The sequence below is a fragment of the Oryctolagus cuniculus genome, chromosome 6, assembly GCF_964237555.1.
Source record: "Oryctolagus cuniculus chromosome 6, mOryCun1.1, whole genome shotgun sequence".
Taxonomy (NCBI): Eukaryota; Metazoa; Chordata; class Mammalia; order Lagomorpha; family Leporidae; genus Oryctolagus; species Oryctolagus cuniculus.
Window position 1 is genome coordinate 5,602,610 of NC_091437.1, and position 137,110 is coordinate 5,739,719.

Here is a 137,110-nt window from a genome sequence, read left to right on the forward strand (position 1 = left end):
GAGTGGGGGTCTCCGCGCCTTCGCTCCAGCCGATGCGGCTGCTGCCCGCCAAGACTGCCCAGCGCAGTGCGCCTTGAATCCCACGGGGATACGCGCTGGCCTTGCCCAGAGCAATTCTGCTGCTAGTGCAGTAAGGACCTCGCTCTCACACTTGTGTGCATAGTGCAATAAGGACTTTGCTCTCACACACACTCGTGTGCAGGGTGCAGTAAGGACCTCGCTCTCACACACTGATGTGCAGGGTGCAGTAAGGACCTCGTTCTCACACACTCGCGTGCATGGTGCAGTAAGGACCTCGCTCTCTCACACACTCGTGTGCATAGTGCAGTAAGGACCTCGCTCTCACACACTCACGTGCATAGTGCAGTAAGGACCTCGTTCTCACACACTCGTGTGCATGGTGCAGTAAGGACCTCACTCACACTCGTGTGCATAGTGCAGTAAGGACTTTGCTCTCACACACTCGTGTGCATAGTGAAGTAAGGACCTGGCTCTCACACTCGTGTGCATAGTGCAGTAAGGACTTTGCTCTCACACACTCGTGTGCATAGTGAAGTAAGGACCTCGATCTCACACACTCGTGTGCATAGTACAGTAAGGACCTCGCTCACACTCGTGTGCATGGTGCAGTAAGGACCTCGCTCACACACTCGTGTGCATGGTGCAGTAAGGACCTCACTCACACTCGTGTGCATAGTGCAGTAAGGACTTTGCTCTCACACACTCGTGTGCATAGTGAAGGACCTCGATCTCACACACCCGTGTGCATAGTGCAGTAAGGACCTCGCTCACACACTCGTGTGCATAGTGAAGGACCTCGCTCTCTCACACACTCGTGTGCATAGTGAAGTAAGGACCTGGCTCTCTCACACACCCGTGTGCATAGTGCAGTAAGGACCTTGCTCTCACACACACTCGTGTGCATGGTGCAGTAAGGACCTCGCTCTCACACTCGTGTGCATAGTGCAGTAAGGACCTCGCTCTCACACTTGTGTGCATAGTGCAATAAGGACTTTGCTCTCTCACACACTGATGTGCAGGGTGCAGTAAGGACCTTGCTCTCACACACACTCGTGTGCATGGTGCAGTAAGGACCTCGCTCTCACACTCGTGTGCATAGTGCAGTAAGAACCTCGCTCTCACACTTGTGTGCATAGTGCAATAAGGACTTTGCTCTCTCACACACTGATGTGCAGGGTGCAGTAAGGACCTCGTTCTCACACACTCGTGTGCATGGTGCAGTAAGGACCTCGTTCTCACACACTCGCGTGCATGGTGCAGTAAGGACCTCGCTGTCACACACTCGTGTGCAGGGTGCAGTAAGGACCTCACACACACTCACGTGCATAGTGCAGTAAGGACCTCGCTCTCACACACTCACGTGCATAGTGCAGTAAGGACCTCGCTCTCTCACACACTCGTGTGCATCGTGCAGTAAGGACCTCGCTCTCACACACTAGTGTGCATGGTGCAGTAAGGACCTCGTTCTCACACACTCGTGTGCATAGTGCAGTAAGGACCTCGTTCTCACACACTCGTGTGCATGGTGCAGTAAGGACCTCGCTCTCACACACTAGTGTGCATGGTGCAGTAAGGACCTCGCTCTCTCACACACTCGTGTGCATAGTGCAGTAAGGACCTCGCTCACACACTCGTGTGCATGGTGCAGTAAGGACCTCACTCACACTCGTGTGCATGGTGCAGTAAGGACTTTGCTCTCACACACTCGTGTGCATAGTGAAGTAAGGACCTGGCTCTCTCACACACTCGTGTGCATAGTGAAGTAAGGACCTGGCTCTCTCACACACCCGTGTGCATAGTGCAGTAAGGACCTTGCTCTCACACACACTCGTGTGCATGGTGCAGTAAGGACCTCGCTCTCACACACACTCGTGTGCATGGTGCAGTAAGGACCTCGTTCTCACACACTCGTGTGCATGGTGCAGTAAGGACTTTGCTCTCACACACTCGTGTGCAGGGTGCAGTAAGGACCTCACTCTCACACACACCCGAGTGCATAGTGAAGTAAGAACCTGGCTCTCTCACACACTCGTGTGCATAGTGAAGTAAGGACCTGGCTCTCTCACACACCCGTGTGCAAAGTGAAGTAAGGACCTGGCTCTCTCACACACTCGTGTGCATGGTGCAGTAAGGAACTGGCTCTCTCACACACTCGTGTGCATGGTGCAGTAAGGACCTGGCTCTCTCACACACTCGTGTACATGGTGCAGTAAGGACCTGGCTCTCACACACTCATGTGCATGGTACCCGGCTCTCCACTGTGTCCACGGCCTGCAATGCCGTGCGGACTTGGGAGAGACAAGGTCCTGGTGACCACTGCGGTCACACATTTTCTGGCCTGCGCACAACAGACTCAAACCCCGATGCTTACAACAGCGGGCTGAATCTCCTAAGTGGAAGACAGGGACCCAAGTTCTGCGGCCACCACCTGCTGCCTCCCAGGGTGCCGACTGCAAGAAGCTGGAGTCAGAAGTGCAGCCAGGTCTAGAACTCAAGCTCCCATACAGGATGTGGGCCAAAGCAGCACCCCAAAAACACTGACCCAAACACTCAACTCCTAGGTGGGCCTCCCAGATGTCCTGTTAATGCACTTTTAAAGCCAGTATAAGAAATGTTTATTTCCTATCACTTTTATGAACCCGTAACTAAAGACTATCAATTATTTACTTTATATCCTTTATCTAAAGGACTCATAAATTTCTCACTTAGATTCAGAAAGATTGGTTTCTTCAGAAAAAACTTCTATATCGTATTAAAAAATAAAACATAACAAAAAAGAGGGCCAGCATTGTGGCGGCCGGTGAAGCCACTGCTTGGGTTGCAGGTGGCATCCCGCATCACTGCCGGGTTCTAGCTCCCCACTGTACACCTAGCAGGGCAGCAGGAGACGGCCCAAGCACTCGGCCTCTTCCATGCACGCGGGAGACCAGGATGGAGCTCCTGGCTCCTGGCTTTGGCCTGGCCCAGCCCCGGCTGTTGCAGCCATCTAGCTAGAAGTCACACTCTTGCTCACTCTGTCGCTCTGCCCTTCAATAAACAAACAAATCTTGAAAGAAAGACAAGAAACAAGACTAAATTCTATCACCCAGATGCTCGCCTTAGAGGTAGGAAGTTGAAAGATGCATTTGAGTGCAACCAAAGGCAACGAAAAAGCAACAGGTAGGAAATACTTGCTCTTCCGTACCTTGTAGCTGTTCACTTGCTTTAAAGCTGTCTTGTCCCTTCTCTATCTTATTTATAAATTGCTTCAAGTCATGGAGAACAAATAAAAAGGCACTCCTGAGTAAAGATCACTTATGTCCGTTTTCTCATTCTGCTCTACTAACTATCCAAAACTTGGAACTCATCACCAGTATTAACTGGGAAATGAGCTTTTACTGATACTCAAAAGTAAATTTGTAGGCCGGCGCCGCGGCTCACTAGGCCAATCCTCTGCCTGCAGAGCTGGTGCTCTGGCTTCTAGTCCCGGTTGGGGTGCCGGATTCTGTCCCAGCTGCCCCTCTTCCAGTCCAGCTCTCTGCTGTGGCCTGGGAGTGCAGTGGAGGATGGCCCAAGTGCTTGGACCCTGCACCCCATGGGAGACCAGAAGAAGCACCTGGCTCCTGCCTTCGGATCGGCGCTGTGCGCCAGCCGCAGCGGCCATTTGGGGAGTGAACCAACAGAAGGAAGACCTTTCTCTCTGTCTCTCTCTAACTCTGCCTGTCAAAAAAAAAAAAAAAAAGTAAATTAGTAAATGGGTCATTTAACCCAAATGTATCAAATTACAACTGAAGATACTGTAAGAAACTGCCCTGTATTTTTACAAATACTGTACTTTTTTGTGTACAATGTAAGAATTAATTACAGCTAAGGACTGAGATTTTGTAACTTGGAAAACTGAGTTCTATTAAGTTGTACTTTGATGTACAGAAGTTTGGACTTTTTTTTTTTTTTTTGACAGGCAGAGTGGACAGTGAGAGAGAGAGACAGAGAGAAAGGTCTTCCTTTTTTTCTCCATTGGTTCACCCTCCAATGGCCGCCACGGCCGGCGCGCTGCGGCTGACACACCACGCTGATCCGAAGCCAGGATCCAGGTGCTTTTCCTGGTCTCCCACGCAGGTGCAGGGCCCAAGCACTTGGGCCATCCTCCACTGCACTCCCTGGCCATAGCAGAGAGCTGGCCTGGAAGAGGGGCAACCGGGACAGAATCCTGCGCCCCGACCGGGACTAGAACCCGGTGTGCCAGCGTCGCAGGCGGAGGATTAGCCTGGTGAGCCGCGGTGCCGGCTAGAAGTTTGGACATTTTAAAGTTGACTCTTCTGAGGGAAGATTAGCGGAGCAACTTTCAGACACCTCAGATGACACCAAGAGCTATCAGAGCACACGAAAGCCCGCCTGTTTCAGGCTGTTTCTCAGAGCAAAGAATTTTCCTACTCTGAGGCAAACAGAAGCAGAAAAGAAAACTGCATTAGTCAGAAAGATGTCGACACAAAGATTTTATAAATACGTAAGTCCAGAAAGGCCGAAGGGAAATTTGGAATCGCTGAGTGAAATAAAAAAGATTGTATCAGAAATACAATTAAAGCACACAGGAGATCTGAGGCATATTTTTAAAATAGTCTCAATATAAAACAAAGCATGCTGAAAACAAATACAAAATATTTATTACCCCAAAGTTTAATAACTGAAAAACAATTTTGTTTAGTTTGTCAAAGTATTGTTTAACTCGAAAAACAAAACCACTTGACATTTCTGTTACTCAAGCTAACTTGCTACAAGTTATAAAAGTTATAAAATTTTGACTTAAAAATGTCTGATTGCCCAAATTTACTTTGTTATGCTATGACAAGGAACACTAATTTCTAAACATTTTGAGTATTGAATGAATAATGTTGTTAACATGAATGTAGGTAACTTCCCTATCACTAACAGGCCAACATACACATTAAATAGCCCCTTGCAGAAACAGGACATGCTCGTGACAGCACTGTGTGGAACTTAGCACGTCTCACTTCACACCTCTCACAGCACAGTAACAACCTGACCAGGACAGTGACATTTCAAGAACAGGTTAGTCACTCTCCGCTGGCGTAACTGAAGATGGCGACGTCCTCATCAACTGACTCCTGATTCCCCTGTCTCCTCTCTCTACAATCCTTGTCTCCAGGTTGGAACGGCCCTGAGGAAAAAAGACAGAAGAATCATAAATATATAGGCAATTTTTTAGAAAATCATATTGATTAATGTTAACTTTTAAAAATGTATACTGATTTGCCTCAATTTTTTACGTTAAAGTACAGCATACGTGTAAAAATTGCACAAAGTGTAAACGTGGCAGTGACTCCGTTCTTTTTCACCTGTGTGGGATGTGCAGCAGAGGCCCACAGCCAGCTGGGCCCATCTTCTTCGTCCGTTCTTCCCAGCCTTTGGTAGGTTTGTAAAGCCTAGAGGGATCTCTGCCCACACGGTTTTCAACCTGAACGCACAAGTAAAATAGCGCCAGTTAACTCGTGGCAGCCAGGCTGGTACTTGTAACAGAACAACTGTAAAACACACACCTGACGTTAACTCAACAGTAATAAAACTGTGAACAACCTCTTCAGTAAACTTCAGTTGTGCTCCGTAGCTAAAATGAACACGGACGGCATTGATCTATTAATAAACTAGTACTGTCTATTTCTGCCTAGTTCAATTATTTTACTCTGTTTCTCTCACTATCATCCTACTGTCTTCTATTAGGAAAGAACATAATCCAAGGGTGACGGTGCTGCAGCCAAACCACCACCAGTCAGTCCTTGGCTCCACCCGTTAGGTCACATCTTCCAAGCATTAGTGAGGTTCAGCTATGCTCCTAGCTGCAGTCAGTTGAAAACAGAGATTCACTTAAAAGAATGAAAAGGGTGATGAGTATAAAGAAACAATTCAGGCCGGCGCCGCAGCTCACTAGACTAATCCTCCGCCTGTGGTGCCTGCACCCCGGGTTCTAGTCCCGGTCGGGGGGCCGGATTCTGTCCCGGTTGCCCCTCTTCCAGGCCAGCCCTCTGCTGTGGCCCGGGAGTGCAGTGGAGGATGGCCCAGGTGCTTGGGCCCCTGCACCCGCATGGGAGACCAGGAGGAAGCACCTGGTTCCTGGCTTCAGATTGGCCCAGTGCGTCAGCCGTAGCAGCCATTTGAGGGCTGAACCAACGGAAGGAAGACCTTTCTCTCTGTCTCTCTCACTGTCTAACTCTGCCTGACCAAAAAAAAAGAAAGAAAAACAAAAAAGAAACAATTCAGAACGAAAGAAAAAGGTGATTAAAGTGTTGGAATTCAAACAATAGCTGCTTTAAAAATGGTTAAGCTTTCTAATATGCAAGTACATAAGTATGAAACATCAAGTAGATGATACAGAAATAAAGCAAGACAGACAGAAACAGAGTAGACTTGGGATGATCTCAGCACAGAGTACCTTTTGTTTTAACTGTGCCAGGCGTCTTTGTTTTTCCACCTTTTCATCTTCCTTTGCCTGTCTATCTAGAATTTTCAGTTCAAGTTTTTGTAAATCCTAAATGAAACCAACAAAAAGAGAATGTTAACAAAGTAAAATTAACCAAAATTTGTTTCAACGTTTAGTTGTTTACAAGTAGAATTAAAGTACCTTAACTGTCAGTACTGCTTCAATACTAACCTTTCCAAGCAAGACCAAGCTCTGCCTTCTCTGAATAGCAGTGTCACCCCCGTCTCTCCCCTTAGTTGGGTGCCTCTTGTTTGACTTGATGATTCCATCTAAAACTCCTTTCACTCAGTGAATGGACTCCACTTTCATTTACTAGTACAGTACAGGCAAGTCTGCTTTTAGATCTCATTTCATATTTTGTTTTTTGGATTTTCTTTTCCCTCATTCTTTTATCCTATGACCTGCTTTCCTTTCTGGGAGGCAAGGAGGCCTCAGGAAGATTTTACTATGTGGATTAACAGAAAGGAAGTGGAGCCTCCACACTTAGTTTCTGCATCTGTATTTTCCCCTCTTATTTTTTGCCTCACGAATGTTGCCGCTATAGATTTTAATACATGTTAACAATTCCTCATAGTTGTATCTCATTTTCAGGTTCCCTCCATTATCTTGTTTAATAACTGTTTGTATTGAATTTCACTGTTAGCATTTTTCTTCTATACATTTAGAATTACCCGTAATCCTACCACCCAACAATAACCTTGATTCCTTTAAGTAAGTATCAAGTATGTACAATGCACCTGACCTCCTGAGTCTGGGGACGCACAAAACACACAAAACCCTCTGTCTCACGGAGCTTACGTCATGGTGGGGAGAGAACCGTGAAGAGCTAGCAAGTCATCTACGGGCAAAGCCAGCGGGTCTGGCTGGGAAGCCAGGACATACGGCCTGTAGCTGCCTTTCCGGCCTCATCTCCTGCAGTTGCTGTCTGCTGCTTGAGGCCCCAAAGATATGAAGAGTTTACAGGTTCCCCACAGGCCGCTGTGACACTCCCCCCAGGGGCTACGTATGCTGCTCCCCTGCAAATCTCTGCCTCTCCTCTCCTGTCACACTTCAGTCCCCACATTCCCCATCTCATCGCAGGGACATCTGTGCACATCTGTCCTTCCTGCTGGACCACCAGCTGCTGGGCAGCAGGGGCATGGCTTCCACGCTCCGGTAGCCTAACGAGGCGCACCGTGCTTCCACAGCAGAGGCACTCGGTTTCTGCTGAAGTGAGCGTGGGAGTCATACCTCCACGTGTAGCATGTAGATATATTTACATGTCATGTAGACATATTTGCATAGCATGCGGATATATTTGCATATCATGTGGATATATTTACATATCGTGTAGATGTATTTACTCACTCTTTCTTGAAACCTGGAAATTTCATCAGCAGCAGTTTTCCTCTTTTCTGCTTTTTCTGCCTTTTCCCTCCTCTCCTTTTCAAGCCTCAAAAATGCTTCCTGTTCTTTCTTCTGCCGGGTGTAACTTTCCAGCAGTAATTTTAGCTTCAGCTGGCGTTGGCGCTCTTTCTGCTGCTTTTTCTCTTCCTCTTCCTCTTCTTTTAGCTGGGAAGCACATTTCATTGACAGTTCTACGCTTTTCTGCTTTTTCCAAGCTCCAACTGCCAATTTCTGTTTCTTTCTTTTTTCCTCCTTCTGCTTCTGACTGTCGTCTTCTTTATCATGAAAAAACACAGGCAGGTTATCTGCCTTTTCCTTTAACTTGAAAATTTCCTCCTTTTTTTGCTGCTTTTTAGTTTTCCAATTCTGAATAGACTAAATGATTTTTAAAAAAAGATAGCGAAAGAAAAATGTTCTTAAATAACCAAAACTATGTGAAAACGCAACCCCAATTCCACCTTATCAGAAAGAACAGTATTTGTAGGAGGCCAGGTAATTAACATTTTTTAAGTTTTGTTTTGAACAAATGCAGTTTTCTCCACTTCCACTTTTTAAAAAATTACTGTACTTTTAAAAACTCTGAATAACAGAATCGCTGGGCTTCCTCTTCCTCTAACCCCCCGGCTCGCGAGGACTGAGCCTCACACAGAGCTCTGCTGTTTCCATGGGCAGTACCCTGCCCTCTATCATCTCACTTCTTCCAAATCCTCCAGTTTATCTTTGTCTGATCAACGATCAGAAGAGAAAATAAAACCGGGATGCTCAGGACTACGCATTCCCAGCTCCTGGCTCCGTCTGGCTTCTGTGGACATCTGGGAGTGAACCAGAGGACGGGGGCGCTGGCGTGCGGGCTCTCTCCGCCTCTCAGACAATTTTTTTTTTTAGTGGAAACCCTGTTCAAAATCCTCAGCTCAGCAAATTTAAAGTTGAATTCCTATGGCTTCCTTCAGGCCTTCTTCCTCCAACGTGTCCTACTTTAATAAACTGCATGTCCACTTTCACACCCCTTTCCATCTCGCCCCTACATCCAGTCAGTCATCAAACGTGCGGCAGAGCGGCTGGGAACAGAAGAGTGGGCTGGAATCTGGGTGACTTCTTACCAGCAGCACTCTGTCTTGTGTTTGCCCCTGGGGAAGCGGCTCTCAGACTTGAGCTTGTAGCACAGTAACCTCAAGGACTTGTCAAAGCACCCACTGCTGGCCCCTCCACAGACCTGATCCCTCCTGGGGCTAGAGCCTGCTAAACCCTAACAAGTTCCAGGCGATGCTGATTCTGCTGATGTAGGGACCACTTTGAGAACCCTATGATTTCAGGATCCTGAAAAAAGAAAGGCCCAAATAATTCTTAATAGCTTGGTATTCATTTTTTGGCTTGGTTTTTGTTTTTAAAGATTTATTGAATTATTTATTTGAAACCAGAGTGACAGGACAGATCTTGCATCTGCCAGTTCACTTCCCAAATGGTTGCAACAGCCAGGTCTGGGCCAGGCTGAAGCCAGGAGCCTGGAACTCCATCCTGGTCTCCCTCGTGGGTGGCAGGCCCATGTATTGGCACCGCGTTTGGAGGAAGCTGGATGGCACATGAAACAGGTGAGACCTGGGGTGCTGGTGTCACAAGCGGAAGCCTACCTGCTGCGCCCCAACACCAGCCCCTGGTTATTAAGTCTTAACCGCTTATTACATGGGTGTTGAGTCATAAATTAGTGACATTTCAAATTTTTTCTTTAAAGCCCTGAAAAGTCAATCTCCCTCTTTCAGTGGAGAAGACAATGAACACAACAAAAACTCCAGCCATGTCTTCTAAAACTATACTAAACATGGAACCAATGTTTCTTCAAGTGCTCCCTGGGTATGTCATCATGGATGGAAATTCTTCTCTTGTTAAAACAAGGAAGTTTAAGTTCATCATTAAAAAAATCTATTATGGCAGGAGCCGCGGCTCACTAGGCTAATCCTCCGCCTAGCGGCGCCGGCACACCAGGTTCTAGTCCCGGTCGGGGCGCCGGATTCTGTCCCGGTTGCCCCTCTTCCAGGCCAGCTCTCTGCTGTGGCCCGGGAGTACAGTGGAGGATGGCCCAAGTGCTTGGGCCCTGCACCCCATGGGAGACCAGGAAAAGCACCTGGCTCCTGGCTCCTGCCATCGGATCAGCGCGGTGCGCCGGCCGCAGCACGCCGGCCGCGGTGGCCGAACCAACGGCAAAAGGAAGACCTTTCTCTCTGTCTCTCTCTCACTGTCCACTCTGCCTGTCAAAAAAAAAAAAAAAATCTATTAAAAATCTATTTAAAGGCCGGCGCCGCGGCTCACTAGGCTAATCCTCCGCCTAGCGGCGCCGGCACACTGGGTTCTAGTCCCGGTTGGGGCGCCGGATTCTGTCCCGGTTGCCCCTCTTCCAGGCCAGCTCTCTGCTGTGGCCAGGGAGTGCAGTGGAGGATGGCCCAAGTGCTTGGGCCCTGCACCCCATGGGAAACCAGGAAAAGCACCTGGCTCCTGGCTCCTGCCATCGGATCAGCGCGGTGTGCCGGCCACAGCGCGCCGGCCGCGGCAGCCATTGGAGGGTGAACCAATGGCAAAGGAAGACCTTTCTCTCTGTCTCTCTCTCTCACTGTCCACTCTGTCAAAAAAAAAAAAAAATCTATTTAAAAATGGCTCTGACTCAGATGGCCTAAACCCATGGTTTTCACCTCTCAACCAGGGGTGATTTTTGCTTTGCAGGGACATGTGGCCATGTTAAGAGACATTACTGACACATTTAAGAAATTATGAGCATCTAATGGCCAGAGGGCAAGGAAGCTAACCATCCACAATGCACAGAACAGCCCTAAATATCAATATTGCCCAGGCTGAGAATCCTGATTTAATTCAATTTAATTTGTGAAAATGGAACCTAGGTATTTGCTACAATCAAGAGCTACTTTTTTCCTCTGGAGTAGCCAAAATTTTGAGTCACTGAAATAAACAATGCGGTTAAAGTTCAGAACTCTCAAGGGCACTTCTAAGAGTCAAGGCATTTTTCTACTGCTTCTCGACTTTCTATGCAAAACGATGCAGCCTGTGCCGGTATCACCCCGTTTCAAGTCCGGGTGGATCCGGACGTCTCACGTTCTGGGGACTGGACGCAGGCTTTTGCCCATCATCTGCATCCCGACCCACGTGCTACTTCTCGGGAGTCAACCGTGATTCTGTTATGCGCATGAAGTCACTCAGCCCCCCGAGCCTCCACCGCATCTTCTGTAGGAAGAGGGAACTGTAACCGCACTTGCGTCACACGTGGGAGGAGGCTCGCACAGACGCGCACGGTGGACAACGACTACTTTAACGCCTCTTACCTCCTTCTTCCTCGCCTCCAGAGCCAGGAACCTCTGGTACCACTTCTCGTGCTGCTGCACCTCCTCCTGCGTTCTCCCCGGCAGGTGTTCCAGAGCCTCTCCCACAAACGACGGCCTCCCTTTGTGCTTGCTTCTCACCCTCACGAAGCTCTGGTGATCGTAGTCATCCCAGCCACCTTGTCGGCCTCCTGTCTGCTGCAGGAATTTCTCGAAGTCCACGACTTCTTCTGGAAGGGTGCCTGCTGTCGCCCGGTCCCCAGGAACTCTGCCTGAGGATGCTCGGGAAGTTTTCTCTGTCTCTGGACTGCCCAAGGTCCATGTGTCAATTTTTCTGGATATGGCTGTCAACTCATTGTTCGCTGTTTTCTCTTCTTTAATAAGCTCTTCATATCTAAAATTTAAAAGTATAAGAACATAACAAGTCCGTATTAGCGCTTCATTTGCCCTTAAGTTATTTCTGACTCTTCATATCATTTTCTCCACTAACATTATTAACAATCTCTCAATTTCTCATTCGGGTTGTATGGTTGCCAAATATGAATAAAAATTAACTTTAGCTTTACATATGAAAAGCCACTACACCCTGAAACAAGAGAGGTGTTATATTGCTTTTGTATAAGATTCATTAAATGTGTAACAGCAAAATGCTTTGTATATGGCAACCTAGATTAAGTCAAAAATTTTTAAGTTGAAATTTTAAGACATACATCAACCTCTGCTCTTCTTTAAAAGTGTTAATCGCATTTTCAATTTCTTCCATCATTTCTCTCAGCTTTTCAACAACTGTAAAAACAAAAATCCACAGAAGAGTTATTTTATATCATATTTGAGTATGGCAAAGAGTTAATATATATGAAGGAAAAAAGTGAAATGGTCCTCTAATTTAAAAACATTTCTTAGCCTAAGGAATAAGGAAACTATGTTCAGAAGTTAATTTTTATGGTTGTAGTTATTTTCTCGTGACATTTTTTTCCTATGCAACCCATCATTAAATATTCTAACAGCAGTGAATATCCTTGCGTATGTATTTTAGAAGGCTCAAAGTATACGTAGAGGACAGATAAATCTTGCAGTGCTAAATCAAAAAGCACGCCCACCTCTACATTTGCTGGATGCTGTCTTACTGTCCGTCCAAGAGGCCCCTTCCTGGGTACCACAGCCATTTCCAAAATGAGAGGCAAAAAGCATCACTGATCTTCTCTTCAAAAATGCGTTGATGTATTTGAAAGACAGAGTGACAGAGAGAGAGGGAGAGGAAGAGACAAGGGATCTTCCATCAGCTGGTTCACACCCAAATGCCTCCAATGGTGGGACCTGAGAAGGGGCCGGGAACTGCGGGGGGGGGGGGGTGTCCACATGGGTGGGAGGGACTCAGGCACCTGAGCTGTCATCTGCCTCCCAAGTGCAGGAGAAGTGCTGAATTACAAGTGGAGTAGCCAGACTCAACCCAGACCCTCTTGATGATGGGGTACAGGCAGCCCAAGTGGCAGCTTAGCCCACAGCTCTGCACCACATGCCAGCCCCAACCATCACTGATTTAATGGACACATTATCATTAACAAGCCTGAGTCTTTCGCATGTGTTTTATATTTCTTTTGTTACACTGTACACATTCTAACCCTTGCCCATTTTTCTATTAGGTCATTTCCCTTTGTTGCTCTAATTTGCAGGCATTCTTTTTGGGTATCAGCTTTTCAAATTAAAAATCTATTACTACAGCCGCGCCATGGCTCACTAGGCTAATCCTCCGCCTTTCGGCGCCGGCACACTCGGTTCTAGTCCCGGTCAGGGCGCCAGATTCTGTCCTGGTTGCCCCTCTTCCAGGCCAGCTCTCTGCTGTGGCCAGGGAGTGCAGTGGAGGATGGCCCAAGTGCTTGGGCCCTGCACCCCATGGGAGACCAGGAGAAGCACCTGGCTCCTGCCTTCAGATCAGTGCAGTGTGCCGGCTGCAGTGCGCCGGCCGCAGCAGCCATTGGAGGGTGAACCAATGGCAAAAGGAAGACCTTTCTCTCTGTCTCTTTCTCTCTCACTGTCTACTCTGCCTGTCAGAAAAAAAAAAAAAATCTATTACTAATACTTTCCTAGGTCACCTTTCAACTTGGCCTATGGGTTTAAGCTTTTTAAAAAAGTAAATACACCTGTCCACTTATTTATGATTTTTTATCTATGATTCTTATGGAACCTGATCCTCTTATGAAAATATTAATTCATGTTCTATTTTGATCTTTTTTATTGATCTGATAATTGTAACTCATATTTGTCATTTTTAATTCTCACTCTGTCCACATGCTTCATGTGCACTACTTCACTTCACCTCCCCAACAACCCTATGAGATAACCCTATGATCATCTCCACCTCAGAGCCAAGGAATGAAAGCTCAGAGAAATCAAGTGACATCCTCAAATTTTATGGAAGACCCAGGGTTCGACCCGATACCAGATTCCTTAGTCCTCACAGCTTGAGCACTTTGCTTTACTGCTTTGATGTGTCAAGGATTAAGGTTGGTATAATCCAGCAGGTATTAACACAATTTTGTTTTCTTCCAAAAGCTAGGATTTGCTCCAATAAACCTTCCCCTATGTATGAGGGTGGTTTCAAAAATTCATGGAAAACATGATTCTAAGGTGTTTATTCTGGTGCACAACAATCTTGGAATCCATGCATACAAAAGGTCCTCAAGCCAGCATCCCATATCAGAGTGCCAGTTGAGAGTCCCAGCTGTCACCTTCCAATCCAGCTCCCTGCTAATGCACCTGGGAAGGCAGTGGAAGATGGTCCAATTGCTTGGCCCCTGCCATTAACATGGGAGATCTGGATGGAGTTCCGGGATCCTGGCCTCAGCGTAGCCCAGTCCTGGCTCTTGTGGCCATTTGGGGAAGCAAAACACTAAAAAGACCTCTCTCCCTTTCTCTCCCTCTGCCTTTCAAATAAAAGAAAGTTCATGAAAAAAAAAAATGTATATTTATGAAAAAATCATGCCTAGATTTTAAAATTTTTACACCAAAATGTTATCTTTTATTTCTATTTTCCACAAACTTTTTGAAGTCCTCTCGTATTTGGAATGCCTCTGAAAGGTAATTATTCAAAAGGGAAGTGATGGGTAAGGCACCAGGTTAGAAATCAGGAAATCAGTCTTTCCCCATGAATTACCTGAATCTTAACTTTTTTGTACCTTAGATTTTCCATCCTATAAATGACACTACTATCTACCCCACCTACCTCATAAATTTCTATGGGTTTGTTGTACTTTAAAGAAAAAAAACTACGTAAACACCAGATGTTACAGTTCTCCAATGCATCCTTATTAACACCTACAAAAGGGTTAGCAGTATTAACCCCAAACCAGAAAGCAGACATATCTCATATTAGAGAAGTACAAGTTTTTCTAACGGGCAATAAAAATACTAGTACACGGGCAACACTCCACTTAATTTACTCACAATCAGGTGTAGGTTTCACATCTTTTAACTGATGCTGAAGCGTTTTCACATTGTTATGTATTTTGGCCAACTGCTGCTGGATTTTTGCTCCTAAAGGAAGAAGTATGTATTTTAAAATAATGACAAATGTCACTACAACTCAAAATTCTACACAGAAGACTGGTCACAATCGCCAGTGAAAGATCGCCAAGAACTAAATAAACGAAACGGACTGAACAACTGAAGTACCCTTGATCTAAACAAAGCCCCTCCCAGTCTCCCCCAGTCTGTCAAAGAGCAGTGGGTTACATCTTCCCCGAAGAAGAGAAATGCCTTTCCCTGTGTGGACTCTGAGCTACTGTCACTGTTGTAAATCGTGGACCAGCATTTAAGCACAGCCATGTTTTGGTGGAAATATTACAGCTGCTTAACCAGTATTAATTCTATGAATCCTTGGGGCCCGCGCTGTGGCATAGTGGGTAAAGCTGCCACCTGCAGTGCCAGCATCCCATATGGGTGCAGGTTTAAGTCCTGGCTGCTCTATTTCCCACCCAGCTCTGTGCTATGGCCTGTGAAAGCAGTGGAGGATGGTTCAAGCCCTTGGGCACCTGTGCCCACGTGAGAGGCCTAGAAGAAACTCCTAGAAGAAGGCTCCTGGCTTTTGATTGGCCCAGCTCTGGCCAATAGAACTCTTCCCACCCCCTAGTATATAATTCTGTATTTTTACTAAAACTGAGTAACTCCATAAAAGCAGAATCTCTGGACAATTTATTTATTTATTTATATATTTATTTATTTATTTATTTTGACAGGCAGAGTGGACAGTGAGAGAGAGAGACAGAAAGGTCTTCCTTTGCTGTTGGTTCACCCTCCAATGGCCGCCGCGGCCAGCGCACCGCGCTGATCCGATGGCAGGAGCCAGGTGCTTTCCTGGTCTCCCATGGGGTGCAGGACCCAAGCACTTGGGCCATCCTCCACTGCACTCCCAGGCCACAGCAGAGAGCTGGCCTGGAAGAAGGGCAACCGGGACAGAATCCAGCACCCTGACCGGGACTAGAACCTGGTGTGCCAGCGCCGCAAGGCAGAGGATTAGCCTAGTGAGCCGCGGCGCCGGGCATGGGCAATTTATTTTAGAGGGTTTTGCTCACTGTTGGAACTACAGGGCAACAAACCTCTCCAGTAAAGCTAAGTAATCAGGAAAGTATGGCTGGTTTTGCCACGGTTTGATTAGCTACAGAAACACTACTACATGGCAAATCATCTGTTTACTCATTTGTGCGCAAGTCGCCTTCCGTACAGTGCAGCACGGACGTCAGCGCGGCCGGGCCTCCGGGAACTCTGAGGGAAGCGGCCGGGCCCACGGGGACTCTGAGGGAAGCGGCCAGGCCTCCGGGAACTCTGAGGGAAGCGGCCGGGCCCACAGGGACTCTGAGGGAAGCGCCGGCCAGGCCTACGGGGACTCTGAGGGAGCGTGGTATTTGCTGCTTCCGGGCTGTGACACACGGAGGGGAACTCCCCTACCTTTATGCTCAGACAGCACATTCCTTTCTCTCCTGGATAAGACAGTGTTACTAAAGAAACTAAAACTATAAACTGAAGAGAAATAAAAAGGTAAAAATAAAGTTGCCTTATAAAAGGAAGTATCAAATAACCCAAAAAGGCACAAAATAGGACACTCTACCTAACGGCATGACCAAGACACAGGAAGATCTGCCTCCAGCTGTCTGTAAAAGAACTGAGGTAAACTGAAAACTATTAACTCTGCGAGGTCCGCACTTCTCTATGTGTCAAAGAGAAGAGAGAAGTGGAAATCCGGCATTTAAAGCAGGTCCTGCTGTCACTCCACCTGTAGACAGGACGATGCTTACCACTACCTGACAAAGGTAACTTCTAAAAATGGGGTAATCTTGTATTCTGAAAGAAAAACATTATATGGACCTTCTTCTACTTGAAATAAGGGAGTACCATTAGCAATCCAATCCCTATACAAAAAGTCCTAATATTTGATAAAGCTTACTTGCTATCTTTTTCCTTTAAGCAAAGCTAAGTAGTTTTTAAGACTGCAGTATTGGGGCCAGCACTGTGGCATAGCGGGTAAAGCCACCAGCTACAGTGCAAAGCCGCCACCTGCAGCGCCAGCATCCCATATGGGCGCCAGTTCAAGACCTGCTCCATTTCCAATCCAGCTCTCTGCTGTGGCCTGGGAAAGCAGCAGATGATGGCTCAAGTCCTTGGGTTCCTGCACCCACGTGGGAAGAGCTCCTGGCTCCATATCAGCTCAGCTCCAGCCCTTGAGGCCATCTGGGGAGTGAACCAGCGGATGGAAGACCCCCCTGTCTGTCTGTCTCTCTCTGCCTCTGCCTCTCTGTAAGTCTACCTTTCAAATAAATAAATCTTAAAAAAAAAAAAAAAAAAGGATTGTGCACCACACAGAATCTAACTGTAAAGGCTAGTACCTAGTGCACTGCTGACAGGATGCATATGCAGCGCTCCCCGGGGCAGTGTCTCATGCCTCATCTCACTGGATGCACAAGCACCCGTCCTGAAACAGCACGGGCAAGGGAGAAGCAATTGTGCGACCTGGTCATTCCACAGGACTACTGAGCACAGGTTCAAGACCTGCTACTTCTCCGAGTCCAGGCCTCAGTCGACGTCAGAAGGTAACATCACAAAGTCCAAGAACCAATTAGCTTTCAAGAAATTTTAACATAATTTATTGATTTGTCAACCAAAAAAGCCCCCTCTTTACTATTAAATCAGAAAATAATACAAGTATATATGGAAAGCAACCCAGTTAGAATGACCGAGTAGTGACCCAAGGGAATGAAGACAAACCCAGAACCAACTGAAATACCCTGACAGTGAACATGACCGTCAGTCAGAGGGAAAGGGCAAAGCGAAACTACAACTTAAATCACTCAACAGTTTTCAGTTCATCACGAACACAACTTACTTTCTGTTTTCCTGCTGTTAATCAATTTATTTTCCAATTCTTCCAGCATACTATGCTCAATTCTGAAGTCACTTTTTTGGTTGTAGAAATGATTGTGTTTATCTTTTTCTATGATTATAACTCTTTAGGAAAAGAAACAAATGGTATAAATATAGTATTTTTTATTGTTTAAAATATGAAGACACTCATAATAATCAGTACTTTAGATTAATTCATCCAAAAAGTAACAATACAATTACAGATCAATAAGGCTAAGGAGTCAAAACAGTAGTCAAAATATTAGAAAACAGTTAAGTTCAACTAAAATCGACTGTCATTTGAACTGCTATTTGAAGCATAAAATATGAATTCCCTTAGCAAGACATTGAACCCCTCCTGTTGTGAACACCCTTCTAACTAAAATGTGAGTGATCACGGCTCACCCCTGAGTGGGATGTGACTAATATCGACTGGGATGTCCTGGGAGCGTCTCTGTACAACACAGAGCACATGGAAATGCAAGACTTATCACTAACAACCATGAGGGCAGGAAATTCAGAATATTTAGAGGATGTGGCGCTCACTCACTCTACAGTTTCTTCACCTCACCCTGCTCCTTGGATCCAGTCTACTACCAATGAGGGATTCTAATTCCTCGCTTGAGCCTTCAGCAAAAAAACAAAGAAACAAAAACACTGCGAAGGAAACTTTTCCGGTTGGGCAAAGAAATTAATTTCGCCAACATTTGCTTTCTTTCTCCCAGAAGGCAGAAATTAATATGAGTATTCCTGTTAGCCTGATGAATGCGCAGTGAAGTACCTCTGGCCACTGATTTAATTTCACACAACCTGAGAGGCATGACCTAAGGCAGACTTCCCAATCTTACTCATTTTGCTCCACACAGAGAAAACTGACATTTATAAAGCACATTGTGGAAAACAGATGAGTGCTCCAGAGGCCGAGGGACAGGATCTTAGCTGTTTGTTCAGGAAGCCTGTGCTGTCTGACAGAGGAGGCAAGGAGCAGAACAGAGAAGTCAGAGTCCAGTCCACACAGTAACTACCGGCTGGACGGTGGCCACTGAAGTCCTGTGTCCAAGACTGGGAAATCCAAGTGGGCTCTGGCTGGATGTGAGACAAATTACTATCATCTAGTGGCAGTGTCCGCCAGGACACCGGACATGCTGTAACAGGCATGTGCTGATGTCCCTGGGTTAGAAACATCAACCTACAAAGACATGAAACACGTAGTCATGGAGACAAGCTGCCCAACACGTGAAGACGCTCAGTCTCCCTCCTAACAGGAGAAATGGAAATGAAACAATACCACAGTAAGACCACAGACCAACAGACTGCACATTCTGTGGATAATGCTGGGGGGAAGCACGCCCTCTCGTATGTTACTGGTAGAACTGCAAACTGCCAATGGAGCACAGTTCAGCAGTACTGATCACATCTGCAAGTTTATCTACCTTTGGTCCAGCATCTTCTTTCAGGAATTTATCCTGATGATGCATTCTCACATGCAAAATAATGTGGATCTCGACGGATACTGCAATTAAGTGCAGCACTGTTTGTAAGAACAAAAGATTTCATCTAAACGTCTATCAATACGGGGCAGGTTAAATAATTAATGCTACATTCATATACTGAAGTATGGTGAGTAGTACCGTGTTCTATGTGTTGATAAGGAAAGATCTCCAGAATGACATGTTTTCCATGACAAAGACTTTGCATGAAAATACTAGATACATGAAAAGCAGAAAACGGTGAGCTGACTTCCCTTATAGACCCTCAATATGATATGCGTCTCATTCTACTCTGATCCAACAATCGTATCTCTCATTTTACTTTTTTCTTTGCTTAAGTAAATGCACTACATTATACGATTTTAGCCCAACATACTTCTGAGTGCGCCTGTAGCGATTATGGATATCTGACTTATATAACTGCAATGCCACTATCATCCCTGACAAAGCCAGCAAGGCCTTCGTGTCTGAGATACACTAAATTTTTAAAAAGCAAAAACAGATGAAGTGTATACAGTAAGTTATCTAAAAATGCAAAAATATGCATTTTGTATTTCTGTTCCCTCGTAAGTACATAAAGCATCTGTGCAAGATGTACAAGGAACTGATTCCAGCGGCTGAAGGCAGACCCTGGGCAGCAGGGGTCAGCATGGAGCTGACGCTTCCCACCGGGCACCCTCGGGGACTCACTCAACCAGGTAACGCACTCTACTCTAAGCTGTTTCTCCTTTGTGTTCAATGAGAACTGCTGAAGAGAAATACTTTTCCATGAGTTTTTCTAATATTCTTTCAATGAGTTTTCCCTACACCTTCTAATGGATGAACAAAGCCTAATCCAAACTGTCAAACTGGTTGGTTAAATCTATGGACTTGAGCCACTTAGAGGAGACAGAAAACCACATACCAAAACCCATAACCTAGAGTCCAGTACTATCTAGGCTAAAGTATTTTGGAAAATTTTTTATAAATTATATTTTCTCAAGTTATGGATATTGAAGATATGAGTATCAGCAAACTTCAAGCGTACATTATAGATTGAGCAGCCTAACGTGAAAAGCCAGAATGTTCCAAAATATGAACTACTGGAGCAATGACATGATGCCCCAGGTGGAAAATTCCCCACTTGACCTCAAGTGACAAGCCATGGTCAGAAGGCAGGTGCACTAAAAACACAGTGTATGGAATTAGCATCAGGCTACGTGGCAAAGGCATAAAGGAAACACAAATGAATTCTGTGTTTAGGCTTGGGTCTCATCTCCAAGATATCTCACTATGTAATATGCAAATATTCCAAAATCAAAAAAAAAAAATCTGAAATCCAAAACACTTCTGACCCCAAGCATTTTGGACAAGATAAACTTAACCTGTACCATTAACTGCAAGTCACTACGTTGTACATTAGATCCCTGGACTGTGTTCATCTACAACCACTGTGGCAACAGGTTAAGCCACCACCTGCAACACTGCATCCACCAGGAGTCTCAGCTGCTCCACTTCCAATCCAACTTCCTGCAGATACACCTGGGAGGCAGCAGGCGCTGGCCCAAGGGCTTAGGTCCCTGCCACCCACATGGGAGACCCAGACAGAATTCCAGATTGCTAGCTTCACTCTGGCCCCATCCTGGCCGTTGCAGCCATTTGGGGAGTGAACGGTGGAAAGAAGATGGATCTCTCTCTTTCTCGTTCTCTCCTTCTCTCCCTCTACCTCTGCCTTTCAAATAAACACATCTTTAAAAACAATACAAAAAACCTTGCCACCTCTAACTCTCATCCCCAGCCCGCCACCCCCGGCCCCTCGGCAGTCGCCCTTTCTCTGCCTCCACAAGCCCCGCTTCTCTAGCGCCCACGCTGACACGGCATGGTGGGTGGTGGGCATCCTGCAGCCCTGTCCTCCTCTGTCGGGCTCGTTTCACTTGCGTAACGACAATAATTTACTAGGAGAACAGATCTCAAGTACTCCCACCACCACACACACACACACACACACACACGGCAACTATGTGAAGGGATGGGTGTGGATATGGTGATTAGCGTGTCAGTGTACATCAGGCCAAAACATCACATTCTATACTGAAATACATATAGTTTTTATTTGCCAATTATAACTCAAAGCTTGGAGGAAAAGAGCTAAGTATTTTGTAAATGTAAAGAGAGTTCAATTGCCAAAAGGAACAATAAGGCAAACCTTTTCAAATCTAACCAGCCTGGTTTTCACTGGCTGATTCCTCCACAGAGAACGGCCACCAAGTCTGGCCCAGACACCGTTCCTCACCACAGGACCTTTTTCTCCTCTGCAAACTGACGCTCTGTGGTTCAAAGCAGTGTTTCCACAAGGCTCTCAGACGTAGGGTGCGGTGTGCTCTGGTTTCTAATTCTGGTTACCATTCCTCACAATTTTTATCTTATCACGGTGCTACTGCCAACACTGAACATTCCAGGAACATTTAACATCAACGGAAACTTCTCCACTCGTGCAGAGCGGCTCTGAGATGGCCTGGCCTAGTGAGATCACACCCTGTACAAACAGGGTTACTGGAAGGTGCTGGTCACAGAGAGAAGCAGTGGTTCTCAGAGTGGCTGGAGCCGGCCCGGGAGTCCCCGACGCAGCCACCTACTAACCATGTAACAGACAGACAGACAGACAGGGTCTCGTCTGCTCCTCACATCCTTGTCTACACAAACACGGCCCTCACTTCTATAAAGCACCTTCATATCTGTTGTTCAACAGCCCAAACTTACTCAAGACTTAGTGCTTATCCACAGCTCTGGAATGAAAATGTCCTCAAATCTGTTACCTGATACACAAAACCTAAAGACCTGTTATGCTTCCCTTGATTGAAAATGGTAAAAATAAAACGGAAGTAACTACTTAAAATTAATTTTGTATTAAACTGCCCATTATCACTGTCCATTTCACACCCCAACCTTTCTCTTGCTAGGTTTGACCGGTGAGTGGCCATCATTTTGCAACATGATGTGGACCGGGAAGGGTGGGTTCAGTTAATCTACATTACCCGCTATAAAATGGCTGGTAAGCCTTCATACTCACTGATTTCTCAGTCTCTCTGCTGTGCGCGTAAACTCTGCTTTCTTAGTCCGGATGACTTTCTGCTTCCAGTTTTGAAGCTGAAAAGGACGAATTCCACCGGAAGAGCCAAAGCCACCCTGACTCTGCACAAAGAAAACAGTTTCCAACCAACAATGAGACAGCTAAGACAGGAATGTGGAATTTTTCTGGAAATAAAATGTCAATCACAGGGAGTTTCTCCAGTGATATGTTTAGGGCTAACTGCATTTAATGTTTAAAAAGTGTATTTTTATGGAAGGAATCTCTCTCGTGGGGTCTCTACCTGCAGACGAGTCCCTGCAGGTCCGACCTGCACTGTGCCACTCGGCGGCAGTCTCATGGCCACACCGGCGGAGAGGCACCGTGGAAGTCCCGGCCGGGCCAGGGCACGTGGCGAGCTGAGTGTGTCACTCAACTCCGGGATCCTGGGGGGCTCCCAGTGGACCCAGGGCGTCCCTGAGCTAGCAGAACTGGAGAGCAACCTCTGCGTGGGGCAGCTGCGCCCCGGAGGGCTACTTCAAACAGGCTGCACGCACAGCTCATCCAACCGCATTATGGTGGGAAGATGGCAAGGATCTCTCACTTGCTTTCTTACGCCTCTGGGGAAACAGAAGGAATAGAAAAGCAAAATACCTTCAGGTGGGGATTTCTCAGAGAACACTTTTGGGATCGCAAGAACAACACAATTCTTTGTTGAAAGCAGCAATGGAAGAGCTTTGAAAGTAGGGGAGTAATTACTAATACATTGGTTTTGCCTAGAAATGTGTTCCAATGTCTTCTGGAGTGCTGCCCAGCCTAATGTCTGGAAGAGGTGATGAATGATCAAGACCGAGAGGGGACGAGACGGACTTCAGTGTTTCTACTCTGTGACGACAGCGCCAGACAGTGCATAATACCTGGTTTTTATACACTATCTTGCTACAAGGAACAATTTCATTCTGAGAACACTAAACAGCACAGTGAATGCCGATTTCGTACATCACCACAAAACATCATAGGTCACCACAAAACATCATAGGTCACCACAAAACATCATAGGTCACCACAAAACATCATAGGTCACTACAAAACATCATACGTCACCACAAAACATCATACGTCACCACAAAACATCATAGGTCACCACAAAACATCATACGTCACCACAAAACATCATAGGTCACCACAAAACATCATAGGTCACCACAAAACATAAAACGATTTGATAATTTTTTTGACTTAAATTGCTTCATTTCTGTTCACATGGCCTTTCATTAGATGTGTTCCTGTACGTAACCGTGAAAACCAAATACAAGTTTAAAAGGCTCTTACAGACTGAATACTAAATGACAGAGTACAGGAACTTTGCATAACCAGGGCTAATACAGAGGACTCAACTCTTTGTGTAATTAAGACTTGGTGGTTTTTCTTTTTATTTTTTTAATTTATTTATTTTAAAGAGTTACAGGGAGAGATCTCCCATCCACTGGGTCACTCCCCTAAATGGCCCCAATGGTCAGAGCTGGACCAAGCTGAAGCCAGCAGCCTGTAACCCCATCTGAGTCTCCCAAGTGGGTGACAGGGGCCCAAGCATTTGGGCCATCTTCCACTGCTTCCCAGGCACATTATCAGGGAGGTGGATTGGAAGTAGAACAACTGGGACTTGAACTGGTGACCATACGCAATACCAGTGTTGCAGGTGGCAGCTTTACCGAGCGTACCACAAAGCTGGCCCCAAAGAGTTGCCAAAAATTTGTAAAATGCTTTTTATTCTTCTGGTCAGTGTACATCCTATGAAAACTAATCATTTAAGAGAAGTTAGGAATGCTTTCATAATTAGAAAATACTTTTATTTAAAAGGAAAAATGTTTCTCATTCAAAGTGAAAATCCCTTATATATGAAGTCTTCAAAAAAGCTGATGGAAAATTCAGATTATGAAAAAACTAACATGGATTTAAAATTATTTTGCACCAGAACAAACTTAGTCTTTTCACTTCACTTTTTCATTAAAGTTTCAAGGCACCCTCGTATATTCGTATACTAGTATATATACATACATAAACAGGTATCTGAATGATCGTTATTTGCCTTAGAATAATAGACAGATTCTTAGAATGGATTCATGAGGTCTATTTTTTGTTTGGGCTATTTAACAGTAATTCAAATTACTCAATAACAACAACAACAAAAAACAAACAACCCTATCTAAAATAGACAAAAGGCTTGAACAGTCATTTCTCAAAAGCATACAAATGGCCAAAAGGTGTATGAAAATGCTGAACACGGAAACAGAATTATCACATGACCTTCTGGATGCCTCACTCTCACTAGCAGGTGTGCACCCACAGGCAGTGCTGTCAGTGTGTGGAAGAGCCTGTGTTCACTGCAGCGGGCTTTACAGCAGGTCGCCAAGGCAATGGACCCAACCTAAGAGTTCATCAAGGGATGCGTACAGAAAAGGAATGTGGACTGCACACTCGCGGGAATCCTGCTTGGTCTCCTACAGCATGTGTGAACACAGAGGGCGTGGTAAATGAAGTAAGCTGGGCAGAGGGAGACAAACACAGGATCACACACCGAGTCTGAAGTCAGACTTCTAACAGAAACAAAGAAGTCGGCTGTGGTTCCCAGGGCCTGCAGTTGGTGGTCAATAGGTACAAACCTACATGGCAGTGGGTTCCTCCACGCCACAGTAAGGAGACTAGTATTTAACTGTTCTTATCATGAAGCTGATAAATATTTGAAGTGATGGATAGGTTAGTTATTCTGATCATCCCACAGTGCATACACGTATGTAACATCACATAATATACATATGTATTTATAAACACACACAGGCATACATATATAAAATTGTCAATTAAAACTAAAACTAAAAAATATACCTAAGGAAATGTCATGATTGAATACAGAAATGCTTCTACTTAAGAACAACCTTATTTATTATAATTAAACAGTTCAGCCTGACAATGCCTAGTAAAGCGGCCTTTTTTGAGCTCCAAGACAAGGATTTCACAACCACCTGAATTCTTACAGCAGGAATGTTAACACAGGCTCTAGTTACTTTACAAGAAAAATTCATCTCAGAATCTGTTGTATGACTTAATGGTTTTTTTTAAAAAAATTTTTATTTGAAACTCAGAATTATACAGAGAGAGAAGGAGAGGCAGAGAGAGAGAGAGAGAGGTCTTCCATCCGCTGGTTCACTCCCCAATTGGCCGCAATGGCCGGAGCTGCACTGATCTGAAGCCAGGAGCCAGGAGCTTCCTCCAAGTCTCCCACGCGGGCGCAGGAGCCCAAGGACTTGGGCCATCTTCTACTGCTTTCCCAGGCCATAGCGAGAGCTGGATCAGAAGTACAGCAGCCGGGACTCGAACTGGCACCCATATGGGATGCCAGCACTCAGGTGGTGGTTTTACCCACTACGCCACAGCACCAGCTCCTTAATGCTGTATTATTTTGTTATACAGATTATTTTTTCCTACAGGCAAATATTTTGTTATTCGGTTATTTACGATCTAACTGTATTTTCAAAATTATTTATGTATTTATTTTTAAAGCTTTACTTATTTGAAAGGCAGAGTTAACAGAGGGGAGATAGACAGACAGACAGACAGACAGAATCTTCCATCTACTGGTTCACTCTCGATAGCCATCACCATGGCTGAAGCCAGGAGCCTCAAACTCCATCCGGCTCTCCCACATGGACAGCAGGGACCCAAGCACTTGGGTCACCTTCTACTGCTTTCCCAGGTGTATCAGCAGGGAAATGGATCAGAAGTGGAGAAGCCAGGACTCAAACCCGGGCTCACATGGGATGCTAGCATAGCAGACAGTGGCTTAACACACTGTGCCACAGAGCCGGCCCCAAAGCCCTGTATCTGTACAGTACATGCACAAACATTTTGCCTTGGCTCATTGTGGGGAGCAACCCGGACTAGACTAAGTTACTGGAATTAAGACTTATTCTATGCATCTGCTCTCCCACAATATGGCGCTGGGAGAGGAGAAAACAGCTTCTACACAGCTGCCTCCAGTTCAACCAATAAACTGTAGGACCTGCTCCTGATTGGAGGAGAGCAGCATACTCGGCATGTGGGTAGCAGAGTTGGGATTGGTGGAAGAGGACTATAAAGGAGGAGAGAGACAACATGCACCAGGAACATCTATCTGAAGGAACACCTGTGCAGCCCCCGAGAGAGCCGGCCGGCGGTGTGCCGCTCCCCCGCGGAAGTGGGGAAAGTGGCAGGGGGAACCGCCCTTCCACGGAGGTGGAGGGACGGTAGCCAGCCCGGGAAGAACCAGCAGCAAACCCGGGGAGGGCCGAGCAGACGAAAGAACAGCGCAGGGTCCTGTGTCGTTCCTCCACAAAGAGGGGGAGCGACATAATGGTACCGTGACTCAGATATGAAGCCTAGGCAGGGTTTAGTGTCGTTCCTCCATGAAGACGGGGAGCGACAGCTCATGTCCCCTACCCCACTTCATCCACTGTCCTGTTTTTGTCAAAAAATGTCCTACACCCATCCCGCGCTCTGCGACTACACTGGGTCTACTCTGACAACCGAGGAAAAGAGCCTTAATGTAACGACACCTGCAAGTCCCATCTACCCTGTAAGGCTATGTGTTCACGGTGCTGGGGATTAGGAGCCGTAGCCCATCACCCCTGCGTACACACAGCCCGATGCACACGCGCAACCTTCTCAAGGACACACACCGGAGTCGCCATTCAAAGTCAGATGCAGAAGCAGGAGCATCGGGTGCCCTGTTTAAGATGCCCCGGGGACTCCCACACCCCGTATCAGAGGGCCTGGGCTTGAGCTAATGCACACCCAGGGACGCGGCGGTGATGGCTCAAGTACTGGTGCGCCCGCCGCCCACGTGGGAGACCTCCGCTGATCTCCGGGCTCCTGGCCTTGGCCAGGGCCTGCTCTGGCTGTTACACACATTTAAGAAAGGAACCTGCAGATGGGGGCTCTAGGTCTGCCTTGTAAATAAACATAATAACAAAAGAAAAAGTGTTTAAAAGTCAGAAGGAGGGGCAGGCGGGTAAAGCCGCCCTCTGCAGAGCCAGCATCCCATATGGGCACCAGTTCGAGACCCAGCTGCTCCACTTCCAATCCAGCTCTCTGCTATGGCCTGGGAAAGCAGTAGAAGATGGCCCAAGTGCTCGGGCCCCTGCACCCGCGTGGGAGACCCAGAGGAAGCTCCTGGCTCCTGGCTTCAGACCAGCCCAGCTCCGGCTGTTGCGGCCAGTTAGGGAGTGAACTAGTGGATGGAAGACCTCTCTCTCTCTCTCTCTCTCTCTCTCTGCGGCCAGTTAGGGAGTGAACTAGTAGATGGAAGATTCTCTCTCTCTGCCTCTGCCTCTGCCTCTGCCTCTCCTTCTCTCTCTGAGTAACTCTTTCAAATAAATAAATAAATCTTAAAAAATATATTTAAAAAATAAAAGTCAGGGGGCCAGCGCTGTGGTTCACTTGGTTAATCCTCCACCTGCGGTGCCGGCATCCCATATGGGCACCGGGTTCTAGTCCTGGCTGCTCCTCTTCCAGTCCAGCTCTCTGCTGTGGCCCGGAAAGGCAGTGGAGGATGGCCCAAGTGCTTGGGCCCTACACCTGCATGGGAGACCAGGAGGAAGTACGCCAGCCGTAGTGGCCATTTGGGGGGTGAACCAACAGAAGGAAGACCTTTCTCTCTGTCTCTCTCACTCTCTAACTCTGTCAAATAAAAATAAATAAATAAATAAATAAATAAATAAAGTCAGAAGGAATGCAGAGACTACTAAAGGGGTACTCCAGGAGCCAACAGCAATAAATGCAAGCCACCGCAGCAGAAAGCGCCATCCACCTGTTACAAGACCAGCGCCGCACTGTGCGATACTGCGGAGACGATTCCTTAACTCCTGGGCAATAGGATATTTTTAAAGGTGTATTTATTTTTTTTTTTTATCTTTTATTTAATGAATATAAATTTCCAAAGTACGACTCATGTGTTACAATGGCTTCCCCCCCCATACCGTCCCTCCCACCCACAACCCCCCCCTTCCCACTCCCTCTCCCCCTCCATTCACGTCAAGATTCATTTTCGATTATCTTAATATACAGAAGATCAGCCTAGCATACCTTAAGTAAGTATTTCAACAGTTTGCTCCCACACAGAAACATTAAGTGAAAAATAATAGATGATTTTTTTTAAATGATGATGAAATCAGATCAGACCTATTGTCACGTTTAATCCCAGTGAGAGTCAAGTTGGGAATTGATAATTTTTTTTTTTTTTTTACAGAAGATCAGTTTAGTGTACATTAAGTAAAGATTTCAATCGTTTGCACCCCCATAGAAACACAAAGTGAAATATACTGTTTGAGTACTCGTTATAGCATTAAGCCTCAGTGTACAGCACGTTAAGGACAGAGATCCTACATGAGGAGTAAGTGCACAGTGACTCCTGCCGTTGACTTCACAAATTGACACTCCTGTTTATGGCATCAGTAATCTCCCTATGCACCAGTTATGAGTTTCCAAGGCTATGGAAGCCCCCTGAGTTCTCCGACTCTTATCTTGTTTCGACACGGTCATAGTCAGAGTGGAGGTTCTCTCCTCCCTTCAGAGAAAGGCACCTCCCTCTTTGAAGACCTGTTCTTTCCACTGGGATCTCACTCACAGAGATCTTTTGCCAGAGTGTCTTGGCTTTCCATGCCTGAAATACTCTCATGGGCTTTTCAGCCAGATCCGAGTGCCTTCAGGGCTGATTCTGAGGCCAGAGTGCTATTTAGGACATCCGCCATTCTATGAGTCTGCTGAGTTCGACCCAGCCATCCCACTCCTTGGAATTTACCCAAAGGAGTTTAAATTGATAAACAAAAAAGCGGTCTGCACCCTAATGTTTATTGCAGCACAATTCACAATAGCCAAGACCTGGAACCAACCTAAATGCCCATCAATGGTAGACTGGATAAAGAAATTATGGGATATGTATTCTTTAGAGTACTATACCGCAGTAAGAAACAACGAAATCCAGTCATTTGCAACAAAATGGAGGAATCTGGAACACATCATGCTGAGTGAAGTAAGCCAGTCCCAAAGGGACAAATACCATATGTTCTCCCTGATCGGTGACAACTGACTGAACACCAAAGGGGAAACCTCCTGAAGTGAAGTGGACACTATGAGAAATGGTGACTTGATCAGCATAGCCCTGACTGCTGATGGACAACTTAATACATTATCCCTCATAGTATTTTTTTTTTGTCTGTTCTACTTGATATGACTGGTTTAATTCTGTAATTATCACACAGTTATTCTTGAGTGTTGAAAATTAACTGAAATGTGATCCCTGTTGAACGTAAGAGTGGGAATAAGAGAGGGAAGAGATGTGTAATTTGGGGCATGCTCGGGCTGACTTGCCCCAATTGGTAGAGTTGGAAACATACCAGGGGATTCCAATTCAATCCCATCAAGGTGGCATGTGCCAATGCCATCTCGCTATTCCAGGTGATCAATTTCAGTTCACAATTGATCATAATGAAAGGACTGAGAGTCAAGGGGAGCACATGGGCAAGTCTAGTATCTGCTGACACCAACCGATAGAATGGATAAAGGGGAGGGTGGTCCAGCATGGGAAGTGAGATGCTCAGCAGACTCATAGAATGGCGATTCCTTAACTCCTAACTTGGCAACTGCCCGATCAGAACGGCCGCCGGGAACAGAGGGAAGGGGCTGAGAAGCGGGCGGAGATGGGAGCAGCCGGGAACAGAGGGGACGAGGGGACGGGCTGAGAAGCGGGCGGAGATCCGCCGTCCTCAGTCTGAGGGACAGAGCCGGGAGGGGTCACGAACACAACACACTGAGGGAGGGGAGCGTTTAGCCCAAACCCTGCACCCAGCCTCAGAGGGCCCGGGTTCAACTCCCAGCTCTGCCTCATGCCAGCTTCCAGCCTCCGCAGCGATCAGAACTGGGGTCCCCCACGCACGGGAGGGCCCAGCTCCGGACGCGGCGGGCACTAGGGGTGAACCGCGGGAGAGTGAAGTAAATAACACAGCTGGGACGCACTACTGCCGCCCCTAACGACAAACCCCAGCTCCAAACCCTGAGGACATTAGAGGGTTTACACCATTTGTGAAGAAACAGGAACGATTATTACAAACTAATACAAGGTTAATGTTACAGGACGACCTGGGCACGTCGAGGCCGCGGGCCCACGGCCACTGCACGCGGGGACACGGCCCTGGGGAGGGGGCCCAGCGCACCCCCGACGCGAGCCTGGGGAATCGGAACCCCTCGGGACCACCTCCGCGGGCGGCAGAACCAGGGTCAGAACACTGGGTCTCGGTCCCACGACAGGCGTGGGGCTGGGGGCGGGCGGCAGGCTGCGCTGAGGGGTACACGGCCGGCTGACACGACCCCTCCCGTCCTCACGGCACGGCCCGCACACCTGCGAGGGGCTCTCCCACCCCGGCGCCGGGCCCGGGGCGGCTCGCCCGGCCGACCACCCCCACGCACGCGCGTCTCCACCCGGGACCCCTCCCCGCGGAGGCGCGGACCTCCCCGAGACCCCCGGGCCAGAGCGGGCTCGCCCAGGACCACCCCTGCGCCGGGCCTGCGGAGGGGAAGGGGAGACCCCGGCCCCCGCACTCCCGCGGGCGCGCAAGACGGGGACACAAGGGGACGCGAACGCGCACGACGCCTGTGCCGGTCCGCGCCCTGCGGGGACACAACGCCGCCCGCCGCAGGCTCCGTCCCCAGCCGCGCCCTTCCCCGGCGCTGCGAGCCCCAGGGCGCAGGGGCAAGGCCGGTGCCCGGCGCGGCTCCGCGGCCGCCCCCGGGCCTCAGCCACGCCCGGCCGCCTCGCCCCCGGCCCTGCCCCTTACCTGTTGCGGCGCCGGCGCCGCTCCCACGCCGCTGCCGCCGGCCGCGCCCGCCCCCGCCACAGCCCCGGCCACCGCCGTGGCCGCCGCCGCCACCACCACCGTCGTCAGGGCCGCCATGTTGCGTCGGCGAGGCGCCCCTGCCGCCACGGCCCCCGGGCCTGGGGGCTCGCGCTCGGCGTGCTCCCGCCTCGACCGACGGCGCCGCGAGGGGCGGGGCGGGGCGGGGCCGGGGCGGAGGCCTGCTAGCATGGTGGGCGGGGCTGGGGCGGGGCTGCGTTAGCATGGTGGGCAGGGTTGGGGCGGGGCCGGGGCGGGGCCGTGGTAGCGGGGTGGGAGGAGCTGGGGGCGGGGCGGGGCGGGGCCCCGGGCCCGGGTGCTCCCGCCTGGACAGACGGCGTCGCAAGGGGCAGGGCCGGGGCGGGGCCGGGGGCGGGGCCGGGGCGGTGTACCGGCAATGGAGGCGGGGCGCGGCTGCAGGGAGGAGCCATTGCACGGGAAGGGGCGGGGCGTCGCCCTTGCAGGTTCACAGGTTTGCAAAGGCTTATTCTGTGCCCACGTCTACTTTGCTTTCCCAACCCCACGCTTGCCAAGAAAATCCATTGCCCTGCCTTGTCTTCCTTCCCGTATGCAAGTCACATCCCACATAGACACTTTGCCTGGTACAAGTGCTTTCTAGTTTGCTGCTAAATCTGAGTCTACGTGAAAAGCATCCACGATGGGTTCTAACCAAAAAAAAAAAAAAAAGCATTTTACATTTTCAAAGGAAAAAAGCAGCGCGTGCTGCAGAAGCAGTGTCAGAGGCAGGAATGCCACCGGCGCCTTCCTAGCAGCTGCGCCGTGAGGAGGGCGATGGCAAAGACGGCTGTGCAGGAAGCTCGGAAAGCCGGACGCTGGCTCCAGTCGGGTCCACGGTGGCAAGTGGGGGGGGGGGACTTCCGTGGTTCTTACGTGGTCCTCCAAGGAGGAACCCGCTCGCTGCTTCACCGCAGGCCCACTGCTCCTGGATGCAGGCACCGTTCCAGGCTGTGGGGACTGCGTGTTGATTGGACACACACACACATGGGGGCATCGTTCCAGGCTGTGGGGACTGCGTGTTGTACAGGACGCACACACACGGGGGCACCGTTCTAGGCTGTGGGGACTGCGTGTTGAACTGGATGCACACACACACAGGGGCACTGTTCTAGGCTGTGGAGACTGCCTGTTGATTGGACACACACACATGCAGGCACCGTTCTAGGCTGTGGAGACTGCCTGTTGATTGGACGCACACACATACAGGCACTGTTCTAGGCTGTGGGGACTGCCTGTTGATTGGACACACATGCATACAGGCACCGTTCTAGGCTGTGGGGACTGCTTGTTGAACTGGACGCACATGCATACAGGCACCGTTCTAGGCTGTGGGGACTGCCTGTTGATTGGACGCACACGCATACAGGCACCGTTCTAGGCTGTGGGGACTGCCTGTTGATTGGACGCACACACATACAGGCACTGTTCTAGGCTGTGGGGACTGCCTGTTGATTGGACGCACACACACATGGGGCACTGTTCTAGGCTGTGGGGACTGCCTGTTGATTGGACACACACACATACAGGCACTGTTCTAGGCTGTGGGGACTGCCTGTTGATTGGACGCACACACACACATGGGGCACTGTTCTAGGCTGTGGGGACTGCCCGTTGATTGGACACACACGCATACAGGCACCGTTCTAGGCTGTGGGGACTGCCTGTTGATTGGACGCACACACATACAGGCACCGTTCTAGGCTGTGGGGACTGCCTGTTGATTGGACGCACACACATACAGGCACTGTTCTAGGCTGTGGGGACTGCCTGTTGATTGGACGCACACACACATGGGGCACTGTTCTAGGCTGTGGGGACTGCCTGTTGATTGGACACACACACATACAGGCACTGTTCTAGGCTGTGGGGACATACTGCTTGTTGAACTGGACGCACACGCAGGTCTTCTCTCCTGACCTCGCACAGGGAACTCAGCACAAGGCTGAGCCGTCACTGCATGCTCTTTCCAATTCAGTCCTCACGACTCAGTGAGGCCGGGCCCACCGTCCTCACGGTGTCATGGATAAAGGGAAGGCACTGAAGCCACATGGTGGGGGGAGGATGCACCCCTTGGCGGTCTGATCTGGAGGCCACCCTGGTGGACGCATTGAGTGACAGCTGGACACACGCTTCTGCGGAGCAGGGCAGAGCCCCGAGCTCAAGACCTGAGTTTGGCTTTCATCTCCATACAGAGGACACTTCAAATAAGACCAACGACACCACGCAGGGGAATAAAGACGGAACGCTGAGAATAAGTCTGCGGCCCTGCAGTGCCGGAGACCACAGACAGAGGAGGACTCACACAGAGCGAGCAGGATCAGAAGTCTCTGGAAGAAAGGGCTTCAAACACCGGCTGCGGGCTGCTTGTCAGGTGCCAAGTAAGACGAGGCAGACAGGAGGGTCTGATCTGGCAGTGAAGTGGCCACGGCCATCTGGCCAGAGCCCAGCAGAGGACTGAAAGTCAGAGTTACACGCAGAGAGAAGGAGAGAGAGCAAGAGCGAGAGAGGTCTTTCATCCGCTGGTTCACTCCCCAGATGGCCGCAACAGTTGGAGCTGGGCCGATCCAAAGCCAGGAGCCAGGTGCTTCTTCCAGGTCTCCCATGTGGGTGCAGGGGCCCAAGGAGTTGGGTCATCTTCTACTGCTTTGCCAGGCCATAGCAGGGAGCTGGATTGGAAGTGAAGCAGCAGGGACTCAAACCGGCGCCCACATGGGACGCTGGCACTGCAGGCGGTAGCTTTACCCGCTACACCACTGCACTGGCCCCAGGACAGATTCTCAATGCAGGCAGGTAGAGCGGGACGAGGGCCCCAAGGACACCACACAAGGTTGCTGGAACAGAAAGTGCTGACCACCATGGGCTGTTTCAGCACTCTGTCAACTTCCCTATGAAAAATAGGTTACTGGGATTCTGACCCTTTGAGAGGGCTTCTGTTTCACCTCATTAGCATATATATGCAAAACAGGTGATTCTGGCAGCCACTCACTGAGTGGCTCATAGGTTTTCACCTCATTAGCATATATAGCCACCAATCAGGGAAAGCTCCCCACTTAAAAAGGTATAACAACACTTAGGGCCTCTTCTTCAGCACCCCCTTGTGGGACCCCTGCCCCCAGGGCTGCCAGGGGCTTCTTCTGTCTTTTAATGAACTTTTTTTTTTTTTTTGACAGGCAGAGTGGACAGTGAGAGAGAGAGACAGCGAGAAAGGTCTTCCTTTTGACGTTGGTTCACCCTGCAATGGCCGCTGCGGCAGGCGCAGCATGCTGATCCGAAGCCAGGAGCCAGGTGCTTCTCCTGGTCTCCCATGGGGTGCAGGGCCCAAGCACTTGGGCCATCCTCCACTGCACTCCCTGGCCACAGCAGAGAGCTGGCCTGGAAGAGGGGCAGCCGGGACAGAATCCGGCGCCCGACCGGGACTAGAACCCCAGGTGCCGGCGCCACAAGGCGGAGGATTAGCTGAGTGAGCCGCAGCGCCGGCCAGCCTTAATGAACTTCTTTTGCCTTGGTCACCCTGCCTGGTCCCTGTGCCTAAGTCTAGGTTGTGAGACAAGGGAGCCCGCGGAGAGAAAGAGCTGTCGCTGTCACATAAAGAGCTATAGCATCTCTAAAAATTCAGCAGGAAGAAAAATCTGCAACAGGAGGCTCCGTGCGGTGTTGCGCTTCACGGTGGGGACCAGAAACGGGGAGCAACAGTGTGATGTGCAGAGAGATGGCCACGCTTCTTCAGGCGATACAGCTGGCGGCCAGGGTTCAGGTGGAAGGTCTGGACTTCCCTGGGGGCCGGGTTCTTCCTGACGGAGCAGCCGTGGAGCTGCCGGAAGTCCTCTGCAAGGCAGGTGAAGGCCAGGATGGAGGCACTGCTCCTGTCTCCAGTGAGCAGGAGGCGGGGGGCGGGGCGGGGCCAGGGCTGCTTCACTGTGGGTCCCTGTCCTTGGTGGAACAATCTCGCAGCCTCGTGGGAAACGTACGTCAGGTAGCAGCCTGAACGCATGGTCTCTGGAAGGAACAGGCACTTTGCTGGGAAAATCCAACCAAGAGAACCCTCAGGAGCAGAAAACCCGAGCAGGGCTTCGTGACACGCAGACCAGAGCCGCCGGGGCGCCACGCTCAGCCCTGCAGAGGTCAGAGCCGGGAAATCAGACGGCTGCGTTTCTCACATTTTGTACCAATTCTAATCCAACACCACAGGCGTGCCTCGACCGCTTTTAAATCTGCATTTCTTGGCTCTTACACTTACTCTCTTGATCTTGCGACCATTATACCATTTAAAATTATATCGCTAACATTACCACGGACAGTAAACCTACTGAGAGAAGTTTCAGATTATCCTGGGGTCTTTTTCTCACCGGAAGATACCTGCACAGGATAGAAGTTTCCCGAGGCAGCCGGCCACACCAGACCATCTGCTGGTTCTTGGCGAGGTCTTAGATACGAGAATATTTCTCCTCTGATTCAGCCTACTTCTGACTAAGATACTATTTGAACATGGTGGTTTTGTTTTATAGTCACCTGGACTCTACATCATTGGTTTCTCCACCAATCCTTACACAGTTTTTAAAATTCTTGATCTATCATGAAGCTATCATCTATCATTCTATCAATGAATCTATCATCTATCTAACATGCTACCCGTGTTCTCTTTATGTACGTGGATCCCCACTCCTGCTGCTTCTGTTGATGCTGTGTTGTTTTGTGTATAATTTATTTATCTTTCATTTTGAAAGGCAGATTCAGAGAGACAGAGATCTTCTGGCCCTCCAGTTCACACCCCAAATGCCCGCATCAACCAGGCTGGGCCACGCCAAAACCCAAAACCCGGAGCTGGGACCCCAGTCCTGCTTCTGAGCCATCGCGTGGTGCGTGCCAGGGTGTGCGTGGGCAGGACTGGAAGCAGAGCTGGGACGAACGCCAGGTGCTCCGACAGGGGATGCGAGAGCCACAAGCCACGTCTTAACCGCTGCACCAAACACTGGCTCTCGGCGTTGAATCTACAGTAAAGTCAGAGCTCCCTAACCAGATAGCCCTAACAGACTATGGCTCCCCAAGGATGGGCCATAAAACCATATTATTCAACAACTACAACAGGTACTACAATGATGGTTAGTTTTCACCTCAAGTGCAGCCATCAAAGCAACTTGATGGTAGGTTTAAAAAAAGGAAAAAACGAAAAATGTAAACTTTGAAAAAAAAACCCTACTTTTGTGTACAAACCATCCTAGTTTTATGAAAGTTTTTTTTGTTTTTTTTTTTTTTGGTTTTTTTGTTTGTTTGTTTGTTTGTTTTTTTATTTAAGAGGCAGAGAGACACAGAACTCGCATCTCCTGCTTTACTCCCCAGATGCCTCCATGTCCAGAGCTGGTGCAGGGGGAAGCGGGGAACTGGGAACACAATCCAGGTCTCCCACGTGGGTGTCAGGAACCCAGTCACTCTGGTCATCACTGCTGCATCCCAGGGTGGGCACCAGCAGGAAGCTGCAGCCAGGAGCCGGCGTTTTCTCCGAGACAGGGCGCAGACAGCTTAATGAGCCTCCTACTGCTGGGCCAGATGCCCAACCCCCAGCATTCTTACCAACATTTGTAACTTCCCTTTGGTGCACACAAATAAAGCTGAGAGCCGTGACGCATACACTTCTGAAGGTAATACAGCAAGGACACACTGAAGCTGACTTCATAGTTAACTTATTTTCCTCAACCACAAAAAAACTCCCAGCCTATATTTCTTCCTTTGAACAATAAGTATTTCTTGGAGGCCAGTAGAAAGCAATCAATTGTACTTGAATGGATGCTGGTCAGTCAGTCCTGTGCTGGTAGCACCAGGGTCACACCCCTTCGACCAGCCTTTGGGGAAATGGAAACCATTCAGTGAGGAGGATGGTTTATGGCTACTCCTCTTGTCTCAACAGCACTTTTCAAGAGATTCCAATCCATACGGTGAACACGAGCCTACCATTTAAAATCAATTCCAGAAAAGCTACCGAGCTCATTTATCTACAGTGAGTGAGGCAGGAAATTAAAGCCATCTATCATCTATACATTCCCTCGGACACGCAGGAAACTTCTCAGAACCTCTGGCTCACAGCGACAGGACAGCTTTTCAATTAAGTCTTCGCTCTTGTTTGAAACTCTAAATCAATACCAGATCCCCAAATGCAAAGGAAGGAATAAATCACACATCAAGAAAGTGACAAAACATCCTTGCGTGGTTGGAAGTGCGGTAACGTTGGCAAGGTCTTGATTACCACACAGTATGAGCAGCTGCCCGGGTTATCAGTGAGCTTCCCTTCATCCACTGTTTTCTTAAAAACCACTGCTTTTGGTATTTTGTTTCACATTGAGGAGACACTCCTAGCGGATACTGCCAGTTTAACATCACCAGGTGCCGATGAAATTCAACAAGAAGTGCCTGGTGATGGGCAGAACCGAGAGCGCAGGAGTATGTTACGGCTTGCACACACCGGGAGGAAAATCAGGAAGCGTTAGGGCCATCGCCAAGCAGACTGCAGGTCCCAGGAAAGAAGTGTCAGGAAGAGGACGTGCCCGGAGTCCTGACTTCAGACAGAGGACGTGCTCCCAGAGGCCGCTCAGGGCCTTCGGGTCGGCCGGAGGAAGCACCTGGCACAATCCTCGGCAGCACCCGAGGAGAAAGAAGAAAACAGGAAGAGTTGGGTTTTATGTAAATCCGTGAACCCAAGTGTGCGTTGACCTGGCGATCGTCAGCGTGCATGCGTGAGAGCCAAGGACGGCGCTTGCTGGTTTGCTGTCTCTCCCTGGCTCAGCATCTCTGCGAGGACTGGCTTTTGGCACGGCAGGCAGGGGTGGCCACTCCCTTGGCAGACTCGGAACTGTCCCTGTAGGACGCCTGTGGGGGAATGGCTCTGCTGGGGACACTGCCTGGAGACGGACATCAGGCAGGGCTGTTTTCAACCGGAGCACACAAATGCTGTGCAGGCTGAAGGTCCCCTGGGAAACCCAGACACCAAGACACTCCGAAATGCAAACCTTCTTGAACCTCACGTCAGCATTCAACAAGCTTTGGACTTCAGAGCCTGTTGGATTTGGGGTTTTTGGATTAGGGGTGTTCAGCTGGTAAAGTAGGCAAATATTCCAAAATCCAACAATCCTGATAAATGATAAAAAGCAGAAATCACTCTGATATTCTGTGATCAAACGTCAAATCATAAGAGGACAAACTTATCCCATTTCCTGGACTTAAGAAAAACTTTTAGAACTCTAGAGTTGAATGTTTATCAAAATTAAAATCGCAGTTTAATTAGAAAATACCTATAATGCTACACACTCGTATACTGGAATATGCTAAAACAATCCTCAGAAGAGATTTGGTTCCCAATAAGTATATCAATGAGTACCAAAAATGAGTGAATTAATTACTTAGGTCAAAAATATAGGGAAAAAATCAACAAAAAGGGAATAAGGAAAAATGATTAAGAAAATATGAAAGAAAAATTTAAAAAATCAAAACCAATAAAAATAATGAGCCAATGAATGAATTTAGCAAGTTAAAGCAGACTAACTTACCAGGTAGCTTGATCAAGAATTAAAATTAAGAGAGCTGTAACTCAATACACAATTATTCTTAGGTATTTAATTAATGCTATATTAATGCTATAACTAGTACTCAAATAGAATTTTACACTTTGTGTTTCTGTGTGGGTGCAAACTGTTGAAATCTTTACTTAATATATGCTGAATTGATCTTCTGTATATAAAGATAATTGAAAATGAATCTTGATGTGAATGGAAGGGGAGAGGGGAGCGTTGTGGGTGGGAGGGAAGTTATGGGGGGGGAAGCTATTGTAATCCATAAGCTGTACTTTGGCAATTTATGTTCATTAAATAAAATAAAATATTAAAAAAAATAAAATTAAGAGAGCAAGCACAAATAGGAGCAATAGTTTAGTCTAGTGGTTAAAACGCAACCTCCCAAACCCATATCAGAGTGCCTGGGTTCGGTTCCTGGCTCTGCTAATGCAGACTCTGAGAGGCAGCAGTGACGACGCAAGTGATGAGCTTCCTGCTGTCCACCTTGGAGACGTGGACTGGGCTCCCAGCTCCTGGCTTCTGCCTGGCCCAGCCCAGCCACTGTGGGCATTTGGAGAGTGAATGACTGGATGGGAGTTCTATCTCTCTGTTTTTCTCTCTCTCCTTCTTTCTCTCTCTCCCTCTCTCCCTCTCTCCTTCTCTCCTTCTTTCTCTCCTTCCCTCTCTCCCTCTCTGAATCTTAGTCTTTTAAAAAAAAAAAAGATAGACATACATAATAAAACAAAGGAAAATGAAAGAATCATAGGAAACTATTGTACTCAATTGTCTATGAATTTGAAAATCCAGATAAAATAAATATTTTTTCTAAGAAAAAACAATCTACTAAAACCAATACATTAAAATTTAAATTTTAAATATTTAAAATCTAAGAAAAAGGAAAAACTTGTCTGAGAGGTTGGCTCCAGGAGCGGGGCATTTGGCTCTGCAGTTAAGATGCGGCTTGGGAGGCCTACGTTTCGTATTTCAGTGCCTGGGTTTCAGTCCCCACTCTGCTTGTGATCCAGCTTCCTGCTAGTGGAGACCCTGGGAGGCAGCAGGGGAAGCTCAGGCCCTTGGAGCCCTTGCTCCCACGTGGGAGACCTGGACTGGCTCTGTGCTCTGGCTTTGGCCTGGCCCAGCCCCAGCTGTTGCAGGCCTTGGGGGAATGAACTAGAGGATGGAGGATCTCTCAGTCTGTCTCCTTCTCTTTCCTGCAGTCTTTAAAATAAACAGAATTAGGAAAGATCCTGCTTAATTCATAATGGCATTATGTATTTGATTGGAACTCAATACAGTCCATACATTTTAAAAAAGAGAAAGATTGACTCCCAAAGAGGGTGGGGCCTAGAGCCCTCAGAATCAAATCTCACCGCGTTTTTACACCGTGAAGAGGCTGTAATGCTTTTCAACCTGTGCCAGAGCAGAAACAAAAGAGGAAAGCTTTCAGATGCCAATCAAGAAAACGGCACACACTTCTTAACATGAAACTGACAGCAAACGCACAGAAAAGAAAACTGATAAAAATCACTTATGAATACTGATGCAAAAAAATTTTTTTCCCAAAGTTTTATCAAACTGAATCTAGCAGGACCTCAAAAAAAAAAAAAAGCAAAAAAACAAAAACAAAAACAAAACAAAACAAAACAAAAACAACAAAGAGAAAAACATCGCCTTCTCCTAGGACGTCAGGAATGAAGCAGAGTTCTCCATCACGTGGGTGACTGGTTGGGCAGACGAGAGGCCCGCTCAGCGTCAGCTCCAGTCCTCCCTGGAGAGCCTGGAGCACCGGGATCCTTGTTTCCCCAGCTCCCCTGCAGCTGGGCTCCTCCCTGGAAACCATGTTTGCCGGGCCAACAGGTCTACCGGCGTGGAACTTGTTCAGAACCCACGACGGAGGGTAGACACGGCACCAGAGCGCGGCTTTGCGGGGTAGCTTGGAGCACATACGGCGAGGCTGTGCAGGCGACAGCTCCTGTGTTGGTCTCCAGGTTCAGAGGTGACAGGAAGCTGTGTTCCCCAAGCAAAGCCCTGGCTGGCAGGTTCTCATCCCAAACCCAGGCGGCGTGCTCAGGAGCGCAGCACGGCCTCCCGCTGGCCAGGGGAGCAGGCCCCTGATGGCCGTCGTTGGTGTGGTTCTGTGAGCTCCTCTACCTCCCCACTGCGCTCCAAGCAGCTGGTTCCCTGTGTTAAGCCCCTTTCTGTTTTCTGCAACTGAACTCTGCCTAATACGACTAGTAACAGAGAAAAAAATGCATATACTTTTATTTATATGCCGAGATGGCATTTGGTCAATTTCAACATCCATATTTGATTTTTTAAAACATCTTAAAGTAAGAGAGGTGAATATTTTCCAAAAACCAGACTTTCGCTCAAAGAGGAAATATTAAAATCATGAAACACTAAAACAGACAACAGGACAATGATGTGTCCAGACTTCACTGTTATTTAGGATAGTTCTGGAAATTTAAACAACGTAGTGAGGCCGGCGCCGCGGCTCACTAGGCTAATCCTCCACCTTGTGGCGCCGGCACACTCAGTTCTAGTCCCGGTCGGGGCGCCGGATTCTGTCCCGGTTGCCCCTCTTCCAGGCCAGCTCTCTGCTGTGGCCCAGGAGTGCAGTGGAGGATGGCCCAAGTGCTTGGGCCCTGCACCCCATGGGAGACCAGGAGAAGCACCTGGCTCCTGCCTTCGGATCAGTGCGGTGAGCCGGCCACAGCGCACCAGCCGCGGCGGCCATTGGAGGGTGAACCAACGGCAAAGGAAGACCTTTCTCTCTGTCTCTCTGTCTCTCTCACTATCCACTCTGCCTGTCAAAAAAAACCAAAAAAAAAACAAAACAAAAAAAAAAAAAACAACGCAATGAGACATGAGAAAGAAGTAAGAAGCTTTGGAAGGGAAGCTCAATGATCATTAGTTATAAATAACTGTATACCTGGAAAACCTAAGAAGCTCACTTACAAATCTATTCCAAACAACATAAGAACTTGTGGGTTCATGGATAGTAAAGTAGTGTGCAAAACCAATGCCCTCCCTGTGCAAAGAAGCCTCAAAAAGTTTGGGGAAAACATAATGAAAAGTTCATTTTGGTGCAAAATTTTTGAAGTCCACGCATAGTTCTTTCATAAGGAACATTCTCCATACATTTGGAAGTCCCTGGCGTACGAACAACAGTCGGTGAGAAAACACAATGGGAATAAAGACTCGAGTTGACACAGCAAAAACAAACACAGAACTAGAACTACACTGAAACATACGCTCCTGCATAGCAACCTTGTCTGCTGGGTCACTATTTTACTTTTTGAAGATGTGAAAGAATACAATAAAAATAGAAATCAAAACTTTAAGTAGATGAGCTGATCCATTTTGCTTATAAGAAAAAAAATGAACAAAAATATTCAGAAAATTTCAAGAAAAAAATCACAATATGAATGGCAGGGGTCATGTGCCAAGTATTCACCGTAACACACACATAGAAATGAGGACCAAGGCAACATTGTATGGTCTTTTTACTCTTATTTTCACTTTACTGAGAGACAGATGTGAGGGTCACTCAGGGCTGCTGGCTGGCAGGAAAGGCCCTGCCTAATGGCACTAAAGGCGCCCCAGCTCCACCCAGAAAGGCAAATTACCTAACTGGGAAAACCTACCGACAGCAAGACAACAAATTCACCCTGGCGAGGAGGGTGCTGCTTCAGCCACCTCCATTGCCACAGGCTGGGTGTCCTGCCCATGCTCCCGTGCAGTGTGCTCAACAAACCTAACTCTACTCACGCTCCCTGACGGCCTGGGGAATTCCGTCACCACCAGCAACGCCGGCCTCAACTGGTCACTCCCTGCAACAGTAGAAAGACGGACAGAGAGAGAGAGAGACAGTACTCCACCCACCGGGTGACTCCCCAGCTGCCTGCCAGGGCTGGTCTACGTCAAAGCCAGGAGAAGGAACTCAAGGCAAACCTCGCACACAGGTGGCAACAAGGACTAGTACTTGACTCACCATCTGCTGCCTCCCAGGGTTGCACCCGGCAGGACGCTGGAGCTGGGGAGAGGAGCCAGGACCGGAACCCGAGCTCCCCCGTAGGAAACGCAGGTGTCCCAAGTGGCATCTGCCGCACGGCGCCGTTGCCCGCCCCAGGGCTGCGCTTGCAGTGACTGCCTTCTGCAGAGAGGATTCCGCAAGGCTGATGTCCACACCCACGCGTGCCTGCCGGCGCTCCTGTGCCACTCAGCCCCGCATGTCCACACCCACGCGTGTCTGCCAGCACTCTGGTGCCCTCACACCCCGAGTGTCCACACCCACGTGCGCCCGCCAGCCCTCCTGTGCCGCTCAACCCCGCATGTCCACACCCACGCCTGTCTGCCAGCGCTCTGGGGCCCTCACACCCGGAGGACAGTGGCTCAGCGGAGAGTGGTAGACAGAAAAGTCCCCTGCGAACACTGCAGGGACTTTTTTTTTCTGTATTTTCCACTCAATATGGCCTCTGAGCAGTCTGACATGAATCTGATTGATATCTGCAATTAATCTTCAGTTTAGAAGACAAAACAAAATCAAAGCCACCTGTTCCTACAGTCAGACTACACTCCACCGAGCTGTCTGGAGCACAGGGCGAGCTCTCCACCAGCTCTCAGGCTACCGTGCTGCCCAGCCGGGGGAAGACAGAGCCGGAGAAGCAGCAGAATTAGTCTCTGACCCGGCTCCAGCTCTCCCAAGAGTTCCTTCCAGTGGAACTCAAGGCACGCCCACTTCAGCTGTATAACACTGCCTTGCAGTTTTTATCCACCAGATGTCACTTGAGAAACAGGTATGGCGCCCATGTGAATCATTGCAAAAGGAAAAAACACACATCTTCCTCGGCGGGGTGGGGGGGGGGGGGAAGGATGGGGATCGGCCTGCACTTGCCATGGCCCCTGTCAGGGGAGCAGGGAGGGAGAGCAGGTGCAGGCCTGGCAGGTGAACAGAAACACGCGGTCTCTCTCACGTCACACCCACACAGTCGGCTGACACCCGTCTCTCATAGGTTCAGCTTCAGACACATCGCGCTACAGCCAACAGTTCTTTCTGGTGCACACTGCTAGAATAATTTTTAATCCTTATCCATTTCTAGATGACACAAACAGATGTAGAACAAGCACATATCTCAGTTACACACACCAGCACGCCAAACAAAAACGTCAACGACTTTGAAGTTCTTCAGTTAACTTTTACCGACAACCGCATTCTGTCTTCTGTGGCCAATGACTCCCGAATGAGCCGCAAAGCCGGGCCACCGCCCTGCTCCCTCTCCTCCCTCCCAGGCCTGCCTGCTACCCCGGGCTTCAGCGGCTCCCAGACGGTGCCAGCATCTCTGTGCGGAACCGGCCTTCACCGTCCTTTATCAGTCACCAGCCTCTGGGTGCAGTCCCAGAGAACCCGTCCCTGGTTACCTGCCCCTTCCCCGCCGAGACTGGGCACTCTCTCATCTGCGCTTCCTCCCTGACAATTGTTATCACCTGTCCCACCCACATGTGTGACAATTTGATAAATGCCCTTTGCCCTCTCGAGAGTCAGCAGTGGACAGCCAGGTCTCCACCACCCTCAGCAAGGGAAGCCATTACTGAACACAGGCGACACTGTCCCCACCCTGCCCCGTCCGTGCCAGCTCATGGATGGCGTCTGCTTTGCTCAGTGCGGAATCCCTGTGCCCCAAACAGGCCCATCACAGGCACCAACACCCACTCGTCAGATGGGTCTGTGAATTCATGAATGAGCACACACTTCCAAACCCCAAATTAGCACATATCTGACCCAGTATTTGAAATGCAAACAGACATCAGACATCCATGACAGAGAACTGACAAACATGGGAATAGTTAAGTATTTTTGCTGAACCACTGTTTTTGTCCAGTAGTGAGGTTGCATGGCGATGACAAAAACTGGCCACCTGCAAGGCAAGCCCTGGGTGACATAAACATTTTTAGTAGCAGTTTAGTTTCTGACCCTTCTCAGCACTTGCTCAGGATCCAGCCAACCAAAGCGAGTCACGGAACCCCTTCTTAGGGGTCCTTCCCTCCCAGGGGAGTGACAGGATTATCAGCTGGGTCGGCGCAGTACAGCCAGTGACTGGAACTGACCGCTGGGTGGGAACATGGGTAGCAGCGCTGCCCCCCAGGGGAGGGCTTAGCTGGGAGGTTCTTTTTATTTATTTATTTATTTTTAGATTTATTTGTTTATTTGAAAGGCAGGGTTTATGGAGAGAGAGAGATCTTCTATCCACTGGTTCACTCCTGAAATGGCCACAATGGCCAGAGCTGGGCCAGACCAGGCCAAGACCCAGGAGCTTCTTCTGGGTCTCCCATGTGGGTGCAGGGGCCCAAGCACTTGGGCCATCTTCCACTGCTTTCCCAGGCTATTAGCAGAGAGCTGGATTGGAAGTGGAGCAGCCGGGACTTGAACACCAGTCCAAGCCCATATGGGATGCCAGCATTGCAGGCGGTGACTTTACCCACCACACCACAATGCCAGCCCTGTAGGGGGTTCTTAATTTAACTCAAGAAACTGACAGGAATGATTTTGTCAGTCACTGACCAATATTATTCACCCAATTCTACAGCTTTTCATTGAGTGGTCATCATGTGCCCATTCCTGGACGAGGCCTGGCCTTGTCCTCTAGAAGCTTACTGTCGAGTTAGAGAAGAAGGCCCAGAGATGCACACCTGGAGTCCGGTGTGGCCCACGTCCACGTGATGCACAGGCAGTACACGCAGCTGGGGTAAGCTAGGGCATGGGGGCTGCTCAGGGGGCTTCCTCACGTGGAGACCCTAAGCTTAGTTTTCCAAGGCCAGAAGCAGGAACTGTGTTATAGGGGAAAAGACAAAGGAACCTGAGACAGGACACAGAGCCACAAGGCACAGCGAGAAGAAACGCAGGAGCCAGCGATTCCCCACCCGCCCTCCCCCTGCCCGCCCAGTCTCCCAACGAACAATTCCTCTTCTGCACGGAGGCAGAAAGAAAGGAGACAGCAGGACAAGAAGGCTTCCGCTTGACTGACAGCTATGGCTAACGCCGGCTTACAAATGAGCGTGAGGTTCCATGAGCAGTCTTCTAGGGAACACAGCTAGGGCGGGCCCAGGGTGAGAATCTCTCGCACCTGCAGAGGAGGCGCCTGCGGCCTGGGTCCCCGGAACCCCGAGGCGACGTGAAGAGCTCTCAGGCTGCCATTTTTGGGTGAGGTGCAATCCCAGAGAAGCAGGAGTGAGGGGAAAGCAAACAAGGCCGAGGCAGAGGTGAGGAGTCCTGATCCAAACTCCTGCTGCTGCCAACGCAGGTCACGCCGGTCTCATGGGGTGAGCTCAGCAAGGCTGCACCTCAAGCCAGCCCGAGAGGAGCGAGGCAGGGAACAGAGCCTGCCTGCCAGCTCCCCTCCTCCCAACCCCCCAGGCGAGGAGTCTGCCTGGGGTCTTAACTCCCCTGCGAGGGTGTGACCGGGCACCTGGGGGAGCTGAGGCTGTACAGCTTCGTCGAAGTGGACAGCTGTCGTGTTTTCCGGCCGCCCATGACCTTGGAGCTTGTTTTATATTTACAGAATGCCCTAATTTCTGAGACTTTGCCCTCCAGGGAAAACACCGGAAACTGGTTTTAACAGCTTAGATTCTGAGCACCCATGGCACAGGCTCTGCCGGGGAGACCCACGGAATGGAACCCCCCTGCGGAAGTGCGTGGGACACCCCATAGAACGCATGGTGGCAGCTGTGGGGACAGGCAGAGGTTGCAGCAGTAGCTCTGGTGACCACCACTGAGGGTGAGGGCTCAGCCGTGTGTACCCAGGACCGCAGCACAGCATGTCCCCAGCAGCCACCCTGCTGGGCACGTGGCTGGGACTCGTGGTCTCTGGACATGCTGGCTGGCCTCTCACTGGGCTTCTGATGAATGCCCTGAGCGCTCGTGTGGTTCTCTGCTTTACCTAGCTAGCGTGGGCTTGAGTGTCTCAAATCAAGGCCCTGGAGCACTCTCGGAGCCTAAAAGGAGATTTTAGGTCGCCTTCAAGTCATGGCCTCCTTCCGACCCGAGATCGGCCCCTCCTGGGAGCAGAACTCATTCATTTCTACCGCCATCCAGCGCCTCAGAATTCTGGACTCTTGGAAGCAAGCTGGAGCCCATTCTGCCATACCATTCACCTTTCAGAAAATTCCCACATCACAGCCACCGGAGGGCCCACGTTTCTCCTGAAACCGAAAGAAAGATAGTTTACAGCCGCACCGTGCCAGTCATTCAACGAGCAGCCTAAAAGGGCACTCTTGGGAAATGTTATTTATGGGAGAGAGAGGTGAAGAGCCTGTGGGCTATAACCTAATTTAGTCAGATGTTTCTGGTGCAGGAAACAGTGACCTATAAACCAGAACTTTCCTGCACTTTCTGGTGAAACCAGGTCACCATTTCCACACTGGGTTCTCGGGCCCCTTGGCACTGAGCCGTGCCGTGCGCTTCCCTGCAGTGAGGTTGATTAGTGCATTTGTGGGGAAAGACAGAAGTGTAAACCAGAGGAACTTTCCAGAAAGTGGCCACTCAGTCCCTGGTGGCCACAGCTGTGTGACACCAGGGTCGCACACGACTAGGCGGCTTTGGAAATTATTCTAACACATTCAGAAAGCTCTGGTGAACTTCCCTTTGATTTAGCCTGATGCCCCCCGCGTGGTCACAGTGGCTCCCAGGACGAGGATGGCTGTGTGAGTGAGTCAGAGAGGGGCTGGGGCTGGGGCCAGAAGCCCCCAAGCTCGGATCCCTGCCCTCCTCCCCCGGGGCTCTCTCACTGCTCTTCAGGTTAGGATGGTGAGGGACCAGGGCTCTGCATGGGGTGGGGTTGGAGGGCATGAGCATGTCCGTGAGGGGCAGGCTTCGTGGCACACAGGGCGAGCACCGCTTGGGATGTGTGCATTTCGCCTCCGGGAGCCCGATCTGAATCCCCTCTGCGCTGCTGCTGACCCAGCTTCCTGCCAATGCAGTGGTGATGGCTCGGGGACTTGGGTCTCTGTCGCCCACAGGGGAGGCCTGGATGCAGTTCCAGGCCTGGCACACCCCCAGTGAGCAGACAATTTCTCTCACTCACTCCCACTCTCTGAGGCTCTGCCTTTTTTTTTTTTCCCCAAAGATTTATTTATTTATTTGAAAGGCAGAGCTAGAGAGAGGCAGAGGCAGGGGGAGAGAGAAAGATCTTCCATCCACTGGTTCCCTCTCCAAATGGCCGCAATGGCCGGAGCTGGGCCAACCCAAAGCCAGGAGCCAGGCGTTTCCTCCCAGTCCCCCATGTGAGTGCAGGCGTAAGGACTTGGACTATCTTCTGCGGCTTTCCCAGGCACACCAGTAGCGAGCTGGATCAGCTGGGACTTGAACTGGCACCCACATAGGACGGGGCTTTTACCCACCGCGCCACAGCACCTGCCCCAACGCTCTGCCTTTCCAATAAAACTAAACTAAAAAAAGTAACTTTTCAAGGCAAAATGCATCAGCTGGTAAGGCTACCCTATATAGGCCAGAGAACTCTGCTCCAAACAGAACATACAGAAACGGATTCTTTTAAAATAATCTCCCCTGGTCACAGCAGGGGCACACAAGGCAATCCTACTGCCTAGGTGTTTCCTAGTTTCATAAAGTGACACGGGTATCCCATACGGGCGCTGTTTCAAGTCCTAGCTGCTCCACTTCGATCCATCTCCCCGCTACTGAGGTTGGGAAAACAGCAGAACACGGCCCATGTGCTCGGGCCTCTGCCAACCAGGATGCAGTTCCAGGCTCCTGGCTTTGGCCTGGTCCAGGCCTGGCCATCGCAGCCATCTAGGGAGTGACCCAGCAGATGGAAAATCAATCCCTCCCCCCCCCACTCACTCTCTCTCTGTCACTCTATAAACCCTGTCACTTTATAAACCCTGTCACTCTACCTTTCAAATAAACAAATACATCCTTAAAAACAGGCCGACTTTCCGCGGTTGCTCATGTGATGTCTTCCTGTTTAATGTAACAGAGACAAGACCATCTCCACAGTGCTCCACGGGGCCCCAGACCGTTTTCTCCTCTTTTCATTAGAGAACAGAAAGCTCAGAGCAGTAAGAGTCTTCCAGTAGAGCAGGAAATACAAGCTCTTACTGGGCTGGCTCAAAAGCAAACTCAAAAAGCCACAAAAGAACTTGACTTTTGTCCTTTCCTTTTCTTTACATTTTCATGTAGGTAGATAAAAATATCAAATCACAGCAGCAGCTGTTTTTTGACAATTCACTCACAAAGTGCCTAGGGTGAGGGAAGCATTCCGTCTCCAAAGAGCCAACAGAAATGGGGACATGGGCTGACACAGCCGCAGGGCTGCAGGGGAAAGCGGCCTCGCCAGCTGTGACACTCTCGACTCCACCCACAAGTGCTTGCCAGACACCGTGGTGGGTGCTGTGGGCAGCTGGGAGTTTAACAACTCCACATTAGAAGTGAATGGCATCCATGTTGGTCCTGTCCGGCTGGGAGGCGTGTGGATGGAACATGAACACCCTAGAGAACGGCACATGCCTGAGCATGATGGCCGCACTCTGTCACGCTGGGCGGAGGGGCTGGCGATAGGACACCAGGTTAAGCCACCACTGCATCGCTGGCATCCCGTATTGGAGCACCGGTTCCAGTCCCGACTGCTCCACTTCTCATCCAGAGGATGCAGGGGAAGATGTCCGAGTATTGCATCCCCACCACTAACAGCGGAGACCAGGGTGGAGTTCCCGGTTCTTGGCTTGGCCCAGCCCTGCCTGCTGCGGCCATTTATGAACCAGCGGATGAAGGTCTGTCTCTGTCACTCTGCCTTTTGGATGGATGGATAGATGGATAGATAGATACACAGATAGATAGATGGGTGGATATTGAAGTAACACCTTGACAGTAGGGACTCCATTTTGGAGCACTTGAGACTCCATTCTGGGAAGGTGCCCCCCCGCCCCCCACCATGAGACTCTGGTCTGAAACCATGATCTAAAATGGTTGAACAATAGCAGTCCCCTACACCACACTTGGCAGAGCATAGAAACCCCCTAGCACGATCGCTCAAGCTTGGAAGTGGGTAGGTTACACCTGGGTTAATGATAAAAATGTAATTTGTCTATGTCCTACATATGATTAAAACCAATACCTGTATTAATGTCAAGATTATAATTGGAATTGTTAAGATTGTAACTGGTATTGTCAGGATTATAACTGATACTAGTTTCGCATAGGTTTTAGGTCAGCTTGACCCTGGTAACCATGTATTCCCCCCTGTTCCTAGCAACCATGAATTCCCCTCCCGATTTTGTGGTTTTTGCCTTTATAAACCCTGTTGCTTTGGGCTTCAGGGTCGAGAATTCTTTAGGGCATGAGCCCACGCTCCACCGCCGGCAATAAAGGACCATCAGATTGTATCAATGTGTGGAGCTCCTTTGTTTGCACTTGCTTAGGTACAACAATACATACATAGATAGATACATAGATAGATGGAAAACAGATGGATAGATACACAGGTAGATGGATACATGGATGGATGAATAGATGGATGGATGGATGGACGGATGGATACATAGATACATAGATGGAAGAAAGATGGATAGATGGATGGATATATACATAAATAGATACATAGATAGATGGAAGATAAGTGGATAGATGGATGGATGGATACATGGATGGATGGATGGATGGATGGATATATACATAGATAGATACATAGATACATAGGTAGATGGATAGATAGATAGATAGATAGATAAGTCCTCAGACACAGGGCAGAGGGTTTTTGCACACATCAGTCCCTCAATCCCCACCACCACCCTGTGGGGTCGCTGTCAGCTCTCCCCTTTAGCGACCTGAGGTTTGGAGCATTAGCTAAGACTCGATGTGTCATTCGCAGCAGCCTGATCTCCCGTGCTCACTGAACAACCGTCTCTCACCTGCCCGGGGCTGGAACAGATGGTGCCCTCCACAGAGGTGCAGCTCAGGCGGAGGCGGCTGTAGGAGGCACCCTCTGGCGGGTGAGGCCTGAGCCAGGAACAGGCAGCCGCCCCTGTGTAGGAAACTCATCTGAGCTCCGGGACACAGGAGTTAGAACCCAGATCTTCCCCCTGCCAGAGAACTTTATCTCGTTCACCACTGTTGTCCATCTTTGCTTTGGCCATAAAATGCCTTTTTCAAACATTTTACGCTGTGGGAGAAACAAGAAACTGATTTGATTAAAGAAAAAGTCAGAAGGGTCAGCCCCGCCTGTTCCCACGCGGGATCTCTTCTCGGAACCTAAGAGGCACAAAGCCATTCTCCACAGTGGGGTCAGAGTCCACTGAGTGGATGAGAGTGGCGCCCAGGTGGGAGAGGAAGGGGCTGCAAGGGGCCCACTCACCTGCTGCTCCCTGCTCCCACACCAGGATCCCACAGCTCAGCATCATGACACGACACAGGCTTTTTGGGAAGGAGTGAAAGCGGAAGCTATCATCGACCATGTGCACCTAGTATGAGTAAAGAATCTGAAAACTTTTAACAGCTGCGAGAACGAAGAGAAAGTTTGCCCAAACTAGGCAACCAGACGGCTAAAGAGCGTGGCTTCAGAACTCCGCTGAGAGCCAGCCAGAGAGGCCTCCCTCCTGCTCCAAGCAGAGGAACCCATGTCACGGCAGAAGCAGCTCTGGGCTCAAGCCAGATGGACACAGCGCTTGGGTGAACTCTCATACGGGGCTTTAAAGAGGAAGCACAACGGGCAGGTCCAGACGGGGGAACGTGATACGGAACAGGAGGTCATCGGGAAGACAGGCGCATCTTTAAAGCCGATCTCATTGCTTCCAAGCTCGTCCTGTATTTCTGGAAACCTTCTTTCCTACTGGGCACCCTGTGGTTTCTTTGGTTTTGCAGGTTCAAAGAAGATGAAAGATATATTCAGCATTTTAAAAAGCAAACCCGAAGTTATCCATTTTCAAGAGACAAAACTTCCAGCCTTGCCTTTCTGATGAGTCTTTGATCCTCTACTGGGACTTGGTATCAAGCTGTTACCCCATGAGGGGTGACATGAAATCTGTGTCCCCCGCCCTGTGACTCCCAGCTGGATAAAGTCCCATTTCAGATGACGCGTCCCAGGGCCCAGGGGCAGGGCGCAGGGCCAGAGATCCCCAAACGAGAGAACTTTGTGGAGAATTTCTGTAAAGGTTCCTAGGCAGCCTCTGGCCTCAGAATTCTGAGTTCCCAACTCGCTTTCCGAGCAGAAAGATGGGAACAGGAGGCCAATTGGGGCACACACGCCCACCTCTGCAAGTCCTTCCCATGAACAGGACACACACATTTCAGGCTGGAGACTAGGACAACCGCCATGAAAAGATTGGCCCCTTCTGGAAACCGCCTGTGAGACGGAAGGAGGGCGGGACTGGGCTGATGGGCAGGGCAGCCCCGCCAGCCGGGAGGCCCCCAGAGCTGCTGTGTCCAGACGTGGGGGGATGAGATGCACAGAGCCCAGGAGGGGTTTCCTAGGGACAATGCACCCAAAGTATGACTGTGCCCACTCTTCAGTAAGAGATTCCGTTTCTAGGTCTTTTCCCCAGAAAAGCAGATATACATAGGCACAGAGTATGCACAAGATATTCATTGTACGAATGGCTGAGTTTTGATATAATATGTGATCGTTACAAAAGTGAAAAAACCTGTACTTAACGTAAATGTCATACACTAGCAGGAAGATCATCATGGCCTTGTACTAAATTAAAACAGATTTTCAAAGATTTGAAGAGAAGAATGATAGATACATAGAAGGACAGTTAGATAGGGAGAAGGAGAAGGAGAGAGAGAAGGGGAGGAATAGAGAGAGTGAGAGAGAGATCTTCAGTCCACTGGTTTACTCCCCAGATGCCTACAACGGCCAGGGCAGTGCCAGGCTGAAGCCAGGTGCCTGGAACTCCATCCAGGTCTCCCACATGGGTGGCAGGAGTCCAAGCACTTGGGCCATCTGCTGCTTTCCCAGGCACATTAGCAGGAAGCTGTATCAGAAGCATAGCAGCCATGACCCAGCCAGCACTACAGTGGGTTGCTAGCAATGCAGGTAGCAGTTTAACCCACTGTGCCACCAGACTGACCCACCCAGAAAACCTGATTTCATTGATATTTTTAAAGTGTTCCTGGGTGGGTGTTTGGCAGTTGGGAGATCAACATCCTGTATCCAAATTCCTGGGTTGAGTCTTGGCTCCGCCTCAGATTCCAGGTTCCTGCCAATGCGTACCTTGGAAGGCAAGCACTTGGGACCCTACCATGCACATGGGAGACCCAAGCTGAGTTCTGTGCTTCCAACTTTAGCCAGGCCAGGCCCCAGCTAATGCAGGAATTTGGGAAGTGAACCAGGGAAAGGAAGCTCCCTTTTTGTCTTTCAAATAAGTTGAATAATTTTTAAGCTCCAATGGTTATTTTTTCCATATATAGATCTATAAATATATATTTATTTATATGTATTATATAAATATATAAATATAAATACATATAAATTACATTTTATATGTATTATATAAATGGATATACAATTATCTGAAGGGATATATATCAAACTGCTGTCATGATTATCTTCTTCTATATGCTTTTAAAGATTGATTTTATTTATTTGAAAGGCAGAGTTACAGAGAGAGGGAGAGACAGAGAGAGAGAGAGGTCTTCCACCTACTGCTTCTCTCCCCAAATAGCCACAAAGGCTGGGGCTGGGACAGGCCAAAGCCAGGAGCCAGGAGCTTCATCCAGGAGCTTGGCCTTTGCATCGCCCACGTGGATGCGAGGGACAAGGACTTGGGTCACCTTCCATTGCTTCCCCAGGCACATTAGCAGGGATCTGGAGAAGCCAGGGCTTCAAGTAGTGCCCATGGGGGATGCCGGCGCTGCAGGTGGCAGCTTTACCCCCACGCCACAGCACCAGCCCCTTGCTGAGTTCCTTGAACAGCATCCACTCCATGCTGGAGCCTTGTCAAAGACTGGAATGCATATGTAGCTTTAGAACCATGACCCTCGTTTTCAGAATATGGCTTAAGTTTATCTTAAAAGCTCAATGAAATGGTTAGATCTCATTTTTCAAAAAATAGTGTTTTTCTACTTATTCTACTTATCCAAAACCTAGACCATTTTTTGTACCAGATTAGTCATTACATATATTATTGTCTGCCTTCTACTTGCTCTGGGCTTATTTGCTCTTCCTTTTCTATGTTATTTTTTAAATGTTTTTATTTATTTTCATTTGCCTATAAGGTAGAGCTACAGAGGAGGGAGGGAAAGAGAGTGGGGAGAGGGGGAGAGAATATCTTCCATCTACCAGTTCCCAAGGGCTCACAACAGCCAGTTTGGGCCAAGCTGAAGCCAGGAGTCTGTAACTCCACTCTGGTCTCCCACATGGGTTGCAGGGACTCAAGCACTTGGGCCACTTTTACTGCCTCTCAGGTGCATTAACAGGGAGCTGGATAGGAAGTGGAGTAGCTGGGACACAAACTGGCACTCCCACTAGAGACATGGGCATCCCAAGTGGTGACTTTAACTCACTGCACCACAACACTGGTCCCTCTTCTAGGTTTTCCTAGTGGGAACTTAGATAACTGATCTATAATGTTCTGTCTGTTCTAAGGTGTGCATGGAACACTGCAAATGTCCCTCTCAGCACTGTTTTAGCTGTGTCCTACAACTTTTTATCTGTGGTTTTTCCACTTTCATTCAGTTCAATGCATTTTAAAATTACCTTTGAGACTTCCTTATTTAGAAGTATGTTGCTTAGTCTCCAAGTGTTTGGAGATTTTGCTTCTATTTTTGTGTTGATTTTTAGCTTGATATTAATGTTGGCAGAGAATATACTTTATATGACTTGGGTTTTTTTAAGATTTATTTATTTATTTGAAAGAGTTACACAGAGAGAGGAGAGGCAGAGAGAGAGAGAGAGAGGTCTTCCATCCACTAGTTCACTCCCCAGTTGGTCACAATGGCTGGAGCTGCGCTGTTCTGAAGCCAGGAGCCAGGAGCTTCTTCCAGGTCTCCCATGTGGGTGCAGGGGTCCAAGGACTTGGGCCATCTTCTACTGCTTTCCCAGGCCACAGCAGAGAGCTGGATTGGAAGAGGAGCAGCCAGGTCTCGAACTGGCGCCCATATGGAATACCAGTGCTTCAGGCTAGGGTGTTAACCCATTGCGCCACAGCGCTGGCCCCACCAATCTCTTTTAACTGATGTGTTTAAATCACATACATTTAATAAAGCCATTGATATGTTAAAGCTTAAATCTGCCTTTTTATATTTTATTTCTTAGGTTTTTTTCATTGTTTTGATTTTCTTTTTCCTTCTTTCCAATTGGGGCTTGAACGTCTTTTAGACTTCAACTTTAATAAACGTATAGTGAACCTGGGTGTGTATGGGTTTTTTGGTGGTTGCTCTTGGTATTAACGGTGCAATGTACATGTGTCAGAGTATTTTCATTTCATCAGATGAAGCAAAGTGCAGAAGCCCAGTGCTTCATCCTCTCTCGTTTATAACTGCTTTAAGTATTTCCTTTATGTGCGTGTAGAACCTTACTGGGCAGAGTTCTCAGTTTTGCTTCAACCCTCAGGGGTGATTTGGGACATTCAAGAGAGGCTTTGCTCATTCTAAAGTCTGCTTTCACTCTGTCACCATTTCCATTGCTGTTCTCCAGGTCCCTGATTCATTCCTCTCTTCCCTTTATTTTGCTCCTGAGTGCATTGATTTAGCTTTTTAATTTCAATCACTGTACTTTTCAGCTCTAATATTTCCATTGTTTTTTCTTTACATAAATTTCTTTATTGAGACTTTCTAAGTTTTATTTGTTTCAAGCGTGTTTGCTCACAGAAGTATTTTTATGATGCTGTTTTAAAATATTTATCCACTAATTTCCAGCATCTCTGTCACTTCAGTGTTGACTTGTTCACTCAGGTTTAATGAAGACCTACACATTGGGGTATTCTTTTTACACGTTTGTAGATCTTATCTCAATCTGTTGATTTCGGCTTCCTCTGTCTGCTTTGACACCGTTGGGTGACACTAGAGATTCATGTGCCCCAGCTGGCCTTTTCTGACTCCCCGGGGAGCTCCTCCCTACGCCACCACGGCTAGCTCCCGGCTGGGAGAGCTTGGGCATTCTTTTGTTACTGAACTGGTGATGGGCAGATTCTCTGCCGCTGGGTGGCAGTGCAAGTGCCTACTCCTGGAGACCACCTCTGGCCCCGCCCCACTAGCAGGGGGGACTGTGTGGCCACCACCCACTCTGGATGGAATTCCACACTCCATACACGATATCAACCGAGTCCATGGAGCGAAAGGCATGGTTCAGTGGCATGGATGAGCGTCTTGGCTTCCTTCTTGGTCTTTTTTTGACACCACTTCATTACAGCCTGGTAAGGGTGGAACCATAGGCTCCCCTCACTCACCACCGGCTGATGTGGTTGGAGGGGGCCACAGAGCTTCCTGCGGTATTTGGCTGGAGTGGAGCAGTTATTGTCCAAGAGTCTTCTGTCTTCTTCCCCCTCTCACAGTCTCCTTGTTTTTGATTTACAGAGTGCAAGGTTCTTAGTTGTACTTAGTGGGTGGAATGAGGAAAAAGTACATTACTCCATCTTCTTGACAGTGGAGTTAACCTTTTCCCTTTTAAAATGCTCTCTATTTTCATTTTTTTAAAGATTTATTTATTTTACTTGAAAGAGTTACACAGAGAGAGGGAGAGGCAGAGAGAGAAAGAGGTCTTCCATCCGCTGGTTCACTCCCCAGTTGGCCACAACAGCCAGAGCTTTGCTGATCCAAAGTCAGGATCCAGGAGCTTCTTCTGGGTCTCCCACGTGGGTGCAGGGGCCCAAGGACTTGAGCCATCCTCCACTGCTTTCCCAGGCCACAGCAGAGAGCTGGATCCTCAGTAAATGGAGTTACAACTTGAAATTCCAGCCACATCTGGGCACCTGTAGCATGGGAAACGGCTCTGATGTCCAACTCACAGAGCTGCTCAGGAGCAGGGGGCCACCCTGCTGAACCCGAGCTCGGGGTGTGCCCCAGCCGTGTGATGAATAGGTGACCTCCCACTCGAGCACAGAGCGGCACCCCGGAAACCTTTACTCGCCAGCAGTGGCAGCTGAGAAGGGGCCTCGGCCCCACGTCGGTCGCAGGATCTGTGTTGTAGGGAAGAACCCTCCCCCTCCCCCAACCCAAGCCCTTCCACCTACAGCACCAGGGCATGTCCAAAAGTTCACAGACAATGGGATTAAAAGGGAAGCTCATTTTGGTGCAGAACACTTGAAATCCGTGCCTGTGAGTCTCCACAGAGTTCATGAAAAATGCATATAAGAAAAAACTGCAGGACATCACAATTTTTTGCAATAAAATAAACTTACTTTTTAGTTCCATTTTTCCACGAGACGTTTGAAGTGCCCTCGTAGCACACCATGGAAGAGAGTGGGGCACACTGAGCTCACCCACACATGAGTCTCCTCTCCCCATCTCGAGGGGTCGCTGACAATACTAGCACCTGAAAACGTGAAAAACCACTTCTGGATTCATCTGTGTCCACGCTGACCACGTTAACCGGCTGGGGTCTTCTTCACTATCCTCTGAGAAACTTGCTCTGCCATGCGCATCTGGGCCCTCACAGGGAATTCCTCCACTTCCCTTCTGCAAAACCAAGGCCACACTCCCCAATCGCCAGAGAATCCGTCTTTTATCAGCAGTGTCAACTCTGGCCCCTGAAATCCAAGCCAGGACCCTGAAGTGGAGACAGCGGGTGGCCTGCCCCTCTCGCTGCTATGACCCTCACGGCCATGGAGCTACAGCTCATTTGGAAAAGCAGGTTTCTACTGTGTGAAAAGGAAATAGAAGTCAGACATCCGAGATAGACAGTTAAGAAAAAACAACCTGGGCCGGCGCAGCGGCTCACTAGGCTAATCCTCCGCCTAGCGGCGCCGGCACACCGGGTTCTAGTCCCGGTCTGGGCGCCGGATTATGTCCCGGTTGCCCCTCTTCCAGGCCAGCTCTCTGCTGTGGCCCGGGAGTGCAGTGGAGGATGGCCCAAGTGCTTGGGCCCTGCACCCCATGGGAGACCAGGAGAAGCACCTGGCTCCTGCCATCGGATCAGCGCGGTGCGCCAGCTGCAGGGCACCGGCCGCGGCGGCCATTGGAGGGTGAACCAACGGCAAAGGAAGACCTGTCTCTCTGTCTCTCTCTCTCACTGTCCACTCTGCCTGTCAAAAAAAAAAAAAAAAGAAAGAAAAAAAAGAAAAAACAACCTGGGCCATGAATGAGATTTCTCTAAGTGTGGTCGCTGTGTCTCCTACATCAGAGGCCTCCCCTGGAGAGTTTGTTAAAATTTTTTTTTGGTTCAAAATTTTTGTGGTTTGAGGGTCTTTTTTTAAAAATGTTTTATTTATTTATTTGTGAGACATAGAGGAATAAAGATCTGCTGGTTCACCCCCTAAATGCTCACAACAGTGGGACATCAATCTGGCTTTCGAACGTGAGTGGCAGGAATCCAACCAGGGCTGGCTCCCAGAGTGTGCATCGGCAGGAAGCCGGAGTTGGGGGCTGCACTTCCAGGAAGCCCCCTGAGTGGCTGTGACACCGGGAAAGTTAAAGGAGTGCGGGAGAGGCCCCCTGAATGTGACAGCTCCACAGTCACTCAAGACGTCTGTTCCCTGCTAATCGCCTCAATAGAAGAGCAAAGGAAGGATTAAGTCGCCGCTGAGTGTGCAACACTGCAGAGGCTGTGCCTGTTAGGAAACGTTTGCATGTGCCGTAAGTGTTAAACCACTCTTGGCTGAGACACGAGGGGCAGCGGGAAGAGCACCAGGGCTCAGTGGTGTGATGGCTGCACCCTACGCCACCTGCAGCGCAGAGTCCAGGAAACTGGCAAGTGCGTCACCCGGAGAGACCCCTGAGGGCACAGAGGGCACTCGGTCTCCAGGGTGCCTCACACCCGACGGCCCATCTGAGGTTTGTGCAGCGGCCGTTTGTCCCACGCGTGCTGGTGAGGAGGGAGGAAGGACACAGGGCAGGACTTCCGTCGCCCGGGTTGTGGAGGCCAGCCCTCAGGTAGCGTTTCCCGAGGCCGTGTCCTGGACCCCACGGGCTCTTCCCGGAGCCCCTCCACGGCAGTGCTGCTGACGCCGGGAAGGAGCGTCCATGGCTCAGGACTGCACTCTCGCATCCTTGGGTGAGCAGCAGGGCCTGGAGTGCCTGTGGGATTCTCAGGGCCCCAGGAGTCCCGCACAGGGTGCGGATGATGGCAGGCCCAGCTTGCGGTGGAAAGAACGCCTCGACTCTGAAGGCTGATGGTTAAATCGGTAGGACGTGGTAGCCATGGCTCCCCTCCTGGTAGACACCCTTTTCCCTCTCTTCCATCTACCTATCCCCAGATTGTTGCCAAGCCCTTAAAGTCCACTTCACTTAAGTTGGGGGGACGAGGTCTTGCGGCCGTGGAGAGCTGTGCTGGGTTTTGCATGTGAGCTGTCTCCATCTCAGACATTCCAGTCACAGCTGCCCCAGCCAGGTCAGGGTGAGGGGAGCAAGGACAGCACTCATGCCCAGTCAGTCCTCATCCGCTAGGTGGACTTGGAGTCCCCAGGGATACGTCACTCAGGCAATCTCGCACTAACCGGATTGGCCCAATGCGCCACCAAGGGAAAACTGAAGCGGTCCTAGGCTGTGCGAGAAGCTGTGAAAACCACCATACACTGGCAGGCTTACAAACAACAGAAATGCATTTCCCTCCATTTCGGAGGGTGGGAAGGCCATGACGAGACGGTGCCATCAGACTGCATGTCGGCAGGGCTGCCTTCTCACCAGAACCCACCCAGCAGAGGGCCAGGGGCCCCCAGCCCAGTCACGAGGACTCCGCCTTCCTGACCCCATCGTCTCCTAAACCCATCATCTCTGGGCTGAGAATTCCGTGGGCGCTTGGTCCGTGGGGTTCATCCCCTGCAGATCCACTCCTGCGCGTGCGGGGTCCCCTGGCTTCCTCTGGATCACCCCCTGAACTTCGGCAAGAAAGCGGGGGTCCTCAGACTGTCCCCAGCACAGTGACTAACAGCTCTTCCTCTCCGCCCAGGGTCCATTACCCTTGGCAGGCCGACTCGTTCAGGTTGCAAACAGAGTGAGATCTCAGACAGGTCCTACACAGCTCTATCAACACCAGCCCCCTTTACTGAGCACCCAATGGGAATCGATGCACCGGACTCTGTTCTAGTGATGTAATATTCTCTCTCTCAACCCTCCCTGCGCCGGCACTATTACCACATCACAGGCGATGATCCTTGGGAGCCCCACACTGCGCATTGCTGCTGCCTTCCCAGCATCTGCATCCCCTCCCCCACTGTGCCCCAGCAAGGAAGCCGGCCAGTCTCCCAGCTGTAGGGTGAGCCTGTGTCCCGCACACATGATCCATGTCAGGGCTTCAGGCTGATGAGGGCACGGCAGTCCCCGGCGGCAGGAACCAGTGAGGAAATGGAACGCTCTCCAGTGTGGGCAAAAGGGATAAGTGGACGGTGTGCCAGGGACTTCTGGGGAAGAAGCTGTCTCGCTCTTTCTTCAAGCCACGGGGAGGCACAGGCTGTCTCTCTCTAAGCTAGGAGCCAGGAACTCCATCCAGGCCCCCACCTGAGCAGCGGGGGCCCAAGCACATGGGCCCTCCCCCACTGCCTTCCCAGGAGCACTCGCAGGGGGCGGGATCATAAGCAGAACTGCCTAGACTCCAACTGGCTCGAAGATATGGGATGTTGGCATGCAGCACACTGCCGGCCTCCCCAAGTCACCCCCTTGGGTGCTGCATTGGGGGATGCTGCAGCAGTTGATGTTGGGGCGCCCAGCAAGGCTGGAGCAATGGCCGCTTACCCGCTGTTACCAAAGCATCTTGTACGTCACCACCTGGGTCCCCCGGGCCAGGTGTGCAGTTTGATGCCTGGAGCTGCAGGCAGAGGAGGAGGCTCACACGCGGAGGGCAGGCAAAGCCAAAGCTTCACACAGACGGGCGAGCCCGGGGTTGAGAGGACCTGACGCCGTCTCTCTCTGGGCCTTTTCAATCAATAGACGACAAATCCCCTTTTCATGGATGCTAATTTGGGCCTGGGTTTCAGTTACAGTCGAAGCACCTGCCGAAGCATCGGTCGTCGTCCAAGGACTCGGAGCAGACAAGTGGCCACAGGAGAACTGAGTCGGTGTCTGACTTCAGTGTGCCACAGGGATCCCTCGTGCCAAAGAGCTTTGAACAATCACTTGCAAACTCTGAAAGGCTGTACTCAAATTTGTGTTTTATTAGAATTAATGGAGAGACAAAGAATGCCAAGAAAACGTGCAAAGGGGCCAGTGTTAACTTATTATCTTATCAGGGTATTTCAAAATTCGTGGAAAATGCCTCAGAAAATAATACACTGATTTAAAATTTTTTGGCACCCAAAAATTTCGTTTTCCGTGAACTTCTGAAGTACCCTCGTATGTACTGAGAGTTCTCCCCACTCCTATTTTTAAAATATGCCCATCTAGCTTAATAATAGCAACACAGAGACGGAAACATGTGATGGCATATACCTGATGTTGTAATGATCTGCTGAGCTCAGCGGGGGTATATCTGACAGCTGATGTCAGATGGGATGACCCGAGACCTGTCCCAAAAAAGTTCTCACATTCACACCCTCCTGGGGACACACAGCCAAGCTCCGAGTCAGCCCGGGAACACTCTGAGTACAGCCAGCAGCATTCCACATCATCGCGTCCCTCCCAGATGCCTGCCCAGGGCAGTCTCTCCTCTCTGTCCACCGTCACTCCAAGTCCACACACTGGTCACTGCTTTACAAAAAATGCCACTCAGACCCTTCAGAATCGTTTGCCTGACCAAGAATCAGTGCAATTGAAGACCACACATTGGCATGGCTCCCCAATGACCTTGGCAGAGTTTCCGGAAGCCCATTACTTATGTACTTATTAAAATAGACTCTCCTGTTTTACATGAAGATGCTGAGGTGCAGTGGGACCACATGGTGACAGCAGACCATCTAAAAAAATCCCTATTGTTAGCAAGCCCCATCTGTTCAGTGCATATCTGATTACTGGACAGATTCGAAGGTTGCCCAGGATCAAATATCGTGAATAAGTCCAGGAACAGGGAATAGGTCACGTGAATAGTATCTCACGTTGTAAATGTAACGGCAATGAGTCTGGTTTTGGCTATGACCAATTCTAATGGTAGGTGCAAAGATAACAAAAGGAATTTTTTTTTTTTTTTGCCAGGCAGAGTTAGACAGTGAGAGAGAGAGAGAGACAGAGAGAGTTACAGACAGAGAGAGAGAGACAGAGAGAGTTATAGACAGTGAGAGAGAGACAGAGAAAGGTCTTCCTTTTTCCGTTGGTTCACCCCCCAAATGGCTGCTACAGCTGGCGCTGCGCCGATCCGAAGCCAGAAGCCAGGTGCTTCTCCTGGTCTCCCATGCGGGTGCAGGGCCCAAGCACTTGGGCCATCCTCCACTGCCTTCCCGGGCCACAGCAGAGAGCTGGACTGGAAGAAGAGCAACTGGGACAGAATCTGGCGCCCCGACTGGGACTAGAACCTGGGGTGCTGGTGGAGGATTAGCCTAGTGAGCTGCAGCACTGGCCACAAAAGGACATTTTTCAAACTGCACCAAGCAAAGACAGCAACCTCACAAGGCTGCATCTAATTTGGAAGCACATTGCTTATTTGCAAAATTGTATGTATGTATATAAATATATATATATATATATATCCAATATATCTCACTATCTTTCCATGATTGATTTCCATGGCCAGAGAACATACAGTTGAAGAGACTCCAATCCTTTACAATTATTAAAAATTACAGGCATGGAGAGGTATGTTAAAGCTGCCGCTGTGATCACGGGTGAGTCCGTTTGCCTTTTCTCTCTAGTTGTGTACAATTTGTGTAATCTGAGTACAGATTCAGAGCTGCTCACTCTCCCTGGGGAATGAGCCTTTATCGTTTTGACATCACCCTCCCTATCAGGTCTCTAGTGGGCGGAATATCACAGGCGTATGAAGGTTAGCAGACTGCACAGAAAACTGAGAACTCCGCGAGGTACGGCTGCACCCCCTGAGGACGCAGGAAGTGCCCGTCGGATCGCTGGGCAGCTCCGGTACAGCTGTGCAGAGTGGCCATGGCACTGCCGGCCTGCAGAGGGAGGCAGTGTGCCGGAGCAGGCAGGGGTCCCTGGAGGTCATGGGACGGCGTCCCCAGGCCAGGCCTAGGCTGCAGGATCACCGAGGAACCAGGCATTCAGTCCCGGGGCTGGGCAGAGCTCTCTCAGATGTCCTCACACCACGTCACACCATCTCCCAGACCGGTGGTGACGCAGCCAGAAGCCGCAGGAGACGTCCCCACTAGCAGTCCACGGAGAAAGCCCGGTCACCAGCACACTTGTTAGAGACCTGTCCACCAGGCCAAGCCTGGACGGCAAAGTGTGTGTGCAGCTAAGAGGCAATACACTGATAACCGGCACACCCTGTTAGCAATTAACGCTGTGGCCTCGATGTCAGCTTTGTCTAACAGTAATGCATACACACCAGCAGATGTCTGGCACCTTCACGGCACATCTGTTTCCATTCTTTTACTTTTTTAATTAAAAAAAATTAATGAATTTGAAGAGAGAGAAAAACACTTCTATCTACTGGTGCACTTTGTAAATGCCTGTAAGGGCCAGGGATGGGCCAGGGCTACCGCCAGGAGGTGACATTGCTGGTTCCCACAAGTGGCAGGGATCCGGTCACGTGAGCCATCCCTGCTGCCTCCCAGGCTCTCTCCCAGCGGGAAGCTGGAGTGAGGAGCGAGGGCCAGGAACCCAACCCAGGCACTCCAGTACGGGGTGGGTGTTGGCATCTAACCGGGTGCCGTGACTATCAGGCCAGGCTTCTGCCCCTGGTGCGTTACACTGGACATGTGTCTCTTGTACGTGCTGTGTGACCGATACGTCACGTAACACACACATCGATACGCTGGCAACAAATCTGCTGCCTCACTCTCTCCAGTTTAAAAGTTGTCCCACTTTTTCATCTTCTCTCTTCTAGCCTTGTTTTAGAGCAAGTAAAATTCCCCTTTTCTATTGTTGCTCTTCTATTTACTGTCACGTGTGCATGGTACAGTATAAATTAATCCTTTACACGGCCCAGTTAGGACTCTCTGAAGCTATCTGTTCTCTTCCCCTCTTCTCTGTTACCTCGGCCATGTATTCTGCACCTTCATGGTTGAAGATCCCACAGGACATTAGTAATTGTGGATGGATCATCTTGTCTATGCATGCCCTTCCCAGTGCTCATCAACACTTTAATCAACTTTTAGTGGAAAGGTAGAGACCTACTCCCCGCACAGAAACAGAAATCTCCCATGCACTGCTGTACCCCCACAGGCCCATAACAGACGGGGCTAGGGCAGGCCAGTGTCAGGAGGGGGGACTCAGCCCAGGCCTCCCGCATGGGCGGCAGGAACCCAAATACTCCACCCATCACGGCTGCTCCCAGGGACACAGGAGCCGGAAGCTGGAGCCGGGAACAGAGCCGGAACTCAGACCCCGACCCCCGGGACTTCTCAGCCCTGGGCCGGCAGCCTGCTCCTGTCTACGTTTTGTGAATCTTGTGCCATAATTTTCCCTCTGAAGAACCGCATTCAGCACTGAAGTGCAGTTCCGCTGGGGACGGTTCTCCCGTGTCTCGGTCGTCTGCAAATCCTTGGCGTTGCCTCCACGTTGAAGAACCCGGTGTGGCTTCCAGGTTGGAGAGGATTCTCTGCAGCTGAAGTCGCCCCCCGAAGCTGTCTCCCCCAGAAGCCACTGCCCGGCTCGCTACTGTCTTCTGCACGCGGGATTTTGTTTTTCTGGTTTCCTTTGCTTCCGTCTTTCTTCTCCTTTAAGGTTTATTTTTTGTCACTTTCAGCAGTATCACAGTAATTTACCCCGTCGTGGTTTTCTTTACATTTATCTCACTTAGGGTTTGGAGATTTGTTGAACTGGTGGCTTGGAGTCTTTTGTTGCTTTTGGAAAATTCTTGGCCATTGCCCCTTCAGTAGGATCCCGACTTGCTGCCACGCCAGATCTGTGTCCTCGTCACGTCCCACACGATCACCCTGCTGTGTGCTTCCCACCCCTGACTCCTACATTGTCACTAATATCTGCTGAGTCTAACACACAGGAAATCCGCCTACTTCTAATTTTAATTGCTGAATTTTCAGTCCTAGAATCTCTATTGTAAAAATATTATTTAATTAAATTCCCTAGCTGATCAGATATTTTCTTGAACATACTAAGTATAATTGATAGTTTGTCTGATAATCCCAAAAACTAGGTCATCTTGTGGGTCTTTTCCTATTGTCCGTTGTTCTCTTGTGATACTGTTTCTTGGTAAGCCTGGAGTTTTTATTTCTTAACTAAGTGGACATGATGTCTGAAAAACTGTAAAGGCCTTGGACAACATCATATTCCTTTAGAGGGGCTTTGCATCACACTGTGTCAGATGCTGCAATAGGCTTTTGGAAAACAGAAGTGAACAAAGCAGGCAGAATCCTCCGTCTTCATGCTGCTTACATCCTAGGAGGGGATGCAATGTCTTCTTCATTTAAAGAATATGTATTTACTTATTTGAAAGGCAGAACTACAGAGAGAGAAAGAGTACAGACAGAGAGAGGCCTTCCATCTGCTGGTTCACTCCCCAGATGGCCACAGTGCCCTGGGCTGAGCCAGGCTGAAGCCAGGAGCCTGGAACTCCATTCGGGTCTCCCATGTGGGTGGCAGGGGCCCAAGTGCTTGGGCCATCTGCTGCTGCTTTCTCAGGCACATTAGCAGGGAGCTGGAGCAGAAGTGGAGCAGCCGGGACTAAAACAAGCACCTATATGAGCTGGCAGCACTGCAGGAGGCAGCCTAACCTGGAGTGCCAGTCCAAAGGCGCTGGTCATTTACAAAATTGAGCTGAGTGCTTTAGACAGACCATGCATTCTCCTCTGTGCCTGGGCCATCCCTGTCACCTTGGTCACAATCACACGCCCATGACACCCGCTTAGGCCCTGTGCCCATCTGAGTTTGTGACCCACGGCCTTCTCAGGTCGTTTTAGTTGCGTATCTCCCATCACAGTCTTCCACTGATACTTAGTCACCGTCTTCCACTGGTACTTAGTCACCATCTTCCACTGATACTTAGTCACCGTCTTCCACTGGTACTTAGTCACAGTCCTCCTGGGTGCTTACAAACAGTAAACTAATGAAGGGAGAAAAGCTGTGGTTCCCAAGGACCGTGATGAACTGGAAGTGCAGCAGCTGGGACTCCAGCCAGCACTCGCGTGGGATGTGGGCATTGCAGACGGCAGCTTAGCCCTGTGTGCCACAACACGGATAATTTAAGACTGGACCAAGGGTGCAGGGGTAGCCCACCCAACAGGGGATGCCGCACTGTGCGATTACTTTGACAGGCAAGGATCTCACACACATACACCGGAACAGAAGGTACATGTTACCTTCTCCCAGCCAGGGGCCTGTGACACTGGCCAGATCGACGTTAACGTAACAGGAAGGAGAGGAGTTGCGTTTCTGACTATGAGAAGGGGCCCAGTTTTGTTGAAGAAACCCCCCTCCCTGGCTTACCCCTCGGTCAGACCCTGGGGGCTGGGAACAGCAGGCGAGACCACTCTATCGGGGCAGGAGCTCTGAACCTTCTCCCTGGTCAGGAATACAAACCCGTGGCGACGTCCAGCGCAGCCCCCAGAGACGGGGCCGAGGGATGGGCGATGCACGTGGCACTGAGCAGCCCCGCCCGGCCAGGCCGCTCCGTCCGCATTGCACTCCCAGCTTCTCCGTAACGGAGAGTCACCTGTCGCTCTCCACACCGTCTTCAGCAAGTCCGACCCCCACGGCGAGCCCCGAGGAGGCCTGCGACTGCAGCTCTTTGCCCCACTTCCTGGGGCAGCAGTGAGAGCGGGCAGGAGGGGAGAAGCCGGCCGACGTTAACCAGCACGGGGCCCGGGCTCAGGGTGGGGCGCAGGCAGAGCGCTCAGCCACGCTCTGGCTTTCTTCCCGTCTCCGTGTCTCTTCTTTGCGGGAACTGTCCTCACGGAGGTGTTTTCTGAAGGCACTCTGCAGACACATCTCCGGTCTGTGCACGGGGGGGCCCGGGGCTTACGGTGGGCTTCGGGCAACAGAGGAGCGCAGCCTCCTCGCCCTGCCCAGCTACACGTCTCACCGTGGAGCTGCTGCCACGCCACGGCCACGCCAGCTCCGGACTTGGGCAGAGAGGGCGCCACCTGTGTCTGCTCCGTAGCTCTGCTCCCTCCTGTAATGGTCTGAGACCCTCTCCACAGCTCGCCTTCCATGGCGTGGAGCACAGACCCACAGGGCACTCTTGTCAGTAACTTCACGGCTGGAGGGCCGCTCTGTGCGTCCAGACTCTGACAGCATGGGGGTCTCCTCCTGCTGGGGGGCTGCGGGGGGTGTCCCTGTCCCCGTGAGAGCTGTCTGCCCCAGCAGACACAGAAGGTCCAGGGGTGGGGCAGGGCTTGAGGCCCCACTGACCACACGGCCACACCCGGCTGGTGCAGAGTGGCCGGCCCCTCCCTGGCAGCAGGCAGAGGCAGCGGGAATGGGGGCGGGTGCTTCACCTTCCCCTGTGGGAAGCTGGCCTGCTACTTCCTTCCTGCAGTTAAAGACACGGACAGGCCTCTTGTCCACCTGCCCTTGGGAAAGGACAGAAGGCGTTGAGGTCTCAGGCTGCGTGTGACATGGTGACCCAGGCACAGCTTGTGATTGATCTTGTCGCAGACCAAGGCCGTCCATGCCAGCACTTCAGACTGTCAGATGGTCCCAGTTATAAAACTCCACGCTCACCATTGCCAGTCACACCTGCTTGGGAGCGTTGTACATCTGCTCCCAGTGTTACACCCACACAACCCAAATGCTTACTCAGTAAAAATACGTGTGTTACGTTAGCTATCTGATTGAGTAAAGGGGCCTATGAAGTACTGAGACATAGAGAGAGGCATAGATATGAGGGACTGCGTAGCACTCACGGAGAAACCGAATTAAAAGTTAAGCTTGTATTGTTGCAAAAATATTTTTTAAAATCCATGCCTTTTCCATGAGTGTTGCCGTTGATTTCTCAACAATGTTGCAGTGGATTCCTTTCTGAGAGGAGGAGCGTGGTGGGGGTAAGAGGTGCAGAGTCACCACACAGACCCCGGGAGTCGGGTGAAAGCAGGCCAGAGGGGAGCAGCCTGCAGACTGGTTTATTTCAGTTGGAACCACATCTTATATAGCCAAGACCAGCCAATCTGGTCTAGGGGCGGTCTATGCCCCAACCAATCCCAGCCCGTTGCCAGGCAGTTTACAAAGCCATCCAATCACAGCCTGTTGCCAGGCAGTTTCAAATCCATCCAATCACAGCCTGTTGCCAGGTTGCCAGGTGGGTTTCAAAGCCATTCCTGAGTAACTGACGCTCGCTCGCTTGCCAGTGGCCACCTTGGCATGGCCTTCTCATTCCACCACACATGAGTTCTTCAAAGACCTCCCTCACATGCACATTTCAAGTAACTTTCGCACCAAAATAAACTTACCTTGTAATTCCATTTTCCATGAACTTTGGGAGTCCCCTCATATGTATTTATGCATATACATACCCACATATAGAGAGATATAGTGCTGGAATTGAGCATATGTATAATATAGATTGAACCTGAGATATGCACTCGTGTGTGTGTGTGTGTGTGTGTATGTGTGTGGTGGATCTTTATTTGTATTCTGTCCATGGGCAGAAAATGATTAACCTTCTTTTTTCAATAGACAAGGAACGACTCGGACCAAACACCATGATGACGTCTGACTCAGCCTGCAGCCCTGGGATTGCGCGACAGAACTTTCCCGACACCTACCGCTTACTCTGAAGGAGCTCGGCTCCATGCGCCTGCAGTGGTCCTTGTTACAAACGGACGTGTGTCTTCGCACACAGAATGGTTTTGTGCCATGCTGAGGGCCAACCTCAGGAGGCGTTAGAAATACCCAGTCCTGGTCGGTGCCGCGGCTCACCAGGCTAATCCTCCGCCTTGCGGCGCCGGCACACCGGGTTCTAGTCCCGGTCGGGGCGCCAGATTCTGTCCCGGTTGCCCCTCTTCCAGGCCAGCCCTCTGCTGTGGCCAGGGAGTGCAGTGGAGGATGGCCCAGGTGCTTGGGCCCTGCACCCCATGGGAGACCAGGAGAAGCACCTGGCTCCTGCCTTCGGATAGAGCGCGGTGCACTGGCTGCAGCACGCCGGCCGCGGCGGCCATTGGAGGGTAAACCAACGGCAAAGGAAGCCCTTTCTCTCTGTCTCTCTCTCTCTCACTGTCCACTCTGCCTGTCAAAAAAAAAAAAAAAAAGTTTTCCTCCCTTTGGTTTCTTTCCCCTCTCCAACAGCAGCGCCTGACTCACTGCAGAGTCACTGCTTGGCCAGGGGCTGAGGCAGGGAATGAGCGGCCCAGTCCTCTGAACACAGTGATTGGCTCAGAGGTGGGCACGTGACCTGAACCGGCCCAATCAGAGCTATGGAAGTCACTGGAAAGCCCGCCTCTTCCGAGCTCAGTGCCACCTCAGAAGCCGTGGGGCCAGGGCCGCCCCAGCAACCTTGTCCCTGTGAAGGGCACAGCCTGGAGCTCCTGGAGACAGAATAAGGCGGAGAAGCTGGCAGCGAGTGGAGAAAGAGCTGGAGAGACACGGAGTCTCGATGGGCAGCCCGGAGCTCGGTTCTGCAACTTGAAACAGCCCCAATCCATGCAGAGGACAGTGCTACAAACAATGCAGAGAGTGGGGCAACCAGGGAAGCCGCGAGGGAGAGGTGGCGCCCACGCTACGACCCCTGCAGACAGCCACAGAAACGGCGCTGGGAGCTCGAGCCCTCCGTTAACCAAAGGGAACGGACTCGGCCGCGGGGGCTGCGCCTGGCAACGTGCACACAGAGGACCCCGAACCCGCCTCCACGTCCCCAGAGCAGCGGGCACCCTCCTGTCAGGCTTGGAGGAGCCCAGGGTGAATCACTGTTTTGTTCTGTTTGCTATCTGGGTGCAGACCAGCGCTGTGCACGCCAGGGAGGCGCTGGTGCCAGGGGTCGCCATGGAGAGGGCTGGGCCTTGCAACGATGATGTCCGGACGCCTCCGCGAGGCAGCCACGCTGATGTCAACGCTGTTTGCTCGCAGTTGGTGGGGCAGACTGTGCCCCGTCAGAGCTCCCACAGGGGCAGCAATGCTTCCCCCTTCCTCCGCCCACTGTCCTGCACGCTGCCACCCGCCACGCACTGCGGAGAAAGGCCTGGGCCCACTGCCTATTGTCTCTCATGTCCTTCTTCTTTTATCGCTATTTCACGTCTTCCGTGTGCACAGTTCTAGGAGGGTAACGACACTTCCCACCGCGTTCTCCCTCACTCCTTCCCACCGCGTTCTCCCTCACTCCCCTCCCTCCACCCCTGTTCCTTATTTTTCTTTTTTGACCATGACATGCTTTCAATATTCTTTACAATGACAAGCTCAACCCTCCACTAAATAGAGACTTCAACAAGGAGTAAGTAGAAAAACCACCCAGCTGCAAAGTGTAGCTGGCTACAAGACTGCTTAGTAACCTCTACACTTGGTAGATTTTCCCGAGAAAGGAAAACAGCAAACAGCCCAGACAGAATTGTCTCCCTGGATTCTGAAGCCCTCAGGCATCCCAGACTGCACTGCCATTTGCCACAGAGCGGAGACCAAGCCCCAGTGTCAGTCATCTATGCAGAGAAGCCAACACGTGCCTTTAAACCTGCCTGGCGGCAGAGCTAGTGCAGTACCCCACGGAGGCCTGAGGAGGGCGCTCCGCCCTCGAGAGTCCACTCTGCTGAACCTCTGGATGGGGCCAACCCTGGATGACAGCGTGGCAGACGTGTTCTCCAAGGACGGCCACAGCGGGCTCTAGGGCAGTGACAGATGACCTCACCATGCTGCCTCAAGGACTGGAGTCAACTCCTCCCCCCACCTGCTGTGACCAAACGACTGTGGAAGCTACACCGTGTGCACCGCAGGTGCGCCCTGGTGGGCTGATGCCCTGGCTCCAGGAAGGCTACTTCCCAGGCCGTGAAAAGCCCAGGCCACGTGGAGAGACCTTGCTGGGGAGGGCGCCACATGGACAGAGGATGAGAACCCGGGCGTGGAGGGGATGCCGTCCCGACAGCCTGCCCAGGCCACTTTTCAGATGACTCCAGAGCCAGTGCTGGTCTGACCGCAGGTGCCTAAGAGATCTCGAGAGGGAACCACACCCCAACCTGGCCCAGGTGAACCCCAGAGCCATGAGATACACAAGTAAGAGAAACCTCACCCATGGTTCCACTTGCTTTGTTCCACTCACCCACAGTGGACTGAGGTCCAAACAGATTAAATGGAAAATTCTGGAAATAAACAACTCATGAGGTTTTTTACACGTGGCTCTCTCTTCTCCTCTCTTCTGCTCACTCTCCTCTCCCCGCTAGCTCCTCTCCTCTCTGTCTCTCTCTCTCTTACACTCTCCTTCTCTTTTTCCTTCTCGCCCCTTCCCTTCAGTCTGCTGGGTTTTCCCTAATAAACCCTTTCCCTTAAAAAAAAAAACAACTCATGAGTTTCAAGTCATATACCATTCTGAGTAAGGTGATGAAATCTCGTGCCATCCTGCTCTGCCCTGCCTGGACATGGATCGCCCCTGGTCCTGTGTATCCACACTGTATATGCTACCCTCTTGCTAGCCATCAACTGCTGATCTGAAGCTGTGCTTGTGTTTAAGTAGCCCCTTCTGAGAGACAGAGAGAGACCACACAGCTCTATTATAGCATATTGTTATAATTGTTCTACTATTTATTGTTAACCTCTTACTGTGCCTAACATAAATTAAGCTTTATCTTAGGAAGAAACAGCTTAGGGTCTGGTACTAGCTGTGGCTTTAGGCATCCACTGAGGGTCTTGGTTCGAGTCTCTCCCAGACAAGGGGGAACAACTGTATAATAAATTGTCACTCTAAGCTAGTGAGATTTGGGGTGGTCTTGTGGGAGGTGCAGTGGATACCTGGAGCAGGCAGGTAATTCGCTAGTCTGAGCACCCCTTCACGTGGAGCAGATGTGTAGCTGGTGTAGAAACACTGAATTTATTACAACAGTAACTTCCATGTCAGCCACAAGTTGGCCCCCAGACGAAAGGAACCGTGAGGAACTCACGGCCCATGGCAAGGCCTGATGGCCCAGCTCTGGACTCAGAGGAAACAACACGCAGAGCCGGGACCAGACTGTTCTGGGGGGACAGCACCCACTCCCTCACCCTGGGGTCAGGGTCACTGGCGCCTCTGCCTGTGGCTCAGGCCCCTGTGCTGGCTGCAGAGGGCGCTTGGGAATGAGTGTCCAGCATGGCTAGCCTTGGCACTGACCGGTAGTCCTGCCCCCTTCAAGTTCAGCAGCGGTCAGGCCAACACCTCCAGAGTGTCAGGGAAGCCGAAGCCAAGGGCAGCAGCCTGCCAGCGTGACGGGGGCCTGAAACCTCACTGTCCGTGTGCACACACAAGTGCACGGACACACGGGAACGCTGATTTCGCATGACACCACTGCTGCACGCTCACACTATTGTCTTCCTGGCCGTCCACAAATTACCACTAACATTGCCATCGACACTGAAAACACAGGGCCTACAGGCAGAACAGGCCAGGAGCCTACCTCGTCAGACCCACCCACTGACAAAGACAGCAACCGTCCTCACAGACGTATTAGTACGCTTCTAAAAAAAGAGTTAAATTCCCAATAAAAAGTAAGTGCCAAGGCAGATCTAAGATTTCTACTTCAGGTAAAGAGCACGTTGGCAGGGGGCGGGGAGGGGGTGCAGAGCCGCAGGGCAAAGGGCAAAATGGCCAGAGATGGGGCGCAGAGGCGTGGCTCAAACGGAGCTGAAAGGCAGAGCAGGGGGAATGGCCGTCATGCGGGCAGACCTGAGAACGGCTGCTGTCACTCACAGCGGGACTATGAGCGTGGCCATGACCCCAGCTGGAGCTGCTGTCTCCCAGGGTCTCTGGGCTAATTCACATTATACGAATAGGCTAATCCTCCGCTTGCGGCGCCAGCACACCGGGTTCTAGTCCTGGTTGGGGTGCCAGTTCTGTCCTGGTTGCTCCTCTTCCAGGCCAGCTCTCTGCTGTGGTCCGGGAGGGCAGTGGAGGATGGCCCAGGTGCTTGGGCCCTGCAACCGCATGGGAGACCAGGAAGAAGCACCTGGCTCCTGGCTTTGGATTGGTGCAGCATGCTGGCCGTAGCGGCAATTTGGGGTTGAACCAACAGAAGAAAGACCTTTCTCTCTGTCTCTCTCTCTCTCTCACTGTCAAACTCTGCCTGTAAAAAAAAAAAAAAAAAATAGAGCTGTGGCAGAACATAAGGGGGTGAGTGTGTATGCACGCACCTGCCTGGATGTGTGTATGTGTGTGCAAGTGTGTGTGTGTGTGTGTGCGATCTCACACAGCCTTCGCCAACAGCGGTGACTGTTCCCGTTTCACAAGGCAGGAAACTCAGAGAGTGAGAAACCTGGCCTCTGAGAGACGCACCCGTGTTGCACTGAGCTTTGAGCTGGTGCCGAGGTTCGCTAGGCAAACGGGACGGCAAGTTTCCTGTGGTGCAGAGAACTTTGACATCCACGCAGAGTTCTCCCCTGGCACACATTTCCCACGGACTTTCTGAGACCCTTCGGACCCTCAGGTTTTGAGACCGCCGCTCTCCAGCCCGTCTGTGAGACAGAATTGGCCAGAAGCCGACCTCTGCTTTGAGGAATCCGGGCGTCATCTCCAAGCGGCCTGGGGAGACTGTGGTGACAGGGTCAGCAACGCCTTTCAAACTGAAAATGGGTGCAAGCGTTCCCCCTGAGGAGGGGTCTGGATTCCCGGAACCTCCCAGGAGCTCAGCCGCAGCCTGATCAGAGCCGGCCCGGCCAGCCTCGCCAAGGGCTGTGGTGTCCACGAGGATAAGGCTCCCGGTTACACGGACATGGCGGGCAGACTCACAACCCTGGAGAGCAGGAGCCTCCCAGCCAGACGGAGATGAGAAGTGGAACAGCTGGGACTCGAACCAGCGCCTATATGGGATGCTGGCACTGCAGGCGGCAGCTTTACCTATTATGCCACAGCACCGCCTCCCCCCCCCCCCTTAACTCTTTCAAAGAAAATAAATAAGTCTTAAAAAAAACCACAGATACTTAGCTGACCACAAGGCCAGCATCCTAACTAGCAACCTCAGTAAGTAATTCTTGGCCTGGTTCCACAGCGGCGGCAGACGGCTTCCTGGTTGCCCCCATCTGTAGTCACCAGGATCCCTGGCGACTGCTCTCATTCGGATCTTTTAGTGGAGACCAGAGCTGTCTCCTCTCCGATCCTTCTCTCGCTTGTTGACCCCAACGCTGTGGAGAAGTAGCAGGACTTGTCCTGTGCAACATGCCTCGGTCTAACCTGGACTGACTGCTCGATGCCTGGTGGACGGAGCAACCAGCAGGACACACCCCTGGGGTCCAGGGCTCCGTCTCCTCCGTTCCTCTCCTGCCCTGTGCCTCCTCCCCCCATCTGAAACTAGCCTTAACCACCCTGCCTGTGGGGGAGGCCGCTCTCACTCCCCCGCCTCGGCCAGGCTCTCTGCTGAGGGCCTCACCTCCCACCTGCCCTGGGCCCCCTCTCTGGGCCCTGGAAGGGTCATGCCGCATCCAAGGGAGGCTAATGGGACGCCTCTGCCTCTTCCCTGCCTCTCCTGGGACTGCTTGGGCTGACCAGCTGGGGGTGTCTGTGGTCCCCCCAGTGACAGCACCCATCCCTTTTACTTAGACCTATGGGGCCTCTGTGCCCTTGGCGGGGGTTTGGGGGGGAGCAGAGTGGGGGTGGCAGTGGGATGAGAACCTGCTCAGGGGTGGTGCATACAGGCGTGGGCAGCTGGGAAAGCAGAGGGACTGGTTCCTTTGCCAGGCCCAGCCCTGGGACCCTTTCCGGTCCCCTCATGCCAGACTCCCCTCTTTTGCTTATTTGTGCCCTTAGGTGGGGACAGTGGGGCTGTGGGGTCTCCCCGGATGTCCTCCGAGCTTGGCACCACTCTCGAGGGCCAGGCTGTGACTTCCTCGCGATGGGCCTGGGCCTTGGGCCCCACGGATCAGCCTGGAACCTGAATGATGTGGAAGACTCGCTGGGCCTGAATCTGGAGCTGTGAGGAGCGTAGGGACCTCCTCCAGAGCCCGCGGCCCGGAAGCCAAGTGCACGCCGAGCCGGGCGGAAGGCTGACAGCCCAGCTGGAGGAGGCCCGGCCTGCTCGGGGAAGTGACGTGTGGCTGGCGGAGCCAAGCTGCATGGGCCTGTGAATGCTTTTATGCACCTACTGAGAACTGCCAAGGGGGCCAGGGCTGTGGCACAGTGGGTAAAACTGCCGCCTGCAGTGCCAGCATCCCATATGGGTGCTGGTTCTAGACCTGGCTGCTCCACTTCTGATCCAGCACTCTGCTGTGGCCTGGGAAAGCAGTACAAGATGGCCCAAGTCCTTAGGCCCCTGCACCCACGTGGGAGACCCAGAGGAAGCTCCTGGCTCCTGGCTTCGGATTGGCACAGCTCCAGCCATTGCAGCCAATTGGGGAGTGAATCATCGGATGTAAGACCTCTCTCTCTCTCTCTCTCTCTCTCTCTCTCTTTCTCTCTCTTTCTCTCTCTTTCTCTCTTCCTCTCTGTCTCTCTCTGTGTGACTCTGACTTTCAAATAAATAAATAAATCTTTTTTTTTTTTTTAAAAAAAAGGAATTGCCAGGGTGCCCAGGCTGCCAAGTTTCCTTCGTCTACCCTGATGCCCCCAGGAGACAAAGACCCCAGCACGGTCCGTACGCACTGGGTCTCAGTCACCACACAGCTGCTCTCACAGCCACAGCCTGGTCCTCTGCAGGTGCAGGACCGGGTTCACCATGGAATCCAAAGCCAAGGTGAGCCAGGGCATGGACCGAACGTGTCACACTCCTCAAGAACGGAACAGCGGAAGGCAGCCCTGGGCTGTCCTGACACACCCCTGGGGACCTGGGGGACAGGGCGGGGCTGCGTGCATGGCTCAGAGGGTTGTAAAGCAGGGGAGAATGGTGCATTTGTATAAACAAATGTGGTTTTTTTCTGTAGTTTTATTTTAAATTGTGGTAAAATATATGTAACATAAAGTTTACTGTTTTTAGCACACAGTTCAGGAGCATTACGTACATTCTCTGCTGTGTCACCAACATGTCCTTCACCTGCAGGAGGAGTGCGCCTTCCCAGACTGCACCTGTTACCCCCCCCACACACACACACACAACCCTCGGGTCCACGCCTCCAGCTGCCAACCACATCTCTATTCTCTGCCTGACCGCATCTGTCCAGGGCCCAGCGGTGGTGTGACCACGCGGTGCAGCTCCTATGTCTGTGGCCTCCCCACAGACAGCCCCGGCCCGGGGTTTCCAGGCCCACGCCCCAGTCGCCTGCTTCAGGACTCCTCCTGTGAGGCCGGACCCCACTGCATTTTAGTACAAACCACCTCTCCCTCAGCCGCTCACCCACCAGGGCAGGCTGTCTTTGCCTTTTGGCAACTGTGCCTATTGTGGCTATGAACAGGGAGGGGGTGCAAGCACCTGTCATTGGATGATTTTCCTTGGGGTGTTAAAATTTTTTTTAATGAACTAAACTAGACAAAGGATCTGTCTTCCCTTGAAAGCTGAGCTCCCCTTCGCTGGAGCTATAACACCTCGTACACGAAGCCCAGCCTTCAAAGCCGTGCCAGGGAGACCCACCCTTGGGAGAGCAGGTGACAAAGGCAGCGACTCCCACACCTGGAAAGCACCTGAAACTACCGATCCTAGCAGTCCAGTGGACGCCCCATTGACCCAGTGACTCACCATCACAGCGTGGCCGCACGCTGGGGTGACGCCGCTGTGCACCATGGAGCCCTCCCGCCACAAACACTCGCTCTGAGCTACCGGTGAGGAAGCAAGTCCAAACTGAAGACAGCTCTGCCAAATAGCAAGACGGCAAAGACTGAACGAAAGGAAAGACTGTCCTAAGCTAGAAGGGACTAAAGGGACGTGAACACTAAGAGCTTTGCAGATCCTGGGTCGGACCCTGGAGCAAACCCCACCCCCAAGGACACCACTGAAAGACCCTGGAGAGACCGAATATGGGCCTTGATGCACCCTACTGCAGCAATTTAATCCCCTCAATGCCAAAGTCACGCTGCGTCTGTGGAGGTGAAAATCCGTGTTCTTCAGATAAAGATGTGGCAACATATAAGGGCCAGGTAACTTGCAGGGGCCACTGATCCTCACAACGTATGACACTGGGTGTGTGTGCAGGTGTGTAAGCACATAGAGACATAAAGTGAGAGTGGGATGCCGGCGCCGTGGCACAGGAGGTTAAACCTCTGCCTGGGCGCCGGCATCCCATACGGTCACTGGTTCGAATCCTGGCTGCTTCACTTGCACTCCAGCTCCCTGCTAATGGTCTGGGAAAGCACCGGGAGAGGGCTCAAGTGCTTGGGCCCCTGCACCTGTGTGGGAGGCCTGGAAGAAGCTCCTGGCTTTGGACTGGCCCAGCCTGGGCTACTGTGGCTATTTGGGTAGTGAACCAGTGGATGGAGGACCTCTCTGTCTCTCTCTGCTTTTCTCTCTCTGTAACTCTGCCTCTCAAATAAATAAATAAATCTTAAAAAAAAAAAGAAGTGGGAAGTGTTGGTAACAGCGGATCTAGGTGCAATCATATGGCTGTTTATTGAGCCACTCGAGAAAGTGCGATTATGGGGTGAGAATGTACAGCCAACCACTCGGGAAAGGAAGGCGCTACCTGCCTGAGGCTGCCTGAGGAGTCGGAGGCTCCTGGGATGGGACCCGTCTTTCTGACTGGACCCAGGGTGACCCCAGAGCCAGGGGGAGCCCCACAGCCCCTCCCGGGGACCCTGTGCGGCAGCACCTGTGACCTTGGGAGCAGCTTCGAGGCCTAGGACAGGAGGACTGCCTTGTGTCAGATAGGCTAACAACTGGACAGAGAAGACTGGATGCCCACCTGACCCCAAGGTAAGGAGCCGACGTGGCAGATATTTCAATAGGAACAGTGGAAGCATTAGGGCGCCTGATGAAATGCAAACACTTCTGCAATTCACTCGGAGTGTAAGGAAGTCATCAAGCCTGGGAATAAATGCACATCACTGATCACCTCTACATAAAAGTAGACGCATTTCTTCATGGCTGAAAATCTGTCAAAGACGGAGGGAGAGAAGCAGGAGAGAACCAGGGAGAAAACCAGAACAAGGAGAACCAGCACAAAGAACACAGACGGCTGGGGCCAGGCGGCTCAGGATGTCAGTGCCACAAATAGAAAGAAGCTGCAGCCACAGAAAAACCCACGAAGAGATGAGGAAACACTGTGACCAGCAAGCTCACAGAAAGACATACAAACGCCTCCAAGCGTCCATTGTTACCAAACCCGGCAGGCAGACGTTAAAATTAAACCGCGGCATGGTCTCCACTCCCTCGACTGGCAGCGGCGGGGACAGAGACCGCTCGCACTCTCGGCGGTGCTGCAAGCAGGGCCATTCCTGCAGCACTGGTCAGAACAACAATGCAGGGGCCGGCGCTGCAGCACAGCCGGTTAAGCCTCCGCCTACGGCGCCAGCAACCCATATGGGTGCTGGTTCAAGTCCAGGCTGCTCCACTTCTGATCCAGCTCCCTGCTGGTGGCCTGGGAAAGCGGCAGAGGATGGCCCAGGTGCCTGGGCCCCTGCACCCACATGGAAAACCTAGAGGAAGCTCCTGGCTCCTGGCTTTGATTCAGCCGAACTCCGGCCATTGCAGCCATTTTTGGGAAAGAACCAGCAAATGGAAGACCTCTTCCTCCCTCTCTCTCTCTCTGCCTCTCTCTGTAACTCTACCTCTCAAAAGGAAGAAGGCGGGGGTGGGGGTGGGGGTGGGGGAAGGAAGACATGAGCAGCAGTTCGAGTTCCGGCTGCTCCGCTTCCAGTCCAGCTCCTTGCTAGCCCATCTGGAACAGCAGAACACGGCCCAAGTCCTTGCACTCCTGCCGCTCACATAGGAGACCTGGATGGAGCACCAGGCTCCTGGCTTTGGCCTGGCCCACCTTGGGCCTTTGCGGCCATTTGGAGAGTTAACCAGCTAATGGAAGATCTCTCTCTCTCTCTAGCTCTGCCTTTCAAATAAATTAATAAATCTCTTTTTTAAGAATTAATTTATTTATTTGAAAGAGAGTTACAGAGAGAGGTAGAGAGAGAGAGAGGTCTTCCACCCGCTGGTTCACTCCCCAGATGGCCGCAGTGGCTGGAGCCGTGCCACCTTCAGTGCTAGAACATCTGCATGTAGCCAAGCTCTTAACATCCGGATGGGTAGGTGCGAATATAGACTTCTCTAGAATACTATTAACAGAGACAAAAGCAAGCAGAGAACAACTTGTGCAGTGTGTACACATTTATCTTAAAAGAAAGTGCATAGGGCCAGCGCCATGGCTCACTTGGTCAACCCTCCACCTGCGGCGCTAGCATCCCATATGGGCACCAGATTCTGTCCCAGTTGCTCCTCTTCCAGGCCAGCTCTCTGCTGTGGCCTGGGAAGGCAGTGGAGGATGGCCCAAGTGCTTGGGCCCTGCATCCCATGGGAGACCTGGAGAAGCACCTGGCTCCTGGCTTCGGATCATTGTAGCTCTGGCCATTGTGGCCATTTGGGGGGTAAACCAATGGAAGAAAGACCTTTCTCTCTGTCTCTCCCTCTCACTGTCTATCTGTCAAATAAATAATAAAAAGTGCATATACATTTTATGTTTGTATACCAGCAAAATGCTGTGAAAAATACCCAGGGAGCTCTCTGCAGTCACTATCTCTGAGTCTAGTCCTCAGTAGGGTACTACTGTCTATGCTTCAAATAAGCAAAAAGGGTAAAAAGTGTTAGATTCAGGGTGGTGGGGACGCAGGATAAACTCCTTCTCATCGGCTGCTGTGGGGGCACAAGGTGAGCCCTGACAGCGCCTCTGCACCTGTAGAACACGGACGCCGAGAGCCAGCACTTCCGAGTTTCCGGCATCCAGCCCACAGCAGCACCGAGCAAAATCACAAAGTAAGAGGACTCCAGGCTTCATTTGGGGCCAGATAAGAAATTAACCAATAAGATAGAAACACAAGTCTGGTGGCCACAGGGCTGGGGGATTAAGACGAAGTACCTGCGGGAATCTCGCTTAATCCAATTGTGAATATCACAAACCAAGCCCACAAGACGAGAGGGAGGCGGAACGAAGGACAGGTAATAACCAGACTTGCCATATTTATTAAGGCAAAGGGAGCTGATTCAGTCAGATTCGAGGCATACAGATGAGAAAGGAAGTCCCCAGCCTCCTCACGGCTCGGATGATCTCTTCCACCTGCTCTTTTCTCTCTCTGCTCTGCTTCCTGACATGAGGCACACGCAAAGTTCTGAATCCTTCAAGTTGCCCAGGCCACTGCACAGCACGGAGCGGGGCCTTGGCAGGGGCTGGGTGTGGACAGGACCCCGTGTTGTGCAGTGCTCATCTGTACAACTGTGCCTGGCAGCCTGGGCTTAGCACAGTGTTCTTCCAATATGGCTGAAGTTAGTATTTTCCTGTTAAACACAACCTACATAAAATAATCCCACAGAGGCCGGAGCCGCGGCTCACTAGGCTAATCCTCTGCCTGCGGTGCCGGCACCCCGAGTTCTAGTCCCGGTCGGGGTGCTGGATTCTGTCCCGGTTGCCCCTCTTCCAGTCCAGCTCTCTGCTGTGGCCCGGGAGTGCAGTGGAGGATGGCCCAAGTGTTTGGGCCCTGCACCCGCATGGGAGACCAGGATAAGCACCTGGCTCCTGCCATCGGATCAGCGTGGTGCACTGGCCTCTGCGGCCATTGGAGGGTGAACCAACGGTAAAAGGAAGACCTTTGTCTCTCTCACAGTCCACTCTGCCTGTCAAAAAATAATAATAATAATAATCCCACCGAACACAATAAGTCTACTGAGAAAAGTTCATGAAAAAATGCAACAAAAAGACAAGCAGATCTGGGTACAAAGATTTTTAAATACAGTATTTTTTTTTTCATAAGATTTACTTTTCTGCACTTGGTGAACGCTACTCGTATGCTTCCCTCTCGAGCAGCCGGTCAGTGGTGGTCAGAACCAGGTCTCGCGCTGTGCTGGCTGAGTCTGACCACTGGTGAGCTGTGTGTCTCCAGGTAGATGACTTGTCCTCTCTCTCTGTGTCCCAGTCTCCTGGCTCATCAAACAGGTGTGAGTCCAAGAAGCAGCCATGAAGACTGTGTGAAGTTATCCATGCAGATTGCTTAAGCTGCAGGCCGCAGATGACTGGCAGCCGCGTGCAAGTACACTGAGCCTGACCGGGAGGAGGGAAGCCCGGGGAGGGGCCCTGGTCCCCAGGGCAGCCGGGGTTCGGCGGCCGTGGCTGACTTCCTCACGGTCCCCCACGGAGCCCTCCCTTCCTCGGGTTGGAGCTGCCACATTAATGATATCAACCTTTACTTTTTTAATTTAAAAATGTTTATTAATTTTTTTGGAGACAGAGATGAGCAGAGAGAGGACTTCTACACTGTGGTTCACTCCCCAGATGTCCACAACAGCCAGGGCTGGGTCAGTCTGAAGCCAGGAAGAGCCTGGAAGTCCCTGGAAGTGCCACGTGGGTGGCAGGGACCCACGTACTTGAGCCATCACCTGCTGCCCCCCAGGGTGCTCATCAGCAGGAAGCCGGGATGGAGAGTAGAACCGAGACCCGAACCCAGACACTGGGGTGAGACGCAGGTGTACCAAGCAGCATGTTCACCGCTCAAATGCCTACCCCGGGGCATGAGCCTTTCAGATGTCCCTTACCAGAATCGAGAGTACAAATCTTGGTTCTGCTTTTCTAAAATCAAACAGAACACAGTTTACACACTGTGTGCAGAAGCTACTTCATTACCCTAATTCAGCAACTATTCACTAGGTAAGTCCAAACGTTCAACACCTGGGAACCTCTCGGGAGAGTGTCAGTGCTGGAGACGTGTTGCGGTTGATGAGAAACCCTCACTGTCACCAGGGTCCCTGGAGGCTGCGTCTGACCCTCTGCCGGCTGCGCAGAGCCCCGAGGGTGCACAGGGCCCCGGGGGCTGCATGAAGCTCGCCTGTCTCCCAGGGAAGTGATGGGGGCGTGAGCAGGAGACACCTGAGCCAGTGCTGGAGGTCACTTCCTAGGCGCTACTGATGACACAGCGAAAACAGATTTAGTCTGTTTTGAGAACAGAGCCTGGTTAAAGGTGGTGGTGTGACAGTGTCATCAAAATGTAGTATTTCCTGTCTGAAAGAAACGCGGCTTCGCTTCCCGAACGCCTGCAACCGCTAGGGCTGGGCCAGGCAGAAGCCCGGAGCCAGAAACTCCATCCAGGTCTCCCACAAGGACGGCAGGGACCGGGGTACTGGAGGTGTCACCTGCTGCTTCCTCGGGTGCACCCGTGCAGGAAGCTGAATGAGAAACAGAGCCGGGACTGGACCCAGGCTCTCAGACTGGGGATCCGGGCGTCCGGAGCAGGGCCACCGCCCAGCACAGGTAAACTAACTTCAGTAGCTTTAGTGCTAATGTATTTCCGGGGAATTCTGGCTGGTTACAAGTTGGCAACCCGAGCATAAACACAATGAACAGCTCAGTAGGCCTGAGTGACTGATGGGGACACACCAGTTAGCGCCCTACCATGCCAGCTAAGCAAGAATTCACCAAGCCCGGAAGTGCGTGAGTAAGTCACGCCAGCCAGAGAGAGAGAGAGCTCTGCCCTGTGACTGCCGAGCCCGCACCTGGGCTGGCGATGAAAACAGGTCTCCTTGTATTTATAGTTCGCAACCTGAGCCACAGCCCAGCCTCTCGGTGACCACGTAAAGGAGAACAGAGCCAACTCCTGCGCAGTCTTGCTCCTCATCAGGCAAAGGTTAAGACTGATTACAGATGGCTGCGGGGCGTGGCTCCCCGCTGGGTCAACAGTTCTTATCTTTAGAAACTGCTCCCAGTCCCTGTCCACCTCCCCTACAGCCCCCTCGGTCAGTCCCTGCTGCAGCGCTTGGGCGGGGCCGGCGGAAGCCACAGTCCTGGGCGCCCCCTGCAGGCCCCCGGTCTGCAGCCCACTGATACCCTCCGCGGTGGCCAGCACCCCACAAGCACACCCTACCCGCAGTCCTGCGCACAACACCGAACAGTCAGGGCTGTTATTCACAATGTGATCTCCTAGACTTTCTCCTCACTGTGCTGTCTTGCTACTCTGAAAGGTGAATCTATTTAAGATATTTTCTCAACAAGGCATTTCCTTCCTCTGTGTGCTCTTACATCTGCCCACTGCCTGGGGTCAGAGGTCACACGCTCCCTGTCTGTCACCACCATCCTAAGGTTGCCGAGCCACATCCCTGGCCCGAAGCCCTAGAGTAGTTCCATGGGGAGCAGCTATGGGGCCCCCACTGCACAGACGTGGAAACTGAGGCTTTGCAGGATGAACTGACCTGCCTAAGCAAGCACCGGTCCACCCAGGCCCCTTCACCTGCAAAGCCTGGCTGCCTACCCAGGCTGATCAAGTTCTTTTCAGTAAAAATAATGCGTTTATTTAGTGTGGCTGGCACTGTGGCATAGTGGGTAAAGCCGCCATCTGCAGTGCTGGCATCCCATAGGGGCACTGGTTCTAGTCCCGGCTGCTCCATTTCCCAGCCAGCTCCTTGCTAATGGCTTGGGAAAGCAGCAGATGATGGCCTAAGTGCTTGGGCCCCTGCACCCATGTGGGAGACCCGGAAGAAGCTCCTGGCTCCTGGCTCCAGCCTGGCCCAGCCCTGATCATTGCGGCCATCTGGGGAGTAAACCAGCAGATGGAAGATTCTCTCTCTGTGTAACTGAATTTCAAATAAATAAGCAAACTTTTTTAAAAATTATGTATTTATTTGTTTATTTGGGAAGCAGAATGACAGGGGAGAAGAGAGGGAGACAGACAGACACACACACACACACACACACACACACTGACTCTTCATCTGCTGTTTTATTTCCCGAATGGCCACAAGGGCCGGGGCTGGGTCAGGGAGAAACCAGTAACCCAGGGCTCCACTCAGGCCTCTCACGTGGGTGCAGGGGCCCAGGCACGTGGGCACCCTCCGCTGCCATCCCAGGGAGCTGGCAGGGAGCTGGCTGGGAAGCAGAGCAGCTGGGACTCCAGCGGGTGCCCTGCTCTTTGCTACTGGTGCTGCAGGCAGAGCTAGCTGACGGGGCCACAGTGCGGCCCCAGGCTGGTCCAGTTCTTAAAGACACTTGAAGGCCCTGACAAGGGCAGTGCTACCGTCACCCCAAGAGTGAGCCGAGGCTTTCCCAAGGCAGCCGCAAGTGCGGCAGATGACGGAAAAGCTGTGTTGGCCACGTTTCTGAAATCACACGCTGCTCCAAACGCTCCAGGGGCGCGAGCTTCCTTCCTTCACGAAGAGAAAACCGGGATTGTGTGGCAGTCGGTTTCAACAGGTGCAGTGGTAAACTTGGATTTGTTTATACGATTGCCTCAGACTTGGGTTCAACGGCTGGGCTCTGTGTCTCCTTAGCCCAAGTTCTCGGCCCCTGACCATGCAGGTCACTCAAGATGCGGACAGAAGAGGGACAAAGAGCCACACGCCCACCTGCCCGGTCAGGAAGTGCAGGCCAGAGGTCAGGGAGCAGCCCCAGTGGGAGGAGGCCAAGAAGGCCTGAGGCCTGCAGGCAGCCGACCGGCACATCGCGGGTCAAGTCTCCGTGACCGGCACATCGTGGGTTAAGTCCGTGTCCCTTACTTTGTCCTCGCTGCAGCAGCAAAGCGAACGTAGCAGCAGGGCCGTGAGTCGGCTGCCTGTCCAAGCAAGGCAAAGCCCTCTGGGGAAAGCGTCCGAGCCAAGAGCTACCTGCACAGGGTGTGTCTCATGGCCTGTCCTGAACCCAGACAGCTTCACCTGTGGGCACCTGCAGGGGTCTGCTGGGCGGCAGGAAGCCACGTGGCCCGAGGGGGCGGCCTTGCCTGCACAGCCCCGCCTCCCCCACCGTCTGATGAACCAGCCACACGGGCCCAGTCCGAGACAGCTCTGACGGGTCACTGCAGGTGGGAACTTCAGGGCCGGCTCAGACTGCAACCTGAGTGCCACCCAGCCCTGCCCTCTCTCGTCCATGGGTGTTGATCCCTGGGGGCATTCCTGGGAAACACCCCTCACACCAACTCCATCTCAGTCTCTGCTTCCCAGAGACCCCAGCCTGCAACCAGGAACCACGCAAGCTGTGACACGCGATGTGGCAGTGCGAAGGGGAACGCCTTCTAGGAAGACAGATGCCGTCAGCCACGCGGTGGCCCCGGGTCGCAGGTTTCATGGTAGTGGGACTGGCAGGAATGGCCTCCCACTACACTTTCAGGTAAGGTGTAAATTCATGTAATTCCCTTATCCGCCCGTTTTTCCTCTCTGGAAAGTTCCCCGGCAGAGAGCGTTCAGTCTGGTAGTCAGGATGCCGGCATCCCCCCCGCCCCACCCCCCGGAGTGCCTGGACGTGCCTCCCAGCCTCATCCCTGGTGCCAGCCTCTTGCTAATCAGACCCCAGGAGGCAGCAGGCGACGGCTCAGCAGCTGGCTCTCTGCCTGCATGGAAGATCTGGATTGAGTTCGGGCTCCCGGCTTGGGCCAGGCCCAGTCCCTGCCATCGTGGGCATTTGGGGAGCGATCAGGGCACGGCAGGCTCGTGTTCTCCCTGCCTCTTGAATAAAACAACCACGACACCGTCACTTGGATCCACATTCCCCTGGCTGCAGGTGGGACAGATCGCAAGGTGAAGACGACACCATGGCTCCCTGGTCTGTGCTGTCAGCAGCGTGGCCGTAGCTGCCTGGCCCTCCAGCGGGGCGGGGCTGGCCTGTGACATGGAGCAGCCAGGAGCCCAGCACGTGGAGGCGGTCAGCGTCCACCCAATCCTGGGACTCACGATGGAACCCGGAAAACCTAAGGAACCTCAGCAAAACCCAAGGAGCCACCAGGGAAGCTCTGTCCAAACTGCTGATCCCCAAAGCAGTGGAGACGCCAGTAGCTGCCGTTTGAAGCCACGCATTTTGGGGTCACTTATTATGCAACAAAAACCAGCTGACAGGATAACTCATGGTTTTTCCAAGACTGCGTCTACAAGAACGAACGTCTGGGGAAACTGGTCCATTCCCAAAAGCCTAAAAATCAGTTTTTCTATTTTCTACTTAGAGTTAGTTCCCATTTTCGAATCCTAAGGCAGGGATCCGAGTCAGTGATGTTGAGTGGATGGAAAGAAATACAGCAAAGTTCTACACAGGTGTAACTGAAACTTCATTTTAAACAGGGCTCAAGGAAAGAATGCAAAGTCTGAGAAACAGACGCCTGAGCGCTAAATCGGATTAATTCAGTCTACTCTGTCTTCGGTGGGAGCTGAAGACATTAAGAAAGCAAACAACTACATCCAGTGCAGTAATTAGCTGTGAGCCTCTGAGACAGGAGAGGCGGACTGGGGTGGGATGGGGGAGGGCCCCCTGGTGTACCCTGGGGCCACTGCTGGAGAAATCAGCCCAGGGCTTCTCCCCAGGGCAGATCTGACCCGGACAGACCTGAGGGCTCAGCAGGGACAGCTGCACACTCACCGCAGGGCATAGCCCCACCCCACCACCACCATACAGACCTGGCAGGACCCCAGACACGCCTGCCTTTGTCCCACAAACATCTGAGTGCCACGCTCTGTGCCGTGCTGGCTACAAGAGTGGCGGGGACCTGAGGCTTCTCTGAGGACCCCTGCGAGTGGACGGAGGCGCGGTCAGTTCCTGGGGGAACCACTGCAGGTGCGGCAGCAGCCTGGCCTCATCCAGGGCTCGTCCAGGGCTCAGGGAGCTGTCCGCACGACGGAGGCAGGTTTCGTTCGTAACCACCGGCAGGGCAAGAGGCTTCAGGGCGGAACCAAACTCAGCTCCACCCGCAGCAGACAGACGGCGTCGCTGGGCGGAACATCAGAGAGGGCCGCGGAGGGCGGGGGGCTCTGGCTGAGGCAGGCCAAAGACCTGGGCAGCGGGGTGGGGGATGAGGAGCCTGGGCAGCTGGCGAGGGTGGTGGGCAGATGCTTGCTGATGGGGCCACAGGGACCCAGGGACTGAGAGGATGTGGAGGAGGACGTCTCCATCTGGTCACGGAGCAAGTCTGGGACGGGGTTTCTGCAGACAGATGTACTGAAGCCGATCGAGGTCAGAGGGGGTGGATTCTGAGCGAGGGAACAGCACGTGTGCAGGCCTCCGAGGCGGGGAGTACCTGGATTCGGATTAGGGACCCACGTTGGAGGCAAAGGGGTGGGAGAGGAGCCTGGGAACAAGAGCAGAGGTGAGGTTTGGAGGCCAAGGCCAGCAGGCAGGGCTTGCCTAGGGGTGCGGGGGACAAGACTCGGCCCCTCCAGGCTGCAGGAGCCAAGACAGGAGGCAGGCACCCAGGCGAGCACGGCAGGAACTGGGGCGTGAGTCTGTGCACCTGGACGAAGGCCAGGGCAGGAAGCCAAGAACAACGGACCAGCTCGGGTACTGAGGGGACAGGAGCAGTGGGACTTGGGGCAGGAGTTAGCAGGAGCAAGGAGCTCAGGGGGCCTCCCGGGATTCTGATGCTACAGTCAGGAATGTGGATGGAAGAGCCACTTGCAGGGAAGAGGGGGTACGGGCTGGGGACGCTCAGAGTCTCGGCTGTGGGACACAGGACTGCAGCTCAGGTGGAGATTCTGGTGTGGTCCACAGCCAGGCACTGTCTCCCAGGGCTGCTGTGGAAACTGCCCCTCGCTCCTGGCCCTGAGTGACCCACACCAGGTCACACAGGTCAGAAGGGAGAGATGTGGGGGTGCAGAAGGTAGGAGGGGCAGCCCAGAGAGAGATCATGGGACCACCCCCAAATGGGACACCCCACTTGCCTTCCTGCAACCCCCAGCCCAGCCTTCAGGAACAAGCTCAGGAGGGGGTCATTCACTTCCCTTGGCTGCACCTGGGAGTCTCCACAGCCATGGCCGGATCAAGTTTACAGGAAACCTCGCCACAAATCATCCAGCTGACACAGTGAGTGGAGGCCATCTCCCAGTAAGACTAAGAGGGTGTCGCATGGACAGACTTCCACCTGGGCACACCCTAGTAACAAGGTTGAGTGAAGACATCCATCCGCAGTGTGCAGACAGGGCTCTGAGCACACAGCTGTGTAGACACAAGGACCCCACTGCCTGTGGGGGAGGGGTGTGGGGGACGGGATGGGACGGCTGAGGGGTGGGAGACTTTGACCACCGCCATCGCGAGGACTTCCATTCAAGATCAAGTTCTGAAGGGGATCTGCTAAGACGTTCATGCTGGTTAAATCTAAGAGTTTAGTGTGTGTGCTTGTTTAAAGTATTACACAAAAACGGACATTTTCTACGCAAGAATTCCAACAATGAATATATACAGAAGCCCGTGGTTGGGAGGCAGAGTTTGGCTGCACCCTGTTCAAGGCTAGGCTGGACCTGGTGACACAGGAGAAGGGACAGAGAAGCAGCACCTTTGTACTAGAGACGTCCACCCAGCCGACAGGTGACACTCAACATGGCCAGGTATGGCAGGCAGGTGCCACGTGCCCCCGACACCTCTGTGGAACTCTTCCCCACACTGGGTGACCCCAGTGAACCCTGAGAAGAGCAGGACAAACCCATTCCCGGTACCTGGACAGCACCCCTCAGACCAGCAAAGATGTACAAGGGAAGGACCAGAGACTGCCATGGATGGGCACGGGGGAGACGTGGTCACTACGGGTGACATCATACCCAGGATCAGAGTTGGGAATGGAGGAGCGGGAATGGAAAAGCCGGAAATCTCCAAATAAGTCCTGGCGTTGAGTTCACAGCAAGGGGGCGGTGCGGGCGTCTCGGTGTGACAGACGTGCCGCGGTTCTAAGAGGGTCAACAAAAGGGGAAAACCGGATGATGGGGAGTGTGGAAGATCTGCGCAACATTTCTCGAAAAGGTCTGACCTTTGGAAATGGACGCTGTGTCACCAAGAACAGCGAGAAGTCACGTGAGCCTGGAGAGCCACAGCATCCCCCCACCCCCACCCCCACCCTGGAGGGCAGCGGCGCCGGGATCCCCAGCCCTGCGGAGCAGGAAGTGCACCACGCGGGGCTCGGCTGCTCAGAAAACTGACACCAACCCTTCAACCACAAAAACTGCTACTTTCGGCTCTTTTGGGATGGTGAGCTTTCAGAAGTAGACAGTAGAAACCACTGACCTCTGAAGAGAGTGTGCAAGAGAAACTGAACGCTTTCTAGGTGCGGCCGGGTGCCCGGCACGGACCTCTGTCCCCACATCAGACCAAGGCCGGTCCTGACCTTTACCTCTCTCACCACAGCCAGCTGGGAATGCAGGAGATGACGCCACACTGCTGAGAAACGGCCAAGAGGAAGTTACGAAAATGCAGATCAAGAACAAGACGGGGGAGTGTGCATGGGTGGCGCATCCTCTACCGCCTTCTTGAGCGAGCAGGGTAGCTGAGGACTGGACCTTCCAGCCCTGCTGGGCCGTTCCACGGTGAGCGACCCAACCTCTGCATGGTAACTGAAGAGCCCAGTGAGCCCATCCGTCTCGTCCCAGGCACCGGGCAGGGCGGGAGGGGAGGGTTCACTCCTTGCTATTTTCATGGTGGATCATGAACTGCAACCTTTCCCAGGACCACGGAGAGGACACTTTCTTTATGGGGCAGCACGGAGGGAAGTGTGCGGCTCCCGCTGCACAAAGACCTAACGCAGCCGGGGCAGTAGCAGGACGGGAACTGCCACGGGCAGAGAGGAGGAGGAGTGCTGGCTCACAGAAACCAGCCAACTCTTGCTGCCAGTGTTTGCTTTAGTGCCAAGGGGAAGATGGCAGCCTTTCTATGCCCATACATTTTAAACGTTGCACAAGTATTAAGCCGACAGGAGGCACCATTCCAACCCTCTCTTCTAAGGCTCAGCAAACTAAGGGCATATTTCTGTTGCGAAGACGGAAAGGGGCCGGTGCTGTGGCATGGTGGGTGAAGCCGCCTCCCCTAACACTGGCATTCCAAATGGGAGTGCTGGTTCCAGTCCCGGCTGCTCTACTACGGATCCAGCTCCCTGCTAATGCGCCTGGGAATACAGCAGAGGAAGACGGCCCAAGTGCCTGGGCCCCTGCCACCCAGTGGGAGACCTGGACGGAGCTCCTGGCTCTTGGCTTGGCCTGGTCCAGATACCGGGAGAGTGAACCAGTGGATGGAAGATTGATCTCTCTCTCTCTATTTCTCTCTGATACTCTTTCAAATGAATTAATTTTTTCAAATACTAAATTTAATTTATTAATTAAAAAGTATCATTATTTAAAACACCCTAGAGAAAACAATGACAGTGGCAAAAATGTTGATCACTGTTGAACCTGGAAGATGGGGCTTACATCCTTCTCTGATTTAATGTACCTGTTGACATTTCTCATAATAAAAAAGTTTACAGGGGCTGGTGTGTGGCATGGTAGGCTAAGCCACCTCCTGTGCCACCCACATGCCACATGGGCGCTGGTTCATGTCCTGGCTGCTCCACGTCCCCTCCAGCTCTCTGCCATGGCCTGGGAAAGCAGCAGAAGGTGGGGGCCCCTGCACCCACGTGGGAGACCCGGAAGCTTCTGGCTTCAACCTGGCCCAGCCCTGGCGGTTGCAGCCATTTGGGGACTTAACCAGTGGATGGAAGCTGGATCTCTCTGTCCCTCCCTTTCTCTTACTCTGCCTTTCAAATAAATAAATCTTAAAAAAAAAAAAAAAAAGTTTACAAACTAAACTAAATCACACCCATCAAGCCCGGGGATGGAGCTGGGAGTGCTTTCCCAGAGAGGCCTACAGTCACCTCCCAGCGCCCAGAGGGGTGCTGTTCACACCCCGGGGAACACTGGTCCACGACACCCCTGCCATGGTCATGTAGGCTTCACTCTTGCCCAGGGCTGTGTCTGTGGGCTGAGAACAACCAGCCACAGAGGCAAATGCCTAACGCATCTGTGCCGAACCAGTGGCAGAGGCACCCTGAACTTGTAGCTCCCTGTGCCTTTTGGCTGGGTCTCCTTGGGCGTCCCACTGGCTAACACCCCCACAGGCAGTGGGCAGCAAACGCATGTGGAGTATCTGGAACATTCTGGGATCAAAGTCGAATTCCCGACGTAGGCAACTCAATTAAAGGATGAATATGTGAGAAGTCTAAATTTATCCCAGCAGGGTAGCAAGGCCTTGGCAGGATATCTTCCTGTGTATGTAATTAGTCATCCTAAAAGACAGCAATACTGCACTTCTGTATCACCCACAGCAATTAGTGTTATGCAAAACACTGTTCGAGGTTGTAACACATATTCACATACCTGTTGAATCACCTTAAGCATTCAATGTAACTCTTTTGAATAAAACAATGAGAGATTATGTGAGTAATTTAAGGACTCAAAATAGCAGAAGCAATAAGGAAAAGTCTGAGAAAGTTAGAGCAGCACCTCCAGTCAACCCCCACGAAATACAGACACTGGGCTCCCAGCCCCAACTCCAATCTTCATTCTGGAAGCAGACTTCTCTCTTGCTCACTGCTCCCATTACTGTTATGCACCTATTTAGAAACGGGATGGCACAAGAATGGACGGAGAATGGGGGGGGGGGGTTGTGCAGGTGGCAGCTCAGAGAACCCTAACAGCACCAGAAGCTGTAATGCACGCTGGATGAAGCCAGGACAGCCGGGCCCTCCAGACAAAACAGCATCAGTGTCATGGCTTGTGGGGCAAACTCAGCCTAAGCTTTTTCTCTCAAGGAAGTGATCGGCCAGAAATTGCCAACTCAAACGTTCTGTGCAGACACAACACACAAGCCGCCCTTAAACAAATGAAAAGACACTCAGTCTCCTCACTATGAAGAAGCTGGGCTCACAACAGGACTTTGTCACCTCTCCGCAGGGCTGCTGAAACCGTCTCCCTACAGGTCCTCCTGCCTCCCGTCTGGCAGACACAGCAACCTCTGAACAACAGAGCTCCGGTGTGTGGCTTCCCCATTCACCCAGCACACTGTAAAATATACATTAAATTATACCGTACATAATTCTGCAACTTCTTGCATTTACAACATCTCTGGCATCTTTTCTTGTCAACGCATAAGGTCTGCCACCATCTTTTTTGCAGCTGTGTAGTATTCCACAGTGTGGCTAAAGATCATCCAGCTGTTCTATTAAGTGACTATTTAGATGAGCCCCTTTTTGCTGATATAAAACAAGGCTGTGTGGTGGAATGAGAAGGCCACGCCAAGAAGGCTGCTGGCAAGTGAGCATCAGTTATTCAGGAATGGCTTCCAAACTCACCTGGCAACAGAGCCTGCCTGGCAACAGTCTGTGATTGGATGGCTTTGGAAACCACCTGGCAACAGGCTGTGATTGGTTAGGGCATAAACCGCCCCTTGACCGGGTTGGCTGCCTTGGCTATATAAGCAGCTGTACCAACTGAAATAAACGAGTCTGCAGGCTGCTCGCCTCTGGCCGGCTTTCACCCGACTCCCGGGGTCTGTGTGGTGACTCCGCACCTCTTGCCCCCACCACGCTCCCCCTCTCAAAACAAATCCACCTCAACTAAGCTGCACTTATCATCCCTCCAGGTGCCTCCTGGCTGTCAGGGAAGAATGTTTAAGGAAGAAACCAACAACTAAATTAAAAAAAAAAATTAACAGCCAAACCAACTTGCCTACCCAACAGCTGTTCTGGCTGCTCCCAACATGCACAGTGAGAACCTCTGTTTACAAACACCTTTGCCAGTGTCTTCCATTCCTGCGGACTGTGCTCTGGGTTTGGGGTGTGCAAACGTCTCGGATGCTAGGACTTCTCTGCTGTTTCGTCCAGCTGTCCTCCATGTGTGCTCAACTCCAACACCAGCAATGTCTCAACTCCAGAGCAAAATTCAAAGAGCAATTGGTAGTTATCCAAGTTTGTTCAGTTTAAGTAAGTGCTGATAGGGTTGCCATCTTTTTCTGGAAAGTAACCAACGACATTGATGGATTCTGTGTGGAGGAAGTCACTCAGCGGAGGCTTCTGCACAGCCCGATAATGAAAGACAACCGTAGCACAAGGACCCAGTTCTGCGAGGTGTTCTATGTACAAAATCCCGGAGAAAAACCCTGGGCTTACAGTGCAAACTCTTCGCTGCGTTTAAGCTAAGAAACGGCTACGCTGGCTGTGCTGAGCTGTACCAGGGTTTCCAACAGTTCATGGAAAACCCATGTCTCCTCTTAATTCCATTTGCTATAAACCTCTTGAAGTCCTATATTGATTTTCTAGTTAAACATACCTTCGGTTTTCATGATAGTGATTTTCCAGTTACTAAGCAATGTATCAAAGGCATTTTGGAAAAGATTACTCTGATAGGCCTTGCTTTCTTAGGTGTGCTAAGGATACAATGTATGTTAGAACTGGGATTATGATAGCGACCCTCCCATAAGCACCCAAAGCTTCCTGGGTTTTCTCCGATGGGACTGTCAGTGAGGTCTTGTTTCCAGGCCACCGAGGTGAAGAAGCGGGTGCTTCGGGATCTACTCGTCAGCTCTCTTTTTGATCCAAAAGCACGTGACGCCGCGATGAGTAACAGATGACAGTATTAAAAGCAGCAGCATGCATAAAAGAACACTCGCGGCAGGAAGTGGAAACAGGCAAACTTTGTCATTAGGAAAGAGAAACAGAGCAGGGTGCCTGGGAGAATGACAACGGCCCTAATTAGTACAGAGTTGTAGCAAGCATACGAAGTCTTTGTAACAGATTAACAATTAGAAAGAAACAGGGAAGTAGTGGGACTCACTGCTTAAGTAGTTCTTCACTCCAGATGGAAGAAGCTGATACCTGCCAGCCAGCATCCGCGGCTATCCTGTCCTAAGGTGGAAAACTCAGCAGTGTGCATAATCTCAGCAGTGACTTTTATTACAATTTTTATTTTTTATCCCATTTAAAGGGCAGCGAGGAAGACATAGGCAGATCCTCTATCTGCTGCTTCACTTCCCAAACGTCCTCAAAGCTGGGCCTGTGCCAGCCCAGAGCTGGGGGTCTGACGCTGTATCAGGTCTCTCACAGGGGTTGCAAGGACCCAAGTACATGGACCACCACCTGCTGCCTCCCAGGGTCCACACTACCAGGCAGCTGTAATCAGAAGCAGAGCTGAGACTTGGACCTTGGCACTGCGACGTGGGTCCCACTGCACTTAACCCACCCGCTCCCACCAGCCCCTTTTAAGTCACTTAAGATTACCTGTGAGATCACGAAGTTGCAAGCCATGTACTGTGGCCTGGTAAGAGGAAAGAGGCAACTTGGGACGTGGAGCAAAACCCATCTTTATCATAAACGGCACATTCACCCTGACTGTACCTGCTTCTAAACCTGGCGATACAAGTCCTTGCACAAGCCACTATTACCTGCCTGTGAGAATCTGGCCCATCTTACTCCAGTTACCTAAAACACAAACGCCAGCAAGTTATCTCCCTGTATTTGGGGGGGGGGGACCCTTATTTTTCTGTCACATTTATTTTTAATTCATTGCTGATTTTTTCAAGTGTGGGAAGTATCTTAAAAAGGACCACAGAGAGCATTCCTTTTTCAAAGTACTTCCCACAGGCAGCAGGTGTTGGAGACACTGCTGGGATGCCTGCGTCCCGCCCCAGGGTGCCTGGGCTTCAGTCCCCTTACTCTGCCTCCAGTTCCAGCTTGCTGATGTGGGCCCTGGGAGGCAGCAGGCGATGGCTCAGGTACTTGGGTCCCTTGTGACCCACGTGGGAGCCCCAGATTAGGTTCTGGGCTTCAACCTGGCCCAGCTCAGGAAGCTGTGGGCCCTGGAGGGTGAACAAGTAGGTAGAAAACCTCTGTGTCTCTCTTCTTTTCAAATAAAAGCACACAAAAGATACTGTCTATGGTGGGTGTCCTATTTGAATATTAATGTGATACGGATTCTAAAACTGCAGCACGGAACTCACGAACGCTCAGCCCTGGCACAGAGCGCACGTGGTGACTGCTGTGGCTCCCGCACCCCGCAGAGGAAGGTACTGCTGCCCTCCCCAGCTCCGCGGCTGATCCCACCTGGGCGCCCGTGCCTCTGTTTTCCTGAGCTTTTCATCTCTCTTGGCGTGGCCCCCCTCGAACACGTGCAGATCCTGGTGCGTACGGGTGAGCTTCCACTCTGCTCTCTGGGGCCCCTCCGCCAGACTGCACCGTGGCTGTTCTCGGGAAACTAAAGGAAGCACCAGCCACTGGTCAGAGTTCTCTGGGGTGTTCCGGTCCAGGAGCCCCTGGCAGCAGAGCCTTGTGGCGCATGGCATACGACGCCTGACACATGACACATGACAAGTGACCTCGTGCCTGTCCAGCTCCGGCTCCGTGGCCACAGCGCCTATCTGGAGGCTGACACATGACACATGACACGTGACCTCGTGCCTGTCCAGCTCCGGCTCCATGGCCACAGCACCTATCTGGAGGCTGACACGTGACACATGACACATGACCTTGTGCCCATCCAGCTCCGGCTCTGTGGCCACAGCACCTATCTGGAGGTTGACACATGACACATGACACGTGACCTCGTGCCTGTCCAGCTCCGGCTCTGTGGCCACAGCGCCTATCTGGAGGCCGACGCTCTATCACTGCCACTTGCCCAAGGGCTTCGGTGGGCATGAATGACCCCCTCTCCCGCTGACTGGCCTTGGCACCAGTGCTCTGGGGTCAGGCCGCCACGCTCGGGGATGGAGCCACCTTCGTCTTTTCAGCAATGCTTCTTGGTGCCACGTTAGACTGGGCCTTCTGTTTTTGGATCAATCCAGGGTGCACCCCATAGTTGAGGATGTATCCCAGTGCTGGGGTTGCTGAACGTTTCCCTTCCTACTGAGGCTCTTCAGCCAAGTTCCTGGCTGCAGGGTATCCTCAGCCGCTGTCCTGAGATGAATCCCGATGTCCTCACCCACTTCTCAACCCGCCAGGACCTCCAACCTCCCTGAACTGCAGCCTTCAGCTCTGGCTGCCCCATGGAACCGCCCGGGGCTCCCACGCAGACGCTCACCCCTGCGTGTGCTCCCTTGCCTTCCGCTGATCAGGGTGGTGGGCTGTTTTTAAAACCTCCTTGTGTTCGTGGTTCACTACCTAAAATGCCAGAGCTGGTCACCAAACGGTTTCCCGCAGAGGCTCAAAACCCCGCAGCCTCGCCCGCGGCAGCGTTCGTCACAAAGCCCTCCGCCTTCCTTCCCCAGCTTTCTGCCCACGTGTGGATATTTAAGCAGTGGGTAGCTTATCACTAATCATCATCACAGATAATTAACATTTCTCATTATATCCGTGTTGCTCATCAAATGCCACTGTAGCGACACCTCTCTGGAATGCGGTTTAAATAAACAGCTTTTCCTGTGTGGCCAGGCCTGGCCCTCGTTGGTAGCATTCCACATTCCATTATCTTTATGGGATGCAACCTCAGCCAATGATGGGGATGTTCAAGTGTGCAGGATGTGAAACCGACTTGCAACGAAATCACGGGTACAGCTGTCCCTCAGCAGCCCCACGGACTGACCCCGGGACCTGCCTTGGATACGGATGTCCACGGAGGCTCAGGACTTCGATATCAATGGTGAGGCATTTGCACAGCACCCACGTGCATCATATGTAGATTTCTGAGAAAGGACTACAGCGGGGCACATGCCGTGTAGACCGCTGCTAGGTTGCATCGTTAGGAAACAATGACAAGGAGAAAATCTGTACCTGTTCAATACAGACACGTGCTCTTCCTCTGGTACTTTCAGGCCACAGTTGGTTGAATTTGCAGATGTGGAGGGCAGACTCTATCTTTTTACATGTTCCAGTCTTTGAGGGCTTGTGCATGGCTCTAAACAAAAACAGATAAAAGTCCAATGAATGGAGTCTGAGAGGAAGCAAACCTAAACACAAGGCAGCTCCTGAATGAAACAGAGATCTGCACAGCCGCTTAGGCAAACAGTAGCTGTGCTTGTTTGACTTACGTGACTTATCCTCAGGCCTGCGACACAGGCCCAGGCCCAGTGCATTGTGTTGTGTGCTAAGCCTTTGCCTGAGGGGTACTCTCTTCTGTGTCCCACTAAACCCAGAATCTGGGACAGAGAGGATACAGAAGTTCACCAACAAAAGCTCAGGTTTCTAAACTAGAGGTAGATGACCGGGTATGTTCTAACTCCAGGAAAGTGCACTCTCTCAGTCAACAGAAGGGAAGCTGTCCTATATATCCGCTCCCCACAGACGGAAAAGGCAGCTAAGGGTATTTCTGGGAATGGCAGAATTCTGTGGAATTTGGATTCCAAGCCTTTAAAAGGCCCTGATGCAGACACTGCTCTGGACAGCGTAGCTACAAAAGTTGTTCCAAAAAATTAAGGAGCTTCTAACAGAAGCTCCAACGTTGGGAATTGCTGATGGTAGGAGTCTATGGAATATGGATTCCAGGATTTGGGTTCTAAGCCTTTGTGTGTGCTTTAAAATCCCTGACACAGACACACTGTGCTGGACAGGGGAGCTACAAAAGGTGTTCCAAGGAATTAAATGGTTTTTAACAAAAGCTCCGACATTAGGGATTCCTGAACAAGACATTCATGGAAAGATCCTCTTCAGATCAGTGACAGCTTACGTGGAAGGGACCTTACCATGTACTGCTGACCACAGCTGTGTTCAGCGAAACTAGGGTTAAACTCCTACCTCCTAAGTCTTCACAGGTAAGTTCAAAAGACACACCTGGTTGTTCCTGTAGGCCAATCAGACATCAGTGAAACTTACATTCCTCACAGCCAGACTGCCGCCCCTTCAGGCAGACATGCTGTGCCTGCCTCCTCTCCATTCTCTCTGGGAGCTGTTATTGACAATAAACTCTGATCAGGTTCTTCTATTATAATTCTCTATGCTCAGACTAAATGGGCTTATAATCTATCACCACCCACTATCTGGAAATGTGAGATATGTTCTCTCCATCTTAAGGGGCACACCACTTACAACTGGTTTTGTTCCAGTTTGCACTTATGCCAGTTAACAAACTCATATGTTTCAGAACTCAACAACTTCTGGGAACAACTGACCATGCAGGGGACACAGACGTTGGTGGTAACAGAGACTGCTCCAGCTCATAAAGCGAATGTGCTAGATGAGATGAGCGGAGACTTCCAGACCCAGGACAGGCAGGGCCTGCACGACGCCCCTCATGAGCAGGAAGCAGCTATAGACGATGTGATGATTCCACGCCCTTCAGCACCCCTTAGGACGCAGGGAATGGAATCTCTGAGGGGGGAATGGCGCAGGCAGGCAGACAGGGTAAGACTGATTAGATTTGTAAGCTGGAGTCCACGCCCTCCACCCCGCCCCCTGTGTGATCTCATGCCCCTACCTGACCCCACCTGTACACCCACCTGCCAGTCAGGCTACGTAACCACTCTCCTTTGGAAGTGGATAAAGGCCTGGAGCACGGGGCCCCTCCCTTTTGTTGGCCTTGCTGCCCATGCCTTTGGGGCACGTGACCTTCGGGCTGTCCACTCCCTGCTCTGCTGCCTGCAAGCCTGCTGCACACGGCTGGCTCCCGGCCTGCTCTCTGCTTGGTATGGACCCAGCTTAGCCTCTAGACTTTTCTTTCTCCATTAGATGAGGCCCTCACTCTCCTATGCATCTCTCACTGAGCAAAACCCTTAGAACTCACCACATTGCCTGGTCTACTTGAGCCAGTGTTCAGAATTCTCTGAATGTGTGGCAAGAACCCACGCAGCTTGTTAATTTCAGGAAATATTAAAAAGCAAAACGGTCTCGGGAAGGCCACTTCCCAGGGCTGGCCCACGCGGGAACACCGCATTTGGTACCTCGGCTGATGCAGTAACTTAGGAATCAGTTGAGAACCTGTGGACATCTTGAGCAGTTTAGTGATCCTAGAGATTCTAGAAGGTTCCTGTTCTCAGTCTCCCTGGCATCCCTCTCAAAAGTTCGCAGACTTGAACAGTGGAGCAACTGATGGCCTCTGTGTCTCAGAGACTTGGGCTCAGAGTCCGCCTTCCCGGCAGTGACAGGGAGTCAAGCGAAGCTTCCAACTAGTTCAATCCTCGTTATCTTTTATTATTTAGAACACCCTCACAAAACACCAGCGGCTGGGCCCTCGGCATTGCCGTCACACCAGGACCCGCAGCGACAGCTGAGTTCCAAAGACAGCAAGCAGGTGCCGGCCAAAGCTGCTTCTGGCTTTGTGGGCACCAGAGGCAGGGGTGGAGTCAAGTTCTCAAAACAGAAACAAAAGATAGAATAAAACAGGGCCAGGACGTCCCCGCAGTGGTTACGACGCCACTCGGATGTCTGCAGCCCATAATCAGAGCGTCTGGGTTTGAGTCCTGGCTCTGCTTCCAATTCCAGCTTTCCTGGGAGGCAGCAGCTGACAGCTCAATACTTGGGTCCTCATCACACGTGTGAGAGACACAGACTGAGTTCCAGACTCCACACGCTGGCCTGGCCCATCCCTGGCTGTTGTGGCCTTCTGGGGCAAGTAGGGGGTAGAGACCAGCAGGTGGAAGATGTGTGTGTGTGTGTGTGTGTGTTTCTCTGCCATTCCAATTGATAAAAAAATAAAAAAATTTAAAAATAATAAAACAAAGGCCCAGCAATAACAAGAAAGCAGCCACACATAAGGACAGCTGGAGACCTCTGAGGGACCCTGTCCCTTGCATGGCTAGACACAGGCTTCCGGGCCTGCCCACTGGTTCACTATTTTCTTTCATCTTAAGTGGTCTGAGCTGAAGCATCGCGTGTGGTTGGCAGGTTAACAAAGCCCTCTGGCCGTCCAGGGGCCCAGCCCTGAGGACAGTGGGTAAGACGGAGCCTGTCTTCCACTTCACAGTCCACAGCAAGCCTTGGAAGCGTCACACTTGCAGTTAGATAAAACTGGAGAGGAGCAGGCAGGTTCCAGGTGTGGAGGGAGGATGGGGGCGGGGGCTGCTGGCAAGATCAGCGGGGCTGGGTACTGCACTGCCCGGCGAGGTGCACCCGCGAGTATCCCACGGGAATCTCACACTGTACACAGAAGACAGGGGGGCTGCCTGCAGTGTAGACGTACTGAGGCAAGGCAAATGAAACCACGAGGGAGTTCAAGAAAACGCTCCCAAGGGAGGCTGAGGGGTCACCACGTGTTCACCCGGGCAAGGCTGGAGGCTGCCAGCCCCTCCCTCCCACCCAGGTGATGGCTAACGTTTCCTGTGACACAGCTAGCACGTGCCGCGTCACCCTGGGAACTGCCAGGCTGTGTGGTTCCGGGGTTGTGTAATCGACAACCCTTCTCCTCCCGGCGCTGCGCGGCTGCCGCACTCCCGCCCTGAGGCGTCGCAGCAGGATGTCCCCGGGCCTTTGCTCATCACCACCTGGCTTTGAGGTCAGAGCTCGCTCCACCTGCCTTCCCCAGAAGTCGTCCATGACCTTCCACGATCTAGAGCCACAGACAGCCGAGCAGCGCGGGCCCCAGGTAGCCCGGGAACTCAGCCACTGGCCGCACGGTCAGCACGAGCGCTTGGGCGAGTGCTCACGGGAACATCAGGAGCGTGTGTTGGAGGGCTTCCTGAACACACGTTCTAGGAGGTAAAACCCAAGCGTGCCCGCTCGTGAGCTGCATGGGAGCGTGCACACACCTGCCCCGTGCTGTCAGGGAGTGGGAGCTGCAGGTGTGGGAGCAGAGGTGGCATACAGGGCTACAAGCACTGGCTGCTCCGTACTGTGCAGATCCCTGCTGACACCCACTGGCTCCCGCCCCTGCTGACACCGAGCACGGCCTGTCTGCGGACAAGCGGGCCTGGGCTGAACCAGGCAGCTCAGCGGGCGTGCACGCCCAGCCTGACCCGACAGAAGCCACAAGGTCACGGTCTCCCTGGCAGCCAACTCCAGAACTGCTCCTGTGTTTGGGCTGCCTGACCACACTCCACACCTCTCTCAGACGGCACGTGACTCGGGTGAAAAAGAGCCAAGAACCGCACAACGGCTGCAGAACAGGCTGCACACCCAGTCCCGCGGGCAGGAGCCGGGAAGCCCTGAGACCCCGGGAGGACAAGGAGGACCCTTCCCCCTGCCAGGTCTGTAAACAGAGCCAGTGAGGGTGCTCGCCAAGATCCCGCAAAGCAAGAGCAAACATTAAGAAATATCTCCCAAATGCGCAGGTTAAAAACTTGCACAAGAACGCAGGGGCAAGGGGGGAAAGTGAAATCACTCACAGCTTGGTGTCTTCGCTGTACGGTCACGTCGGGACGCCTGAAGACGTCCCATCCAGGGCCTCACTCGCCAGCCGGTGGCTCCAGCTGACGTCATGGTCACGGCCCAGCCCGTGCCCAGTGCCTCTGCGTCACTGGGGAACTCTCAGAGGTGCAGTGAGAGCCCCTTTGCTCAGATAAATGTGCGCTGAGTGGGGACAGCAGAGAGAAGTAGCAATGTGACTTTCAGTATGAAAAAAAACGCCTTTTTTAAATTTTGCAGTTGCTAAGGAACCAGACTGTGGGGGTGGGGACAGGCCCTGGGCCCTCAGAGGCCCCCAAAAGCCGGAGTTTGCTGCTCACACTCGCCCAGAGAACAGTGGGACCTGGCCAGGGAGCAGCAGGCGTACGGGGCTCTGGGCCACGTGTGTCAGCGTCGTCATCCTCCGTTCCTGTCCCCTGAGAGCCTGCTGGGAGGAGTTCAATGACAAGAAGTGACAGGGTCCTGCTGCCCAGCGTGGACGCTGAGATTACCCCGGGTGCCCCTGGGGCCCTGAACGTGTTTTCTGGAGATCTGAGAAGTCCCAGACACCTGAGGCCTGGCCTTGTACGTCGTCAGTGTGTTCATTCTTGGCGATTTCCACACAGGTGCTCTAAGGGCCACCGTTGTAAAAGGAGAAATACAGAGTTTTTAGAGCTGACCACCACTTCAAACTTAAACTCCCCTCCCACCCAAGGCCAAATAATCCTACGGTGCCGGAGACCCCACTGTGGGTGGCTGGTGTGCGGGGGCACTCCCTGGTGCACCTGCTTCCTCAAATCCATGACCACGGAGCAGCGAGGTCAGAATCCTTTGGGGAGGTCATCACCTCTTGCATGGTGCGGGGGGCGGGGGGGGGGACATTTCTGGAAGCTGCAGGTGTGGGAGCAGAGGTGGCAGAGAAACCACCACAAACGGCCATTTCCCCCCTTGGTCTCCTCTCAGGACCGCCTTCTTGAGAAGGAGCAGAGTATTGGTCTCGCCTGGGTTCTAGAACTTTCTAAGGAAGCGGACGTGGCCATGGCAGAGCCCTGCGACCCAGCGGCCTGCATCCAGCTGGACGCCTCCAGCAGCCACGCCTGCGCCTCCACACCATTTCTTCACTGTTGCCCTCTGTGTGCGGGGCAATCACCCGCGGCCAAGACAGACCCTGCTCCTTGGCTGTCCACGTCCTCACTTACCACTGCCCCTTGCTAACGTCTGCTGTTGTCCCAAGAGTTCTGGCATTGGCTGCCGTAAAGGACAATGATGGCTAAAGTGAGCTAGCTGGCCTCACACAGTTCTCACTTCAGAGACGAGGGCTAGGCTGCGTGCTGCGGGGCTGCCTGCCACAGCCGGCACTGTGAGCGCGCCCCGGCCTCGCTCTCAGCGCGCGTGGGCCAAGGCCAGCACCGCGAAGCGTGGCGGGAAGGCGGTCCAGGGTGCCCTGGGCTCTCCCGCACCCCAGGGCCCTGCCTGAGAGCCGGCCGCTCTGAGAGGCTCCGCTCCTGCATCGGCACAACTGCAGGCAGCCACGGAGGGCCACAGACGGCAGGCCGCTCCCGGCAGCTCCCAGGGTGGAACCCAGCAGTCTCTGTCTCCCCGGGGAATCCTGGCCCAGGAATTCCTCCTGGCCTGGCCCACGTGCTCGACAATCCCCGGAAACCTACAGTCCAAAGGCAGCCCAGGGCCTGTGACCCCCACACCCCAAGGAGGGGCACACGCTGTGTAAAACAGCCCCCGGCCCCACGCGGCACCGCTCCTGCCCGAGTACAGGTTGGCAATCGGACTGCACCTTGATAGCAAAGACAATTTGATGAATGCGGACTGTGCGCTATTAATTTATGAAATCAGACCCTGAGCAGGGTGCACACTGGAGATAACGTTTTTGTTACTACAGACACTGAATCCATTCAAAAATTCAATCACAAGAGGGCACCGAACCTCTGGCCCTCTCTCCCTCCTGCTGACACAATTCCGTTTCCTTCTAGAAAGAATTGTGTAAGTGCGGACACTTCAACCAGTGTGGAACAAAAAGATAAGATCATTTTGGTGCCAAAAAAAAAAAAAAAATTGAAATCCATGCATAGGAGGTGTCTTCAAAAAGTTTGTGGACAATATGTATCATGAAAACACTGCGTGGATTTCACATTTTTTGCACCAAAATAAGCATCTTTTAATTCCACTTTTCCAGGAACTTCCTGCAGTACCGCATATCTGCAGTCAGTCCCGGGGGGGGGGGTTGGTTCAGGGACCCCCCCCACCAAGACTAAGCCTGCAGATGCTCAAGTCCCTCACCCGACACAGCGCAAAGAGCACCGCATGGCTGGGCACTGTGATGGGGGTCTGCACTCGGGCAGCACGGGGGTGGCCTTTTCCCTAGAGGTTTGGCCCCCTGGTTGGCTGAATTTGTGGATGTGGAGCCCACAGACGTGCAGGGCCAACTGCACACACACACACACACACAATCCACACGCGTGTCAGCGGCGCACGCTGTCCTGTGACGTACAGCCTCAGTGAATAGACCCGAGGCTCCCTCGTAACAGCACGCCCGGTCTGTGTGCCGACCCGGCGTGGGCCCCTTGTTGTATCGCTGCTGTAGACGCTGTGAGCGCTCGCCTGTGTCTGCGGGGTCATGCAACCTGACCCTGAAGCCACTGAGCCAATGATGCCACACGCTTTCGTTTTTGCTCAGTTGAACCAAATGGTGCTGGACGGGGGTCAATGACCTGCAAGCCCATTTGCATATGACAGGGATTCAAAAAGTTCATGGAAAATAGAAATAAAAGGTAAATTTATTCTGGTGCAATAAACTGAAATTATTGCATTTTTTACAACATACATTTTCCATGAGATTTAAAAAAAAAAAACAAGATTATTTATTTGAAAGTCAGAGTTACAGAGAGAGTGAGGAGGGAGAGAGGTCTTCCATCCGCTGGTTCATTCCCTAAATAGCCACAATGGCCAGAGCTGGGCCAATCCAAAGCCAGGAGCCAGGAGCTTCTTCCAGGTCTCCCACGCGGGTGCAGGGGCTGAAGCACTTGGGCCGTCTTGTACTGCTCTCCCAGGCCACAGCAGAGAGCTGGATCGGAGGAGGAGCAGCCGGGAGCGGAACCGCCCCCGTGTGGGATGCCTGCAGGCGGTGACCGAGCCCGCTGCACCGCAGTGCCGGCCCGATATGAACTTTTTGAAGACCCTCATCTAAGTGAAAACCACAAGTAGTTCTGGCTCAGCCACATCCAAGTTTATTCTCAGAACAAGAGACCTCAGAGATCATCAGTCAAGAGAACAAGCACCGCACCTTCCAGCTGTGCAGCGGGAGGTCGACTCCTGGCCTCAAGGCTACCGCATGGCCCAGAGTGGTTCCTGGAGCTCCGCACATCATGTCTGCATTCCAGGCAGCAGGAAACAGCAAGGGGAGAAGGAAGGACGGGCACCCTGCTCAGCTGAGTCAGCTCCCTTTAAAAACCTGCCAAGCAACCCTACGTAGCATTCCTGCTTACCTCTCCTCGGCCACAGCTCACAATCGCAGAGCCTGGAAAACATTTTGTAGCCACAAAGCCTGCAAAACAACTAGGCTTCGGCTCGCAAGGAAGAGGAAGCGAAGGGACGCAGCCAGCTTCTCCCACAACTCGTTACTCATCTGGACCAATGCCCAGAGGCCATCAGTGTTCAGCAGAAAGTGCTGGGTGGACACATTTCAGACAATCCCCTTCCTGGCTGCGACCCACTCATGGCTGTGCCACCCCCGTCTTCTGCGGGCATTCAGTCAATGATCTTCATCCAGGGGCAACAGGACAGAGCAGGTGCATAGCTCTGAGAGAAGTTTCTGGAACGTGGCACTGGTGGCTGTCACCACAAAGCAAGCCCTGGCTCCGGGCTGATAAACCCTGAACAAACATCCGCTTGGAGCGGGTGCTGCTTCCGCCAGCCCCTTCCCGCTCCCCGACACGCCTGGAAGAAGACCCATCGGCGAGCGTCTCACACACAAGGGGTCACCGCAAGAGCGGCTCCCTGGTGCTCAGCTCCCGTCGAACTTGCCACACCGTGCAGGACCACACGATCCTAAGGATGTCCGTATGCAAGGAGCAGCCACATCTCCCCTCTGCCTCTGCTGTTCTCATAATTACCAAATCACTACGAACATCGTCAGCCCACACCGAAGCCTGTGGGCATCAGAATTCGCGATCAGAGGTGCACCTGCTTCTCCCACCTGTCCCCAGTCTACGTCTGCAGCCTCCTGCTCCAGCCCTGGCCTGGGCCACCATGACCCCTTCCCCCCAGCACAGAGGCCTCCCCTGGGCACTCCAGGCCCCAGTCCATCCTCGTCTGGCTCCCCCGGGGCCTGGAGCCCTCTGCTCGGTCAGGAAGAGCTGCATAAAGAAAGCCTCCGGCGAAGACCACAAGATGCTGCTTTTCTTGTTTTGTCCAAAAACTCGACTCTGTCAGGGGTTTCCAGCTGTGACACGCACCAATGGCGAGTCTGGGTGAGATGTCAGCGGTGCCCTGGCACATCTGGAGATGGACTCCCCGCCCCTGGCTCACCCAAGGTCCCTCTGGGCCTGGTGCTGCCCTCTCTCTGCCAGCCTCAGGCTTCTGGGACGGCCTGGGCTCGCCAGAGTCCAGGCTCCTGGTTCACAGCCTGCACCTGCTCCTGTCCCGGACAGCCCTTGCCTGGCGAGGCCCCTGCCTCCGGCGCGGCCCTGGCTCCCACGCACAAGTGGCTCTGTTTCTCCACCTGCATTGCCGGCTTCTGCCTGTCGTTCCCTCATCCCACATCGGCTGCTCCTTCCCAGCTTCGGGCCATCCGCCTCTTAGAATGGTCATTTCCAACCAAGCCTTCTCAGCCATTCGGCCCACACACACGCGGGCACCCACAGGCACATGCACACACGCACGCAACCATCACCACCTGAAAAATCCCGAGCTCTGAGCACTCTCCTGATTCGCCACATCGAATGATCACCGTAGCCCCTTGGTCCTGCCGGCCTGAGGGAGTGAACCGCCAGGGAGACACAGGTCGGCACACACAGGCAGCAGTGCCCCTTTGCATGCCTGGGCCGGACGACACCGGCCTGCCCTGGCCTGGCCTGTGGCCCCCCAGACTCCCCAGGGTGCTGGACAATCAGAATTTCCTGTACTTCCTAACGTGTGAGGTGTCCCCATGGTTGGTGACAAAGGCCCAATCAGGAGGCCTTGCTGCACTTTCCAAAGGCCAGGTTGGGATCGGCAGCAGTCAGAGCAGGGCGTGACAGCAGCAGGCACAGAGCTACGCTCCCCTGCCAGTCTGCCCCCTCCTCCGCCTTCTCCCTCTCTCATTCAAGCGAGCTCGCTCCCCGCTGGTGTGCACAGAACAGTTCTCCCGAGGGCCCCCAGCTCCGCTCCCGGCCACGGAGTAAATGAACATCTTCGCTATGCTACCCGCAGCTGAACTTTCTGCCTTCCAGAAATAGAGCTGGGCTTAGCCTGCTAATCCTGTGCTGGGAGCTGGCGGGCGGGGAGGGGCAGGCGCCAGCAGCGTCTTGTGTAAGACTCCTCCCGGGGGAGCAGCAGGTCGAGCAGGAGCAGGCCACCCTGGGCAGGCCCTCACAGCCGTCCCAGCACCCGCCTGTCCCCGACAGCACCGGGGCCTGGGAGCCTCTGGCCACTCAATCTCTTCTTATTTTTCCTACAGCCCCAGCTGCGATTTCCCCAGGGAGCCCGAGGCACCGTCTCCTTCCACCTACCAAACCCAGATCTGCAAAGTAAGCAGTCGACAAAGAACCAAGGTCCCCAACAGGCCAGGGGACAGGCGCGGACAGCCAGGACCCCGCAGACCACCAGGCAAAGTGCATGCAGAGGCCCACAGGGAGGGGACCTCAGTGAGAGAGGGCATCCAAGGCTACCTCAACCTCAGTGAGAAGGGCCGGGGAGCGGCCGCCGGCATCCCCCTCCCTGGGGACGCTGTGCAGGGCTGGAGGCCCCTGGCCTTCATTGCCACCAAAGCATCACAGCGAGACCAGAAGTGACAGCAAAACCACGACATGCATGCGTGACCTGCATTCTGCCCTTCCAGTTCCTCCCTGCGTCTGGGACTAACGTGGAGGCGGAGCACCAAGGTGGACCCAGTGTGGGGGTGGAGCTGGGGCACTGGGCTGGGGCACAGCATTTGCCTGGAGTCGGTTCAGCTCCGCAGTGCTTGCTCCCTCATATCCGTGGTATCCTGTGTGCGGTGTTGGAGCGTCAGGGAGAAGAGCAGGAGCCCGCATCACCTGCCCATCTCCTGCAGGAACACTTCACCCTGGGGGCCGCAGGCAACACTGGCTCCCACCAGGGGTGCTTAGGAAGCGACTCTAGGGGCTTGTGTTGTGGTGCAGGGGGTTAAGGCACTGCCTGTGACATTGGCATCCCATGTGAGCACTGTTCAAGTCCTGGCTGCTCCACTCCCTATCCAGCTCCCTGCTAATGTGCCTGGGAAAGTGGGGGATGATGGCCCAGGTCGTTGGGCCCCGGCAGCCCACATGGGATGAAGCTCTGGGCTCCTGGCTTCAGCCTGGCCCAGCCCCAGGCTGTTGCAGCCACTGGAGGAGTGAACCTGCAGATGGGAGAGTCTGTCTCTCTCTCTCTCTCCATCCCCCCTTACTCACTCCACCCTTGCTCCCCCTCTGTAACTCTGCCTGTCAAGTAAACAAATAAACCTCTACAAAACAAGAAAGCAAGCAGCTGCCCCAGCCTCCGGGCGCTTCTGTGATACGAACCCTTCTCTGGGACTCCACCCTGCAGAGACGACTCCCCACGGGGCCGGAGCGGCAGACCCAGCCTGGATTTCAAATGTCTTGCACCAAGATGAACTCATCGTCTGGTTTCATTTTCCAGGAACTTTTCGAAGCGCCCTTGTGTAACACGTCACACGGACAGGACTGGGGTCGGCTCTGCAAGTTGTCTCTGCTCCTGGGCAGAGACCTGGGGGTGGGGGGGGGATGGCAGGGGCGGGAGCATTTCAGCACAGCATGCATAGTGGGGAGTCTGCCCCAGGGGCCCCCCTCCCCCAGACGCTTCCCCCAAAGCCCTCTCCTCTTCTCCCACCCACATCCCTTTCCTTGCTCTTCTGCGACTGTCCATTGGTCGCCTACACCCACAGCTGGACGACTGACCACCAAATGTGAGTCTCTCTGTGCGGCTGGAGGGCCCGTGGCAATCTCTCCCAAGAAGAGACAGGGCTGGCCCTGGGCTTCTTTCAGTGCAAACCCAGCAGCAAGGAAAGCAAAGATTTCAGTTCCGTATCCCAAGAGGCCATGTCATCACCGGCCCCTGACTGGTGGTTTCTCCGGGCTGCTACACCAGAAGACCAAGCTGTTGGTGAATTCAGAAGGGGCAGAAGCCACTGCGGGGCTGGAAGACACAGGCTGCGTCCGAGGGAGCGCTGCTTTGCAGCCTGGATCACAGGGCAGCCAGGAACTCCCCTAGTTGGCCTGACTTTCAGCCAGGTCTGTTTTTCGGCCTCACCCCAGTGAGTCAATATTTGCCCAAGTGCTGCAAATATCATGAGATGTGCCCGCTGTGCTCCCGTGGTCTCGCTTTTACTGTCTGCTTACTGCTTCTCGCCTCCAGGGTCAGGACAGGGGCTCGAGGCAGGTGGTTTGCAGCCTGGTGCGCAGAGGTGCACTGCTGGGCACAGCCACACAGCTCCTCTGGCGTCCAGAGCTGACCGTGTAAGTCTGGACCTCCTCCTGTTCCCTCTGACAGCAGGGTCACCCGCATCCGGGGGCGGGAGTGCTGGCCTCATGGGTGGTCCAGCCATGCTATAAATCCATGGACGACGCTGTGGTTTCTGTTTTGCTGGTCAGTTGGTTGGCTGGGCTGCACGGTCTCCCAGTTTAACTGAACCCATTTCACATTAATGGACAAGCAGGTGCCTAAGAGAGTCTTGTGCTTGACGATGTACCAAACTGATCCACGGAGGAGTCAGATCTTTTGTGGACAATGAGCATGTGCCAGGGCTCCCCCCTGAGGGCTACATGACCCCCAGACAACCCTGGCCGAGCAGCAGCAGCACTCCTGAGCACCCACAGTCCACGTGGTCACCACCCACTCACCCCACAGCACTCTTGCTAATGATGCCCCAAGTGCCCGAACACCACGCAGCTCAGTGCTGGGCACACTGAAGTCAGGAATGCACAGTTCTCCGTGGATCCCCCCAACAGGTGAGAGAACCTATGTGGCGATCCACCCCCAGGGTTTCCTGCCTGACCACGTGCCTGTCCCTGCACTTCGTCCCTTCATAGCCGTCCGCCACTGCTGAGCCTTGAGTCAGAGCCCTGGCGAGTTCGCCCAGCAGGCTGACCATCGTAGCTCATCGTGGCACACCTGAAGGCCAGGTGACTCTTGGGGTGGGAAGCACACCGCACACGTGGCACGCGGGCTGCATGCCACACAAACACTCAATGAGTGCCTATAGGAGAACTTCTCTGGCCATACAGCCCACAGAACCTCTTCCCAGAGCACTGCGCGTGGCCCTCCAGCCCCGGCGCTCAGCTCACCCTGTGTTGCGTCGGCTGCAGCCGTGTGCTCTGGGCGGGGTCAGCGTTCCTCAGACACTGCACCTTCCCCTAAATAAATGACCTCCCCGTTCCTTCCTGTTCCCCGCACAGCGCTTTTTCTCAGAAGCACTGGGACCACGCTGTCCTGTGGCCACCATAAGGCTGGACACCAGGTTACTACGAGAACGAGCCAGGGTGTGTTCCTTCGCTTGACCTGAGAAAGAGTAGCTGGGTCCAGCCCCTCCCAAGTCCTGGCTCCCTGGTGGGCTCCCCTGGCCCAGGCAGGCAAGGGCATTGGGCCTCCAGCCTGTGGAGCGCTTGCTTGGCAGAACCTGAACCGTGCATGGCCCTCGTGAGAAGCAGGCTCATGTGCTCACTGCAAAAGAAGCCCCACTGGTGGGCAGCTCGAAATGGATAAAAGGGTGTAAAGGTACAAGGTTATTCCTTACCTCACCACCCAGAGATAAGCACCTCCAGCAAGCTGGTCTAATTTCTAGGGTGGTTTTTTTTTTTTTTTTTTTGCCATGTCAATGCATTTTGCTGACACAACCAGATTGTTTTCACATTTCCTCGTGTTACAAAAAATTCCCAAACCATGCTTGTAATGGCCCCATACTGCCTCACATCAAGAGGTGTCCTGGCAGCAGAGCCGGCTGAGGCACAGCCAGACACCCAGGTTCAAATCCCCACACTCCTGAGGATCAAGTCGTCACAGGGAAGCTGCTGTGCCATGTCCTGCACCTGTCAGTACCCCTGTGTGCCCTGTACCTGTCAGTACCCCTGTGTATCCCACACCTGTCAGTATACCTGTGTATCCCACACCTGTCAGTATACCTGTGTGCCCGCACCTGTCAGTACCCCTGTGTGCCCTGCACCTGTCAGTACCCCTGTGTGCCCTGCACCTGTCAGTGCACTTGTGTGCCCTGCACCTGTCAGTATACCTGTGTATCCCACACCTGTCAGTACACCTGTATACCCCGCACCTGTCAGTACCCCTGTGTGCCCTTACCTGTCAGTACACCTGTGTATCCCACACCTGTCAGTACACCTGTGTGCCCTCACCTGTCAGTACCCCTGTGTGCCCTGCACCTGTCAGTACACCTGTGTATCCCACACCTGTCAGTACACCTGTGTATCCCACACCTGTCAGTACACCTGTATACCCCGCACCTGTCAGTACACCTGTGTGCCCTGCACCTGTCAGTACACCTGTGTATCCCACACCTGTCAGTACACCTGTGTATCCCACACCTGTCAGTACACCTGTATACCCCGCACCTGTCAGTACCCCTGTGTGCCCCGCACCTGTCAGTACCCCTGTGTGCCCTCACCTGTCAGTACACCTGTGTGCCCTGCACCTGTCAGTACCCCTGTGTGCCCTCACCTGTCAGTACCCCTGTGTGCCCTCACCTGTCAGTACACCTGTGTGCCCTCACCTGTCAGTACACCTGTGTGCCCTCACCTGTCAGTACATGTGTGTGCCCTCACTTGTCAGTACCCCTGTGCGCCCTCACCTGTCAGTACCCCTGTGTGCCGTCACCTGTCAGTACACCTGTATACCCCGCACCTGTCAGTACCCCTGTGTGCCGTCACCTGTCAGTACACGTGTGTGCCCTCACTTGTTAGTACACCTGTGTGCCCTCACCTGTCAGTATACCTGTGTATCCCGCACCTGTCAGTACACCTGTATACCCCACACCTGTCAGTACCCCTGTGTGCCCTCACCTGTCAGTACACCTGTGTATCCCGCGCCTGTCAGTACACCTGTATACCCCACACCTGTCAGTACCCCTGTGTGCCCTCACCTGTCAGTACACCTGTGTATCCCACACCTGTCAGTACACCTGTATACCCCACACCTGTCAGTACCCCTGTGTGCCCTCACCTGTCAGTACACCTGTGTATCCCGCACCTGTCAGTACACCTGTATACCCCACACCTGTCAGTACCCCTGTGTGCCCTCACCTGTCAGTACACCTGTGTATCCCGCACCTGTCAGTACACCTGTATACCCCACACCTGTCAGTACCCCTGTGTGCCCTCACCTGTCAGTACACCTGTGTATCCCGCACCTGTCAGTACACCTGTATACCCCACACCTGTCAGTACCCCTGTGTGCCCTCACCTGTCAGTACACCTGTGTATCCCGCACCTGTCAGTACACCTGTATACCCCACACCTGTCAGTACCCCTATGTGCCCTTACCTGTCAGTACCCCTGTGTATCCCGCACCTGTCAGTACCCCTGTGTATCCCGCACCTGTCAGTACACCTGTGTGCCCTCACCTGTCAGTACACTTGTGTGCCCTCACTTGTTAGTACACTTGTGTGCCCTCACCTGTCAGTACACCTGTGTGCCCTGCACCTGTCAGTACACCTGTGTGCCCTCACCTGTCAGTACACTTGTGTGCCCTCACCTGTCAGTACACCTGTGTGCCCTGCACCTGTCAGTACACCTGTGTGCCCTCACTTGTCAGTACCCCTGTGTGCCTTGTACCTGTCAACACCCCTTGTGCCCCGCACTGTTAGTACACCTGTGTGCCCTCACCTGTCAGTACACCTATGTGCCCTCACCTGTCAGTGCTCCTGTGTGCCCTGCACCTGTCAGTACACCTGTGCCCTGCAGCCTTCCCAAAACCTCTTCCCCTGGGAAAATGTGCACATGCAATGGAGAGTACTTGGGAAATGGATAAAAGGGTGTAAAGGTACAAGGTTATTCCTTACCTCACCACCCAGAGATAAGCACCTCCAGCAAGCTGGTCTAATTTTTAGGGTTTTTTTTGCCATGTCAATGCATTTTGCTGACATAACCAGATTGTTTTCACATTTCCTCATGTTACAAAAAAATTCCCAAACCATGCTTGTAATGGCCCCATACTGCCTCACATCAAGAGGTGCTCTGATAATCGAACTATGCTTGTCTCACTGCCACGCTCTATGTCCAGTTAATGGCCCTGGAGGGTACCCCTGGAAGTCCCACCCCAAATCACCCTAAGAAGTCTATTCTCAAACACCACCAAACACAGCCCCTTCCTGCTGGAGTAAAAAAAAAACGGTGGTCTTCAAACATCCATGGCTGGGGCGGCACTGTGGCATTGCAGATCAAGCCACCGTCTGCAGTGCCAGTGTCCCATGTGGGTGCCAATTCGGGTCCCAGCTCATGCACTCCCTATCCAGCTCCCTGCTAATGAGCCTGGGAAAGCAGTGGACAACGGCCCAAGTCCTTGGGCCTCTGCACCCTCGTGGGAGACCCAGATTAAGCTCCTGGCTCCTGGCTTCCGCCTGGCCCAGCCAGGCTGGCTCTTCCCTGTTCGCCAGCTGCACTTCACACGCCGCGTTTTGCTTCTCCTCACTTTCCAGCCTGACCAGTGCGTGGGATTCCAAGGGGTCTTCACATCCCGAGGAAACTATGCATAGACTTCAGGATGTGTTAGCCCTGAAGTACACTTATTTTCTATTTTTCCAGGAACTTTTTGGAGACTCTTTATATTCCTTTTTTTCTCTTCTTTTACACCTGCTGGTATCAGACATGGGTTAAAATCTTTACAAGCTAAGTCACTGAGAATTTCCCACTATCTCTGACACCAACTGAAAAGCAACACAACTCTAAATCATCAGATGCACACAAGAATGACCACAGGGGCCGGCGCTGTGGCGCAACAGGTTAAGGCCCTGGCCTAAAGCGCCGGCATCCCGTATGGGCATCGGTTCTAGTCCCGGCTGCTCCTCTTCCAATCCACCTCTCTACTGTGGCCGGGGAAAGCAGTGGAAGATGGCCCAAGTGCTTGGGCCCCTGCACTCACATGTGAGACCAGAAGAAGCTCCTGGCTCCTGGCTTCAGATCAGCGCAGCTCTGGCTGTTGCGCCCATCTGGGGAGTGAACCAGCGGATGGAAGACCTCTCTGTCTCTGCCTCTCTCTGTAACTCTGTCTTTCAAATAAATAAAATAAACCTTTAAAAAAAAAGAATGACCACAAAGTTCTGATGCTTCCTATGATAGATATTTGGAAGCTCTTGTAGAAGTAGCAGGAATATTCTACGTCTCTTCTGGTACCCTGAGAACGGGCAGACTCACTGAGACACACGAGACGAGCGATCATGTGCAGGGCAGGGTCAGGAGCGGGGAGGCTAAGTGGAGTGCCCAGTCACACACGCATACACCGCGCCGCACGTACACGTGAGGATCCACAGTGCCCCAGCCCCGAACGTCTGGGCAGTCGGCACGCGGGTGCTGACATCACCGGAGAGTGGGAAGTCCCGTCAGGAAGGGCTGCTGTGATCCGGTGAGGGCATTACCAGCGAAAACCAAGTTCAGGTTCACGTCACCAAACCCATGGCCTCAGCAGTTTCTCCACCAGCTCCTGCCAGCAAATCGACCTTAAAATAACCACCAGGAAGGTCTGACAACACAGCCAACCGCCCGTCCTCGGGTGGGGCTGCTCAGCCAAATGCTCAGCAGGGCTCGGCATCGGACCTGTCACCCAAGTGCAGCTGGCTCGGGTGAGGCGGGCCCGGGGCTTCCCACCTGCACGAGGAGAGAAACTCCACTCAGCGCAGCTCAAGGAGAAAGGCGGCGGAAACAATGGGACGTATAGGTCCAGGGCCTCAGAGTCCTGGATCCAGGGGCTCCCCCCCTCCCTCTCCAGGCCCAGGTTGCTAGGGCCCCGGCGTCTTTCCAGACTGGGGCCTCTTCTCCGCAGCTCGAGTGGCCTTGGCGCTGCCCCTGCTGGGTCTGGCCTGCCCCACGGGCCCATCCCTCAGTTCGCAGGAAGTACTGCCCACAGACAAGCCCTGGGGAAGAGAGGACTGGCTTCCCAAGAGCTGCTGGGCAGCCGAGTGGTTCCTGCGGAGCGGAGGTCGCACAGGGCAGCCTGAGGTGTAGACGGAGAACACCATCAAAGCACCACTTACCCACGAAGGGCACCAAGGGGATTCTGCAGATGCCTGCCTGTCTGAGAAAGCATTTTTTAAAAAAGATTTATTTATTTGCAAGACAGAGTTACAGAGAAAGAGAGGGAGAAAGAGATAGAATCTTCCATCTGCTGGTTCATTCCCCAAATGGCTGCAATGGCTGAGGCTGGGCCAGGCCAAAGCCAGGAGCCAGGAGCTTCATCCAGGTCTCCCACATGCATGCGGGGGCCCAAGGACTCTGCTGCTTTCCCAAGCACATTAGCAGGGAGCTGGATCAGAAGTGGAGCAGTGGGGATTCGAACCAGCACTCATATGGGATGCTGGCATTGTAGACAGCGGCTTTGCCTGCTACACCACAGCGCTGACCCCGAGAAAGCTTGTTAACTTCTAACAGGAAACTCAGAAGCAAATGACCTAGGAAAACCGACTCAGTGTGCACAGTCAGATACCTGCCCATCCAGCCGAACGTCGCTGAGTGGCTGTGTCTGCAGACCGTGGGTGGCTGCTATATAATATTTTGACAACATTCACTAGCACTTTCGAGTCCCTAATTTCTCCCCATCCTGTCCAACTGAGCTTGTGTGGCAGAGTTCTACACAAGGAGGCGCTGAGATGTGTCCTAGTGCACACCCTGCTGTGTATAGCGTGGGTGGTTTCAGCAAATCATGCTGTCTCTGCATAGCGCCTGCCTCACCGCAAAGCCAGGACCCACGTCTCGTCAAGCTCTGGCGTTCCCTCGTCCATGACTGCCCGAGTTCCCCAGAGAGCAGTGGCTCCCAGCCCTGGCCGCACATTAGAAGTGAATGAGGCCAGGCCAGCTCTCTGCTGTGGCCAGGGAGTACAGTGGAGGATGGCCCAAGTGCTTGGGCCCTGCACCCCATGGGAGACCAGGAGAAGCACCTGGCTCCTGCCTTTGGATAGGCACAGTGTGCCGGCCGCAGCATGTCAGCCGCGGCGGCCATTGGAGGGTGAACCAATGGTAAAAGGAAGACCTTTCTCTCTGTCTCTCTCTCTCACACTGTCCACTTTGCCTGTCAAAAAAAAAAAAAATTAGAAGTGAATGAGGGGCCGGCGCTGTGGCATAGCAGGTAAAGCCGCCGCCTACAGTGTCGGCATCCTATATGGGCACCAGTTTGAGTCCCAATCCGGCTCCCTGCTGTGGCCTGGGAAAGCAGCAGAAGATGGGCCAAGTCCTCGGGCCCCTGCACCCACGTGGGAGACCCAGAAGAAGCTCCTGGCTCCTGGCTTCGGATTGGCACAGCTCCAGCCATTGCAGCCAATTGGGGAGTGAACCAATGGATGGAAAACCCCCCTCTCTCTCTCTCTGCCTCTCCTTCTCTCTGTGTGCAACTCTGACTTTCATATAAAATAAATAAATCTAAAAAAAAAAAAAGACAGAGAAGTGGCTTGAGCCTTGAGCCTGGCAGCGACACCGTCCATGTCCCACGGCAGAGGGCTGGGTGTAGCCCCTGGCTCCGGCTCCTGAGTCCGGCTTCATGCTGATGCACACCTGGGGAGGCAGTGGTGACAGCTCCGGCAGCTGGATCCCTGCCGCCCACGTGGCAGACCTCGGTGATGTTCCTGGCTCCGGGCTCTGGTCCCCGCCCAGCCTGGGCTGCTGTCGGCCAGACATCTGGGGATGAACTAGCAGAGGAAAGCTGTGTCTGTCTGTCTGTGTCTGCTTCTCCAATGAGGGGGGTGGGAGTGGAGGAGACGTGTGAGCCATAAATTCAACCCTAATTTCCAGACCACAGCCCAAAGAAACACCATCTCTGGTGACGGGACCCAGGCATCAATCAGCACATATTTGGTGCAAAAGGGTTTTTTTCAAAGGGTATTTTTCACAGCCAGGACAACAGAGAACTTCAAGGCATGCTGCAAGTCGAAGCAGGCAGTGAGTGACAGTTTAATCACTTCCCTCCTCTTATATAAGAACACATATTTTTGTTCAATTCCATGAATCATCAGATCCGCTCTAACACCCGAATGCATGGGGAAACAGCGGGCACACAGCCTCAGCAATTAGCGTTAGCTGAGCCTTCCCTACCCGATAACACAAAGCAGCGTTCACGTCACTCGGTGACAGCCTGGTCTGGTTCATTGAAACCTTTCTTCCTGGGCAAAGAAAAGGCCCTGCCACTTCGTGAGCCACGTGCCTGGCTCCTGCCACGTGTTCCCACGTCCCCGCGGCCGCCTCCCACAGCCAGGCCATTTGCTGCTTCCTGTCTCTGCTTGGGGAGCCCTGACGGCCTCAGCGAGACACAAAGAACTCAGGTCGAAGGTTCAGGAAGCCGCAGCTCCGTTCACCTACAGGCTGCTAAAAATGCAGCTGACAGCCATCAAAAGAATGGCAGAAGGGAAGTCAACAGAAAGGGGAGCCCCCCTCACCCCTCTTATCCCCTAAGTGTTAAAACAAGAACACGAGGTGGGGCTGGACTAAAACCAAACGTGGAGTCCCTGTTCCCTTGCGAGGCCTGAACTCTGCACTTGCAGCCCCTGCCGTGGGTACACCGGGCCTTGAGCCTGTCTCGTGTGGCTACCAACCCGGTAGGTGCCTCCCCTCAGGTAGACCGTGCTCCCATGGGGATGCTGCCCACCTATGCCTCCTGCAAATCCCTTCCCAGTCCTGACTTCAGACCCCATTCCCAAGGCCCGGCATTCCTTCCCGAGCAGCAGGGGCCCTGCCTGAGGGGTGGCATAGGGCGCTGAGGTCCCAGCACCCCACACCGCGGCTCCTCCAGGCTTGCAGCTGGCAAGTGTCTGCCTTCGCTTCCCTGAGCCCTCTGGGGGCTTTAAGGAGCTTATATTACCAGGAGGTCCCAGAGAAAATGGCCCAGTGGGGTGGACAAAGACACGGGGGCCGGCGCTGTGGCATAGCAGGTAAAGCCGCCGCCTACAGCGCCGGCATCTCGTATGGGTGCCCGTTCAAGACCCGGCTGCTCCACTTCCAATCCAGCTCCCTGCTATGGCCTGGGAAAGCAGTGGAAGATGGCCCTGCACCCACATGGGAGACCCGGAAGAAGCTCCTGGCTCCTAGCTTTGGTTTGGCACAGCTCCAGCCATTGTGGCCATCTGGGGAGTGAACCAGTGGATGGAAGACCTCTCCCTCACTCTGCCTCTGCCTCTCTGTAACTCTGCCTTTGAAATAAATAAATAAACCTTTTTAAAAAAAGGCTCACGGACATGTGTGCATTATGAAAAAACTGTGCATAGATTTCAAACATTTTAAGCCGGCGCCGCAGCTCACTAGGCTAATCCTCCGCCTAGCGGTGCCGGCACACCAGGTTCTAGTCCCGGTTGGGGCACCGGATTCTGTCCCGGTTGCCCCTCTTCCAGGCCAGCTCTCTGCTGTGGCCAGGGAGTGCAGTGGAGGATGGCCCAGGTGCTTGGGCCCTGCACCCCATGGGAGACCAGGAAAAGCACCTGGGTCCTGGCTCCTGGCTCCTGCCATCGGATCAGCGCGGTGCGCCGGCTGCAGCACACCGGCAGCGGCGGCCATTGGAGGGTGAACCAACGGCAAAAGGAAGACCTTTCTCTCTGTCTCTCTCTCACTGTCCACTCTGCCTGTCAAAAAAAAAAAAAAGATTTCAAACATTTTTGCACCAAAATAAATATATATTTAAGTTCCATTTGCCCCAAACTGCTGAAGTACCCTCCTCTGCTCTACAGGTACATACATATGTGTACACACACTCACATACATGCACACACACGGGGCGTCTCACAGGTCTTCAGCGAGACAGGGTGACGGGCTTGTTTTAGGGACTTGACACGCAAGCCCTGAAGCTGGCATCCCACAGGAGAGTGGATCTTGCGGGCTGCAATGTGCAGGCCAGGCCCTGGCAGGCTCCGGTCTCTGCCTTTGCCTGATTAGACGAGGCCTGGGACGCGTTAGGCAGGTCAGCCCCATCCCTGGAAGTCTGCCTACAGTCAGCAACACAGCCACACCTGGACTGGCGCTGGACGCAGTGACGGGCCACCACAGTGGGGTGACGCCCCAGAGCCGAGGGGCAGGGCTGCCTTCTTGGGACATTCCACGTCCATGGGCCGCTTCCCTCCAGCGCTCGCTCCTCGACCAAGGGCCTCCCATCCGATCACAAGGCGGCGAGGCTGTACCTCTGCTATTGATGATGTCCCGGGAAGCCTCAGGTCGGTCACAGGGCCCTCCCCTGAGGCCCTACAGGCCGCAAGGCAGAGCTGCCCACACAGGGAGAGGCCAGGACACAAGGACGCAGGGCAGCCAGAGCCTCACGACGTGGCATTCAGGATGTCCCCCGCCATGGTCACATCCTCTGTGCCCATCCTGGCTTCCTACCTGAGCCCGCTCCTTCTCCTGTCAGACTCACAGCTCTCTGCATGGCTGGCCACCAATTCCTCATCTCTACTCCTCGCCCTCCACTCACCGTCCACTGTCCCTGTGTCCCACGCCACCCCAGCCAGTGATGGAGCTGAACCTTGGGGGCTTCTCAACGCCGATTCCTTACCTGACCCCATGGGTCCACACCGGCCTCGGCCCTCAGCTGCTCTCACACGTCTGCTGTCCCTTCCTGCTCCTCTGTTGCAGGATGATCCTGACCTGACACGGAAGTGCAGCTGCTCCCCAGCGCCTCTCCCAGTGGGGCCTCCCCACCACCCTGCCCTGGAACCTCCCTCCCCTCCCCTCCCCTCCCTGCACCTCCACCCCTGCACAAGGAACACTCCAGAATTCTCCTCGGCTTCCAACCTCTCTCAGTTCTCAGCTAACGCACTCTGCTCCTGTTCAGGACCTCATGCCCGGCTGTCCTTCTGTCCTAAATCTCTCTGCACCACAAATGCACTGTCTCCCTGCTTGCCAAAAATGTGTGTGTCTGTGTGCATATGGGTAAATGTGCATGTGTGTGTGTACATGTGGGTAAATGTGCATCTAAGTGTGTGTTTTGCTGTGCGTTTATGTATACATGTTTATGTGAGTATATGTGCATATGTGTGTTCATATATTTGTATGTGTGTATGCAAGTGTGTATATGTGCATGCATATGCATGTAATTTATGTGTGCATGTTTGCATTTGTTTATGTGTTTCTCTGTTTATACATGTTTATATGTATGTATGTGTAATGCAAATTTATGTGTGCATGTTTGCTTATATTGCATGTGCATGTGTTTGTGCTTATGTATGTATATTTGTGTATATGTTTAACTGTATTGTGTTGGTGTGTACATGTATGTTTATATGCATATTTGTATATGTTTATGTGCACATGAAGGTTTGTGTATATGTGTGTATAAGTATGTATACAGGCATGTAAATGTGTACTTAGGTTTACATGTGCATGCGTTATGTGTATATATTCCTATATTTTGTGTGTATGTGTTTGCATGTATGTGTAAGTGTTGCATTATGTGTATGTTTATGTATGTTGTATGTACATGCATGTGAGTGTATGTGTCTATGTGTACATGTATGTGTTTGTTAAAGTGTGTGGTTGTCTATAGGTATGCACGCATGTGTATGTTAATGTGTATGTGCATGTATGTTTGTGGTGTTTTGTGTTTGTGTCTGTGTGTATATGTAAGCATGTGTGTTCATGTATATACTTACATGACTATGTGTATGTGTCTGTGTGTGTGTGCGCATGTATGCACTGTTCTCTGAAAGCGTCACGTTGTCCCATTCTCAGGCTTCAACTCCAGGGCGTTTCCTGACCGCAGCCACCTCGTTTCCGAGTTCCACTCATCTCACTCACGCCGAACCTCAGGCACTGCCCTGCCGAAGGCTCCTCAGGGCTCGTCTCCTCTCCCTCTTCTAACACAAACTGAAGATGCAGCTGCCTGTGCCCGCAAGCCCATCGGCACCCCTCGCCTGCAGCAGGGCTCACCTGGTGGCTCTGCGTTACGCTTGGGCAAGTCTAGAAATGACGAAGCTCAGTGAGGCAGGTGATGGAACACGGGGACAGGCTGAACAGCCAGGCAGTTAGCACCAGTTAGCCTCGTGCCAAACGCAAAGGAGAAGCCCTAGAAGGCTGTGGCGAGTGCTGCTCCCGCACACCCAGGCGCGGTAAGAAAGTGAAGCAGTACTTCCATCAGTGCTGCTGATGTGGAGAAGGCTCTGGGTGGGCCAGAAATCAAACCTGCCACAGCATCCCTGTGGTGGAATGGGAAGGCCATGCCAAGATGGCCACTGGCAAGCGAGGGTCAGTTACTCAGGAATGGCTTCGAAAACCACCTGGCAATGGAGCCTGCCTGGCAACAGGCTGTGATTGGTTAAGGCATAAACTGCCCCTTGACTGGATTGGCTGTCTTGGCTATATAAGCTGCTGCACCAACTGAAATAAACGAGTCTGCGGGCTGCTCGCCTCTGGCCCACTTTCACCCAACTCCTGGGGTCTGCATGGTGACTCCCTGCCTCTTGCCCCCACCACGCTCCTCCTCTCAGAACGAATCCACAGCAACACATCCCCTTAGCCCAAAGCCACCCAGGGCAAGGCCCTGACTCTTCTATTTGTGACAGCTGAGAGAGGCAGGGAAGCTGCAGACGCGAAGTGTGAAGCCAGCAGAGGGTGGTTCCTGAGGCTGTGGGCTCTCAGAGGCCATGTCTGCAGCAGGACCGTGCAGGGTGCAGCCATGCATGTGGATACAGGAGCTGCCCCGAGCTGCACAGGAGACCGGGCTGGGGTCCCTGACTCCAGCTCAGGCGGCTGCTCTGAGGGACACATTTTCAGCACAGACAGCACAGCTGCCTGATGGAAGGAGAAGCCATGGAGGAGTTCCACAGCCAGAGAGGACAGGCCGACTCGTAGGCACTGATGTATGGGGTGGCCTTAAGTCAAAGCCAGAGCTCATTTCCCATTCTGAAAACTCTAGTGCCCTGAGGACTGCTACTCCATCTCCTCTCCTGAGGCTCTGTAAACGGAAGAACACAGCCCACCTGGCAGCACATCTGTTTACAACACCGAATATTCAGGCCCTCTGTTGAGACCCACTGCTCAGAAAAGCGGATTCCTTTAAAAACACACTGCTCACTGGCCACGCCCTTGGGCACCGGAGAGTTCGGCAGAAGATGCATGGGGTGCTGATATTGCTCACTCGCTCGCTCTTTCTTTTTGTTTCAAAGATTTACCTTATTATTTGAAAGGGGGAGAGGAGAGACAGAGAGGGAGAGAGAGCTCTTTCATTTGCTGATTCACCCACCAAATGGCCACAGCAACTGGGGCTGGGTCAGGCAGAAGCCAGGAGCCAGGGATTCTACCACGGTCTGTGATGTGGGTGGCCGAGACCCAAGTCTCTGGGCCATTTTCCCACTGCTTCCCCAGGCGCATAAGCAGGGAGCTAGATTGGAAATGGAGTCAGTGGGCCCTCCCCTGTGGAACGCCAGCCTCGAAAGCAGTGGCCTAGCCCACTGCACCATGAACCGGCCCCAGCTGCTCTTGCTGTCATGCTTCCTAACACAAGGTCTTGCTGCGTCCCGGGAAGCCAGGAGTGACTGACTCTTCAGCCTCATTACTTAAGAAACACATTTTGTAAGGCGTTAGCCGCTATGTGGTTGCTCTGCTGGCTCTGGGCAAGTTGCACTGAAAGCCAGTAGAAAGGCCACACTGTTCTCCCTGCCCCTGAGAACTTCCAGGATTCGTGCGGGGGAGGGGCCCACATCAACATCCACGAGAGTTGGGAAGAAGTTGACTCCACCCCCATGGATGACTTCGAAGGACTCGAGGGAGGGAGGGAATGCAAACGGGGCGCAGCAGCCAGAGAAACGGAGCTGGAAGGGGAGCCTGAAGGGGCGGCTGCATTTCCGCAGTCTCCGGACACATCTCTAACGGGAGAGCAGGTTGCTTTAACTCAGAGCGTCTGTAACAGGTGAGGAGCTGCTGCTGTGGCTGATGTGGGTGCCCCTCGGGGACAGGGCCTAGTCTCTGCAGGAGACCACAAGTCCTTCCCAGCCCAGTCCCTGGAAAGTGGAACCCCTGACCTGAGCCACGTAGGCCCATCAGGCCGTTCCCAGGATGACAGTAAGGACACTCCCAGCCTCTCTCCGGCCTCCACCTCCCAGGCCCATTCCTCAGGGCCCTGCGGTCATCTCCTAGGCCAGGGACCACATGTGACCTCATTCTGTTCTTGCGGCCTTTCTTTCCCTTTGAAAAGTGAAAGGAAGCCAGGACCTAAACAAAAACAAGCTTTCGTCCTCTGAAAACTTCAGCCTAAGCCCTCAGAGTAAGGCATGGCCAGGAGACCCTGGAAGGCGGGGTCTCCCCAGGGCAGGTGGGGTCTCCTCAGAGCAGGTGGGGTCTCCCCAGGGCAGGTGGGGTCTCCTCAGAGCAGGTGGGGTCTCCCCAGGGCAGGCGGGGTCTCCCCAGGGCAGAACAGGGGTCTCCCCAGGGTAGGCGGGGTTTCCCCAGGGCAGAACAGGGGTCTCCCCAGGGTAGGCGGGGTCTCCCCAGGGCAGGTGGGGTCTCCCCAGGGCAGGCGGGGTCTCCCCAGGGCAGAACAGGGGTCTCCCCAGGGCAGGCGGGGTCTCCCCAGAGCAGGTGGGGTCTCCCCAGGGCAGGCGGGGTCTCCCCAGGGCAGAACAGGGGTCTCCTCAGAGCAGGCGGGGTCTCCCCAGGGCAGAACAGGGGTCTCCCCAGAGCAGGCGGGGTCTCCCCAGGGCACGCAGGGTCTTCCCAGAGAAGGCGGGGTCTCCCCAGGGCAGGTAGAGTCTCCCCAGGGCAGGCGGGGTCTCCCCAGGGCAGAACAGGGGTCTCCCCAGGGCAGGCGGGGTCTCCCCAGAGCAGGTGGGGTCTCCCCAGGGCAGGCGGGGTCTCCCCAGGGCAGAACAGGGGTCTCCTCAGAGCAGGCGGGGTCTCCCCAGGGCAGAACAGGGGTCTCCCCAGAGCAGGCGGGGTCTCCCCAGGGCACGCAGGGTCTTCCCAGAGAAGGCGGGGTCTCCCCAGGGCAGGTAGAGTCTCCCCAGGGCAGGCGGGGTCTCCCCAGGGCAGAACAGGGGTCTCCTCAGAGCAGGTGGGGTCTTCCCAGGGCAGGCGGGGTCTCCCCAGGGCAGGCGGGGTCTCCCTAGGGCAGAACAGGGGTCTCCCCAGGGCAGGCAGGGTCTCCCCAGGGCAGGCGGGGTCTCCCCAGGGCAGGCAGGGTGGTCTCCCTCCTCAGAGCTGGCCCCGTGGCTGTGCTTCCTGGGGTCTGGGGACTTGCCCAGGGTGAGCACCGACCAGCACTGCTGGCTCTGGTGTTTTCAGACACAGCGAGAAGGCTCCCGAAGCCCCCGATGCTGTGTTTACTGAGCAGGCGTTCAGAGGCTCCCACCCCGCAGCTGGCCGGTTACTGCAGACTCAGCTTCCGTCCCCACGGCTGTAAACAAGCTGACCTCCCCATGACCCCGCCGCGTGGCAGGAACTCCGTGATGACTGGCGGGGGGGGGGGGGGGGGTGCTGAGCCAAGGCAGGACCCGGTGCCGTGGAATCCCTGTCGTCGCTGCGAGCTGAGTCCCCGCCACCGCCAGTCTTTCTTGGGAGAAAATCTTAAGGGATGTGTTGCAGTTGCACATCCGTGGTTAGGACATGACCACGCCTTCCTTCTAGGACTCGTGAACTCCTTCTAGAACTCTGACACAGTTGGATGTGTCAGAGGCACATTTCCTGGCTGTTGTTCATACGAGTGAGGCAGCCCAGATCTGAGCAAGCGGGGGCTTTCTGATCAAAACCATCTTCCTAGCCTGATTCGTGACGAGGAGTGTATACGGTGGGGGGGGGGGGGCACGGTGCACGCAGCTGCGCGGGCACAGCAGGAGCTAGATCCCGGTGTGTTGCCCCTGCCAAGTCAGCAGGCCACACAGGGGCCCCGTGACCATGCAGTGGGGGGACAGAAGAGTGGCCTTCCTCATGGGCCTGGGTGTCTCTGGCAGGCCCAGTCCAAGCCCTGCTCCCACGTGCAGCTACCTGGTGGCAGTAATGGCAATGATGAAAACCAGTCAGAGCCAAGACAAGTTCTGGACTCTGAGAGGGGTCCCTGCTGGGGGTGACCCGGGCCCGGCCCCCTCAGCTTGCCTCCTTTCTGCCCCTCTGCGCCTGCTCAGGTCCCGGGAGCCCAGGGCTGCAGGGGGTTTGGGCACCCGGCAGGGTGTCCGGATTTGATCTTTGCGCTATAGGCTTTCACTCAGGGCCACTTCAGATCTCCCACTCTGTCCCGTGGGTCTGTGTGGCCCGGCTCTCAGACCGCCTACTCCTGACCACAGGTGCCCGAGGCACCTCCCAGGAACCAGGGCCTGGGCTCCTCCTCGGGGCTCCTTGGGTCAGGCACCCACTGGCTGCCATGCAACCACGTCCTTGCTGAACCTACAGCAGGTGCTACTTCTCTGGGTCCTTGGAAGCAGGTCCCTCCCTAAAGACACTGCATGGCGTGTCCTCAGGACATGTTGTGACAGCACCGTGTCAAAGACGGGGTGGGCGGGAGGAGGAGGGCAGTCAGGAAGAGCCAGCTCATCTCTTGTCACCTGTGCTTTGCAACACTAAAGAGCCGCCTTCTACCCATTGCACAGGCAGGATACTGAAGCCCACAGTCTGATGAAATCAACCACAGATCGTCCGTGGGCGGGGCCTAGAGCCGAGCCCAAACTCCCAGCCCAAAGCCTTTGTCCCAAGCTGTCTGCCTTTGACCTCTCTAGGTATTTCCCTAGAAGCGAGACAGAGTAGAGCAAACCCTCCTTCTGCGTGGGCAAAGGGAAAACACACACAGACGCCGGGAAACCTCCCTCTCCGGCGCTCCGGGTGGAGGCGGATGAACACATGGATGAACACCCGGGCCGCTGTGTGCGGCTCACCGCACCTGCGGGAGGCCCAGAGGCTGCGGAGTGCCCGCCGTGCACCTGCGGGGCGCTCAGGGTGTGCTGAGCCCGGCGCGCACCTGCGGGGCGCTCAGGGTGTGCTGAGCCCGGCGTGCACCTGCGGGGCGCTCAGGGTGTGCTGAGCCCGGCGCGCACCTGCGGGGCGCTCAGGGTGTGCTGAGCCGAGCCGCCCAGGGTTCACACTCCCCAGCCGAAGCGGCCCTCCCAGAAGTGCAAGCTTAGCGTGGCAGGGCAGGACAAATCCGCCATCTTATTCTCACTGCTCCAGGACCACCATAAGGGTGATAAAGTTCCTACCACACCGGTCCCTTCCCCACAGCGAGGTGGAGGCGGGGCGAGGGACCCTGTGGAGGCGGCCAGGCTTCCTGCCAGCCTCACTTCCGCTTCCTTGGTATTTAAAGACAGGCAAGACTTTCTGAACTGACCAAGCCAAAGATGCGGGAGAGGGCCCTATTTGGGAAGGGCAAAGAAGTGCAAGCGAGGTGCCGGGTGCGGTGGGCCGGCTGGCTCTCTTCCCAGCACAGCCAGAGCGGGCAGGCCCCTGGCTGAGCCCAGCGGGGCTGCTCGTGGCCTCTGGAGCAGGTGAGGTTTCCAGCGTCGCCCGAGACTGATGGAGAGCAGCTAGCGCCAAGAGCCAGGGCAAGCCAGGACTCGCTCCAGGCACGGCCAGGACCAGCTGCTGAGCTGGCACGGGGATGGCTCCTGGTTCTGAGTGGCGTTTCTGGCACACAGGCCTGGGCCAAGCCCCAGCGAAGCAGGAAGGTGACCTGGGAACTCCGTGAGCTGCGGAGTCCCGGAACTCCACAAAAGCCCCAGGGCATTGAAGCAGCCTTGGCCGCTGCTCCCCGCTCCAGCACGGACTGTGCCCTGCCCAGGCTCAGGACACTCCCCCCGCTCTTCCGCATTGCCAGGTGTCTCCTGGCTGGGCCCTGTCAGGTGCAGGTCGGTGTGCTGACCTGGTCAGACACCTGAGCCAGGCTCCAGCTTTAAGAACCTGGATTCCTTTCAGTCGCAGCCAGCTCCAGGCAGTGCCCCAGGTACAGCTTCCAGGGCGAGATGTGGCCGTCCCTTGGCTGGCAGGGAAGGGACAATAGAGCCAACAGAATCTCACTGGTTCAATAGACAATGCAGCTGCGCTTCCAGAGTGCCATCAAGGGCACCCCCTGGAAAGTCTCATCCCCTCTCTGCCGCCACATCCCCTCCGTCCCGTTCCCTCTCGAAGGACCCGCGCTATTCCTGCCTGGGGCAGTGGGGTCAGGGGAGCAAGCCCGGATGCCAGCCGTGCGTGGCAGAGGGTGAGATGGAGAGCTGAGTGCCTGAGTCCCAGGATTTGGGATTCGTCACCCGAGTGAGTCAGAGTGCCGTCTACCAAGAGGGAAACATCGGGGCCCGGGGCCAGGGGCTGGGGGCGGCAAACCAGAGCCCCCTGAATACAGAGAAAAAGGTCTGCTCCTGGAGCCAACGGGAACGCTCGGCTGTGGAGCCCACCGACATGGGAAAGGCCGGGAAGGGGTGGGTGCGGCAGCTTGGCCACCAGCTGGGACGCCCAGCGCTGTCTCGTATCCGAGTGCCAGTTCAAGTCCTGGCTGCTCCACTTCCAGTCCAGCTCTGCTAATGCACCTGGGAGGGCAGCAGATGATGGCTCAAGTCCTTGGGCCCCTGCCACCCATGTGGGAGAACCCAGGGGGAGCTCCTTGGCTCCTGGCTTCAGCCAGGCCCAGCCCTGACTGGTGCAGGCATCTGGGCAGTGAACCAGCAGGTGGAAAATCTCTCTCCCACACCCTCAAGTAGATGAAAAAAATAAACACTTTTTAAAGAAATGTGAAACACTGCCTGGGATCCCCCCAGGAGACCTCGGAGAGACAGGGGCAATCCTAAAATGGCCTCCGCCTGTTCTCCACTCTGCCCAGCCTGGCTGGCACGGACTCTAAGCAGCGGCTCTCTCACCCCTGGCAGCTCTCTGTGCCACTCCCTCGGCCTGTGGTGCCTACTGCTCTCTCCCTAGAGCCCCCGCACGCTCATTCTTTAAAGATCTATTCAAATCAACCCTCTCCAGGATCCTGGGCCCCACTGAAGCCACAGCCACAGTGAGCTTCTGCTTCCTCTCACTGATGGTGTATTCCCCCCCCCCACAAGGGTGCCTCAAGGAATGCATAGAAAAATGGAAGTAAAAGGTTTATTTTAGTGCAAAATCATCATGAAGTCCATGCATAGTTTTCTCATAAAATGCATTTTCTATGAGCTGTCGGCAGCCCCCTTGTATTTTGCTCTGTGGGTATGTCCTCGCCCTGGCCTGCCCCGCCACCAGATCACAGGCTCAGCTCCAGGCAGAACAGAGTTAAAGACCTGGGGACCGGTCCCAACAGGCGCTCTTTCTTTTGTTGGGTTTGTGCTTACAGATTGAGAGTTAACCTCAAACTCCCGGTTCGAGAGCCAGGAGCTCAGCAAGGGGCTACCACCGAAGCCCTAAAGAGGAGGCAGCCATTGTCTGATGCCTTAAAATACTCACGGCAAATAAATGCCTGTGGCCATCAAGAAGAATATGACTCAATCCATGCTGAAAAGAAGCCGATGGAAGTGGTGTCCCACAGAGAAAACCACAGAATTCAAACGAATGCCTGTGAACCACTTCAGCTATTTCTGCGTCTATGCCCGGATAATATTCCACTGCGCTGGAGCCCATCTCAGTGTGTTCCTGCCCGTTTAACACTCCTTCCTCCCTTCTCAGCCCAGAGTCTGTAACCCCCAGCTCCCAGACACCCCAAAAAGCTTCCGGGTGGATCACTTGGCTCCCCAAGTCCCTGGCTCCCCAAGTCCCAGACCAGAGAAGGTGGACAGCCCCACAGTGGCTGGCTGTGCCACCCAAGACATCCTCATCCCCTCTTTCCCAAACTACCCCCAAGCTCTCTGGCCCTACTGCTTCCAACCTTCTTATCTTTAAAGACTTATTTATTGATCTATTTGAAAGGCAGAGTGACAGACTGGGGGAGAGGTGAGACACACACACAGAGCGAGAGCTTCCATCTATTGGTTCATTCCCTAAATACCTTCAACAGCCAGGGCTGGGTCAGGCCAAAGCCAGGAGGCAGGGTGGCAGGGACCCAAATACTTGGGCCATCACCTGCTGTCTCTCAGCACGTTAGCCTGAAGCTGGATCAGAAGTGCTGAGTAGCTAGGACTCTGCCAAGCCCTCTACAGGACGCGGGCATCCTGAGAGGTGGCTTAACCCACTGCACCACAACGCTCCTGCCCCAGGTCTAACCTGAGTCCTCCATCTGAGTGCCCCAGAACCATCTCCCATTTGGCAAAACACACCCTTCAGCCCCCAAATTCTCTTTGAAGCTGCAGCCACGCCCACAAGTCCGCAGGCCCTGGGGACTGATGAAACCGAATGATGCCGAGTCAATCTGACTCAGGTTTCCAAGTCGACCTCTGCCAGGAGTCCTGGCTGTCTGCTCTGCAGGGTCATGGGTTTTGCCCTCTCTGACTCAGGCCGCATTTCCAAACCCGCGTAACCTGAGTCTGCCCTCTGAATGTCACTCTGCTCTTTTGCCTCTGGACGTCCAGCCCCTCTCAGCTCCTCTGTGCCAGCCACAGAGCTGTGCTGGGGGCAGGGACAGTCTTGGAACAGGATCCCTGGCCCCCGACTCCAGGAGCCAGCTGGCCTTCAGCGGCTCATAGGAGCCTGTTCCTGCACGTGAAAAATGGAGGGAAAAACACTTGGAAGTGTTGTGAAGATTCAAGGGGATGACGAGAAAAATGCATGGGCCCAGACCTCGCGCCTAAGCAGGGAGGAGCTCAGCAAACACGACTGAGCCACAGTCACCCCTTGCCGGGTCAAAAGTGGCCGAACAAGGACGACTTCATGTCCGTGCACCTGCTCCTACTCAGGGTGATCAGGACATCAGTGTCCCGTCGCCTGGGGTGCTGGGTACAGCAGCAGTGCACATCAGAGTGATGGTTAGGGAGGTATTCAAATAATCAAGGACGGCTGAACCCTGCCAGGCACTCTTCCTGACTGCCGGTTTGTTCAGCGAAGCCGATGGAGGAGACAGGCTAAGACATGGCTGAGCGCCCAGACCCCGGGGAGGAGAGCGATGGCCAGCAAGCCCCAGCTCCCTTCCCTCCAGCGCCGCGGGCCTGAGCAAGTGCTAACCAGCCCCAGCCTCGACCTTCTGCTCGGTGGCACTGGTGTGAGGCTGGAGTCAGCTCCTGTGTGACATCCCCAGGTCACCCGAGTGTGGCGTCAGCCTCACTAGCTGATGAAATCCCTCTCGGGAGATGGTTCTCCCTGGCGGGGACACACCCCAGCGATGGAAAGGCAGCCCGCGTTTAGCAGCTGGGACAATCCTCAGCAAGCTGGGGGGAGGGGGATGCCACCACCCAGGAGGGCACAGGGAGGCCCCAGCCCCAGTCACAATGATGTCACCACCCAGGAGGGCACAGGGAGGACCCAGCCCCAGTCACAATGATGTCACCACCCAGGAGGGCACAGGGAGGACCCAGCCCCAGTCACAATGATGTCACCACGCAGGAGGGCACAGGGAGGACCCAGCCCCAGTCACATGCTTCCTGCCTTCTGGATGGTTCCAGGGAGGCCAGAGGATGCCACACAGTCAGCCAGAGCTGCAGAGGCTCCTGCACAGCCTCAAGAACCCAATGGGCTGGAGCTGATGGGAGACAACCACACAGGCGGGGAGCAGCAGGCTCCGCCCCTTCTGCTGGGAGCCCCAGCCTGACTGGAGTTCAGTGTCAGAGCGCGGGTTCATCAGGAAATGAGAATGACGTCCTGTCGGTTTTCCTGTGCCCATGGTTTCTGAGCCGACGGACGAGCGGGTGAGAAGGTGAGTCTCCAGATGAACAGCCGGGTGACAGGCTGGGAATCTGGGGTTTGACAGCCGGGGAGAAGGCTGTGAACTGGCGGTCGCTGGAGTGCTGGCAGTGACAGCGGCACACACGGGAGTGCAGGGCTGACACAGCCCCAGTGGCACTGGTGACAGAAGACGCTCGCTCCAGAGAGACAAGCATGGTAGCTGTGTGTCCCGGCTCCTGCCTTAGTGATTCCAGCCCGTCTCTCATGAGGGCTGGGCAAAGACCTCGGGGTTTACATTACAGTGACTTTTCTGACTTAAATGCTCTAGAATTTTTTCTTTATCTTTCTGAAACTTTGGCAGTGTGGACTTGTGTGTGTGTGTGTGTGTGTGTGCATGCAGATGTGTTTTCCTTAATCTGTAACATCAAGAAATTTTATCACTTTACTTTTTTTTTTTTGACAGGCAGAGTGGACAGTGAGAGAGACAGAGAGAAAGGTCTTCCTTTGCCGTTGGTTCACCCTCCAATGGCCGCCATGGCTGGCGCGCTGCAGCCAGCGCACCGCGCTGTTCCGAAGCCAGGAGCCAGGTGCTTCTCCTGGTCTCCCATGGGGTGCAGGGCCCAAGCACTTGGGCCATCCTCCACTGCACTCCCTGGCCACAGCAGAGAGCTGGCCTGGAAGAGGGGCAACCGGGACAGAATCTGGCACCCCGACTGGGACTAGAACCCGGTGTGCCGGCGCCGCTAGGTGGAGGATTAGTCTATTGAGCCGCGGCGCCGGCCATCACTTTACTTTTTAAAGAATTCTTCCCTCCGTTGTATCTGCTCTTACTTTTTGCAGCTCTTATTAGGAGAGGCTGTTGGAGTTCCTGGATCTAAGAATCACCTTCAAAAACATCATGAAAATGCAAATGATTAGAAAACTATGCCTGTTTTTTTTTAATCGCATCAAAACAAACAGCTTTTAATTCCATTTCTCCGCAATCTTTTTGAAGCCCTGTTGCATTTTCCACGCGTCTTAGCTCTGCCTGCACTTTTTCTGTCTATCCTCTCCTGCTGTACGCTGGGTCAGGGCCTCAGGTCAACCGCAGGCTCGCAGGTTAGCCGTTCAGCTGGGTCTCCCAAGCTCCTCATCAGTCAGATGTTTAGAAATGCAGTTAACATGCAAACAACAGTAGCAACCTGCTGAAGGTCATGGTGATGAGAACAGGTGGTGACGTCTGCACGCTTGGGGCCCTGCGCACCCGTGGGAGACCCGGAAGAAATCCCTGGCTCCTGGCTCTGAAAGGCCCAGCTCCAGCCGTTGTGGCCATCTGGGGAGTCCACTTGTGCATTGAGGAACATAGAGAACGTTGATTTTTCTTCCAAGAACTCAGGAGCTAATGCGTTAGTAAAGGGATCCTGAGCCACTCAGGAGAATGTGAGAAGCCCAGAGCAAACACCCAGAGATGCTTCTGCCTGCTCAGGAAGAAACAGCTGCAGCCTCGCAGGGAGAACAGGCCAGAGGGTCGCCCGGTGGAAATCAGGTAAGTCCAAACCATGGGGCTGAGGCCCTGAGGGCCTTGGCTCAGAGCAGAGCTTCCCGAGGGCCAAAGCTGCGTGACTTTGAAAACTGCAACGTCCAGGCACGCGGTGCACCAAGCACGTCCCTCTTGGAGGCAGGGACAGAGGTGCCCACAGATCTCGAAGCCTCCCTGGTGGTTCCAGTGAGCACCCAAGTTCGGTAAGCACCATGGTTGGACACAGAGGGAATCAGAAGTAACGCCTTCCTCACGTGGAACATTTGGGGGGCCTCAGTCCTGGAAATGCAGTTCAGGTGGTCCTAGGCTGGAGCTGGCGTTGTGGTGCAGTGGGCTGAGCCACCCCTTGGGACACCAGCGTCCCGCACTGGAGCGCTGGCTCAGGTCCCGGCTGCCCTGCTTCTGACCCAGCTCCCTGCTGACCTGCTGGGAAGGCAGAGAGGATGGCTCAGTGCTTGGGTTCCTGCAGCCACACCCAGCCCCACACTGAGTTTCCTGTTCCTGGCTTTGTCTTGGCCTGGCCCCAGCCATTGTAGCCATCTAGAGGGTGAGCCAGTGGATGGAAGATCTCTCTGCCTTTTAAACAAGTAAATCTGAAAAAAATTTTTTTAAATGGTTGTAGGGTATCAGAGGCAAATTAAAAGTCTGTGGAGGTAGATGTTTTCAATCTTGGCTCAAATTATCTCCACAGCTAAAGTTCAATAACCACGAGTAGCACAGGGTCCCTGTCAGAGTGAGAACCCCGGGGTGGGGCTGAGAACAAGGGAGTGAAAAAGACAACAGAAGCAAACCCTCAAAGACCTGAGCAGGGAAAGAACAGGGCACGCACAGCAAAGTCGCGTTCCCACCCTAAAGACAAAAACTCGAACACTTCAGCCTGGAAGCGGAAACTACAAAAAGCAACTGATTTGAAAAAGGAGTAGAAATTTCAAACTAAAACAATGCTATAACCATAATTAAGAATTTAATGGGCAGATTCAATATAGATCAGACATAGCCAATAATTAGACTAGGGAAATGGAATATAAATCCAAAGAAAGTAATGAGAAAGCCTAAAAAGAGGATCTGAGAAAACCAAGAGGGGGTTACGCGTGGAGCACTGACAGGCACGCTTCTGCCTGATGGGCCGGAGAGCCAGGGCTGCAGTGACTCAACCCTGCCATCGCAACTCCGGAGAGCCCCGCTCCGCAGGTAGCTAAACAGCCATGCCTGCATGCAAGACTTTCTTCACAAAAACAGGTGACGGCCTCGCAAGCCACGTTTGTCCACAGTAAACACAGAATGGAAAAATCTCACCTGCGCGAACGTCTCCAGCAGAGCAGGAGCAGAACAGAGCGGGTTATGGACAGTAACTGAAGAACCGCTGAGACTCCCAGAACTGGTCAGGGAAAGCAGTTCACGAGCTCAAGAGCCCCATGACTGCCGAACAGGCTGACTGTCCAGCAAGCAGGAGAAGCAAGGAGGAAATCTTAAGGTGGGACAGACTATTTTCAAAGATGTGACCAACGGCCACTGACTCCTCGACATCAGACAGACCACGGGGTAACAGCCTCAATACGCTGACAGGAAACGGCTGCGGCCTGGAAGTCCGTGCTCACAATGAAGGCGGCACAAAGGCACGGCTGGCCAAGGAAGGACCTGGCATTTGCTTTGTGGCTGTGCGCTCAGAGGTAGGAGGGGCACCAGGGGAACGACCACAGGGAAGAAGCGAACGGTAACTGTGGGTCAGTCTGTGTGAGTACTGACCATGAACAGTAACACCTGATACGTCCATGGCGCTCTAGGTACATACAGAGCATCTAAATCAACAGGAATGATGGCGAGGAATTAGGGCAAATGATGGTTAACATGAAGGTGTTTGTGCTGCCTGGAGAGGGTGGCACGGACGATCCAGGAAGGTCATGGTGGTTTCTAGGATCAGCAGCAAGAGGACAGACGAAAGTGTGCAACCCCCAAGCCAGGAGAGGGGAAAAAGCTGCAGCAGGAAGAAATCAAGAGGGCAAAGAAGAGCGGAAACCGAACAGCTGGCAGCCTAGAAAGTGCGAAATAAAGCAGACTTAAATACACAAGTAAGTGTAAAGTCTGCCTGAGCCACAGGCCGGGCCGCCAGGGCAGCTCAGAGGGTCCCAGAGTGGCAGAATTCCTCACGAGCTTTTGGAAGACCCCTGTGAGTGTGGCTTTCAAAAACTTCTGCCCCCCGATAAATGTCTCTCTTGGTTCCACTTTGCACAGATGCCCTTGTGTTTACACAAAAGGGAGGTGAGCTGGCCTCTGAACTCCCCGCGGCACGGAAGCACAGCCCAACGCAACTGGCTCTGGAGGGGACGGCCCCAGGCACCCAGCCACCTGTTTCACGGGACTGTGGCTGCCTGCGGCCAGCACTGCCACAGGGAACCCCAGTGATACGTGGGCTGCCAGAGGCCCGTCAGCCTGTGAGCGGCCGTGTCTCCCAGCACCCAGCTCCTTCCAGACCCAAAAAGCGCGCCCAGAATAGCGTGAGACATTCCACTTCCCCCTGCTCACAAGCTACGTGGAGTTTCCCATTTGCTAAGCTGGGCCACGTTGGGGAATTCAGATGTGACTTCCAGTTCTTGCGCTTCCTCCAACAGCTGCCTTGACTCTCCAGGCCTCTGCAGCCGAGGCCGGGAAGTGGAGGCTCGGCCCGGAGGCCCCGGTGCTCCGTCATTGTCAGAACTCAGAACATATTCCCTCTGGGCCTCGGTCTCCTGGTTTGCAAACTGGTGTCCACACCACAGGCGTCTCACGAGCAGGCTGTGGGTTTGCAGTGGGGCCATCCACACTGAAGCACGAGGCACAGCAGGTGCACAGGGGAGGAGCTCAGTGCAGCCTCTCCCGACCTCCCATCGCGACTTGCATATCCACCTGATGGAAAGACGTATGCGCAGCACCTGGACTTGTCTCAGGAGCCTGAAAGGGGGAAAGGCAAAGGCGGAATCTCGGGGATCCCAGGGCTTGCGGGGCCCAGAACCCGGGTGAGCAGGAGGGAGGCTGGGGGAGGGGCGAGGTGGCAATGAGACTGTGGGAGGAGGGGGTGCCAAGCCCGGGGCAGCTGGGAACGCAGGTGACTGCGGCAGAGCTGGTATCCACAACTGCTCACTGGACACCGCAGCGTCCTCTGGCTACTGCTAAAATGAGGGCGATGAGAGCAAATTTTGCTGCCCTTGTTTTAGAAAAGGTTCCTTCCTGCCCTGTAACAGGGCACCTGTAACAGGGCACCCATTTCAGCTTAGAAGCCGGCAGAGGGGAGCCCTCAGACCCTTCAACATGGTCTTCATGGGCCCAGAGCAGACTGGAGCCGTGGTCTGATCAGAGACACAGCTCTGGGCAGCGCCGCAGGCCTGGCTGGGGCTGATGCTGAGGTGGAAGTGCTCACACACACACACACCACAGTAGAAAGTTCTCTTCCGGAGCTGCTGCGAGCCCCCCGCGGTCTGTCATCATTTCATCACGCTTGCTTCTCCACTTCCAGCCACCTGTCTGTCCCTCCACCATCCTAATTTTGGTGCATTTTGAGGTAAATTACAGGCTTCAGTCACCCCCCTACACTCTTAGCTTGCATATCATTAACTAGAGCTCAGTATTGTTGGCAGGGGCTGGCGCTGTGGCGTAGTAGGTAAAGCCGCAGCCTGCTGTACCGGCATTGCATATGGTTGCTGGTTCGAGTCCCAGCTGCTCCACTTCCAATCCAGCTCTCTGCTGTGGCCTGGAAAAGCAATGGAAGTTGGCCCAAGTCCTTGAAGAAGCTCCTGGCTTCGGCTCAGCACAGCTCTGACCGTTGCAGCCATCTGGGGAGTGAATCAACGGATGGAAGATCTTTCTCTCTCTCTATCTGCCTCTCCTTCTCTTTCTGTGTAACTCTGACTTTCAAATAAATAAATAAATCTTTGAAAAAATTTGTTGGCTAATCTTCCATTCTGATCTAAAATGTACATTCTATGAAGTCACAAATACTGTGGTTTGAGAACTGCATGCAGCTGCATGACCCAAAGCTGCCGTCTGCAATGCTGGCATCAAGCCCCGGCTGCTCCACTTCCGATCCAGCTCCCTGCTCACGGCCTGGAAAAGTAGTGGAAGATGGCTGAGTGTTTTTGGCTCCTCCCACCTATGTGGGAGACCCAGAAGAAGCTCCTGGCTCCTGGCTTCAGCCTGACCCTGTGTTGGCCGTTGAGACCATCTGGGGAGTGAACCAGTGGATGGAAGCTCGCTCGCTCTCTTGCTCTCTCTGTCTTGCCATCTCTGTAACTTTCAATTAAGTAATACATCTTAAAGAGAGAGAGAGAGGCCAGTGCTGTGGCACAGTGGGTTAATGCCCTGGCCTAAGGTGCCGGCATCCCATATGGGTGCCGATTCTAGTCCCGGCTGCTCCACTTCCATTCCAGCTCTCTGCTATGGCCTGGGATAGTAACAGATGGCCCAAGTCCTTGGGCCCCTGCACCCACATGGGAGACCCGGAGGAGGCTTCTGGCTCCTGGCTTTGGATCGGCGCAGCTCCGGCCATTGCGACCAGTTGGGGAGTGAACCAGTGGATGGAAGACCTCCCTCTATGCGTCTCTGCCTCTCTTCTCTCTGTGTGACTCTGACTTTCAAATAAATAAATAAATCTTTAAAAAAAAGAGAGAGAGCGAGAGAGAACATCCAATCACCCCAAGGTCAGAAACAGATTCGCTACATGACCTTGGACCAGTCCCTGTCTAGCTTTGATGCCAATCCTTTTTCCAAACGCTATGTTCAAAAACTGGCTTAATTAAACCTAGATGCAACATTAAACACCACCTAGTTCAAGCCCCTCTATTATTTTTTATAGTTTGAGAAGAAAGAGAGGGAAATCTCCCATCTACTGGTTGACTCCCCAGGGGTGGGACCAGAGCCAGGAACTGCAACTCAACCCAGGTCTCACGTGGGTGGCAGGAACCCAGTCTCCTGCGCCACCCCCACTGCCTCCCAAGGGTCGGCATCAACAAGGAGCTGGAGCCAGGATTGAACCCTGGTACTGCTGGGGGCTGCCAGGATCTCGCCACAGGCTAAACACCCACTCCTAAGCCTCCACACTATTTATAGTTGAAGCAATCTGACACTACAGATATTATTTTCCCTAGGTCATTAGACCGGCGGCACGGGAACATTTATTAATAAATCGACTGAGCAACCTTGCCATACCAGGAAGCAGGCTGGGTGCTTGTGTGCCCTGACCCCCAGCCGCCTCACTGCGCTGTGGTGAAGACGAAACACGGTTCTAGGCGTGGAATGCCCCAGCCGGCACCAATGCAGGCACCGATGCCGGCACCGGCACGCCCCTCTCCTGCCCCACCAGCCGAGCAGCCAGTGGCCTCACCGCACTCAGTCGTCAGAAACAACCCGTGATGGGGGCATGTGCCCCCCACAGGAGATCGCGTGGCTGCCCCTGTCGGTATTGGTAAACGGTGGTGGCGACAGCGCCAGCCCCCTCCACCCTCGGCCCCGGCCCGGTAGCATCTTGGGCAGAGAGGTTTAGGAGCTTCGCCCTCGCTGCTCCCGGGCTGCCTGGGACTCTCACGGAGAAGCCACGTGGAAATGCTGAGAGAGACGCGCTTGTCCAAGGGAGAGGCCCCGCCTGCGTGGCACCGACAAGAAGAGGGAAGCGTTGGCTCCTGGCAAAGGTGCTGACGGGCACTGGCTCTCG

General features: G+C 52.9%; 1 protein-coding gene and 3 long non-coding RNA genes across 7 annotated transcripts; 2 read left to right on the forward strand and 2 right to left on the reverse strand.

Moving 5' to 3' along the window:
* Positions 1-4,481: 4,481 nt before the first annotated feature.
* On the reverse strand, positions 4,482-31,211 carry CCDC112 (coiled-coil domain containing 112). Of its 3 annotated transcripts, XM_051843339.2 has the most exons (10): positions 31,002-31,210; positions 22,138-22,259; positions 17,582-17,703; positions 14,650-14,739; positions 11,916-11,991; positions 11,209-11,599; positions 7,844-8,257; positions 6,449-6,544; positions 5,358-5,476; positions 4,482-5,179 (listed from the first exon to the last, which is right to left on the reverse strand). In XM_051843339.2, exons 1-10 carry the CDS (start codon positions 31,116-31,118, stop codon positions 5,149-5,151), a joined length of 1,578 nt encoding a protein of 525 aa, XP_051699299.2. In that variant the 5' UTR covers positions 31,119-31,210; the 3' UTR covers positions 4,482-5,148. The 3 variants fall into 3 exon arrangements, with proteins under 3 accessions (XP_051699299.2, XP_051699300.2, XP_069932116.1); XM_051843340.2 differs by lacking the exon at positions 14,650-14,739 and having other exon boundaries at positions 31,002-31,211; XM_070076015.1 differs by lacking the exon at positions 22,138-22,259 and having other exon boundaries at positions 31,002-31,020.
* A 5,531-nt stretch (positions 31,212-36,742) lies between these two features.
* On the reverse strand, positions 36,743-101,530 carry LOC138850118 (uncharacterized). Of its 2 annotated transcripts, XR_011389642.1 has the most exons (4): positions 100,866-101,530; positions 96,385-96,508; positions 56,963-57,096; positions 54,858-56,533 (listed from the first exon to the last, which is right to left on the reverse strand). It is a non-coding gene; the product is annotated as an uncharacterized lncRNA (long non-coding RNA). The 2 variants fall into 2 exon arrangements; XR_011389641.1 differs by lacking the exons at positions 54,858-56,533; positions 56,963-57,096 and adding an exon at positions 36,743-38,195.
* Positions 99,946-106,939, forward strand: LOC138850117 (uncharacterized). The gene is made up of 2 exons (XR_011389640.1): positions 99,946-100,727; positions 106,535-106,939. It is a non-coding gene; the product is annotated as an uncharacterized lncRNA (long non-coding RNA).
* An 18,275-nt stretch (positions 106,940-125,214) lies between these two features.
* Positions 125,215-133,972, forward strand: LOC138850116 (uncharacterized). The gene is made up of 2 exons (XR_011389639.1): positions 125,215-133,499; positions 133,663-133,972. It is a non-coding gene; the product is annotated as an uncharacterized lncRNA (long non-coding RNA).
* Positions 133,973-137,110: the final 3,138 nt, after the last annotated feature.

What these genes read in the sequence shown, in the direction of transcription:
- CCDC112 (XM_051843339.2), bottom strand. Translation starts at nt 31,118, where the DNA reads ATGGCGGCCCTGACGACGGTGGTGGTGGCGGCGGCGGCCACGGCGGTG. An exon ending in AAAGAAGAGCAGAGGTTGAT is followed by an intron (nt 11,600 to 11,915) that starts GTATGTCTTAAA and finishes TTTAAATTTTAG; the next exon opens with ATATGAAGAGCTTATTAAAG. An exon ending in TGGAGGCGAGGAAGAAGGAG is followed by an intron (nt 8,258 to 11,208) that starts GTAAGAGGCGTT and finishes AAAATCATTTAG; the next exon opens with TCTATTCAGAATTGGAAAAC.